The sequence below is a fragment of the Ambystoma mexicanum genome, chromosome 5p (assembly GCF_040938575.1).
Source record: "Ambystoma mexicanum isolate Mex_15411 chromosome 5p, UKY_AmexF1_1, whole genome shotgun sequence".
Classification (NCBI taxonomy): domain Eukaryota; kingdom Metazoa; phylum Chordata; class Amphibia; order Caudata; family Ambystomatidae; genus Ambystoma; species Ambystoma mexicanum.
In genome coordinates this window covers 15,839,432-15,983,610 of record NC_090930.1, presented here as the reverse complement: position 1 = coordinate 15,983,610, position 144,179 = coordinate 15,839,432, and the positions used below count along the sequence as shown (strand labels likewise).

Sequence of the window (144,179 nt, the reverse complement as noted above, 5' to 3'; positions counted from 1 at the left end):
CATCATGGTCATCTCTGGAGGAGCCAATCCGCAGGTGCCCCATGTGACTGTACACGTCCATCTCAGAGGAGAGCCGGAGAAGTCCCCTCAGAAGATGGCGGTGCACGCGCTGGTCACCCAAGGACGTTCCCCTGTGATTGGAGCCGGGGAGACCACCATGATTAAACCGCAGTCTGGCCAGCACTTCACCCTGGAGTTTATGGATGATGGGGCAGGTAAGCACTCCCCCCTGGTGGGTACAGATCTTGTGTGCAGGAGGTCAGAAGGTCGCGTATAGCCCAAGCAGGGCACTGGGTCTCAATCAGGTGGAAATAACGCCAACCTCAATTACCACGACAGACACTCTTGCTGGCCGATTTACCGTCCGATCACGAGTGTGCTAATGGCAATACTGACCTCCATGTCCTTATGACTCTATGGGCCTCATTACAAGTATGGAGGTAGCCATGGCGCTATTAGCGACATGGCTACCCCATACTGGGTACCTTGTCCGGGTTCCCGGAATGGGGAAGTACCGGGCCATTCCGACCTTGGAGGGCCCGGTAATTCCCTTCCCGGGAACCCGGACCCGGTACATCCCCATTCCCATTCAAGCCCCCATAGTGCTCAATGGGAATGGGGAGGATGCAAACAACGGGCCCGTTGTCTGCATAAAACCAGGCGTCATAGCGGGTCCCGCGAGGAGACCTCGTAATGGGGCCGTGGAGGGATAACGGGGCTGGCATCTCTACCGGCCCCGTTATCCCTCTACCGCATACCTCGTAATGATGCCCTGTGGAGGATTTTAATGGGTTACTGCTGGAGGTAATTCCACTTGCGCACATTACACCCTTTCGGCCTCATTACGAGTCCGGCTGCCGCCAGACGTAAAATAACTCCGCCCCCGTGATTGCTGGAATCACCGGGGCATTACAACCCCGGTGACCCGGTAATTCTGGAAGCGGAATCCCATAAATCTATGACGGAGCCGGTGTTTCAATTTCCGCCTGCAGTCAAGTGGTGTTACTCCCGCCAGGAAAGACCTGGCAGGAGTGACACCTCCCGCCTGCAGAACTCGGAATCAGCCGGTCTGGAAACAACGGTCGCAGCGGATTTACCACCACTGTTGTTTCCGGACCGGCAGGGTCATTTGAGTGGTAAAGTGGAGAAAGACCTCCAGCAGCATCCGTGGTGTTTTGCCTGCTCTTCACTGCCCAATCTGGGATGTAGAGGTGCTGAAACCTGGCAGTAAAGTGGCAATTTGCTGAGACTTTTCCACAGACCACCAAACTAAGGCCTATTCTATAGTCTTTTGAGAAGAGTTAAAGCATTGCTTGCAAAGGACCAAGTAGAAAACTGCACCTAAAGTAATCACTTTGTTACACAGCACCTGGTATCCGCGTGCATTATACCCACTAACAAAAGGAGTGGATGGCGGACCACTTTATGTTATTTACCTTGAGGTGTTTCTATGCTGCACCTCATATATGCAACCAGTAAAAGAAGCATTGGCAAAGCCATTTGGTGTTTACTGCTGCTCTATGCATTGTGCATTTATAGGCACCAGGGTGCAAGGTGGAGAGTGCAACATGTGAAAGGTGGATGTGATAAGGGGTGCAGTTGTGCAAGAGAATGAGAGGGGACTAGAGCAAGGGAGGAAGCCATTGTGAGAGGGTGCCATCGCTGACGAGCAGGAGAATGAGAGGGAACGAGAGCAAGGGGGGAAACCATTGAGAGAGGGAGCCTTAGATGACGAACAAAAAAATGAGAAGGGGAATAGAGCAGGGGAGGGAAGCCATTGATAGAGGGGTGACATCGATAATGAGCAAGAGAATGAGAAGGGGAATAGAGCAAGGGAGGAAGCCATTGAGATAGGGGGCCATCGATGATGAGCAAGAGAATGAGAAGGGGAATAGAGCAAGGGAGGAAGCCATTGAGAGAGGACTTCATCGATGATGAGCAAGAGAATGAGAAGGGTAATAGAGCAAGGCAGAAAGCCATTGAGAGAGGGAACCATCAATGCTCAGCAAGAGAATGAGACAGGGAAAAGAGCAGGGGAGGAAGTCATTGAGAGAGGGCACCATCGATGATGGCCAAGAGAATGAGAGGGGGAATAGAGAAGGGGAGGAAGCCATTGATATAGGGGCCATCGATGATGAGCACGAGAATGAGAAGGGGAATAGAGCAAGGGAGGGAGCCATTGAGGGAGGGCGCCATCGATGATGAGCAAGAGAATGAGAAGGGGAAAAGATGAAGGGCGGAAGCCATTGATGGAGGGAGCCATCGATGATGAGCAAGAGAATGAGAAGGGGAAAAGAGGAAGGGAGGAAGCCATTGATAGAAGGAGCCAGTGATGATGAGCAAGAGAATGAGAAGCGAATAGAGCAAGGGAGGAAGCCATTGAGAGAGGGAACCATTGATGATCAGCAAGAGAATGAGAAGGGGAATAGAGCAAGGGAGGAAGCCATTGATAGAGGGGGCCATAGATGATGAGCAAGAGAATGAGAAGGGGAATAGAGCAAGGGAGGAAGCCATTGAGAGAGGGCGCCATCGATGATGAGCAAGAGAATGAGAAGGGGAATAGATCAAGGGTGGAAGCCATTGACAGAGGGAGCCATTGATGATGAGCAAGAGAATGAGAAGCGAATAGAGCAAGGGAGGAATCCATTGAGAGAGGGAACCATCGATGATCAGCAAGAGAATGAGACAGGGAAAAGAGCAAGGGAGGAAGCCATTGATAGAGGGTGTGATGCTGGAAATGCATCGGAGGGACAGGGCCTCCGTATCCTTGTTCTTTACTGCTTTTTATCATGTGTTCTGTCTTGTTTTCCGCACAGGAGTTCATGTGGGACTCCTGGCGGTGCAGCTCTCTCCTTTGGTTTTGGTGAACAGACCCATGGGATACCCTAATGGCACCCATGGGTAGGGGTACAGCCCTGTGCCCCTAGTGTATGTTTTTGGACACCTGTGTGTGACCCACAGATCAGGGAACGGGCTGGTGGCAGCTCTGTGCTGAATTGACTGGGGCCCTGAGCGTCCTCCATTTTGGAGATGCCCAGGCCCTGTCATTGGAATCGGTAGATTCCTGATGGAGACAAGATGGCCTCCATGCCTCTTGCTTTCTATTGCCTGTTACCTTGTTTTCCCAAAGTCCTGGGAAGCCCTGACTCTGTCCCTTCCCCCTGACCGGCTGTTGGGTGGAATTCCATATATGGTGTTGTTGTGAAGTCCAGGCCAGACTGGCTGGATCCTTCCCAGTGACTGTATGTTGTGGGTACACCTTGCGGGTGGGGCCTGGGTGAATGGAGTGTGTGACGAATATGCATTCTGTGTTGTGGGTGTCTACTATCTGATGTTTGGCACAATGACTGAGACAGCCCTGCCCGAAACTGGTATGAATGCAGTGTGGAGTGTTGAATGGCTGGGTACTTGTCCCAATACACAAAACTTGTTTTGAGTGTCTGGAGAGGAGTGAATGTCCTGAATGCACTATGCACCTGATTGGCTGGCTGCCTGCATGAATGCCCTTCTGACCGATTGGTTGCCTGAGTGTGACCCAGCAGAATGAACGGGAGACCATCTAGTATATCTGGGGGCCTCTCACTGCTAGAATTCGTGTTCAGAAGGTGAAGAGTAACTGGAGTGAAACTGAAGCTTGACCTTGAAGCCCTGCTGGAAGAGAAGAATTGCTGTTGCTATCCTTCACAATCTGAAAGCTGCTGTGTCTCCAAGAACTGACCCAGAGAGGACCTGGTAAGGCGCCCTCTTCCTGAGCTACGAGGGACCATCGTGCACCAGCTGATCGTTGCCAAAGCTCCCTGGTAGACAGACCTACGACAGGCTGCCGACCGGGGACGGGGACTGCCGCAGAATCCCAAAGAGAAGCAGCCGGATTGTTGTCCGCCACTGTCGACGATGTTACGCTCACCTGGTTCCCACAGGGGCGTCGATCGGACCCAGACAGCTGCAGTCTCCACCAATGTGATGCGTAGTGCCGAGATGACTGTCTGGACTGGCCCACCTAATCTCGTCTGCTTGATCCATAGAAGTATTCTCCTGCAAGTGGAGAAAGGGATTTAGCCACCCGTGGATATGAGTGATAGCCCCCTCCCACTGTTCTTGTTCTCCCTTCTTATCTCCTCCGATATCCCCTTTTAGGAACCTCACCTTATGTTTTTAAATGATGAGCTCTCCATCCTGCGTGGATTGCAGGGGCGCGTTGATGCCAGTTACTTCACTGGTTTGAAGGCGTGGGAGAGTTACGGAGAGTATTGACTCTGAGGTTCCTGGCGAGGACAGTAAGTATCAAGTTCATAGAGTTCAATATGTCCGATGTTCACTCTTGTTCCCCCCTTCCTTCCTTGTCTTGCAACTAAGATCGTGAGAAGATACCCCTCGTGGTAGTTGGTGGCGCTCAGGTAAGAGTCTGTATTACCCGACGCCGTCCGGTAAATGTTGCCGGTGTTTAACGTGTTGTTTTCTCTCCCTTTGCAGGTGCGGCACATGAAGATGTGGAGAGTTATAGAATAATGCCTCCGGTGGTAATCAGGTAAGTCTATGATGATAAGTGTTTTATTTGTTGGTTTTCGTGGCTCACCTTGTTGTTTTCTTTTGTCCCTCAGGTGGCGGAGTTCGGCGAAGAAATTATGAAGGCAGCGCCGAATCGAAAGAGGCTGCGAGGACTGGTGAGTATGGCGCGGCGCTGCAGCTGGCGATGCGACGCGTACAGAAATGATGTTCTTTCCAGGTCCGGAGGCGAGATGGATCCGAAATCAGGTGAGGAATTCGAAATAGTTCGTTTTCTAATCTTGTCCTTTTCTTTCCTCTTGGTTTTAGGAGCTCCAGATATGAGGCGGGCGTGGCAGAAGACTGGATGCAGCCTGCAGGCAGGGTGAGCCTTACGCTGCTGAATGCAGAATAACGCGAAGCGTGTGCTGTTGTTCGGGCGTGGTTTAAATAGCCTCCAAAGTAGTTCCAGGTAAGAAGTTCCCTAGAACCACACCCAAGTAAAAAATAGCCCTGTAGAAAAATAGTCCCATCCAGGCCTCACGTTGGCTTGGACTCACTAGCAGCATGGTCTGCATCAGGTAAATAATGTCTATGAGCCTGGCGCCTATGGCGCCAGGACTGATTTCCATGATGAGCCTGGCGCCTAAGGCACCAGGACTGAACCCAAACAGCCCCCAGCCGGGGCTGTTGGGGTTTTAATAAGTATCTGGATGCCTGCTCCCGGAGCTGATGGGCTTGGTCCTGATGCCCGGAGGTAGGCGTCATGACAGCACTCCCCCCCCAAGGCCCCTCCTAAAGTTGTTCTTCCCCTTGGCCCTGGTTTGTCTGGGAAGTCCCGATGGAATTTCTTCACTAACCGAGGTGCATGAACGTGGCCGCTAGGCTCCCATGACCTTTCTTGCGGTCCGTAGCCCTTCCAATCGATTAAATAAAAAAGTTTTGATTTAACCATCTTGGAGTCCAGGATATTTTATACCTCGAATTCAGGTTCTTCATCTATCAAGATGGGGTCGAGTGGTTTGGTTAATCTTGTTCCTGGTTGAACCGGTTTTAAAAGTGATACATGAAAGACAGGATGAATTTGCATATTAGAGGGTAATTCCAATTTGACGGCCACTGGGTTGATAATGGCCTTAATGGTGTAAGGTCCCAAATATCTAGGGTTAAAAGTCTGAGTTCCCTTCAGAGGTTGTTTTTTGTAGCCAGCCAAACTTGATCCCCAATCTGGTATTGTGGAGTTTCACTTCTATGTTGATCAGCATTTTTCTTATATTTCTCTTTTGCTTGTTTCAAATGTTCTGTTGCCTCTTTAAAGGCTTGTGTAATAGTTGAGTGCAAATGACTAACTGCGGGCATTTCTAAATGCTGAGGCGAATCTAGTTCTGAGGTTCGAAGGTGATGTCCATATATGGTATAAAAGGGGCTTTGTCCGGTTCCTGAATGTACAGAGTTATTGTAGGCATACTCGGAAATCCATAAAATATCTTTCAAATTACTTTCGGTCTGGTGTAGCATGCAACGTAGATACTGTTCAAGGGTCTGGTTGGTCCTCTCCGTTTGACCATCGGTCTTGGGATGGTGACTGGTTGATAACCTCACATCGATTTGGGCCAATTGAAAACATTTCTTCCAAAAATGTGAAATGAATTGACTACCTCAGTCAGAGACCAATACGGAAGGAAATCCGTGTATTCGAACAATGTTTTCGAGGAACTCCTTGGCCAGAATTGAAGCAGAACGTAATCCCTTTAAAGGACTAAAGTGGGCCATCTTGGAAAAAAGATCCACAATAACTAGAATGGTGTTAAATCCATTACATGGAGGTAGATCTGTAATAAAGTCTAACAATAAGGTGTGCCATGGTGTAGGTGGAATATCCAAAGGTTGTAAGAGGCAAGCTGGTTTTTTCTTCTGACTTTTGTTTTGGGCGCAAATGCCACAATACATCACAAATGACTTTACGTCTTTTCGCCAGGTAGGCCACCAGAATTGTCTCTTAATTTTAGCTTCAGTTTTTGCGATACCTGGGTGCCCCTCCATCAGGGTGTCGTGATAATTGGAGATGATTAGTTCTTGTAGTTCCTTGTGTGGTAGAAATAGTCGACCTTGATAATAAGGTAGGTCATTGATGACTGAGTAGTCCGGGCCTTTCTTTACCCAGTCCTGCAGGGCTGTTGGATCGAAGAGTTGTTGGATCTTTACCCGAATTTCCTCTAGTGTCTGTAGAGTAGTTATGCCAAGAATTCTTTGTTCTAAAATTATAGGCACCGGTTCCGGGTTCGCATATGCTTCTCCCATCCCTATTCGGGATAAGGCATCTGCCTTGTCATTTTTACAGCCTGGTCGATAAGTGATCACGAAATCGAACTCAGCAAAGAACAATGCCCATCGAAGTTGGCGCGACGATTGGGCCGTGGCTGTTTTTAAATACTGCAGATTTCGGTGATCGAGGATTACAGTACTGGTATGCCTGGCACCGAGAAGATAATGCCGCCAAGCTTTGAAGGCGGATTTGATGGCTAATAACTCTTTATCGGTAACCGCATAGTTTCATTCGGGTGCCGAGAACTTTCTGGACCAAAATGCTACTGGGTGAAGTTGACCAGTTTCAGGATCCTTCTGGGACAGGACAGCTCCCATGGCTAAACTGGATGCATCAGTTTCAACTATGTATGGAAGTTCAGGGCGTGGATGTTTTAAGACAGGTGCAGACGTGATTTTCGCTTTCAGCTCTTGGAATGCCTTTTCAGCTTCTTCGGTCCACAAGAAGCATTTGTTTCTTCGCAAAAGTGCTGTGATAGGGTGTACAACATGTGAGAAATCCGGGATAAATCTGCGGTAGAAATTAGCAAATCCGATCATGCTTTGTACCCCTTTAACTGAACTGGGTGATGGCCACTTGAGAATTGCGTCCACCTTTCGAGAGTCCATTCGCACTCCTTTTGGAGTCAGGATAAATCCGAGGAATTCAACTTCTGTAGCAAGAAAAACACATTTTTCCAGTTTTGCATATAACTTGTGCTGGCGTAGTTTCTCAAGGACTGCACGAACGTGCTTCACATGGTCTGATTCTGCAGAGGAGTACACTAGAATATCGTCTATGTATACGACAACACAGACGTCAATGAGTTCACGAAGGACATCATTCATAAAATACTGGAAGGCTGCTGGTGCATTGCACAACCCGAAGGGCATCACCTGGTATTCGAATGACCCGTACTTAGTGCGAAAGCAGTCTTCCATTTGTCGTCTTTCTTTACACGTACCAGATGATATGCCCCTCACAGATATAATTTAGTGTAGATGCAAGCGTCCTTTACTTGGTCTAATAATTCGGGGATCAGAGACAATGGGTATCGGTTCTTAACCGTGATCTGATTTAATGCGCGGTAGTCTATACACGTTCTGAGGTCACCTTCCTTTTTAGGCACGAAGAACAAAGTTGAAGATGCAGGGGACTTGGATGAACAAATGAAGCCATTAGCAAGGTATTGGTCCAAGTATTGTCGCAGGTGAAGGTTTTCGGGTTCCGTAAGGGCGTATATCCTACTACATGGAGGTTGTGCACCGGGTATGAGATCGATTTGACAATCGTATGATCTGTGAGGTGGTAAGGTGTTGGCCTGTTCTTTTTGGAAAACATCCTGGAATTCTTGATATTCCTGATGTAACTGCACGACTGGAGTAGCAACTGTGGCCAGGCCTTGGTTCAAGGGTTTTTTCGGGTAACAAGTATGTGCACAATCTGGGAAGGTTATTCTCTTCTCTCGCCAATCAATACAAGGATTATGTGTTTCCAACCAAGGTATCCCAAATATTATTTGGAACTGCGGGGCTTTGATTAAATCAAACACAATAGTCTCTCGGTGCCCATCTTAACCCAATAATGTCATCTCTGCGGTGGAATGAGTTACAGGCCCAGAGGCAATTTCAGTTCCATCGACTGTGGTGATGACATCCAAAGTGGTCTTTTTGCAGAGAGGTAGATTCATCCTAGTAGCCAATTCGTGGTCCACATAATTTCCTATGGCCCCGCTATCAATGTATGCCCTTACTGCGTGCATGCGTGATGGCTGCCTTGGATCCACAAGGACCATTGGTATAATGAAGTGCGAGGTCTGAGTATCCTTCTTCAAGCTCGGCAAGCGGACCTCTACGCTTGTCGGGCATGGTCGTTTCCCGAATCAGGCTCTGTTTGATTTTTATCAGCAACTCCGACTACTTTTTTGGATGGTTTTATAGGGCAATCCCGTAGAAAATGTCCTGAGGCCCCACAGTACACACATAATTGCATCTGCCGTCTCCTTTCTCTTTCCTTTTTAGTTAAGGTTCCCTTGAACCCCTCGATCTGCATCGGTTCTGGTGCATCTGTTCCTTTGAGGGTAACATTGGGTTTAACCAATACCCGATTCTCGAACTTAGCTCGATCAGCCTTTCTATTCTGAAGTCGGTGGTCTAACTGGACCACTAAGTCTATATATTCTGCGCAATCCTGAGGTGGATTCACAACTTGGGCCAAAACATCTTTGAGTTCACCCCGAAGTCCCCGATGAAATAATGTAATTCGTTATACCTCTGGCCATCTGGTTTCCACCACCAACCTATTGAAGGTTGCGATATAGGTTAGTAGATCCTGGTTACCTTGTCGTAAGGATAAGAGTTCGTTATCCAGGGCCTGTCCCTGTGAATGTCTGGCAAATAGTCTCTCCATGCTCAATTGAAACCCTTGGAAATCCCGAAGAAGAGGGTCATCCTGGTTGACTAGTGGAATTGACCAATCCGCTGCGCTGCCACTAAGGTATGATAGTACAAAGGCTACTTTGGTTTGGTCATTCGGAAAAGCTCCAGGTCTGCATAAAAAGTGCAATTGGCATTGGTTCATTAACACGGAGAACATTTTCGGGTCCCCAGCAAAACGTTCGGGTGGAGCTAAAGGAATGCTCCCTGGTAGAACCACTTGTACAGGATTGCTCGATGAAACAGGAGTTGGATTCCCTCAGAGTCCAGGTAATGGTGTTTGCCCAGCTTGGTTTTGCAGCAATTGTCTAGCAAGATCATCAGTGCGCTCCTTTGACACAATCAGTTCTCTCCTGAGGGCATTAGCTTCTTGGCACACAGAGTGCACTTCTGCCCTATGTTCCCCTAACAATAGGGCTAGTTGGTCGGTTTCTGAGGTTTCCATGACGCCCGGGTGGGGATTTGTAGATAGGCTTTGCGTTCTGTTTCGCTCACCTGGTTCCCACAGGGGTGTCGATCGGACCCGGACAGCTGCGGTCTCCACCAACGTGATGCGTAGTGCTGAGATGACTGTCTGGACTGGCCCGCCTAATCTCGTCTGCTTGATCCGTAGAAGTATTCTCCTGCAAGTGGAGAAAGGGATTTAGCCACCCGTGGATATGAGTGATAGCCCCCTCCCACTGTTCTCGTTCTCCCTTATTGTCTCCTCCGATATCCCCTTTTAGGAACCTCACCTTATGTTTTTAAATGATGAGCTCTACATCCTGCGTGGATTGCAGGGGCACGTTGATGCCAGTTACTTCACTGGTTTGAAGGCGTGGGAGAGTTCCGGAGAGTATTTACTCTGAGGTTCCTGGCAAGGTTCGGTAAGTATCAAGTTCATAGAGTTCAATATGTCTGATGATTCACCCTTGTTCCCCCCTTCCTTCCTTGTCTGCAACTAAGATCGTGAGAAGATACCCCTCGTGGCAGTTGGTGGCGCTCAGGTAAGATTCTGCATTACCCGACGCGTCCGGTAAATGTTGCCGGTGTTTAACGTGTTGTTTTTTCTCCCTTTGCAGGTGCGGCACATGAAGATGTGGAGAGTTATAGAATAATGCCTCCGGTGGTAATCAGGTAAGTCTATGATGATAAGTGTTTTATTTGTTGGTTTTCTCAGCTCACCTTGTCGTTTTCTTTTGTCCCTCAGGTGCCGGAGTTCGGCGAAGAAATGATGGAGGCAGCGCCGAATCGAAAGAGGCTACGAGGACTGGTGAGTATGGCGCGGCGCTGAGCTGGAGATGCGACGCATACAGAAATGATGTTGTTTCCAGGTCCGAAGGCGAGATGGATCCGAAATCAGGTGAGGAATTCGAAATAGTTCATTTTCTAATCTTGTCCTTATCTTTCCTCTTGATTTTAGGAGCTCCAGATTCAAGGCGGGCTTGGCAGAAGACTGGATGCAGACTGCAGGCATGGTGAGCGTTACGCTGCTGGATGCAGAATAACGCGAAGCGTGTGCTGTTGTTCGGGCGTGGTTTAAATAGCCTCCAAAGTAGTTCCAGGTAAGAAGTTCCCTAGAACCTCGCCCGAGTAAAAAATAGTCCCTGTAGAAAAATAGTCCCATCCAGGCCTCACGTTGGCTTGGACTCACTAGCAGCATGGTCTGCATCAGGTAAGTAATGTCTATGAGCCTGGCACCTATGGCGCCAGGACTGATTTCCATGATGAGCCTGATGCCTGCTCCCGGAGATGATGGCCTTGGTCCTGATGCCCGGGGGTAGGCATCATGACAGACGACCGCCGTTGCCGACTGGAGCCGCCGTGCTCCTGGTTGCCTAAGAACTTAATTTGAGCCAAGAACGCTCTCGTCTGCATCGCCGCCCACTTTATCCCACTGGAGAAGGCCCGACCGTCGACGCGCCAAGGAGCATCCGCCGGTGGGTTTCCCGCCACCTAAAGACCACAGAGACGCCGACGACTTGACACCCTTGCTGGGCCACAGTTCTTCAACATCTCTTGGAACAAAGCTGCCACTTCACCGCCGTAGTTCACCCTGTTCTCCGTCGGACGTTCGACGACCCGTGACTCCTGCCTTAAAGGGAGGGCACTCAAAAAGGGATGTCAATTTCCCGTCGACGAACGCTATAGTTCCAGGTACGTTGGGGATGTAGAGCTATTGTAGAGGGAAATAAGACTCATAGAACAATACATGGACTGGGCTTGTGATACATCTTTGCTTTACAGGTTGCCGAGGTGGGGGGATCTCCACTCAGAATTGTGCCTAGGTGGTAGAGGCCAGTATTCTGCCAATTGTTCAACCATCTTTCTTTCCTTCCTCTCTCTACTGCTGGTTTCCTCTTTATTGATCTGTGTGACATTTTGACAGTATAGTTGATGCACTTCAATGAGATCTGATAATATTTGTGGTACCACTGTAGAACTGTATATATTTACCATTATTGATTTTCTGAGCACAAAGTGAGTTATTGTGATAGTGTACATAACCTTGAATATTAATTATGTAAAGACTGTGTTTTAACCGATACAGTGTGTGGACATTCCTTTGTGGGTGCTTGGGGACTACACTGTACTTAAGAACCAGCCCGCATCACCTCCTGAGAAGCTAGGCCTTGATTGCTCGACTATGTTACCAATAATAGAGAATCTTGGCTGGGGTCCTCTGTGCCTCTCCTATACCATATAGAGAGCAGAAGTACAGACACCCCCCTCCAGTCTTTACACTGGTGGCAGCGGTGGGATGCTTATGGTTTCAAGAATCAGTGTATAACCGTGCCACTTACGAAGGATATCTGCACTTTGTTAAATTAAGGTTTAGTTGTGTACAAGATAACTGCATTACAAGCACTGGAATCTATTGCGAATGGTAAATTGACTCAGATGAGCTTAGAGGTTCTCCAGAGTGCTTGTAAAGCCAGGGAGTTAGACTTTGTGGATAAGTCTAGGGCTCAGCTGATAGCTACCAGACTACCAGATTGATTGTGAAACTATTGAAGGGGGGGATGCAACCAATGAGGACTCTACCCCGAGGGTTGTCGCTGAATCTGATTCTGGGAATGCCACCATTCCTGCTGCCTCTGTTCCAAACCCCAGCAGTTCCTTGGAGCTTGAGTTATTAAGGATGAAATTGGACTTGAATATCGCAAGTTGGAAATAGATGCTGAGCTTAGGAAAGAGGAGTCGGCACAGCAAGTGGAACTCAAGAATAGGGATCTTGAACTCAAAGACAAGGACACTGAATGTCAGCGAATCCAGTTAGAGAAAGCTCGAGTGGAGACTTCAGCTAAAGCAGTTGAGAGTGTCAGGACCCCAACAACCAAGTTTATGAAAGATTTGGTTGGTGTGTATGCAGAGGGTTCTGATATCCTCCAATGGATTGAAGCGTTTGAGATGGCTTGTGCAATTCACGATGTTGATAAGAGAGATTGGGCTAAGTGTTTGTTAGGCAGAGTGCCTTAAACTGAATATGACTGTATTCTGAAACTGAGTGTGGAAGAAAGGGGTCAGTATGAGTGCATGAAGTCTGCTGTAATTGCCAAGTTTGGCAAGACGCCTACCCAATATCTTAAACGGTTCAGGGAATTTAAGAAACGAGAAAATGTGTCTTGGATTGACTGGGTGAGTGCTGCGCACATGACCATGATGGGGTGGATTGATGGTTACAAAGTGAAAACGTTTGTTGAATTGTCCCACCTCTTGTTTTTTCAGCATTTTTGCGGAAGCCTGTTCACCAGAGCTGCGTCAGTATGTTGCTGACAAGAACATTTTTGACCCCTTTAAGATGGCTAGGTTGGCTGACAAGTGGGTCTCCCACCGGGTGTCCCCTCAGGACTCCAGTGGGAAGGACAAGGACAAAAAAAAGGGGGCCTCTCAGAAAGCTGAGGAGTCCCAAAAGCAATCACAGTCAGGTAAACCAAAACCTTCCTCTCCTAAGACCCAAAAATCTAGTGGGGATATGTATGTTGTGGGTGGGAGTAAGAGTAGTGGTCCGCCTGCTGCAAAGCAGGGTCCCAGTGGTTCCAGTACCGTACCCCGCACTCCTGGCACTTGTTGGGATTGTGGGGCTCTGGATCACCGAAGGGGTGACCCCAGGTGTAAGGGTAAGGCACTTGGAGTCTAGGCTGTCAGCCTGACCTACTCCTACTCCATACCTGAGGTGGAGGCCACTGTCCTCCCCTCCTCTACTGGGATCACCTTTGGTGCTCCGTAGAGATTTCATTAGTGTCCCTTGGGGCCTGGGACCAGTACGCAGAAGTACTGGCGACTATCCCACAGAACACTTGTAGTTTTTTGAGAAGTGTCCCCTTGAATGGCCAGCCTTCTATTGGTTTGAGAGACACTGGGGCAAGCATGACAGTGGTGGACAGGACCCTGCTCAAGCCAGAGGACTATGTAGGTGCTCCTCTGAGAACCACCAGGTTAGCTGGTGGGCCTCCCAAAGTATCGCCTGTAGCCTTAGTCAACATTACGATTGGAGACAAGACAGCAAAGCTTCCGGTCGTGGTTCAGGACAACATGCCTGCAAACATTTTGTTAGGAAACGATTTGGTCGAGTTGGGGATGATCACGGATGGTCTACCCAGGGCTGCTGTGGCGGTCACCCTATCGCAGGTCACACAGGGTCCGGCTGCAAGCCCGGTACCCTCACCGACGGGGAAACCCAAGGCCCGAAGGAAACGGAAGAGTAAGAAGGCCAACTCTGTGGAGGGAGCCCCTGCTCTTCCTGCTGTTCCGACAGCACCCATTGGGATCCATTCTCCGGACGGGCTGGATACAGTGGTAAACTCCATCTCAACTCCTGTTGGAGAAGAGCCAGAAGACTCTCCTGTGGGAGAGGTTCTCAACCCAAAGGATCATCCCGACCTTCAATGCTTGTTAGCTGAAGGGGTCCCTCCCGGGTGGACTTCTGTAAGGGACAGAGAGAGTGCCAATCTCTCGAGGGTCTGAGGTAACAGGCCCTGTCCCAGGCACAAGGAGAGGTTCCTAGGAAATTCCAGATTTATTGGGAGGGTGAGCTCCTTGTTAGTGAGCCCACTAAGCCTGAACCTGGTGCCCTCAAGAGGTTGGTGGTACCCCAGGTTTACAGGCCCTTCCCACTGCAGTTGGCACATGAGGTGCCCTTAGCTGGTCATCTTGGTACCAAGAAGACTAAGTAGAGGCTCTCTGCCCATTTCTACTGGCCTCGGATGGGAGTAGAAGTGGAGCCCCACTGCAGGACCTGCCCACCTTGTCATTTGTCTGGCAAGACTGGAGGCAGTGTCATTGCCCCACTGCAGCCGTTGCCAGTGGTTCGCACACCTTTTGAGAGGGAGGGCATCAACATTGTAGGTCACCTTGATCCTCCACTTCAGGTGGACATCGGTTCATCCTGGTCTTGGTTGATCATGCCACAAGGTACCCTGAGGCTATACCCCTTCGGACTGTTACTGCCAAAGTGGTTGCCAGGGCTCTCCTGGGCATTTTTACCCATGTTGGATTCCCTAAGGAGGTTGTCTCTGACAGAATATCCAACTTCATGTCTAGTTACATGAAAACCATGTGGAAAGAGTGCGGGGTAACCTATAAGTTTTCCACCTCTTACCATCCCCAGACCAATGGTCTGGTTGAGAGATTTAATAAAACTCTCAAGGGCATGATAGGTGCTTTGGAAGAGCCCCTAAGGAGGAAATGGGATCTCCTCCTGCCATGCCTGCTGTTTGCTTACAGAGAGGTACCTCAAGAGGGTGTTGGTTTCAGCCCCTTTGAGTTACTCTTTGGACATCCCGTGAGGGGGCCCCTTGCCTTGATCAGAGAAGGTTTGGAGGCCACCCCACCAGGTCCCGCCAAGCAAGTGGAGGACTATGTGTTAGGCCTCAGATGGAGGATCACACAGATGATGGGTCAGGCGACAGCGAATCTCAAGGCCAGCCAGGAATTGAACAAGTACAGGCATGACCTTAAAGCATCGCAAGTGGATTAGACTCCGGGACAGGAGGTCCTTGTGATGGAGCCTACCAAGCCTCGAGCTTTGGCAAATAAATGGACTGGACCCTTCAGGATAATCTCCAAGATGGGGGAAGTCAATTATCTGGTTGACATGGGAGCCTCTGGGGTAGCCCCTCAGGTATTCCATGTTAATAGGCTCAAGCCTTTCCACAGGCGAGCCGAAGTCTCATGTCTCTTGCTAGCTTCAGAGCAAGAAGAGGATGAGAGTGAGCCCCTTCCTGATTTGCTGCATAGCAACCCTCAGGATGGCTCAGTGGAGGGAGTACATCTCTCTCCCGATCTGATGACAGAGCAGCAGAAGGCCTGCAGGGCTTTGCTCCGACAGTATGCCTCTCTGTTCTCACTGACACCAGGCCTTACACCGTGGTGTAGGCACGAAATTGACACTGGTGACAGTGTGCCTGTCAAAAGCAGGTGCTACCGTATGTCAGATACAGTTAAGAACCACATCCAGGCTGAGGTCGCCAAGATGTTGGATCTGGGTGTTATTGAACCCTCAACCAGTCCCTGGTCTAGTCCAGTGGTCCTTGTCCCCAAGGCAAGTTCCCCGGCGGGTACCAAGGATTGGAGGTTCTGTGTGGACTACCGAGGAGTCAATGCCGTCACCAAAACTGACGCGCACCCATTGCCCAGGGCTGATGAGCTTGTGGACACCATAGGTGCTGCCAAATTTGTGAGCACCTTTGATCTTTCCTCAGGCTATTGGCAAATAGCTCTGACGGACCATGCCAAGTAAAAGATGGCATTCTCAACACCTGAGGGACTCTACCAGTTTAGGGTCATGCCTTTTGGGTTGAAGAATGCCCCTGCCACCTTCCAGAGATTGGTCAACCATGCGCTCAGTGGGCTGGAAGCTTTTTGTGTGGCTTATTTAGACGACATTGCCGTCTACAGTTCCACTTGGGAAGAGCATTTGACACATCTGGGTAAGGTGTTGCAGGCATTGAAAAGGGCTAACCTCACTATCAAGGCCACCAAGTGCCCGATAGCTCAGGGGGTAGTCACATACCTTGGTCATAAGGTAGGAGGGGGTCAAATCCAACCTCTCCCCAGTAAGGTACATGACTCGGAGACTCCCACTAATCAAACCCAGGTGAGAGCCTTTTTGGGCCTCACAGGGTACTATCGCAATTTCATGGCAGACTATGGAACCATAGCTGCACCCTGACAGCTCTGACTTCACCCAAACAACCTAGGAAGGTTAATTGGACTGAAGACTGTCAGAGGGCCTTTGATGGCTTGAAAGAAAGTCTGTGTAGGGCACCTGTGTTGTGTGCGCCTGACTACAGCCAACCCTTTATCGTCCAGACGGATGCCTGCGACACCGGAATTGGAGCTGTCTTGTCCCCGTTAGATGACAAAGGAAGAGAACCCGAAAGTACCCAGAAGTACTGTTTACTGGTGTGGACTGCTGCCGATCCTCAGAAGCTCTGTTGGAATGCTGTGTATTCTGTTAGCAGCTGCGAGCTCTCATTGCTGTAAACACGAGCGTACTGTGAGCGGACGTCTTGGATTGTGACACCATATTGCCTGGTCTCAAGAAAGGAAAAAAGGCGTTTACATCGAGGGTCCGCTCCGCCCCCTGCGTGCTGGCGTGCTCGGGGTAACTTAGATAGTGTGCTCTTATGCTGAAAAAAGCTCTAGTTTACCTTGGTCCTTTGTAAATGTTACAACTATACCAGGTAATCTTATGTTTACAATTCTTAAAGGGTGACTGCAGGCATTGAGCCTTTGAACCCTTGAGGGTTGGCATACTCATGAAATGATGGAGTGCACGTATTGTTGAACACTAAATGCACACTTTAACGCTAAAGGTGATTGGGTGATCTCCAAGCTTCTGTTCTTGGCAGCGATTATTGATCTTCAAAACCAGTGGCGTTTGTAAACGTCTTCTAGTACGGAGACGTTTATGCTTAACCCTCGCAGCCACAAACAGTGTCAAAAGGAGTGAGGAGGTTTAAAAGTTAGCTATAACTTACTTTCATCATTGCAAAGATTGCTGTATGGTGGGCTGTTATATTGCATTTTAATAGATGTTACAAAACTGAGTCCGGGTGTCTTGAGGCGGCATTCTATGCCCAATAGCTTGACTGCAATAACACGTGCGGTCAGGTGGCTCCCACAGACCACACAATCTTAAGCCACCGTTTCAAATTTGTTAACTAGTGTAGGTGGCTCATCGCTGGATATGGTTTAATTGCAACAAATAAGTGAGGAGGTTTTTAGTAATAAGTGGTTTATTCATTACTCAGTGGTTGTTTGCCCAGTAATCCGGTGGCAAAGAGTGCACTTCTTAAAAAAGCAATTAAAGGCACTACTACTTCTTTGTCCCCTATTGTGGAAATGGCCAACATGGTGTGTTCACAAGGGGAGCGGAGCACTGCGCCCCCTTCAAACACAGCCTCTGTGAATGACTTAACCTTTCATGAAGCGGCACCTGTTTATGCCCCCCTCTCTAGAGCAGGATTAACTCGTACGTCCTCGGCACGGAAACGTTTTCTGAGCATGAGAATGGACGAGCCCTGCCCAATAGGGGAAAATAACACTGATGCATTAAATACTTTTCCCTCTGACAAATCTATTGTAGCTCCGGCAGTTCTTGCTGCCCTAGAAAAACGTGTGCGGCTTTCCGAAGGTCCCTCTACTCCGGTTACTGGTTCAAGCTGCAGAAGGGCAGATGCGTTCCTTCACCACAAAGAAAGTGTGGTCTGCGACTTACCCAACATGCCCACAACTTATACGGTTGATAAAAAACCACCACTAATTACTGCTCCGTCCAAACATAGCCCGTTAATATCTCCTCTTTCCAACATAGACTCCACTGCCCCAATCCCAGAGCTGTTTCTTCACCTGCTCAAACCACTCCTACTCCTCCCCTCTACTTTGATCTACTGGATCCGTCGGATGACATGCAGACCCTAGAGGCTTCTTATCCAGTATTGTCACGGATATTAAATTTATTAGACAGAGGACACGATTACACCCACTATGAACTGAGAGATTGTAAGTCCTCACTGAATCAAATCCTATTTAAAATCAATAAACTTGAGGGGTTTATCTTTGCCGAATCTATTCGATCTGAAGGTTCTAGCACACCTCCCCGGGAAGGCTGTACCTGTCGACTCGGGGAAGAGTACATTGGTGGGGTTGGTGCACACATCAACACAAACGAGCAAACAGAACTGGAGGTGCCTATAGACCTCCATGTCCTACATTAACAACTGCTTATTCTTTTGCCCAATCCTTTGCACAAACGGTTGCTGCCCCTCTGGCTGCTACCCCTCACCAGATACTCACACATGCTCAATTGTGCCAAAGGGTCATTAATAATACTGAAAAGATTGAATAACTATTATTCTTCATGCAGAAGAACCCTGGGCAGGCTCCGGCCGATTATGTAGACCCAGATGAAGCTACGGAGGTGGGCGAAATATTCCATCCCGATAGCCCATCGCGTTCATGAGCCTCTTCTCAGAAGTCCAGAGTGTGAGCGTCTCTCCGAAAGGCAAGGGCAATGCCAAAAAGGGCTACTCCACCAATGCTGGTCAATTCTTTGCCTCCCGGAAAGAGAAACGCCTCTTTCTTAGAGCATTAAAGAGAAAGGCAGAATGAAAACCTCCTCAGGCACCCTCAAAAATAGTGGAAACAAAATCCAATAAAAAAACAAAAATGAAAAACATAATAAAAACCTTACAACTGAAATATCTGCGAATCAAGATCACGCAGATCACCTAGATGCAGAGTCTGAGCAAGGCCTACCTCGTGAGGAACTACCGATGGAGAGCAAAGAAACTCTCCTGCTAGCTCCCAGAGTTGAGGATCAGCGCACGGCTCAATCGAATAAGAAAGGGTGGAAGACAGTGGCGAAGGCAAAGGGCATTGTAACAATCCCTTCTGGCATACTGACTTCTCCATTCGAAAAAACCTCGACCACCGCTCAAACTCAATTATTAGCATTTTACAAGCCAATGCCTTCTAAAGTAGTCCATGTGGGGAAAGCTTTCTGTGAAACCTCTAATCCCGGTGAGCCCCTACAGGCCTTAGACTTACCTATGAATGACCAACCAAAAGGTAGGTCGCACCTCAAATCACACAATGGGCAGAATTGCATCCGAAACCATGAAGAGAATGAAAACTCTTCTGAAGCCGCACATCTGGCAGATCCCTTCGCTGTTGCATCTCCAAAAATGCATTTGCCTCCTATAAACTAACGACAAACTTACAACACCATCTTCTACTATTTTGGGGTGGGAGACTGATCCTGCAATCTATGGCAATAAACACCTGAATCGTTCTGCCTTGCTGAAGGCATTTAGGGAAGTTTCTGCATTACGCACCTTGCATTCGGACAATATAGAATGGATTACCCTGCCTCATGCTCACAACCATCGGATGGTGTGTAAAGTTCAAACCAACCTCATTACTGACTTAGTGTGGCAGTACAAGCGTGAATTGCATTTGATCGGGCTTTCTCCCGTTTCCTTTGAATCACTAGATGATGCAATTTCTTTCAATGAGACGCCATTGGCTTTGCCCACACAACTTGCACCATCAGTTGTTGTTCCAAATGTACAGGGAGGGCTTAAAGCGTAAGTAATAGCAGAGTTGGTTTCCCCCTCCGACATCAGCCAGGATTGGTCATGGCTGACATCATTTGCCGCCACTCCGAATCCCGATATGGATAAAGTCCCCAACTAACAAACCTCACCACCGGAGCATTCTCTCGTGGAATTCCTGCGGTTTTAAAAACTTGTACGGATGTTTCAATAATTTGAGTTACGCTGCTAATTGTGACATACTGTTCTACCAAGAAACCGTGGCTACACAAGAGATTACATTGCCAGGTTTTACTGTCTACCAAGTATTTGCTGCACGCGGACTGTAAGGTCGGCCGTATGGCGGTATTGCCATTTCCATAAACACAAAGCTGTGCATCAGCACTCATGTAGTCATGAATCAAGTTCTTTTCTTCTCCGAGGCCTCCCTGGAATATCACTTATCTGTGTATCATAATCCCACTGCATTCAACATACTCAATAAACTGTTCGACGAAATATTAACACAGCATCCGGCATGTCGTATACTAATGTGTGGCGATTTTAACGCTGAATGTTTGGAGCCTGATGCCTACAACACAGCTTATGATTCCAACTCGCCATCTGTAGATAGAGGCTGTTTGTGGAATAACAACCTAGCTCTATGGGATATAGCCTTTCTTCCGTTTGATGAGCAGGGGGCAGGGTTTACTTGGAAGAGGGGAGTTTTGGCATCGTGCATTGACCACTTTGCCACATCAGAAAATGTAAAGGATCGGTGTACTAATATCATGACAATAGATCCTGACCTTGGGGATCATCTCATAATTCAGCTGACTGTTGCTATCACCATTTCTAACTTGAATCTTGATCCAAACCAAGCATTCCTGGAAGGAGACCGTCCTGGTCTCTCCATCAGATGGAGCAACAGACTATGTGTCACCATTAACGCTCGCATTGATGGGTGGCTTAGTGGCCTCCAGGGAATGCTTGGATTAGAATCACAGGTTAAATTGGAACCAAGGAACTACTCAGAAGTGATAGCAAACATAATGGAGACTGCTCATAATGAAAATAACAGATTACAACATTCACTTCTAAATCTTGGTTGCCCTGAAATCCATCATGTTAAATGTTTAAAAAATGCTGAATTATGTAAAACTGCTCACTAGAGGATTATGCTAAGAAAAAAAGAAAGATCTGTAATGCTTATCGCAATAAGTGTAGGAATCTAAAACACCACTATCACAACTTGGCCAATCAAAGGATACTAGTCTTCTCTATGTCGTAATGACATGCGCACCACCTGGGCAATGCTTAGATCAGATTCAGGTACCTTAACCACCAATCAGACCTCTACGATAGCCGCTGACTCATGGGTTAATTTCTATGAGAAGAAATTTGCGCTTCCTCGGTCCTTTTATAATATCAATGCAAAAGAACCTTTTATTCCCAACTTACCAATACCCTTATGGTCTCTACAAGACTTTGAATGTGTAATCCATGCCTTGAAATATTCTAAGGCAGCTGGCCCGGACGGTGTTCCTCCTTGCATTGTAAAATGCAAATCTGGTTTGTGGGCCAAAATACTGAAAACTCAATTTGATAACATTCTAACAACCATGGAGACACCCTCTTCCTGGTTAGGCTCAATAATTGTACCAATTCATAAAAAGGGCTCAAGGCACAACCCAGCAAATTATCAGCCTATTGCCTTGATAGATGCTGTGGCCAAAGTGTTTGCAATTCTGTCACTCCGGGAACTTCATGTTCATCTGAAAAAACATAACATCCTTTCCGGTTTCCAAATTGGTTTTCTGGCACAGATGGGAACAGCCCTGAATGCAACGCTTACGGCACACTTGCTTGCTAACACAAAGATTCCTGATGCGGGGCCCTTGTATATGGCCTCCATAGATCTGAGAGCTGCCTTTGACTGTGTGGTGCAAGGACTGCTCTGGCAAAAAATTCACATGATGGGTATTCCATCGCACATCATTTTCTTAATAGCAAAAATGCATACAGAAACCGTATACTATATCAGAGTAGACCAGGCTGATGCAACCACTAATCCCATCCCCATTGGGGTGGGGGTCGCGCAAGGTTGCAACCTGGCGGCCACACTGTTTAATTTGTATTTATGTGGCATCAATGATTCTTGGGCACAACAAACCAGCTACCCTGCAAAACTTGGCCATCTAAAAATACAGTGGCTTGCGTTTGCTGACGATATTGTAATTTTTGACCACACACCAAAAGGATTGCAAACAAAGCTGTCACAATTTGCTGAATATTGCTCCTCCCATAATGTATCATTCAATGCAGGAAAATCTTATATATTCATATTTAAGAATCTTAAGAAACATATTTGCTCGTGGAAGTGGACCATCGGCAGCACCCTTATTCCTAGGGAAACCTCAATAAGATATCTAGGCTATACAATATCCGACTCCAATGCAAATATAATGTGGAAGAATGTGCTTAATGAAAAAGCTAAAATTCTCAGTACCCAATTGCGTACGGTATTCAATAAATATTGTAAGTATTCTCTACTTCCTCTCTTTGAGTTTTACATCCTCAAAGTCTAGTCGATTATACTTTATGCACTCGACATGTGCTCAGCGGATATAGATCAATTCCTTGACCAACTACAAGGTCGCCTATGGAAGAAGGTGCTGCGTTTGGCTAATTCTTTGCCTAATGTGGTCTTAAGGCAAGAATTGGGCTTCACGTCTCTGTCTGCCGGTTATAACTGGCAGCAATTATCCAATCTAGGAAAAATGTTATTTCCACCACAGAATTCTTTGTATGAAGATTTGGGGTTAATGCTGAATGCTGCCAATCCTCCATCGATTGCAAAATGTTATACCAAAATGGTTGCGTTATTGGCTGATCTAGCTTTGACCCCCGCCGACTTCGAATTTCGGCAAGCACATGTTAAACTTCGTCTATTTGCGCATGACTGGTGCAAAACAATAAATACCATAGACAAATTTAAAATCTACAAAGAAGCGGCAACATTTTCAACCAACCACCTACCGCATAAGCCGTATCTGTCGCAATTTCCTTGCCCTAAAGCAAGGGATTTATATCTGAGGTTTAAATTGAACCAATTATTAACATTAGACAGAATAAAAAACTGGTCAACGTATTCTGTAGCTTGCCATGGTGATGGTTGTAGATTCTGTAAAGAGCTCAGCACACTGGAGTCCTAAAACATTTGGTAACTGATTGTACATACTTTCAAACAGAACGTAAAGAAATATTTGGAATTGAATCAGTGGGAACCTTGGGTGCCACAGAGAAAGGCTCTGGCTCGCATGTATGTGGGGAACCACCACTAAAGCCATCACTCCCACCGCTGGTCTCTTGCACACCGGCTCCATTTCACTAGCTATGACTTGGGAAATGGGCAGTGCTTGCTAGTCGGAGGCGCCAAGCTGATTCTAAATTTAGAAAGAAAATGCACCTGCGCCTATTTTTGTGAGCCTTTGAATAAGACGGACACTTTTTAACCTTACTTATTGTTTTACACTTCCACCTCTGGATACATATGAACATAACATTTACTTCCAAATTCACTGCAATGCCAAGTAGCCCAAAATAGCCTTAGAATACCCCACCCCACACACTCCTGTAATTTCCAGCACAAATGGTTTTTGAGTAGCTCAAATGCCTCCTAGACCATGCCTCGCAGGTCATGCCTCGCAGGACATGCCTCCCAGGTTATGCCTAGCAGGTCATTCCTTGCAGACCATGCCTCACAGACCATGCCTTGTAGACCATGCTTGCAGACCATGCCTTGCAGACCATGCCTTGCAGACCCTGCTTCACAGACCATGCCTCGCAGACCATGCCTTGTAGACCATGCTTGCAGACCATGCCTTGCAGACCATGCCTCGAAGACCCTGCTTCACAGACCATGCCTCGCAGACCAGGCCTTGTAGACCATGCTTGCAGACCATGCCTTGCAGACCATGCCTCGAAGACCCTGCCTCACAGACCATGCCTCATGGACCAAGCCTGGTAGACCCTGCCTCACAGGTCATGCGTCACAGGACATGCCTTGCAGGTTATGTCTTGCAGGTCATTCTTTGGAGACCATGCAGGTTATTCTTTGCAGACCATGCCTCGCAGATGATGCTTGCAGACCATGGCTTGCAGACCATGGCTCGTAGACCATGGCTCGTAGACCATGCTTGAAGACCCTGCCTCACAGACCCTGCCTCACAGACCATGTCTCTCAGACCATTCCTCGCAGACCATGTCTCCCAGACCATGCTTGCAGATCATGCTTGCAGACCATGTCTCTCAGACCATGCCTTGCAGACCATGCCTCGCAGACCATGTCTCCCAGACCATGCTTGCAGATCATGTTTGCAGACCATTAGCCTCATTACACGGAAGGCGGTAATCCAGGGTGCTATTAGCACCCTGGACCATGCCGGTAAATTACCGGCACCGCCTTGGCGGAAAGGGGATTTACCGCCCCATTCCAAGGTTGGAGGGGCGGTAAATCCCCTTTCCGCCATTGCCCTTCCCCATTCCCATTTCTGCCCCATAGGGCTCTATGGGAATGGGGAAGGCGCTAATTACGGCACCGCAATTTTGCGGTGCCGTAATTAGCTCCGAGGTCCCTTAGCGGGTTGGTACTTAACGCCTGCAAGAAGCAGGCGTTAATTCCTCCAACCCGCAAAGGGACCTCGTAGTACGGCGGTAAGGGTTAACGGTCACCGTTGCCATTAACGGTGACCGTTAACCCTTACCGCCGTCCGTGTAATGAGGCCCCATGTCTCTCAGACCATGCCTTGCAGACCATACCTCGCAGACCATGCTTCACAGACCTCGCATCGCAGACCATGCCTTGCAGACCATGGCTCACAGACCATACGTCTCAGACCCTGCCTCGCAGACCATGCATTTTACACTGAAGATTCTAAGATCTGCTTTTCTTTCTCTGCATTCTGTGACTCTCTCCCTGCTTTGTGTCATCCTCTCTCTCCGCTCTCTAGGACTGGATGCGGTCCCACTTACTTTGCCTTAACCTGTCAAAAACTGAGATTTGTATTTTCTGCCCCCTCCTACAACCTCTTCTCCCCCTTCTGGCCTCCACTTTCCTCCTACACTGTCTTCTCCCCCTTCTGGCCTCCACTTTCCTCCTACACCCTCTTCTCCCTCTTCTGGCCTCCACTTTCCTCCTACACCCTCTTCTCCCACTTCTGGCCTCCACTTTCCTCCTAGACCCTCTTCTCCCTCTTCTGGCCTCCACTTTCCTCCTACACCGTCTTCTCCCGCTTCTGGCCCCCACTTTCCTCCTACACCCTGTTCTCCCCCTTCTGGCCTCCACTTTCCTCTTACACCCTCTTCTCCCACTTCTGGCCTCCACTTTCCTCCTAGACCCTCTTCTCCCTCTTCTGGCCTCCGCTTTCCTCCTACACCCTCTTCTCCCTCTTCTGGCCTCCACTTTCCTCCTACACCGTCTTCTCCTGCTTCTGGCCTCCACTTTCCTCCTACACCCTGTTCTCCCCCTTCTGGCCTCCACTTTCCTCTTACACCCTCTTCTCCCACTTCTGGCCTCCACTTTCCTCCTAGACCCTCTTCTCCCCCTTCTGGCCTCCACTTTCCTCTTACACCCTCTTCTCCCACTTCTGGCCTCCACTTTCCTCCTACACCGTCTTCTCCCCCTTCTGGCCTCCACTTTACTCTTACACCCTCTTCTCCCACTTCTGGCCTCCACTTTCCTCCTAGACCCTCTTCTCCCTCTTCTGGCCTCCACTTTCCTCCTACACCGTCTTCTCCCTCTTCTGGCCTCCACTTTCCTCCTACACCATCTTCTCCCGCTTCTGGCCTCCACTTTCCTCCTACACCCTGTTCTCCCACTTCTGGCCTCCACTTTCCTCCTACACCGTCTTCTCCCCCTCCTGGCCTCCACTTTCCTCTTACACCCTCTTCTCCCACTTCTGGCCTCCACTTTCCTCCTAGACCCTCTTCTCCCCCTTCTGGCCTCCACTTTCCTCTTACACTCTCTTCTCCCACTTCTGGCCTCCACTTTCCTCCTAGACCCTCTTCTCCCTCTTCTGGCCTCCACTTTCCTCTTACACCCTCTTCTCCCACTTCTGGCCTCCACTTTCCTCCTACACCGTCTTCTCCCCCTTCTGGCCTCCACTTTACTCTTACACCCTCTTCTCCCACTTCTGGCCTCCACTTTCCTCCTAGACCCTCTTCTCCCTCTTCTGGCCTCCACTTTCCTCCTACACGTCTCCTCCCGCTTCTGGCCTCCACTTTCCTCCTACACCGTCTTCTCCCGCTTCTGGCCTCCACTTTCCTCTTACACCCTCTTCTCCCACTTCTGGCCTCCACTTTCCTCCTAGACCCTCTTCTCCCTCTTCTGGCCTCCACTTTCCTCTTACACCCTCTTCTCCCACTTCTGGCCTCCACTTTCCTCCTACACCGTCTTCTCCCCCTTCTGGCCTCCACTTTACTCTTACACCCTCTTCTCCCACTTCTGGCCTCCACTTTCCTCCTAGACCCTCTTCTCCCTCTTCTGGCCTCCACTTTCATCTTACACCCTCTTCTCCCACTTCTGGCCTCCACTTTCCTCCTACACCGTCTTCTCCCCCTTCTGGCCTCCACTTTACTCTTACACCCTCTTCTCCCACTTCTGGCCTCCACTTTCCTCCTAGACCCTCTTCTCCCTCTTCTGGCCTCCACTTTCCTCCTACACCCTCTTCTCCCACTTCTGGCCTCCACTTTCCTCCTAGACCCTCTTCTCCCTCTTCTGGCCTCCACTTTCCTCTTACACCCTCTTCTCCCACTTCTGGCCTCCACTTTCCTCCTACACTGTCTTCTCCCCCTTCTGGCCTCCACTTTCCTCCTACACCGTCTTCTCCCGCTTCTGGCCTCCACTTTCCTCTTACACCCTCTTCTCCCACTTCTGGCCTCCACTTTCCTCCTAGACCCTCTTCTCCCTCTTCTGGCCTCCACTTTCCTCCTACACCCTCTTCTCCCGCTTCTGGCCTCCACTTTTCTCCTAGACCCTCTTCTCCCTCTTCTGGCCTCCACTTTCCTCCTACACCGTCTTCTCCCGCTTCTGGCCTCCACTTTCCTCCTAGACCCTCTTCTCCCTCTTCTGGCCTCCACTTTCCTCTTACACCCTCTTCTCCCTCTTCTGGCCTCCACTTTCCTCCTAGACCCTCTTCTCCCTCTTCTGGCCTCCACTTTCCTCCTACACCGTCTTCTCCCGCTTCTGGCCTCCACTTTCCTCCTACACCCTCCCCTTTTCTTCTTCTGCTTGCAATCCTGGCATCATTTGAATCTTCACTATCCTTTCCTTCCACACCTCTATGACTGCACGCACCTGCTGATTTCTTTTGTTCAATATTTGTAAAATGTCCTCTCACTTATCCTTTCATATTGGCAAACCTCTCATCACCTCCGCTATCCTTTCTCATCTTGACTACTGCTCTTTGCTTCTTATCGGACTCCCCCTTCTCATTTGACCTCTTTACGTTCTGTATTCAATTCGGCTATATGTCTTTCTTCTCTCTCCCTCTTCACTCCTCCATCTCCCCCTCGCTTCCTTCCATTTCTCTTCTCCCCTACCACTTTGCTCTTCTCCCCTACCACTTTGCTCTTCTCCCCTACCACTTTGCTCTTCTTTTCCACTTCCTTTGTATAGTCTTCAAGTGCTACCATGGTCGTGCTCCTTCTTATCTTGCTTCCCTTGTCTCTCCCTTCTCTCCCTCATGTCCTCTCCACTCCCAGTATTTCCATCTACTTTCTACACCTAAACCGCCCTGTACCCCTTCTCATTTTTGCTCTCTCTGTTTTCCCCTAAATTGTGGAATGCCCTTCGACCCAGTAGCCGTGTCTCCCACTCACTCAGTGTTTCCGTTCCCGCCTTAAAGCACACATGTTGGCCTCTCTTGCAACATCTTTACTCCCTCTGCCCATCTAGCACATTGGTTTTCTATTCCCATCATTTCAGATGTTGTCCCGTTAAACTTGTCATGGATGTCGAGCGCTTTGGCGAAAGCGCCTATAAGTTACAATAAGATAGAAATAAAATACACACACAAATGATAGGGGCGAAACCCCTTTCTAGATCACTTTCCTTCACCTGTCACCAAGCAGAGGGCCACTTCTGGTGGTGCCCGGGGGATTACGTCCTGGGTGATTGGCTGCCCATTATCTATTTATTTATTTATTTATTGCATTTGTATCGCGCACCTAACCCCCGGGCATCTGGAACTGCCTGTCCTAGGCACAGGTCCCAACAGGTCCTTTCATCCTTAGCAGTCTTTGGTGCATTCAAGATCAGTCAAGTGCTATGAGACTAGGCTGCCAAAGAGTAACATTCAAACACCAAAAGTCCTGCATCCATTGCACAGGTGATGCAGGAGACAAGAAAGAGCAGATCCTGACAACACCGGGAAGCCATCGTGACATGCCTATGGGTGAAGATATGGGCCACCACTGCCTTAGCAACCACTTGCATGCACCATAATGAACAGCATTATACAATGATTTCAAGATGGTATAGCGGTCCAGACAACCTGAAAAATGGTATACATGTGTAAGGGGGCAGGTGAATACTCGGGTAATACCTACTGCCCCAACTGAAATACGTATGCAAGTACTATTTCTCGTCCCCCCCCCCTCGCCAATATCGTCCAGGTGAGAAACGTTACAAGCCGGACATTTTTACAGCATCGAGAGTCTGGGGGTGAGAGACTAGACAAACTATGACTGTGGAGTTATAGGACAAAATAGAATAGATGGTGTGAAAAGAAGAGTGATAGGTGGTGTGTACTGTACATATAGTGGACACGAGTACATGTAGAACTAAAGAATGCACAGCCATGAAGAACATTCGGCCAAACACATGAAAAACAAACACCTGCACGACAGATATGAAGATATAACTGCAGGTAGACACTAAAAACATGTACACATACAATATATATATATCCCCGAAGAACTTCCACACATAAGAAAGACAAAGCACAAGGTGATTGAGGATGAACCAAGGTGCAGCCATTTTCCTAGCACAGAGGCTGTAGTAGGCCCAGAAAGATTAGAGCCTCAGACAAGTGCTGGTCTTGCAAAAACACATTTGTCTGAGAGGCTGTAAAGGTTGCCTTGAACGGCAAACGCCACGCGCCAAGGATAAATACAGAAGGGAGTGACAGTCATGCAGGACGGATGCAGAGACGAGAAAATTATTCCCTTGGAGAGGGAATAGTAACCTTCTAAATCAATTGAGTTAATAGAAGGAATCAGCCCTTGATGTCCAGGTGTACAAGAATACTATGCCAAGACACTCTATAGGCAAAGAGGGTCCCTAGTGGTCACAATGAACACAACATGAATGTTAGAATTAGCTACAACCTTAAAAGAACCTTAATACATTAATCTCTCTCTCTACCCGTGGTGTTCCCCAGGTGTCTAACCTCTTTCCCTGGCTGTTCAACAATTGCCTGGCACTTCCTGCCCACTGCATTGCTGCTCTCTGCCCCAGCTTTCAGTGCCATGCGGATGACACTCAGCTCATTTTCAGAGTCCCTTCTGTCACCTCTTCTCCATCTCTCCTTTCTGACTGTCTGCTATCCAGAAGTGTGTGCCGCCAACAATCTCTGCCTTAATGCCAGTAATACCGAGATTCTCCTCATCGGCACACCTTCACCCTCCTTTCCTGTCACTCTCTGGCCGACCTCTCTTGGCCCTCTTCCTGCTCCCACCTGTGAGGCTAAAAACCTTGGGGTCATCTTCGACTCCACACTGTCTTTCTCTACTCACATCTCTGACATCTCTAAGAAGTCAAACTACCAATTCCACCTCCTCAGAGGTATTCTTCCTTTTCTCTCCTTTCCCCAGAAGCTCACTGTCTCCAGAGCTCTGGTTCTCTCTAGGCAGGACGACTGCAACAGCCTCTTTCTTAATCTGCCTGCTTCTACTCTCTGCCCTCTGCAACTCATCCAAAACAGGACTGCAAGACTTGTCCTTGGCCTCAAGCCCAGGGATTGTATCTCTCCAGGACTGGAATCTCTCCATTGGCTCCCAGTGGATGCACGGATTAAGTTAAAAACCCTCTGCATTTTCCACAAGGCCATCTTGGGCCTGGGGCCTCAATACATTCAACTCTCTCTTTGTAAATATTTTCCTTCTCGAGCCCTTCGCTCCTCTGCCTCTAACTTCCTCAGGGTCAGTTGCTTCTCCAAGCAGCGAGTTGGTGGTAGATCTTTCTTCTGCTGGGGCCTCCCTCTGGAACAGCCTCCTTTCCACTCTGAAACTTGAGGAGAACAATCTCTGGTTCCGGAAGCACCTCAATACCTTCCTCTTTGCTTCTCTCCTCCTCTCCCCTGCTAATCTCCTGGCTGAATCTGAAACTGCACTGGTTACCTGGCTTCCCTTTGAAATTGGGCCCAGGTCCTCTCCCCGTCAGTTGCACTCCTGCACTGACTGCCCCCCCTGGCAACCCTTGCACTCGGGGTCTGCCTCTGTATCTCTACAGTCCCCTACTAGCACTTGACACTTAATGTCTGCACTTACCCTTGCACTTGCCACCAGCTGCCCTCCCTTTTTATGTATTTGTATGTATTTGTTTTATTTGTTTTACTGTGTGATTCCATGTACTGCACTGTTCTCTCCCTTTTCCCCTCACAATTTCCCCTCCCCCATCCCCTGCGCTTGCGCGATCTCAATGTCACCTGGCCTAGTAAGATTGTTCTCTGTCTTCCCTTTGTTCCCCCTCCCTTGCCTCATCGCCCCCTGAAGCACTTGTGTATAGGCGCGTTCTAAATGCCATATCATATCATGGAAGAAAACCCACTCTCAAACACGGTACCCTAACACATGATCCAGTCACGAAGACATTTGCTATTCATTGCAAGCCAAATATTGATAAGACACCTGCTGGGCTCGCTCAGAGCACACGCAGACACCAGGCAGCACACAAGGATGAGTTCAAAGGAGCGACGATGCCTCGATGCCTTGGGATGATTAGGACGAGGTTCGTTAATTGCAGCCATTGCGGACAATGCAGTTCGATCCTCCCAATTGGGTCTCATACATATCTTGACACCTTGTCCCAATTTCCAAGGTTGGTAAACTAGATGCCAACCAATGAAAAGCCCCCTGAGCTACACTACCCATGATGGCCAACAGCAACCAATGAACTGTTCCCGTAATGATGTACTAAAACTATTATAAACAGTAGGGTGCCCAAGGCGGAGTCAGCAGAAAACCAATGGAGTTACCAACCTATATACATTCTATATTCCAAGCCCATTTCCCCATAGGTTTTGTAAACTGATAATGAAATATGACATCAATGATGATACAACTGTGATACAAACCTTGCTTGCAACCATTGTACAGTGAGAACTATGAGAACACAGATGGTTGTATGCTGTTCCAGCTTGAATTTGTGGTGTGAATAAAGCAGGTTATGACGTGTACCTGAGTCCTGGTTCTTGAGTATTATTATGACTAATTGTGTGATCCTGGGCCTACCTTTACACATGAAAAATCAGGCCTACGCTGGAGGGGGTGCAGAGGAGGAGGACCCTGCCTTCATACATGTCACACATTTTGGGAAAAGGTCCTTGAAGAGCTTGGGAGGATTGGTGGGCCCGGGAATGTCTCTATTGAGCACCCCACAGTCTGACGTATTTCCACTTTTAAAGACACCCAGCAAAGAATCCTCAAAAGGTCTCCTTGTTGCAAGGAATTCACAAACTTGGGGGCACTGAATTTCCAGTGGACAGGGTAATGCCCTAAATTAGCAGTGGTTTAACACGAAAAAGAGACAAAACACAACTGTGTATAATTTCTCTGCAGCAGAAATTATACAGAGTTGTGTTTTGCCCCTTTTTCGTGTAACTCCTTGTGGCAAGAGCAGTCATTCAGAGACTGTGATATGATATGATATGATATTTGATTTATATCGCGCTATTACACAGGTGTTTCAGAGCGCGACTGTGGAGATCTACGAAAGAGCCTGGGCTCACAGAGCAGTGCAACAACATGCCATCTACTCTTATTAATGAACATTTGGCATGTTCTGTGCATCATAATCTATAATATTCTTTTCAGGTGTGGGAAGATAAGAAAAGACAATACAACTACTTTACTTGCCTGACATGTCTGAGCGATTTGGGACTATTAGATTACTGAAGATGGAATGGGGGGGTGGGGAGAGCGAAATATTTTCAGGATTTAAAAACAGCTACCCTGGTGGTCTTTACTAAATCAATACAAACTGAGATGGGGGGTCATTTCCAGTTGGGAAATGACCGTGAGGTGATAGTAACAAGCCCGAGCAAAGCAAGGGCTTTAACTTAGCCCGGGATCACTATCCGACCAGTAATGCCCCCCTTCCAATGGTTCTATTGCTATTAGTACCTCAGCACGTTGTACCGGGTTACTAAACTGTATATTTACTCGAGTTGAGAAACGGTGTGTCAATCATTTCTTGACTCAAACAAATGATACCCCAACAAAATGGCCGCTATGGATTGCGGAGAAGGGACTAACCATAGTCCCTTCTTCCTTTCCGTGATGGCCATTAAAAAGATAGAAAAAAAAGCAAACACAGACAATGACTGTCATGGAAGGGGGCCAAGGGACTACACGTAGTCTCTTCTCCTTTTCCATGGCGGCCGGTGAAGAAATGGAAGGAACTTTGCGTGACGCGACTCTCTGATCAGAGCGCAGCAGGTGAGTCTTTGTCGACCTTGTAACAACCCGGCGAGGGCCAATCAGATCGTTTGTAACAATCTGATTGTCCATCGTCGGGTACTAATTTGAAATTAGTATACAGATGTACATATGTGAAGTTTGGTCACTTAGCAGGAGTGATATCCTCTGTTTATATAGTGTTGGCAATGACTAATAGAGTGACTAATGGAAGGTATAGGGCGTGTGGGGGGGAGAGTAATTACGAGGTAAGCTTGAAAGGAAAACTTAGAGGTGTTTGCAAAAGAGAATGTTGATTTGAAGAAATTTGAGATGTTTGCATGGTATCCAGTGATTTTAACGAAAACCTTTTAATCGAGGCATTTTTTACTGACACAAATTTTCCCCAAAAATACAGATTTTAAAAAAAAATATATTTATGGGGGATAAGGGTTTAAAACAGGTGGGGAGAGGCTTGGGGGGGGTTGAACACATGGGGAAACAGGGGGCTTGCAGGGGATAGCCACCGAAATAAAAATAACAATAATTTGATATTTGTTTGGTAACTTTGTAATCAAATAGAACCGTTTGCATAAAAACAATAAAAAGAACATTATCAAAAAATGTTTGGAAAGGTCCTGAAATCCCGCGCCATCTGATGTGTTTCTTGGGGAACCCGTCCATTCGCTGAAAGAAGGCGACGATGGTCTCATTCCCCATTTGGGTTCCCTTGGTTTCAGGTGCAGGTGTAGTGGAGAACGATGGGGTCCATTCCAGAGACCTCACACCTTTCAGCAGAAAGGGCCAATACCGCCTGAATGCACAGGTCCAAGGAAGAGGCGGGGCGGCTACAGTAGTCCGCAGACTTGGAGCACCGCCTGACTCCTCCATGCCTGGCGATGGGCAAGATAATGGTTAGAATGAGTGTCAGTGGAGGAGACCTGCATAGCAAAGCATAGGCTTCTTGATATTTGTGTTGTATTCTTCTTCTGGCTGCCAGCTATTTCACAAGGTGCTCAATCAATTATCGTAGCACCATTGGTGGGCAAGTCAGCCAATCAGGTTGCTCCAAACCCAGGCTGAATCTAACAATCCCAGCATGGGTCGTAGCAACCCAGTGCTACTGCGCTACACCTGGCCCACTTGTCCCTCCTCCACTCCTGTATCCCACCCCTCTCCTTACCTCAATTCTGCCTCCACCAGGCCCGCACCGCTAAACGTCCTCCTTCAGCAATGGAAATAGTAGAGGGGTCCGAGCTGAGCCCACCTTCCATTTCCATAAGAACCATTTTTTTTCAATTGCTATTAGCACCTCAAGGGTTTGCCTCTGGGTGCTAATAGCAATAATCACACGTTCGGTGGGCTTCACCAGCCCAGTAACGGCACTGGTAGGCGTTTAAAATGAAAAGGTTCCACGTTCTAGTCGTGGCCAGCTCCTACTCCTGCTGCAGCCGGACGGCACCAGCACCACCTGGAGGCGTGGAAAGCGCGCTAGCCAATGGGAATGCCTGGACTGCGGTCTGTAACCTCCAGGTGAAGCCCTGAGCATTCTCATGGTGGACCTGGCAGCACCCACTCATTCATCTCTCCCTTGCCACCTACCTCTGACTGGCACATCCTCTGTGTTCTTTCGCTATTAAGAAAAAAAGATATCCTTTTATCTGACCCTATCTCTGACACAGCACCACCACACCACTGGAAAAGTGATCTCTGACACAGCACCGCCACACCACTGGAAAATTGATCTCTGACACAGCACCGCCACACCACTGGAAAAGTGATCTCTGACACACCACCGCCACACCACTGGAAAAGTGATCTCTGACACAGCACCGCCACACCACGGGAAAAGTGTCTCTTCTTAGTTTCGCTTTCTACTTTTCATGGCAGCCGCCCTGTTTAGATTTGTTATTACTATAACACACTGGCCCAGAGGCGTCTTTTCATTTTGAAAAAGCTCTTTTTTGAGAGTAACCTTCAGCATCATGGACCTTTTTCCGGGGGTGCTAATGTTGGCCAACAGCTCTCAGGCAGATAATGCTGGCTGGTCGCACCTGATAGCATTTGCTAAAGGCCCTCTTGTACCATGACCGGGGGCTGGTGGTGTGCCATGACCTGGAGCTGGTGACGTACCATGAGCTACGGCTGGTGGTGTACCATGACCTGGGGCTGGTGGTGTGCCATGATCTGCGGCTGGTGGCATACCATGACCTGGGGCTGGTGGAGTGCCATGACCGGGTGCTGGTGGCGTGCCATGACCGGGTGCTGGTGGCGTGCCATGACCTGGGGCTGGTGGTGTGCCATGACCTGGGGCTGGTGGAGTTCCATGACCTGGGGCTGGTGGCGTGCCATGGGGCTGGTGGCGTGCCATGACCTGGGGCTGGTGCCATGCCATGACCTGGGGCTGGTGGTTTACCGACCAATGAGCCCCTTGCTGAGTACTGATAACTGGACATTGTTAGTATTTGGTCAAACATGGCTGTCATCTTGGTGTCTTGAGATAAGAGATAACACATTACTTTCTGTGTTCTCATGGGTATCCATTTGGAGTATATTCTTTGGGTTTCAGTGGATGGGGCTGGAACAGTGAGAAGGGGTCTTGATGCTACTCACCATCAAGAGTAGAATGTGGTTTTCTTTTATGGTCATGCCAGATCACCCATTAGATGATCAGCACACTCAGCAAAACCTGGTCTTCCAGAGAGTTTCTCAGGCCTCTTTCCTTGGTAGTCATAATCTTCTAAGAGGCAATCACTAACCTCTGGGCTTTGTCATTAAGGTTCCATTTATCAAAGGTTTCCTCCAACCACTTTACTTTTGAAATAAGGAAACGTCCTTCAGAGAGTCTCTTGCACATTTGGCGTTATCAGTATTGTGTCAGCTTTGCTACTTAGGAAGTATTCTTCAGAGGCTTTCTTTAGTTTCTTGGCTTTTTCAATAAGGTCTCTTATAGAATTGATATAACCTCTTGGCTTTTTTAATAAGGAATGCCCATTAAAGACTGTATCCATCCTCTTGGCTGTGTCAATGAGGCAATGTATCTAACTTTCCTAATAAGGGAGCATTCTTCAGACACTTTCTTCTGTTACTTGGCTTTTCCAGTAAGGACCAAAAAGGGAAATATTTAGGCAATCTCTTGGCTCTTTCAATAAGATTACGTTGGAGATTACGTCCAGCCTCTTGGCTTTGTCAACGCAGCAATGATCTTCAGTGGCTTTCTCAATACAGTGGGCTTTGCCATTAAGGAATCCTTCTTCTGAGGCTTTCTATAACCGCTTGGCTTTTCCAGTAAGCCAGAGTCTGTTATAGATTGTAATAACCGCTTGGGTTTTCCAGTAAGCCAGAGTCTGTTATAGATTGTAATAACCGCTTGGGTTTTCCAGTAAGCCAGAGTCTGTTATAGATTGTAAATAACCTCTTGGCTTTTACAGTAAGCCAGAGTATTTTATAGCTTGTAAATAACCTATTGGATTTTCCAGTAAATCAGAGTCTGTTATAGATTGTCAATAACCTCTTGGCTTTTAAAGTAACCCAGAGTCTGTTATACCTTGTAAACAACCTATTGGATTTTCTAGTAAGTCACAGTCTGTTATAGATTGTCAATAACCTCTTGGCTTTTCCAGTAAGGCAGAGTCTGCTATAGATTGTAAATAACCCCTTGGCTTTTACAGTAAGCCAGAGTCTGTTATAGCTTGTAAATAACCTATTGGATTTTCCAGTAAATTAGAGTCTGTAATAGATTGTAAATAACCTCTTGGCTTTTCCAGTAAGCCAGAGTCTGTTATAGATTGTCAATAACGGCTTGGCTTTTTCAGTAAGCCAGAGTCTGTTAAAGATTGTCAATAACCTCTTGGCTTTTCCAGTAAGCCAGAGTCTGTTATAGATTGTCAATAACCTCTTGGCTTTTCCAGTAAGCCAGAGTCCTTTATAGACTTTATTTAACCGCTTGGTGCAGATCAATGAGGCCATGGGGCTTATTCTAAAGTACCAAGACTAGTTAGCATTGCAGGCAGCCAGCTATTGGAGGTTTGAGATAGGATAGTACTTCTACATTGGGTAGGTTGATAGTTTTATTGTTTTATTTAAGAGGTGATTTATTGATGAAAGATGGTTGTGTGTCGATCATCACCACCGTGGCTCGGAGTCTTGCTGGCAGAGGAATAAGTGGTGAGGCAAAACCTATTCAGAAGATGGTGCTTGTCTCGCAAAGACGCCCCTTCTATTGTGTCCGCTATCGACAGTAAGGTAGAAGATGATGACGTTGTGGCACTATAATCTGGTCTCTATATACATATTGTAATGTTGAATTCCACTACCATGCTTTACTGCAAAACCTTGCTACCCTCACCCCCACTAATCCTGAAAGCAATACATCTGGAAATTCTGGCAGGTTCCTGTAAAATGTTGCAAGACTGGTCACTCAGATTGCAAACACTGCTACACTGGGTGGGTAGTTCCAGTGAGGAACTTATCAACAACCCGGTAAATGTAAAACAGCGCATTCTGGAGAGAGACTGGATTGACACGCTGGATAAGGCCGAGTCTACAAAACTGACCCAAGATCTGCCCTTGATCTGGACCAAAGTGAATCACCAAAACCCTACCTGCTAAAATGTCCGGACAAGATCTGCAGAGAGTCTTTTCTGAGAATCCGGCTGAACATTATACATACTAAGGAGGTTCTGTAGAGAAGGAAGCAGCACGAAGACAAGTCATGTAGAGTTTGCCCACTACCAGAAGAGGTGGAAACTGTCCAACATCTATTGTTGCTCTGCCCAGGGGTGTCGACTCCCCACCTAATTCATCTAGGACACCTGTTAAAAAATCTGCACTTCTACGATGAAGAGGAATGGTGGTGCCGGTTAATGAGTGGGGAAAAACCACATGGGTGATCGCGGTGGTGGGCCTCTTTCGAGATATCGGACTGATTACCTAAAGGGGGAAGGCCCCTAAAACTCCCACTTACTTTCTGTAAAATCTGGAAGGAGCCACTCTGAAAGACGAAAATTTGAAGAGACTAAAAGCGGGGAATCGAAAAAACTGAATTTTACTTTATTTCTCGGGCACCTCCTGTTTTCTGTTTTTTTTGGGACTTCTACTACTTAAGAAACCTATCTTGTAAAAATTGTTTTATGTATTTAAATCAAGTAATAAAACAATTAAAAACATGTTGAATTTAAAGGTGCTGGCCAGGATATCCCAGTGGGCTTCAGGGGGATTGACTGAGTTCCTACCCTGGCTTGAGGTGTGAAATGGTTCTTCTTCAGAAATCCCAGTCTTAACGTTTTTCTGTGAAATGTTTTTTGCCAGCTGTAATAAGTGTGCGCTATCTTCAGCCTTCTGTAAGATTGCCCACTTATCCTCCAGGCAATCGAGAGACCGCCTTCCCTGCTCAGAGGGTTCCTTGCTTTCTCCTCGACCAGTTGAGTTCTCGATTGTGGAGCCATCTAGTTAGCATGTACACTCCTGTGTGTGCAGGTAATTTACATGTGCAGTTTCCTTTGCTGTTCCTTCAGCCTTGTGTCTTGTTTGTGTTTCTCAAGTGTTTAAAGGGGGTGTCGTTGTTTCCGCTCTAGTGGTGTTTGTTGCAGTGCAGCGTGGAAGAAATTTGGGGAGCTTAAGATATAGGAGCTTGTTTTACCAAATCGCCTGGAGGATGTGTTTCTTATTGTGCAAGAATGAAAGAAATGCTGAAGTCACTGAATGCGCACAGGGGCCCTGTGCATGTCTGGGGGCATGTGATGCATGTAATGTAATAGTCAGCCCCTTGCATCCATGTTCTTGGGCACAGCCGGGCAAGCGGAGGCGCTCAGTGAGACGCTCGGGGCGAATGGGCACCTCTTTATTTGGCACTAGTATTGTGCCAGCGCATGGCATCACTTGAATGAGAAAGGTTAGGCCCATAGGTAGTGTTTAATGCCAGCACAGTGCTTATGGTCAGTATGTACAACAGTAGTGTACCAGCTCATGATGTGCGCTAAACACCTTTTGAATCTATTCCCAGGTCCGATCGACCAGAGACCTACAGCCAATGGAAGAGTCTTCAGCAGGACCAGACCCAGAGCATTGCCTGCCGTGCCCAACATCCGCAAGAAAAGGGCAGCACCTGCTTCCTCACCATCCAAAATCTCTGACCTTGCAGTCACTATAACGGGCAATACGATAAGGCTGGAATGGACCGCGCCATCAGGAGATCTACCCCAGGGGCAAGGTGGGTGCAGAGTCAGAAGAGGACATGGAGTAGTCCATCCTCTTGGTGCATGTTTAGTGCCACCTGGCATCGATTGGCTGTCATCGGTGGAGCCCAGTCTCTAAGACCTTTTTACGGGGTCCGTGGTATGCATGAGTTCAGTTGGCGTCCCGTTGTCTTGTGGGTGGCAGTTACCAAAAATACCAGGGGCCTCATTACGAGGTCAGCGGTAAGGGGTTAATGGCAACGGTAAGGGTACCGTTGCCGTTAAACCCTTACCGCTGCATTACGAGGTCCCTTAGCGGGTCCCGCTATGGGCGCGTGGTTTTACCAGGCACTCTTAGCGAGAGCCGCTAAGGGACAAGGGAGCTAATAACGGGCCCGCTACCAGCGGGCCCGTTATTAGTTCCATCCCCATTCCCATTGAACCCCACGGGGGCTCGAATGGGAATGGGGAATGGCTCTCAGAATGGGGACTTACCGGGTCCTCCAAGGTTGGAATGACCCGTCAGTCCCTATTTCAAGAACCCGGACCCGGAATGCGGTAAGGGGGTAGCCATGGTGCTACTCGTAATGAGGCCCCAGGAGTGTTATAGATATCATTGCTAGATGGAGTCATGACCGGGTGGTGTCAACATAGTCATGATCTGCCAGTCTTACTTTACTTACAGACAACTGGAGAGGCAATTCCACATTGAATCATTATAGCACATGTCCAGCACACTCTATTGCACCCAACCAATCACCAGGCTACGCTCATGGTGAATGCCAAACCTACCATGCCAGGGTAACATGGCCTCAGAACATTGTCAGGCCAGCTTCTTCTGCGCTATTTTAAATCAGGATAGTAAAGTATATTGTTGCTTCCATTTGGACACCCTTATCCCACACCACAAATGTATGATGCCTATTTCAAGAGGGTACTGCCCATTTTACACTTTTCCAATCAGGCACAGTGTTATTCCATGGCATTCAGAAAATAACCATGCAAGAGTCATGCAGGCTGTGTGAACCATAACATGTTGTTTGTCCCAGTAAAAGACATTGGCCCTCATTCCAAGTCTGGCGGTAGGGGATACCGGGCACCGGTAAGGAGACCAGTGCCGGTAATCCCCTACCGCCCCATTCCGAGGTCCCCTAACGGGACCCGTAAGGTACATTTGGTCGGACCAAAGGTACCTTACGGGTCCTGTTAGGGGACCAGGGCGCAAATAGCAGGATTGCCATTCGCGAGCCCGTTATTAGCGCCCTCCCCATTCCCATTGAGCCCTATGGGTGCTCAAATGGGAATGGGGAATGGCATGTTCAATGAGGACTTACCGGTCCCACCAGGGTTGGAATGGACCGGTAAGTCCCCTTTGAACAACGCCGGAGGCGGGATCGATATGGGAGGCAGCCATGGAGCTAATTTCCTCATGGCTACCACCATACTTGGTATGAGGGCCCTTGTCATGGAACGTCTTTACACCCAGAACAATATGTCCATCCTCTGAGGAATCGACTTCAGTCCTGCAGGAGTCAAGGATGAGTAGAGATTCAAGCATCCACTCTGCCCTCACACTTCCACAAACCAGGAAGCAGCAGTCCTCAATGTACAACAGGCCCAGTCAAGAGATATGCCTCCTTCGCCTTGTGTGGTAACGTGGGCAGAGGGAAGGCTATGCTCTCAAGAAGGGTGTGAATGTGCCTCAGTGGTGACCCAAACAGCAAAGCATCACAGCTCAAAATAAAGGAAAAATGTCCAAGCAAGGTTCTATAAAAAATATATACTCTTTAATTAAACACACCATCTGCACGAAAACTGAAAAATAAATCTGTACAAAAACACGCGCTTGTGGAAAAGACAGTGGAGCTGCAAGAATAGACAGCAGGCAACACGTTTGGCAAGAATACAGGTGTGAGAAGGCAATTTTAGTGACCATATTGATATGTTTTAGGAAAAAGGTGCACAGGGGACCTCACTAGTCTCGAGTGCCTAAATGGGCCTAGTGGGCAGCTATGGGTCAATAGTACCTTCTTGGTGGTTTGTCGACAGCGAACCAGGTTGTTTGGTGCTGTTTGTGCGGTTCGAGTGCAGCATTCTTGTTGTCCTAGATGGGGTGCAGTGTCGAGCAGGGGTCGAATAGAGCTTGTTCCGGTTCGAAGGCAATGAGGGGAGACAAGTGGATCATGAGGTCCAACAGAGTCGGTTCAGTGGTCAGGTCGAAGAAGCCGATGACTGGATAAGCTGGTCATATTAGAAAACCACAAAAGAGAAGCAGCACACCCTTTCTTTTTCAATCAATTCTTTCCATAGATTTAAATAATTTCGAGATGCTAATGGCTCTTCCGATCTTATCACTTTTTTACGGGTGCCTGGGAGAAAGAAAATGACTCTGGTATCAACAAATCAAACATATAAAAAAGAAGTGGAGTTCCTATTGATAATAGGAACTCCCGTCCCCTGCACACCTTTAGGTATTGGAAAAAAGTAACATTTGATCCAAGGACGCTCTCGCCTGCACCGCCGACCGCTTTGTCCCACCCGAGAAAGTCGAGGCTGCCGATGCGCCAAGGAGCATCTGCCAGTGGGGTTTCCCGCAACCTGAAGACTGCAGAGACGCCTACGACCCAACGCCCTTGCTGGGCCACAGTTCTTCAAACTCTTTGCGGTCCTGAACTAGGTGTCCGCTCATTTGGTCGAAAAAAAAAGATCGAATGACCATTTGGTGGAAACCAAATGGTCGAAAAAAAAATGGTCGAAATTTTTTTTAAATGTATTTATATATTTGTTTTCGTTTTGTTTGGTAAAAAAAAAAAAATAATATATAAAAAGGGGGATTAGGGGGGACCCCCCCAAAAAAAAAAAAAAAAAAAAAGAAAATTCGACCATTTGGATTTCGACCATTTGGTGTCGACCAAATGCTCATTCGACCATTTGGTTGTCGACCAAATGACTGGTAACCCCTGAACTATCATCACGAGGTGGCCCGCATGCCTCTTCTTTGCAGGACGCCAACGCTCCGTCGTTGACGAGCACTGCTACGAGCGAAGCTGCCACCTCACCGTTGTCATTCAACCCTTTTCCTCGTGGGATCTCGACGATCCATGGCTCCTGCCTTAAAAGGGAGCTGCTCAAGAAGGACCCGACGACAAACTCTGCTATTCCAGGTACATAGAGGTTGTAGAACTATTTTAGAAGGAAATAAGACTTATAGAACAATATATGGACTGGGCTTGTGATATATCTTTATTTTACAGGTTGCCCAGGTGGGGGGATCTCCACACAGAGCTGTGTTTAACGGTAGAGGCCAGTATTCTGCCAATTGTTCTAACCAACTGCTTTTCCTCATATGTCTATTGTTGGTTACCTTTATTAAGTGATCTGTGTGACATTTTTTTTGATAAAACATTTTTTATTGTTTTATAGCATAGTCACAACAGCCAACAATTGAGGGCCAGCATGTCCCATTTTGAGTTGATATCAATACCATCATCACCAATCAAAAATAACACTTCTCATAACTGTCTGTGCAAGTGTTCAGACCCACATCATCAACCTCCGTGGGTGCTAGGATCCCCCCTCTTCCCGCCTCCCCCATATTTTAGAGGCTTTAGTAGGGCAGCCTCTTGCATTGTATATTCGACATTCTATCGTAGCGCAGACGTCCATGTCCATTGCCCATTGTTCCAGCGTTGGGGGTTGTGGAACTCCGCATTTTTGGGCAATATTGCGCTTCATAAGGCCCGCCGCCGTGTTCAGTAGCAGCTTTTCCCACTTAGTAAGATCACTCTCTTCTGGTACGCCCAGGATTAACACTCTTGGATCTGGTTGTATAGTACGAGTGAGTATCCTAGCCAGTTCACCACAGCAAGCGTTCCAAAAGTGCGAATTCGGGGGCATTCCCAGAGGATATGAAACAACGTTCCTTCTTCCTCGCCACACCGGAGACAGTTTGAGTTGGTTGCCCTCTTCCAGCCATGTAGCAACATTCTAGGGTAGTACATTCTATGCAGAATTATGAGTTGCACCAGCCGGATCCTGGAGGAGATTGCTACTTCCGTGGGTGCATTAAGAATTGGATCCAGTCCTCTGGGTCTATCTGCCCTACATCCCTCTCCCATTTAACTTTTAGGCTTGTCAGTTCAGGAGTGGCGAAGGATGTAATGGCATTATATAGGATGGAAGTACATTTGGTGGGAATGAACGCCGGTAACATGTTACGTTCTATTGGTGTGAAGTCCGGGATATCAGCGTCCTTTGGTATGTGGGCCTTCAGGGCGTGGGTCAGTTGCATATAGTGGTACCGTTCTGTACCTGGAAGATGAAATTTTGATTGCATGTCTTCAAAAGAGGCTATGTTTCCCTCCTTCAGGATGTGTTCTATTCTCAGGATATCCGCCCTCTCCCAGCGTGGCCATGGCTCAAGCTTCTCGGTTTCCATTAAGTTACTGTTGTGCCATTGGGGTTGCGCCGTGGTTATTTTATTTTTCCAACCCACAAACGCATGTGCCTGTCTCCAAACTGTAGTGATATGGGTCGCGGTTGTTGGACGGGGGGTCTCTGGGGGTTTTGGTATAGTATATGTAGCGGGTCTGTCTCATTCAAGGTGGCCAGCTCGGCCCTTATATGGGGTAACTCCCGAACCCCATGAAGCAGGTCATTGACTACCGCAAGCTGTGAGGCCCAGTAGTAAGTTTGGAGGCGGGCACCCCTATCCCGCCCTCCCAGATCGATCTCTGAAGTGTGGACAGTGTTATGCGTGATTGGCCTCCACCCCATATGAGTTCCCTGAGGAGGGTCTCGACCCGGACAAATTCTGAGTTTGTAATTTTAAGTGGGGCATTCTGCAGAACATAGAGGAATCGTGGAGGTTGTGTGTTGCGTATTTAGTAAGGTCTGCTATGATCCAAATTCCCAGGTACCGGAAGCCCTGCCGCTCTGTTCGGTACGGGCAATCCCATGGGTGAGCCAGCTCTCCACCCTTCACCGGAAAGAGGACCGATTTTCCCCAATTAATTTTAAGCCCACTAAACTCACTATAGCGGACAAGCATCTGTGTCACTATGGGACAGGACCGGGGTGGGTCCCCTAGATACACCAGGAGATCATCCGCATATAGGGAGGTTCGGTCTTCGTGTCCTTCTGGCCATTTGAATCCCGCCCATGTTGCACTCTGGCGAAGCCAGGGCGAAGAGAAGGGGAGAGAAGGGGCATCCCTGCCACGTACCCCTGCCAAGAGGGAAGAGCCAGGAGGTCCACCCGTTCACCCTGACCTGTGCCTGAATATTGGTGTAAAGTAGTTTAACCCATCCCAGGTATCCCTCCCCAAAACCCATACGCGTCATGATTTCCCAAAGGCTTTCCCATCTGATCGAGTCGAAGGCCTTCTCAAAGTCAATTGCCAAGAGAGCAAGTGGTGTGTCGAAAATGGGGGCGCGTTCTAGTGCAAGGTGAAGCTGACGCAAGATCATTCGAGTTGACTTGTGTGGCATAAAGCCGCATTGGTCCAGGTGAATCAGAGTGTCGACCACCGGTTGCAATCGGTTGGCTAATAGCTTGGCTAGGACCTTGGCTTCGCTGTTAATTAACGATATCGGCCTATAGGAGGTGCATCTCTCTGGGGGCTTGTCGGATTTAGGAATAACTACAATGGTAGCTTTGCACAGATCTGATGGGAGAGTGCCCTGTTCCCGGCCGTGTAGCAGCATTTTGTGAAGGGGGGCTGCCATGTTGTTCGTACCCAGTTTTTGCCAGGTTTCAACCAGGAACCCGTTGGGGCTCAGTGTTTTCCCTGTTTGTAGTTGCGCTAGGGCTTCTGCAATTTCAGCTTCTCAGAGGTCAGAGTCTAGCTCCGTTCACTGTTGCGCTGTTAGAGAAGGGAATGTTATACAGTCTAGTCGGGTCGGGTCCAGTGAGGAGGTTGGGGACTGGTATAGTGTGGCATAGAACTGGGCAAAGGCTTCCGCAATTTCGGCATCTGACTGGTGCCCCCCCCCCCCCGGGTAATGATCTCCCGGACACAGCGCTGGCCCTCGTCCCTCCTCTCCAGCCAAGCCAGCATTTTGCCGGCTTCATCCCCAAGCTCATATATTCTCGCCCTGGAATCCCAGTGAGCTTGTTTGGCGTTGTCTAGCGTTAAGTTGCGGAAGCGCTCAGTGGCACGTTTGAGGGATCCCTGAGTCTGGAGGGTTGGGTCTAGGATATGATTATTCTCCCACCGGGTCACCTCCCGTTCTGCCTCTGTTATCCCTCAGAGCCTTTCCCTCTTTTTGTTCGCTATCCAGGAGATTATCTCTCCCAGCAGCACAGTTTTGTAGGCCTCCCATATTGTTACTGGGTTGTTTACCCCCATGTCGTTAATCTCAAAGTATTCGGTGGATGCTTCAGTAAGGCAGTCCACCAGTTCTGGCAACCCAAGATAGTAATTGTTTAGTCTCCATGTTTTAGGGGGGGTTATACCATGCATTCGGAGTTCCACCAGCAGGGGTGAGTGGTCCGAGATTCCATGGGGGAGCAAGTCCGCAGACAATACCCTGTAAAGGTCAGTGTTCAGGAGGAGGAGGTAGTCGAGCCTGGAGAGGGAGCCATGGGCCCCGGAGTGGAATGAGTAACCCTTGGTGCCCGGGTGAAGTTCCCGCCACATGTCGCAAAGGCCTAAGGCAGATACAAAATTGAATAGCTTTGTGGGGGTAGTCGGGTTGCGTTGTCTGAGGTGGGTACGGTCATGACGTTGTTAAAGTCCCCGCCCAAAAACCACTTTTCGGGTTGATGTTTGCCCATGAGGGTAGTTAGTTCGTCCAATAGCTCCTGCTCCAGTCCTGGATGGGAGTATATTGATACAAAAGCTAGTGTTTCGCCCCAAATTGTTCCCAAAATTAGAGTGTAGCGGCCCCGAGGGTCTTGTTCTAGAGTCTGCAGAGAGAATGGGATGCGTTTATGTATGAGAATGAGGGTACCCCTGGATCCCATAGAGTATCCCGCGTGGAAGGCGGCTCTGTAGTTCGTTCTCCAGAAGAGGGTACATTGTGTTCCCGCTAGGTGTGTTTTGGTTAGCAGGTCCACATCGGGGGAGTGTCTGCCCAGTAGTTGCTTAATGAGGCGTCTCTTAATCGCGGATCCCATCCCGTTTACGTTCCAGGTGAACACTTTGAGGGACCTGGGGCGATCAGTCGATGGCGACTGGGTTTGAGTCGGTGCCATTTAGCGCGTTTAATGAGGGGTTGGCCGGAGAACCTGCGGGGTCCAGGGTCCTGCTCCTGGTGCTGTGATGTGGGTTGTGCCGAGGGTGATGGTTGAAATGCTGTCTGGACATGCTGTAACCCCAACTAACAAGAAACTGTAGAAACCCGTGGCAATTGTATGGGTGCCACTGTACCCTAATCGGTGAATAGAAACTTTCTCCCCAAACTCCCCCATCCCTATACTCCAACCCCAACTGAAGCATCTGTCGTCCCATCCTAACTTGTCAAACAATTAAACTTCAAATCGCATGTATCGGTTCTGCACCAGTTGAGCTTCGCCATTGTGTGTTGACACTGAAGCTAAGCAGTCTAGTGCTCTTGTTTGATGTTGTGTGTTCGTTTCTTCATTAGGGGGACCGGCTCTAGCTTGGCCGCCAGACATTGAGTGCTTTGTGGTTCACATTCTCTTTTCAGAGCTGAGGCTCCATTGCATTTTTGCTTACAGCTGTTACAATGGTTTTGGGCTTTGCTGTTCTCTATTATTAATTTCCCTGTTGCGGCCTCTCTTCTTGTTGTTGGGGCCTGATGTCTGGTGGTCGCTCTGGATGTGGTCAATCGCGTCCCCCCCTGGTTTCTTTCTTGCGTTCCAGTCTCCCTCTATGTGTCTTTCTGCCCAGTTCCACGCTTCTTTGGGGTCTGTGAAATGCACCGTCATGCCATTGTGGAAAATTTTGAGTTGAGCTGGGAAGATTAGGCCGTATTTAGCTCCCATTTAATGTAGCTTTTTCTTGAGTGGATCAAATGGTTGGCGTGCTTTTTGCACCTCTCTAGTGAAGTCGGGAAAAAAGGCGATTTTAGTTCCGTCGAAGGTGATGCGCCCTTTCGCTCTTGCCATCTGCAGCACAGCGTCCCTATACCTGTAGTCTTGCGATAACTGTGCACGGTGGTGCACCAGGTATGACTTTACCCGTTGGAATGCGGTGCGCCCGCTCGATGGAAAAGAACTTGGAGAAGGATTCCGCCTTGTATATACCAGTGAGCCATTGTCCATACTTGGCCCTTCTGCTTTTTCCGGGATACCGATTATGCAGATATTATTGCATCTGGATCTGCCCTCACTGTTGTCCACCCTTGCTTCCAGGGTCTTAATACGGTCCAGCATGCTAGCCATGTGTCGGTTGACCCCCCGTAAGTTGTCCTCGGTCTCTGAGATGCGCGCCTCAGCCTCCCCAGTGCGTGAAGTCAGCTTTTGGAGGTTGTGCCTCAGTAATGACACATCAGCGCCAATACTGTCCATTTATTTCTCCATTGATGTTCTGGAGCTGGCAATGGCACTCATCACGTCCCTGAGGGAGATGTCATCCTGCACCTGTTCTGGGTCCGTTGATGTCAACCGCTCTGGTGAGCGGGACATCGGTGTGGTCGCGTATTGTTCTATCCTACTCTGTGTGGAGGTTTTCCTGGGCTTGTCTTTCCCCATATTGTCTGCACGTCTTGGAGTCGTGGGAGATTACTTCAGTTCTGGGGGGGGCGCCATGCTAGCCTGTGAGGGCGCTCGAGGAAGGTTAGGTTTGTTGTCTCCTGAGACATAGAGCCCAGAAGGGGGCGGTACTGCAGGACCACCCGGCGTGAGCCTCCGCTCCACTGTACCCTCCAGCTGACAAGAGTGACTACAAGAAGCAGGTCTCCATATGCCGCAGTACTTGCTGTGTTTGTGCGCATATGTATGTTTCACTCGTTTTGAGCAGGTCTGGAGTGTTCTCTCCCTCTTTGCTGTGGTATAAGTCTATTATTCACCCGCAGAAACCGGCAGTATTGGGACACCGGCTCCGCAGGTGGAGCAATTGTAGTGCGCAGGCCCCCGCCTACTCCTCACCGTGGGTGGGCCTGCTTCTTTTGCTGTCGTTTCTTGCCCCTGCTGCGTGTTATGTCCATTCCTCTGGGGCACTCGCAGGCGCCCGTGCGCTTCGCCCCAGTGTTGTAGGTTCGAGAATTGGGGGGTGCCCCCCCTGCCACCCACTATTAGCGATGTCCCCTCCTCTTCCACGCCGTGTCGCACGGCCTGGGGGGGTGCTTAGGCAGCCGCGCTCTGGAGTATCGCTGTGCCCGCTCTCACCCGTGCTGTTCTGGATGGCACTGCGGGACCCGCAGGGTCTTTACTGCTGTGCTAACGTGTCGGGAGGGCAGGCAAGGGCCCGCGCCCACTGTCGTCACCTCCCGTCCCCCTCCTTCCTTTCTCCTTACCGCAATGCTCTGTCTGCTTGCTCCGGGTGCGTGTGCCGGCGCTGCAGTGGAGAAGGTCCAGCAGGCGCTCTCCGCAGAGCGGCGCACCCGCGACTGTGATGTGAGATCAGGCAGCAGTCCAGGCTGGTCACAGCACAGCGTTGACTTACCCCAGGAGGGGCAGTGGTGATTCTTTCCTCGCTTAAGGCGCCGCAGGAGTGATAGGGTGATTCCTCGTTGACTTTTCACTGCTATCAGGCTGTTGGGTCCCTGGGCTCCGAGCTCTGTATGCCAGCTGGTGGCAGCCCTTCGTCGCTGCTTGGGTGCGGAGGAGGAGTCTCTTCGTTCGGCTGTGCGCCGAGGTGTAATCACCACAGCGTCTCTTGGCCAAAGTGGCCCGGCACAAGGGAGAGCGGGCGTATGTTGGCTCCGGTCGATTTCTCCCTTTCCACAGCTACAGGGCAGGCGGCTGCACTCGATCAATTCTGTCCTCAGGCTGGTTGCCTTACAGGGTTGCCGCGCTCTCCACCTCTTACATGTTTTCGGCTGCCATCTTAGATATCCTCCGCGGCCTGCTGCCTGAGTCTGTCGGGAGCCGTATCTTACGAATCCCGCACCGGTTCCGGTCCACTATGTCCCGATTCGGTGCGGCAGAGTTTCGTACGTCGCTGGAGTATTTTTCAGGCTTCTCACATACTTTTTGAAGGTAGGATGGGTGTAGCATTAGGCTGGTGGCCGGGAGCGACGAAGGATCACATCCTCATCGTACGCGCGCTGGCCACGCCCCGATCTGTGTGACATTTGACCAGAGTATAGTTGATGCACTTTAATGAGATCTGATAATAAGTGTGGTACCACTTAGAACTGTGTATATTTGCCATTATAGATTAACTAAGCACAAAGTGAGTAATTGTGATTGTTTATAACCTTGAACTTAATTATACAAAGACTGTGTTTTAACTAATACAGTGTGTGGACATTCCTTTGTGGGGACTTGGGGACTACACTGTACTTAAGAACCAGCCTGCATCACCTCTTGAGAAGCTAGGCCTTGATTGCTCGACCACGTACCAATATTGAGAATCTCGGCAGGGGTTCTCTGTGCCTCTCCTCTACCAGATAGAGAGTGGACGTACAGACACCCCCTCCAGCGTCTTCACACTGGCGGCAGCGGTGGGATGATTATGGTTTTAAGAATCAGTGTATAACCGTGCCACTTACAAAATATCTACACTTTAATAAATTAAGGTTTGGTTGTGTACAAAATAACTGCATTACAAGCGATGGAGTCTATTGCAAATGGTAAATTGACTAGGATGAGCTTAGAGGCTCTCCAGAGTGCTTGTGAAGCCAGGGAGTTAGACTTTGTGGATAAGTCTAGGGCTGAGCTGATAGCTGCCCTGATGGACTACCAGACTGATGGTGAAACTCTTGAAGGGGGGATGCAACCAATGACGACTCTGCCCCAAGGGTTGTTGCTGAATCTGTTTCTGGAAATGCCATGATTCCTGCTGCCTCTGTTCCAAGCTCCAGCAATGTTTCTTCATGGAATGCCTTGGAACTTGAGTTATTAAGGATGAAATTGGCCTTTGAATACCGCAAGTTGGAAATAGATGCTAAGCTTAAGAAAGAGGAGTTGGCACAACAAGTGGAGCTCAGAATAGGGATCTTGAACTCAAAGATAAGGACCTTGAACTCAAGAACAAGGACACTGAATGTCAGAGAATCCAGCTAGAGAGAGCTAGAGTGGAGACTTCAGCTAAATCGGTTGAGAGTGTCAGGTCCCCAGCCACGAAGTTTATGAAAGATTTGGTTGGTGTGTTTGTGGAGGGTTTTGATATCCTCCAATGGATTGAAGCATTTCAGATGGCTTGTGCAATTCATGATGTAGATAAGAGAGATTGGGCATAGTGTTTAAGCAGAGTGCAACAGACTGGATATGACTGTATTCAGTGTGGAAGAAAGGGGTCAGTATGAGCGCATGAAGTCTGCTTTGATTGTCATGTTTGGCAAAATACCTACCCAATACCTTAAAAGGTTCAGGGATTTTAAGAAAAGAGAGAATGTGTCTTGGGTTGACTGCGTGAGTGCTGCGCACATGAACATAATGGGGTGGATTGATGGATACAAGGTAAAAACTTGTGTTGAATTGTCTCACCTTTTGTTTTTTGAGCATTTTTCTGAAGCCTGTTCACCAGAGCTGTATCAGTATGTTGCTGAGCAGAACATTTTGGACCCCTTTAAGCTGGCTAGGTTGGCTGACAAGTGGGTCTCCCACTGGGTTTCCCCCTAAGGACAACTGTGGGAAGGACAAGGACAAAGAAAAGGGGGCCTCTCAGAAAGCTGAGGAGTCCCAGAAGCTGTCACAGTCGAGTAAACCAAAACATTCCTCTCCTAAAACCCATAAATCTAGTGGGGATAAGTCATCTGTGGGTGGGAATAAGAGTAGTGGTCCACCTGCTGCAAAGCAGGCTCCCGGTGGTTCCAGTACCGTACCCCGCACTCCTGGCGCTTGTTGGGACTGTGGGGCTCTGGATCACAAAAGGGGTGACTCCAAGTGTAAAGGTAAGGCACTTGGAGTACAGGCTGTCAGCCTGACCTACCCTTACCCCGTGTCTGAGGTGGAGGCCACTGTCCTCCCCTCCTCTACAGGAATCACATTTGGTGCTCCTGTAGAGATTTCCTTAGTGTCCCTTGGGACCTGGGACCAGTACGCAGAGGTACTGGTGACAATCCCACAGAACACCCGTAGGTTTTTCAGAAGTGTCCTCTTGAATGGCCAGCCTTCTACTGGCTTGAGAGACACTGGGGCAAGCATGACAGTGGTGGACAGGACCCTGCTCAAGACAGAGGACTATGTAGGTGCTCCGGCGAGAACCACCAGGTTAGCTGGTGGGCCTCCCAAATTATAGCCTGTAGCCTTAGTCACACTCATGTTTGGAGACAAGACAGCAAAGCTTCCTGTCCTGGTTCAGGACAATGTCCCTGCTAACATTCTGTTAGGTAATGATCTAGTGGAGTTGGGGTTGATCTTGGATGGTCTCCCCATGACCTCTGCTGCAGTCACTAGGTCACAGGTGACACAGGGTCTAGCTGTTAGTCAGATACCCGAGCCAAAGGTGAGGCCTAAGGCAAGAAGATGGAAGAACAAGAAGGCCACCTCTGTGAAGAGGGCTCCTTCTCTTCCTGCTGTTCCTACAGCACCCATTGGGATCCATGCTCCGGATGGGCTGGGTCCAGTGGAAAACCCAAACTCAACTCCTGATGGGGAAGAGATAGAATACTCACCTGTGGGAGAGGTTCTCAACCTGGAGGACCACCCCGACCTTCAATGCCTGCAGGCTGAAGGGGGACCATCCCGGGGCAGACTTCTGTAAGGGACAGAGAGAGTGCCACTCTCTCGAAGGTCTGAGGAAACAGGCTCTGTCCCAGGCACAAGGAGAAGTGCCTAGGACATTCCGGATCTATTGGGAGGGTGAGCTCCTTGTTAGTGAGCCCACTAAGCCTGAACCTGGTGCCCTCAAGAGGTTGGTGGTACCCCAGGTTTACAGGCCCTTCCTGCTGCAGTTGGCGCATGAGGTACCCTTAGCTGGTCATCTTGGTACCAAGAACTAAGCAGAGGCTCTCTGCCCATTTCTACTGGCCCCAGATGGGAGTAGAAGTGGAGTCCCACTGCAGGACCTGCACAACATGCCAGTTATCTGGCAAGACTGGAGGCAGTGTCATTGCCCCACTGCAGCCATTGCCAGTGGTTGGCACACCATTTGAGAGGGTGGGCATCGACATTGTCGGTCCCCTTGACCCTCCCACTTCAGGTGGACATCGGTTCATCCTGGTCTTAGTTGATCATGCCACCAGGTATCCTGAGGCTATACCCCTTCGGACTGTTACTGCCAAGGTGGTTGCCAGGACTCTCGTGGGCATTTACACCCGTGTTGGATTCGCCAAGGAGGTTGTCTCTGACAGAGGATACAACTTCATGTCTAGTTACATGAAAAGCATGTGGAAAGAGTGCGGGGTAACCTACAAGTTCTCCACCTCTTACCATCCCCAGACCAATGGTCTGGTTGAGAGATTTAACAAAACTCTCAAGGGCATGATAGGCGCTTTGGAAGAGCTCCTAAGGAAGAAGTGGGATCTTCTCCTGTCATGCCTGCTGTTCGTTTACAGAGAGGTACCTCAAGAGGGTGTTGGTTTCAGCCCCTTTGAGTTACTCTTTGAACATCCCGTGAGGGGGCCCCTTGCCTTGATCAGAGAAGGTTTGGAAGCCAACCCTCCAGGTCCCGCCAAGCAAGTGGGGGACTATGTGTTAGGCCTCAGATGGAGGATAACACAGATGATGGGTCAGGCAACAGCAAATCTCAAAGCCAGCCAGGAATTGAACAAGTACTGGCATGACCTTAAAGCCTCGTAAGTGGATTGGACTCCTGGACAGGAAATCCTTGTGATGGAGCCTACCAAGCCTAGAGCTTTGGCAGACAAGTGGACTGGACCCTTCAGCATCATCTCCAAGATAGGCAAAGTCAATTATCTGGTTGACATGGGAGTCCCTGTGGTAGCCCCTCAGGTATTCCATGTTAATAAGCTCAAGCCTTTCCACAGGCGAGCAGAAGTCTCATGTCTCTTGCTAGCTTCAGAGCAAGAAGAGGAAGAGAGTGAGCACCTTCCTGATTTCTCTCCAGATTTAACAATAGAGCAGCAGAGGGCTTGCAGGGCTTTGCTCCGGCAGTATGCCTCTCTGTTTTCACTGACACCAGGCCGTGGTGTAGGCACGAAATTGAGACTGGTGACAGTGTGCCTGTCAAAAGCAGGTGCTACCGTATGTCAGATACAGTTAAGAACCACATCCAGGCTGAGGTCGCAAAGATGTTGGATCTGGGTGTTATTGAACCCTCAACCAGTCCCTGGTCCAGTCCAGTGGTCCTTGTCCCCAAGGCAAGTTCCCAGGCAGGTACCAAGGATTGGAGGTTCTGCGTGGACTACCGAGGAGTCAATGCCATCACCAAAACTGATGCGCACCCATTGCTCAGGGCTGATGAGCTTGTGGACTTCATAGGTGCTGCCAAATTTGAGAGCACCTTTGACCTTACCTCAGGCTATTGCCAAATAGCTCTGACGGACCATGCCAAGGAAAAGACGGCGTTCTCAACACCAGAGGGACTCTACCCGTTTAGAGTCATGCCTTTCGGGTTGAAGAACGCCCCTGCCACTTTCCAGAGATTAGTCAACCATGCGCTCAGTGGGCTGGAGGCCTTTTGTGTGGCCTACTTAGATGACATTGCCATCTACAGTTCCACCTGGGAAGAGCATTTGACACACCTGGATAAGGTGTTGCAGGACTTGAAAAGGGCTAACCTCACTATCAAGCCCACCAAGTGCCAGATAGCTCAGGGGAAAGTCACATACCTTGGTCATGAGGTAGGAGGGGGTCAAATCCAACCTCTCCACTGTAAGGTACAGGATGTACATGACTGGGTGACTCCCACTACTCAAACCCAGGTGAAAGCCGTTTTGGGCCTCACTGGGAACTATTGCAATTTCATGGCAGACTATGGAACCATAGCTGCACCACTGACAGCTCTGACTTCACCCAAACAGCCTAGGAAGGTTAATTGGGCTGAAGACTGTCAGAGGGCCTTTGATGGCTTTAAAGAAAGTCTGTGTAGGGCACCTGTGTTGTGTGCTCCTGATTACAGCAAGCCCTTTATCGTTCAAACTGACGCCTGCAACACCGGAATTGGAGCTGTCTTGTCTCCATTAGATGACAAAGGAAGGGAACATCCTATCATATTCATCAGTAGACAACTCAAGGGTAGAGAACGTAGGTGGGCTACTGTTGAAAAGGAATGTTGCAGCATAGTTTTGAGCCTTAGGCGTTTTAGGCCCTACCTTACGGGGTCTACCTTCAAGGCCGAAACAGATCATAAGCCCCTGAGTGGCTTATGCAGATGAAAGGTGAGAACCCGAAACTGCTCAGGTGGTCCATTAGCCTGCAAGGGCTAGACTTCACCATAGAGCATAGACCAGGGAAGAGTCACGATAATGCAGATGGCCTTTCAGGAAGGTATGTTGACTCTCTGGATGAGGGTGTTTATCTCGTGGGAGATTAGGCACCCTAATCTCAGTCTGGGGGGGCGACTGCGATGCTGGAAATGCATCAGAGGGACAGGGCCTCCGTATCCTTGTCCTTTACTGCTTTTTATTATCTGTTCTGTCGTGTTTTCCGCGCAAGAGTTCATGTGGGACTCCTGGCAGTGCAGCTCTCTCTTTTGGTTTGGTGTGCAGACCCATGGGATACCCTTATGGCACCCATGGGTGGGGGTACAACCCTGTGCTCCTAGTGTATGTTTCTGGGCACGTGTGTGTGGCCCACAGAGCAGGGTATGGGCTGAAGGCAGCTCCGTGCTGAATTTGACAGGTGCTCTGAGTATCCTCCATTTTGGGATACCCAGGCTCTGCCATTGGAATCAGTTGATTCCTGATAGGAAACAAGATGGCCCCTGTGGCCTCCTTTCTTTCTATTGCTTGTTACCTTGTTTTCCCAAAGTCCTAGGAAGCCCTGACTCTGTCCCTTCCCACTGACTGGCTGTTGGGTGGAAGTTCCATATATGGTGTTGTTGTGAAGTCCAGGCCAGACAGGCATGAGCCTTCCCAGTGACTGTATGTTGTAGGTACACCCTGTGGGTGGGACCAGGGTGAATGGAGTGTGTGACCGATATGCATTTCTTGTTGTGGGTGTCTAGTTTCTGGTGTTTGACACAATGACTGAGACAGCCCTGCCTGAAACTGGTATGAATGCAGTGTGGAGTGTTGAATAGCTGGGTACTTGTCCCAATGCACATAACTGCCATGTCCCTTGTCCCTGGCCCTCACTGGCAAGTCAGCCTTCCAGTTAGGCCCAGGTCAAAGGCCTTAAAACCTCATCCAAGACTCTCTTGGAGTCAGTCCTGGCGCCTTTGGCGCCAGGCTCACAACCATCATGAAGACCAACATTAGAATGGGACTATTTACTTGGGACTATTTAACTTGTGGGGGTTCAGCCAACAATGCACTGCAACTCCTGGTTCACTGAAGAACTATCTGACCTTCGCACCAAGAAACGCAAAGCCCTATCCAGATGGCAAGCAGCGCCCAATCAATCCTCGCTTAAAGATTTTAAAGAGATCTCTTTGACCTACAAAAAAGCCATATTCCACGCCAAATCCGAATCCTACAATCAGAGAATTACAAATGCCAGCTCCAAATCAAGAGAAATATTCTCCATATTCAAAGAACTCACCACACCTGCCCCCGGCCCAGTTGAAATCATCAAGGATGAAGCCTGGTGCACAGGCATCCAGGCTGCCCTCCTCAACAAAGTTAAAACTCTCCAAGACAAAATAGCCTCACAACGCAAAGCTCTCAACACCCCTACTTGCTCGCCCACACCTTCCACCAACAACTCTCTCTCACAAACACCCCTTTTTGCTTTTAGAGAAGTCTCAGAGACGGAAGTCAAGGACCTCCTCAAAAAAATCAAACCTTCCACCTGCAAAGGGGATATCTGCCCACCCTCATTAATCAAAGAGTGCTCAGAATCCCTCACCCCCATCATTACAGCTTTCATCAATGCCTCCTTCGCATCTGGAACTGTACCACAATGCCTAAAAGAAGCCTGGGTCCGCCCGCTCCTAAAAAAACCCTCTCTCGATCCTTCCTCCCCTAACAACTATCGCCCCATCACCACCGTCCCCTTTCTCCTAAAAATCCTAGACAAAGCCGCACACAATCAAATCCAACACTACCTGGAAACCAACACCATCCTAGGCAAAAGACAATCAGGCTTCCGCAAAGGCCATGGGACTGAAACTGCCCTTCTAGATTTAAAAAATCAAATTACCAAAATAATGGACACAGGCAAACCTGCTCTCCTCCTCCTGCTCGACCTCTCTGCAGCATTTGACCTGGTCGACCACAGCATTCTCACATCTCACCTCTTCAATGCTGCACACTTCTCTCACAAGGCTACCACCTGGATCACATCCTTCCTTGAAGGTAGGGCCATGAAAGTGTACTCCGACCAGGACAGCGCCCCCCCCCACCACTATAAATTGTGGAGTCCCACAAGGGTCCTGCACTGCACCAACCCTTTACAACCTATTCACCAAAACCCTCTTTGACTTACTGGACTCCCTCAACATAGCGTACACAAACTACGCAGATGACACGCAAGTTCTCCTCCCCCTCTCCGGAGACTACGACCTAGACTCAGAAGCCCTCTTCAAAATCTACTCGACTATCCAAACTTGGATGGCTATCAATGGTCTCTGCCTAAACGGAGACAAAACCGAAATCATCATCCTAGCCCCCAACGAAACACTAACCAAACTCAGCCCCAACTATTCTCACATGATCATCGACAGTATTAGCATACCTGTCTCCTCTGCCGTCAAGACCTTAGGAGTCTACATTGACGCCACACTCTCAATGACTAGACAAACCAGCGCCATCGCCTCAGCGTCTGCTCTGACCACCAAACTCATTTACGCCATCAAACCTTACCTCACCACGCCTAACTGCCTCTCCATAGCTAGAGCTACTATAGGAGCCAGATTGGACTACTGCAACGCCCTCCTGGCAGGCACATCGTCTAAAAACCTAAGCAGGCTCCAAATAGTGCAAAACAATGCCCTCCGCGCTGCACTACACATCCCCAAAACTGACCATATTTCACAGGCCAGAAGACTTGTCCACTGGCTCCCAGTCAAGGAAAGAATCAACTTTAAAATCCTCACTCTCACACACAAGTGCATCAATCACACAGCACCCCCCTACCTATCTGAAACTATAACTAAGAACTCTTCCATCCGTCCCAGAAGAAGCCATCACGCCAACCAACTCCGAGTACCCACTGTAAAAAGAGCCAAAGCCGGCGGCATAGGCTTCCCACACATAGCTCCTAAGCTCTGGAATGCCCTCCCTAACTCACTCAGAGCAGAACCTTCTCTGTACTCCTTTCGCAAATCTCTCAAAACCACTCTATTCAACTAACTCCATCCTTCCTTCACCCACACCAGCTCGCATACGTCTGTTACGAAATGTGCCTTGTAATGAAAACTGCTTTGTAACCATCTTCCTTCCACGGTAACCAGATTATGTATGTCCTCATGTAACAGCGCCACGATGCCCCCGGGCTGACGTGCGCTTTAAATAAATCTGAATAAATAAATAAATAAATAAATAACATGGAGGCACACACATAGCTCAGTTACAAGGAACTGAGCTATGCGGTCTAGTCTTTTGGGTGTGCCAGGCCTGGGACTACTTTACCTGGACTACTTTGGGTGTGGCAGGCATGGGACTATTTTACCTGCGACTATTTAAACCACACCCAAACAGCAGAACACGCTTCGTGTTATTCTGCTGTGGGCAGCGTGACGCTCACTGTGTCCAGTTCTTTGATGCCAGCTTACCTGAAACCAAGGATTTGCAGAGAGAGAAAGAACACAAAGAAACTTACCTGGAACAATATCCTGTCTTCAATCCATCGCTGACTGCAGTTCCACTCACCTGAAGGTACAAACTCCATCATCCGGCACCGCATACATCCTGGAATACCATAACCTGGAAAGAGGAGAAAAAAAGACAGCATTACTAAGCGTTTATTCACGTTTCTTCCCGAATGAAGAAAGCCACACAATTCTTACCTGGGTAGTCATCTCCGGGTCAGTATCATTGCTGGAACATTACGGCGCTCGGCAAGGAGAGAAAAGACACAGGTTAGCAATATAAAAGGTGAAACAGCGCCGCGCATCGCACATTACTCACTGGACAGCATCGCGCACACCGCGCTTTCGCCTACCGGCCCATGCTCATCTTCAAACTGCTTGACAACACAAAAATACCTTTCCATACCTAAAAGGAAAGAAGCAAGACATTATTATTCGAACTAAGAGGAACATAAGAACTGCATATAAAGCCTGTAAAGCAGCAAGCCTACAGAGTCGCAGCAGGCCTGAATTCCCACAGGAGGGCTTGCACCAGTGAAGTAACTTGGTCGTTGCTCGCCCCCCACATCTAAGTGTCCCTGCCATGAGGAGCAGGACTGAGAATCCACCTTTTACAATATTAAGACCCATCTTTAACCAGTGGCCTCACCAAGGGACCGGGAGAGGTTTCGAGAGTGCAAATCATCCAACCAGGGCTGGGTGGCGTCCCCGTGGATACCAGGTGAGCGTAACAGAACGCAAAGCCTCAATAATATTATCCACCTGGGCGTCATGGAGACTTCAGAGACTGACAAGTTAGTTCAGTTGTTGAGACAATTACGCGCTAAAGTACATTCAGCCAGGCAAGAAACCAACGCTCTTAGGAGGGATTTGATTGTTACTAAGGATCGTACCAACGAAATAAGTAGACAATTGCTCCAATCACAGACAGGACAGGCCCCATTGCCTGCTAACATTCCGCCAGCACCTGTACCAACTTCTTCCACCAATCCAGTATAAATACCCTTACTGAGGCAGTTCCTTTAGCTCCTCCTGAACGATTTACAGGGGACCCCAAGAAGTATGCAACGTTCATGAACCAGTGTCGTCTTCATTTCCTTTGCAGACCTGGGGCTTTTCCTAACGACCAAGTGCGGGTTGCTTTTGTCTTGTCATATCTGAGTGACAGTGCTGCGGATTGGTCGGTACCATTGGTAAGTCAGGATAACCCCGATGGAAATGGAAAAACTCTTTGCTCGTCATACCCACGGCCAAGCAATAGACAGCAAACTTGTGTCACTCCGTCAAGGAAGTCAAGACTTGCTTACATATATAGCAACATTTAACAGACTAGTCGCTGAAGCTGGGTGGCCTGAGAAAAAAAGGACCACACTATTTCATCAGGGTCTACGAGGGGAAGTAAAGGATGTCCTTGCTCAAGTGGTTAACCCACCTAAAGACTGAGGAGAATTCATCAACCTTGTGGTGCAATTAGATCACAGATTACAAGACCGAAAAGCAGACCGGATAAGGTTAGACACTCGAGCTGTGTATGTCCGGTCAAAGGATAATGTTCCACGTACATTGGAAAACACGATAGAACCCATGCAAATCGGAGGTGTATGGCCCCCTTTAACTAAAACTGAAAGAGACAAGAGAAGGCAACAGCAATTATGCATGTATTGCGGAAAAACAGGCCACTTCCTCAAAGAATGCCCAGTGAAACCACAAAGGAGCCGCAGAGAAGGAAGATAATAACAAGGAGTCTGAAAAATACCAAGCCCGGCAAGCGTAGAGGTCCGCTTGTCGAGCGAGAAGATTGAGCCACAGACCTCACACTTTGCATCACCAGTAATTTTGATCAATCACCAACAACCGTCTCGGATGCATGCTGTCGAAGCATACATAGACAGCGGAGCAGTTGGGAATTTGGGTTCACCAAGATCTGGCAGCAGAGATGGGGCTTCCCTTATGCTCTAAATCGACTACTGAAAAAGTTACTACTGTTGATGGGACAGAAATAGCTTTTGGACCAGTAACCCAATGTACAGCAGCACTAACCCTACTGTGCCAGGATGGACACCGAGAATCTATTGCATTCGATCTCATCAAAGCTCATCAGTTTCGACTAATCTTAGGGATGCCATGGTTGGTAGCTCACAACCCTCTAATAGATTGGCGTGCCAAGAAGTTGGCCTTTTCCGATGATTGTTCTCGCACCTGTTATTACCAAGAAAAGGGGAAAACAGACTTATGTACATCTGCTACTCCCAGTATGGCGGCGATTGTATTAGGTGTGACTAGTACTCTACCAAATGAATACCAAGATTTTCAAGACATGTTCCAGAAAGAACAAGCCAATAGTCTACCACCACACAGGCCCTACGATTGTCAGATCGACCTCATATCTGGTGCGCAAATTCCTTGTTGTCAAATTAATGCACTTACTGAACCAGAAAACCTCAATTTGAAATCTTATCTTGATCAGTACCTGGCAAATGGATTTATCCACCCATCTAAATCACCGGCAGCCAGTCCCTTATTCTTCGTACCAAAGAAGGAAGGATATTTGAGGACTTGCATCGACTATCACGCATTAAACCAGATCACAGTAAAAAAACGTTATCCACTGCCCCTTATTCCCGAATTATTGGATCAAGTCAAAGATGCCCAAATCTATACCAAACTGGACCTTAGGGGGGCATACCATCTTGTTCGAGTGAAGAAAGGAGACGAATGGAAAACCGCCTTTTGTACCAAATACAGCTTGTATGAATACCAGGTAATGCAACGCTCCTGCTGCATTCCAGTACTTTATGAATGTTGTTTTGCTGGAGTTAATCGACATTTGCGTCCTGGTTTACATTGATGAAATCTTATTGTATTCTGCTACAAAAGAAGACCATGTCAGGCATGTCCGCTCTGTCCTTACTAAACTCCGCCAACATAAACTGTATGCTAAACTCGAAAAATGCTCTTTCCATGTCACCGAAGTGGAGTTCCTCGGTTTTATCCTCACACCAAAAGGTATCAGAATGGATAGGCACAAGTTAGATGCCATTCTTAACTGGCCATCACCAACTTCATTTAAAGGAATCCAGAGTATGTTGGGCTTTGCAAACTTTTACCGCCGATTCATCCCAGATTTTTCCCAAATAGTGCATCCAAATACATCACTATTGAGAAAAAACAATAAAAAGTTCCATTGGATCGAAGAAGCAGAGAAGGCCTTTCAAGAATTTAAGAAAAAATTCACTTCTGCTCCAGTTCTACGGCATCCTCTACCAGACCTCCCTCATATAGTTGAAACAGATGCCTCTAGCATGGCTATGGGAGCTGTTCTCTCACAAAGGGACCCAGGAACTGGCCAGTTACACCCTGTGGCCTTCTGGTCTCGAAAATTCTCACCTCCGAACTCAACTATGCTATCACAGACAAAGAACTCTTGGCTATAAAATCAGCTTTCAAGGCATGGCAACACTATCTCCTTGGTGCTAGACATACTGTCACGGTCATAACTGATCATCGAAACCTGCAATACCTAAAAACAGCAAAGGCTCAATCATCCCATCAACTGCGGTGGGCTCTTTTCTTCGCTGAATATGACTGTGTGATCACCTACCAGCCAGGAGTCTGAAACGGAAAGGCTGACGCCTTGTCCCCTATGGGTGTTGATGAAAAGGTATACATAACTCCAGATCCAGTAGCCATCATTCCAGAAGACAAACATCATTCCAGAAGACAAACTCCTGGGTCTTACAACAACATTGACAACATTGACACAGGGTGAACTCCAAAACAAGATCCAACTCTTAGCGGATCCCACTTTCTCACAAGAGTGGTGTACTCAAGGAGAACATTACACCATTAAAGACCAGTTACCATATTTTAGGAACCGTCTATACTTGCCAAGTAAAGATTAACAAGAGCAGGTTATTTCGGGTTATCACGGCTCCCTGATTGAAGGTCATCCTGGAATTGCCAAAACTCTAGCTAAAGTAAAATGAAACTATTGGTGGCCCACATGGCGTAAAGACATCATACAATGTATCCAATCTTGTGGTGTGGGTGCACAAAACAAGTCCCAAAAGCAGAAACCAGCTGGTCTTCTCCAACCATTGGAAATTCCTCCCACACCATGGCACATACTGTTCGTTGATTTCATTACAAATCTACCTCCCAGTCAAGGATTCAACACCATCTTAATAGTTGTAGACTTGTTCTCTAACATGGCACACTTTATTCCTTTTAAGGGTCTTCCAAATGCATCCAATTTAGCAAAAGTATTCCTGGAGGAAATCGTACGGCTACCTGGCTTCCATCGGTCTTGATCTCAGATTGAGGTAGTCAGTTTGTATCCAACTTCTGGAGGAAATGCTGTTCAATGGCCCAAATTGATATTCGACTATCCACAAGTCACCATCCTCAAACAGATGGCCAAATAGAAAGAACAAACCAAACCCTCGAGCAATACTTACGTTGCATGTTACATCAAGTGGAAAGAAATTGGAAGGACTTGTTATGGATAGCTGAATATGCCTATAATAATTCATTACACACCAGCACTGGACAAACCCCTTTCTACACTATATACAGTAGACATCCACGTACTTCAGAATTGGATCTCCCAACCCCTTTGGAAATGCCAGCGGTTAAAACCCTACATACGACTATTTCCCAGGCCTTCAAAGAAGCAGCAGAACATTTACTCCAAGCCAAGAACAGACAAATACTACGGTATTGTGATTGTATATAACATTGAACCTAATTATATAAAGACTGTATTTTAACTAATACAGTGTGTGGACATTCCTTTGTGGGGGCTTGGGGACTACACTGTACTTAAGAACCAGTCTGCATAACCTCCTCAGAAGCTAGGCCTTGATTGCTCGACCACGATACCAATAATAGAGAATCTTCGCTGGGGTCCTCTGTGCCTCTCCTCTCCTATATAGAGAGCAGAAGTACAGACCCCCCCTTCCAGTCTTTAGAGCCATGTTAACAAAATGCGTACCCCATAGTGAAAAACCTCTGGTTCTAATGGTACTCCTCGCATGGCTATTTGTCCTGCAAACGCCATAATAAAGTCACTCACATTTAAATAATGAATGCCTGGTGTTGAACACACTATGCCCTCATCAGTGAACGAAATTGTCATGTTCAACTTTGTCGGTTTCAACCTAATATATTAACAGGTGTCTGCCTTGAATACAGTAATGGTACAGACATGCCACACTCTCCTATAGAGACTGGTAATTTCTCAGTAAAAGGAACTCTACTTGTAGCTCCTGTGAAACCTTGAGTATTCATTGCATTTCCAGATAATGTAAATTTCCCCTCTCTTATACATGAGCGCATTGCACCTGTGTCTATTCAAAAAGAAAAACGTTTGCCTCCTATAGAGACATCAACTCTCAGTTACTCTTGAGGATTAGGCATCACAAATAGTATCGAACACATCAAGTCTCCCAGTGAGCTGTCCTATTGTAGATACATTCCCATCCCTGTACCTGTAAAAAGATTCCCTCCATCAACAGTGACACCTCCTATCCTAGGAGTCATTAATTACCCAGTGCTTATACTCTGCTGTATCTGCATGGGTGAATGCTTTGACTGCCCTTGCGGTGGATTCATTACTGTTTGCTGGGTTTGTAAATCTTGCTGCACTCTGGGCGCTTGTGTCTGTTGCACTGTCTGATTTTGAACAAACCCATCTCCATTCTGTTGAGTTGATGCAGGTGGGTAAACGATCCCCCCTCTCGAGAATTGTGCATTCTGCACGAACTCTTGACTTCTACACATGCGTGCAAGATTCCCTGACATACCACATGTACAACATACAGGAGGCCTCCTTATCAGCCCATCCTGCATGCCTTGACCATCATTCTGTTTGTTTGAGAACCCACCTTGGTTATTCTGGAAATTTCCCAGAATATTCTGGAAGCTTCCTTGATTATTCTGGAAGCCTCTTCCTCGAAAACCTCCCCTATCTCATGGTATGAACCCATTATTACCTTGAACATACTGCCTTTGGTTATTAACCTGTGGCATACCTGCTGTTGGCTGCGAACCGGGCCCTTTTCTGCTAGCCAACATCGCCCCTTATATGGCGTACTTTGATAATTTCTTTTGCATCAATTTCACCTCTTCACCTTTTCTAGCATCATCTTTTTTGCGATTCTTCTCTTACAAGTCTGCAATAATGTGCGATGGTCAGCTGTATTTCTGACCAGGGTTTCGCTTCCATACCCACTGACCTCTTGAGCTGCTTCTGCACTGGGTCTGGATTTTCCCCAAGACTCGTGAGTCTCCAAGCTCCACTGTTCCTGAAAATTCTGAATGTAAACAAGCGGATCATCCCCTTCCTGCATCTTTTTTGTCATTATAGCTCCCATATCTGATGTGTCCGGATATAGCACTCCAAGCGCTTTCCAGACTGACGCCCTACAGATGTTGAACGGTGCTCCATCATGAGCATGTTCACCGCAGTGACACTTGAACAGTCTGCCCTTGACCAAACATCGCCAGCTCTTTCTCCAAGAATGGTGACTAGAAGACCTTTAATGTCTCCTATAACTAACATGTTTCCTCCTGTCATTTTTTTCTAGCTCATTTATCCATTTCCCAGTGCCAGAAGTTAAACTCAGGAGTTTACACCTTAAATAATCCTTATCCATTTGCAGCCACACAGTATATACTGTGGTCTGGCTCCTCCTTTTTCTAACAAGGGAAACTGAGAAATCCCAGACTCACATTTATCCTTCATCATCAGCCTGTCTACAGCAGGGACAATGGCCCTGCACCGCTTTCTTCCTGGCAGTGACCTTAACCTACTCACATAAGGTGGCGAGTCCCCCTCTTGCCATGGGATCTCCCTTTAGGTCGATCTAGTCGCGTCAGTGATTCTGACCACCACAATTTGGGTAGATCTAGATCTGTTCATCTCACTTCCTTGTCCATTGAAAAACATACTTCAGGGCCACATGCATTACCCTCCTCCTCTCCACGGAAGGTATCTCTGTCTTCATCTGACATATCCTCTCCCCAACTTGTATGACTTCTTTCTTCTTCATCTCTATTCAGAGTCAGTCTGTCGAAAAGACAGCTCTTTGGACTCAAAATTACACGAGCCTCCCTCTCTTTCATACAGCTGCGTCCCTGTCAGTTCTTCCGTAGTCTTCATCTCGTGATTGACTTCATTGATTGTGTCCCCAATGCTTCTAGAGTCAAACTCATCCTCTAGATTTACTCTAGACAGATCTGGCATTTGTTTGTGCTCTGGGAAGAATTATTCTATGTCCTCCCATTACACTACTGGATTAGGTTCCATCAACTGCTTTTCTATCCGATCAAGATCCCGTGCTCTCTGTCTTCTCTTTCATTCTATTTCATCATCAAGCTCTCTCCGCTTCCTTGCTTCTTCCCTTACCCTTTCTTCTTCGTTTTTCTTCGTATCCCTTCTTTCATTTGCCCTTTGTATTTCTTCATCTCTTCGCTGTTTTATTATTTTATCCGTCAACTTCTGTTCTGCCTCCTCCTCTCTCTTTCTTTCTAGTCTCTCTCGTTCTTCTCTTGCCCTCTGTTTGTTATGGTACTGTCTCTGCTCTTCAGCTCTTTCTTGTTTTTTCAATTGTTCATCCTGATACAGCTGTTCCTATCTTTGCCTATCTTTCCTTTTTGCCCCATCCTCTTTCAATCTTCCCTCTCGTTCTTTGTCCTTTTTGTCTTGTTCATCTTGATCTTCCCTTTGCCTTACCTCCTCGATGCTTTTACTATTGAGTTTGAGCAAAATATGACCACCCATCCACTCGTTCTGTATGAGCGCTACATCATCAGCTTATCTCTCTCTCCTTTCCATCTCTTTATTTCCCGTCCTAGATCTAAGGATGTACTTGGTCGACCACTTCTTTCCTTGTCTTTTCTCTCTTTGTCCTTCGGGACTTTATAGAGCACTTCTCTTTCAGGAATCTTTTCTGGAATCTCGTCACTGCTATACGTAGGTGACTCATATGTCGGATTGCTGTACCCGGTTGCTGCCTTAAGCTCTTTTAATAGGTCCACTGTGTCATTTTCCTTACTATCGCCATTTACTTCAGGCATGGCCGGGGAGCAGAAGGCTCCTTACCCCCCTCTTTGCATCTGTTAAGTATCCCGTCCTCAGGAGGCAGCTCCTCCCGTTCCTCCTGGTACATCTTCCAGAGCTCTAAGCTAGCTAGACTCTTATCTAACTTTTTTCCCCATGTATGTTGCATGCAAATATGACGTCATATGCTGTAAAACTGCCTTCGATAGTGATCCCCTGTGGCCACGCATGAACATCTTGTCTGCAGTGCCTTTAACCCATTCCGCACTATACTGCTTAAGCTTCGGTGCGTGTTTTGGCAGCTGTCTACAGAGATGTGCAAGTGGAATAATATCCTCCATTTTGACTCATCACACTTGACTGTCAATACTCACCTTTACTCTTTGCAAATTTCTTTTTTTTTTTTTGTATTTTTTTTTATTTCTACAGCGCACCAGGCCCAGGGGCAACCGGGCGCATAACTTGGATACAACATGATAAGAGCATAACAAAGCAGTATAACAATGTTTTTACAGTAAAATTACAAGAATTTTGCAATCAGGAGAGTAGCAGTAAGAAGCTAAGCCGAATGCATGAACAAAGGTAGGTCGGAGTGCAAATAGGGCAGTGAGCAGTGTTAGATGTCTTGGGAGGACAGCCAGGCTTTGGTAAGGTGTTTGAATTTCGGGAAGGAAGGTTCTGCTCTCAGCTCATTAGGGAGTGAGTTCCAAAGTTTGGCTGCCAGGATAGGGAAGCTGGATCCGCCTGATCTTTGGAGATTGAAACGTGGGATGACAAGGCAATTGGCTTGGGCCAATCTGCGAGGTCTAGAGGAGCTATGGAGGTCAAATCTGTTCGCCAAGTAGCAGGGTGCTTGGTTGTGAAGGCATTTATGGGTGAGAGCCAGAGACTTCAATGAAATGCGGTCTGGGCTAGAGAGCCAATGGAGGTTACGCCTAGTGTCAGATATGTGCTGGCGCCTGGGAATGTTGAGGGCAGCTCTAATCGCATTGTTTTGGACAATTTGTAACTTATTTAAGTTACAGCGATTGGTGCCTAGGTAAAGGGCATTGCAGTAGTCGACCTTGGACAGTACGAGGGTCCTGGCCAAGGACACACAGTTAGCTGTAGAAAGGAACGGGCGACAAGCAGTAATAAGCTTACAGGTGTAAGCTGCTGCTGATGAGACAGAGTTAGTTTGTCTAGTCAGAGATAAGGTCGAGTCAATGTAAATCCCTAAGGTTTTCGTGTCCTTCGCTATAGGGATGGTATTCCCATCAATGGTGAAGGACTTAAAAGCCGGGTCGAGTTTGGTGAGTTTGTGTGGTGAGCCAAGGATGAGGAGCTCTGTCTTTTCATCATTTAGACACAGTCCGTGTTGAGCCATCCAGGCTTGGATAACCTGGTAGATGGCGTTGATGGCGAGGGAATCAGTAGTGTAGTCACCTGTGATAGGGATTAGTATCTGGGTGTCGTCCACATAATTGGTATACGTGACACCCAGATGGTCCAGAATATCAAAAAGGGATTTGGTAAACACGTTATATAACGTGGGCGAGACACAGGACCCTTGAGGCACGCCACAGGAGACCGGAGCAGGTGGGGCAGCTGCTAGTGGAGAGATCACACGCATTGATCTATTATCGAGGAAGGAACTGATCCAAGTAGAGGCTTTGTCCGAGAAGTGAGCAGCTGATTTGAGGTGGTGACAGAGAATCTTATGATTAACAAGATCAAAAGCAGCCGAGAGGTCCAGGAGAAGTAATAGCGCAAGTTTGCCTTTGTCTTTGAGATCTTCGATCTGCGTTTTTAAATCGATAAGGGCAGTTTCAGTACCGTGACGTGGCCGAAACCCCGATTGCCTGAGTCCCAGAAGTTTGTTTGATTCAAGGTATTCTTGAATTTGTAGGTACGCCGCACGGTCAAGGATTTTTAGTAGAAATGGGACTGTAGTGATTGGCCTATAGTTTGTAGGTATGCTGGGATCCAAGGTAGGTTTTTTCAGGAGCGGGATGACCCACGCATCCTTCAGGTTGTCTGGAACAATCCCAGAGCTAAAGGAGGAATTGATGAGCTTAGTGATGAAGGGTGCTAGGTCATGCGCTGCCTCCTTAATAATAGGCGCAGGACAGAGGTCACCATGGCAGTTGGAAGGTTTAAGGCTAGCGATGATCTTTTCCACTTCAGGAATGGAGAGAGGAGAGAAGCTAAAAGGAGTCAGAGAATCTGGGATGGAGTGGTTTATGGTGGGTATAAGAATCGGTAGAGAGTTGGATTGGAGGCTAGTTTGTTTGTTATTAATTTTAATTTGGAGAGTGGCAATCTTGCCTAAGAGGGCCTCTTGGATTTTGGAGCACCAGGTGCTATCTTTGGTGCAGGTGTCAGGTGTAGTAACAGGAGTTTCAAGTTCTTTTAGGATTTTAAACAGTTCTTTGGTGTTGGATTTGGCTTGTTCGATGCGTTTATTGTATGTATGTTTTTTTACCTGGAGTATGGCTTCCTTGTAGTTAAGGGTGGCTAGGAGTAGGCATGATTTGTTGGCTGGAGAGTGGTTACTTCTCCAGTGAGATTCCACAATACGTTTTTCTTTGCGTAAAGTTCTAAGCTGGGGTGTGAACCAAGAGTTCAGGTGGGCTCGAGGTTTGGATTTTCTCAGTTTAGAGGGTGCGATGGTGTCTAGTGCTATAAGCATAGCCCGATTAAAGGCGTCGACCAGGGCCGTGGGGTCAGAGCATGAAAGAGCCTGGTCATTGAGAGCCGGGAGGAGGAGAGGGAGGAGTCTGTCGCAGGTGATATCACGTTTATTGCGGGTGGCCGTAGCAGGTGCAATGCTTGAGTGGCTGACGGGTTTGGACTCTATATTGAATGTAATTAGGTTGTGGTCAGTCCATGAGCACTGTTGGTTAGAGGTGATGTTGATGGGACAGTTATGGGCGGCTAGCCAATCAAGGGTTCTACCCTTGTCATGGGTGGGTTGGTTTATGAACTGTGTGAATCCAGCATTCGAGAGGATATTATCAATAGTCGTGGCAGCAGTGTCCTTGGGGTCAGAAAGACCTAGGTTGAAATACCCAAATATTGTGACCTGGGAATTGGTTTTAGTGTTGAGAGTGATGATGTTGGAGAGGTCTTCCGCGAAGGTGGATAGCGGGCCGGGTGGTCGGTAGAGTAGATGGAAGGTGATAGAATGATTAGGGGTAACAGCCAGTTTGGCTGTCAGTGCTTCCAGAGTGGAAGAGTGGTACGTGGCAGAGAGGTGAAAGTTTAGAGCATTTTTATGGATGATGGCAATGCCGCCACCTTTGGATTGATTGGAATTACAATCATGTCTAATAATGTTATATCCTGGAGGGATGGCGAGGGAGAGAAGAGGACCTGAGGCTGGATGGAGATGGAAATAAATATGTTTCAGAAAAATGAAACAATATGAGTGTGCACCAATTGTCGCAGGCTCCAAACCCTCTATAACATGTTTTACTCCAATCTATTTTTGTTCAAAGAACACCATAAACTTAAGTTCAACACATAAATAATGAACTCCTTGCTCTCGTTATTTCCTTATTTACATCTCTTAATTCGTCCATTATTTCTTCACCATATATATATCTTTTCAATCACATAAAATAAACAGACAAACTGACATACTCGACCGGTCACATATATCTCAATCTGCGATTCTCGAGACTCTTTATCCTTGCCCCTAAAAATACTCCTACAGAGTGTGAACTGTCCTCTTTAGACAAGTCTTTAAACGATTTTGTCTTCTACGTCACCAGCAAATGGGGCTCTAGGTATGGCTCCTTCTGTTACGTCTTTAAGACGCAGGACACTGGGCTTACTCTATCGTGGCTCCTTTCCTCACTATATCTCAATAGCTTGGCTCCTCTCCTTAAGTCAATTCATTGTCTCAAAACACTTATTCCCACCTCCCTCCATTACTCATGTTCCCCTTATCCCTCTTTTCACTTATTGCCCATTCACAATTTTGGCATCTCACTTAGTTCTACTCACCATTCGTCTTTTCGACTTCCGATTCTCGGGATCGCCGCCTCTTTATCAGCCGTTTTAACCTTCCATCCGTTCAGCTTCCTGTAGACTACAGGAGGGGTATTTTTGCCTGAAAACAAGGGACCCGTCTTACCTGTGTTTTTAAGTCTGATCTTAAAAACTAGTTCCACTATCTACAGGGAGCTTCACGTCCTTTCAGTTAAATGGCAGAGGACGTTCGATATTGCCGGGAACCCAAAGCTTACTATCTCGATGGATTTTTAACCATCCACTCTGCTACCACATGTACTGAGACAGCTGACTCAGTCCTTTAAGCGAGGTAGGAATACTATGAGATGGATGGGGATGCAAAAGATACTCAAAAATCAATAATCGAAACGACTCAGGAAGTTGGCAAAGTTGACTGTTTTAATGTTAATTATCTAAAACAGGGAGCACAACAGACTTCTACGGACGTCTCATCGCATAGTTTTGATGAAGTTCATAAAAGACAACATAATTATAGTGAAAACTCATCATTGATGACATTAACCTACATATCTACTAACGTCATCCTATGTGGCAAACTTCAAAAACGTATTGAAAAGAGTGATTGGATAAAAGGGAACATCTAGTTATACGTTCCATACTAGTCTAAGGTAGGGATAGGCTCCTGAACATGAGGTGGGGCAACTAAGCCCTCCCCTCAAACATGTCAATATGAATGTCACTAAATGTAGGACATCCCATTGGTTACACAAACTATAGGACCCTTAATTACATGGCCCCCTACAATTGGTTGGCTTTCTTACCCCCGTCAGTACTTTTCCACCTATGTTAGCAGCACGCAGGCTGGACTTCCAGGTGCTTGGTGAGCTGGTCATAACGATAGCTTCTCAACAATTAGCACATCATCCATCAACACCTCAGTTGTCTGCTGGCAATCAAGACTTTGAACTCAGCCTTGGAAATGTTCTTTGCTCTGGAGAATCCAGGGGAGTAGAGGCACGCTCTGCCTCCCTGCTGTCATGATCTCTGCTTCCAAAAGGTCAGGGTTTTCCCAACTCCCTTGGAAGCAGATCCATAACCCAGGTTCCGAGTGCCAACCAGTCCCAATTGGGACCTTTTGGACCCAGTCCTGGCGCCAGTGGCACCAGGCTCATAAATATGCCCAGTCCCAGCGCTGGAAGCGCCGGGCTCATAATGCTTGGGTGGACTTACCTGCAGCAGACCATGCTGCTTACTTGCCTGCCAGTTGAGCCTCTGATCCTCTTCTGTTTGGAACTACTTTTCCTGTTGGGTGGGGCAGGAGCCACTCCCTAGGTTCAGAACACTGGAACTCTTCTGGAAAGCAGGAACTCTTTTCTTACCTAGGCTTGGCTGTGGAAGGAGACATCTAAGCACTACAGGAGGCTATTTAAACCACACCCGATGGATGAATCTTGCTTTGCGTTATTCTGCATCCTCTGCAGCAGAACGCTCATCATGTCTTCTGCATCTGATCCTGGGCCTAAGGAAAAAGGCTTACCATCCTGAATCCAGTCATCAGCAACACCTATAAAGACAAGAAAGAACAGGTTAGCATTACGGTCTTCAGTGACAGCGCTTCACTTACCTGGTCCATCGGCTGTCACCAATGCCTCGCGCTGCATTCCGGCATCTGAAAGACAAAGGCTTACCTACTCTTCGTGCACTCCGGAGGTCTTCGCACTGCATTCCGGCATCTGAAAGACAAAAGCTTACCAACTCTTCGCACGCTCCGGAGGCCTTCGGCGCTGCATCCCGCATCTGAAAGACAAAACAAGGTGCGTTTAAAGACATTGGGGAACTTTAATACTCACGTGCCATTACTCCTTTCCACATCTAACCCAGTGGGTATTCCGGCACCCTGCAGCCGCTCCGAACTTGTACCTGCAAAATAAAAAGACAGTTAGAGCGCATCGTGAAGCAGGCAACAAGCGCTTACTTACGTGCTTCCAGGCGCTTCTATTCATCACACGGGCTCCATCTTCAACTCACTTCAGCCCGTCATCCGCCATCGCCGGAACCCTGCAAAACAAGAGACATCATTACTAAAGACTTTTAAAGACATTAGAATTACTCGAAACTTACCGTTCGTGCAGTAAACGACGGACAGCAGTCCTCTGAAGTCAAGAGGCCTGCTCCCCTTATCCAGTGAAGAAACTGGTTACAGCACCCTGCCCCGAGGCAGATGGAGAGCACGGCGTTCACTTACCTAAGACATCTTACCCTTCGAGTCAGACATACAGTGCACAGAGGTCCAGCCCAAAGAGCCAGCCGTGTGTTACACATCACCTTTGAAGATACGGTATACGCCCAGTCAAGACCGGCGCCTCTACGGGAATCAGGTGAGCGTTACACCTGCTTAGGTGTGGTTCATCATGTTTGTCCTACTTCATCCTTACACGTGACTGAAGACCACAAATTTGAGCTTCTGGTGCATTTAAAATACTATTTTCTAATAGACCGCTGACGTCTTCTTTGTTCTTATCCATGTCTTCTGAACAGGAGTTTCGTTCTTTCACATAATTGTAACTACTTTCTGATTATCTTAGATCGATACGACCTTGGCTTCTTGGGGTCGATCCAACCTCCCCTTTCAGAGATTCAGTTCTGTATTTCGATTGCTTTTCAGCTGCGACACACTGGAAAAGGCCTTTTTCTCTTGTCCAGCACTGCTATAATATGTTGTGGAAGCATCCATACTTCACTTGCTCCCATATATGTATACATTGGTGCTTGCCGTAATCTATTCACTACGTAGCTAGCCTCATGATCACTTCATCTGCTTGCATTAATTTGCATCTGTACACGTGTAAAATTACTTGATATCTTCATCGTTTCTGTGGCATGAGCTTCTTCACCTCGAGCCCGAGATGTCACTTATTATTAGCGCTTTCTTGATGCCTTATAGAATATATCCATTCTCTTGCCTCTACATCTCTTCTGTACGTCAGTTTAGCTTCGTGTGACATCATCACCAGTCTGCTCTTTCATTCATTCGTTCTGCTTCTTCTGGAATCTCATTTAAATGTCCACTGTATTGTCTTGTATGCTGGTACAGCTTCCTTAATGGGAACCTTGCTTCCAGGATCCTTCTCGATATCAGTATTCTCACTTGTACCGCACGTGTTTCACACTCTGGCTCCCAACATATAGGCAATATGGGCGATATGGTTGAGGTGGGGGTACTTAGCTCCTCCTCTACAATACTTCTCATCCTCTAGGAGTATCATTAATGTCTATCACAATGGCACTGACATGGCACAGGGTTCTCAACCTAATCTCCTTCTCCTTGATTGGCATCTTCCATCTCTCATAAACTGCCTCCCTTCTCCTACTTCTCCTACTGCGCCCCCCCCAATCTCTTCTTCACCACCGACAGGCATACCACACAACGATGTACCCCTCCTCATAAAAATTCAAAAGTGGCAACCAGCTTCACTTAGCTACCCTGAATGCCCACTCTGCTGTCAAGCACTCCTCTGACATCTGTCACCTTCTTGAAAACTTGGACCTCAACAGCCTCCCTCTTACCGAGACGTGGTTCAATGTCAGCTCTGTCACTACTCTTGACACTCTTCTTCCAGAGGAGATCCTTTCCAAGCCCAGGACCTACCGGTCCGGTGACAGAGTGGACCGCATCTTCCCTGAATGCGCCCCTGTTACTATCATACACACTCAATCCTACTCTTATTTGAATGCCTTGTCTGCAGGCTACATGTCTCTCCTTCCCTCTCTCTTACTCTCACCACCACCGACAGGCCCACTGGCCCGATCTCCACCTTCGTTTCTGAATGAGCAGATCTCTTCACCTCTCTCCTGACTTCTACAACCAAGCTTCTCCTTCTCTGAGACTTTAAAACGCACCTTGACTCCCCTGAAGCGGCCACTATACTCTTCCGTGACCTCTGTGACTCTCTCTCCCTCACCATTCTTCCCTCTGGTCCAACCCACTCTGCCAGACACATCCTGGATGTGCTCATCTCAGCAGACATCATTATCTCTAACCCTCACACTACTCCCCTCTCCTGGTCTGACCACGCTCTCCTCTCTTCCCACCTTGTGCTGCCCAGCGGAGCCTCCAGCCGCACTGCCAGTCTCCTTCGCTGTCATTTAACCGATGAAGCAAGTGTCAGTCGCTGCTTTTGCTGCCACATTCATCGCCCCTCCTTCTCCGGCTTTGGACTCTTCTATTGACACATCCCTCACTAACCTCCACCTCTCCATCTCCAACACCCTTGACACCCTTGCCCCTGTAATGAGGATCCACATGAAGCCTGCCTCCAACTGTAACATCTGCAATGATTCCAACCTAGCCTCACTGAAATGTAAGTGCAGAGCTGCTGAATGGAAGTGGCAGACGTCAGGCACATCCAATGACAAACTGGCCTGTCGCCTGCTCCAAAGGCAATACCGTTTCTCTATGCACTCCAAGAAGAAGGCCCACATCCAAGCCCGCATTTATGGAGCCACCACTAACACGGCCGAACTGTTCAAAATCTGCAAGGAACTTGCCAATCCTACTGCAGTTTCCACTTCTCCTCTTCCATCCCAGGCCCTCTGGACTGCACTGGCCTTCCACTTCAACACTAAAACACAGAATATCCTGTCCTCACTCTCCTTTCCCCCCCTCCTCACTCACCCACCTCCATCCACGCCTTCCTTGTACCCCCTCTCCCACCCAACTCTCTCCTCCTTCTTGCCCATAACTTCTAATGAGCTCTCCAAAGTTGTCCACTCTAAGAAAGTCTCCTCCAAACAGGTGCTCGCTTGCTCCTGGAGAACTATTAAGGACAACATCTCCTGTCTTGCTCCTGCCTTAGCTGACCTCTGTGACCAGTCCTTTGCTACTCGCCCGTTTCCCCCACCCCTCAAGCACTCCCTTGCGCACCCTCTCCTAAAAGGCCTGTCTGCAGACCCTTCCTGCCTGATGATCTATCGCCCTATTTCCACTACCCCCTTCCTGGGCAAACTCTTGGAGAAGTTAGTCATCTCCCAACTGATTCTTCACTCCGGGTCTGTGGACTCTCTCCAAGACCACCAGTCTGCCTTCCAAGCATCCAGAGACATGGGCACTGCTCTCCTGAACACCAGTGAATGCCTGCTCTCTAACCTTGACTCTAACTCTCTCTCCATTTTCATTCTCCTTCATCTTTCCTCTGCCTTTGACACAGTCAATCTTTCCATCCTCATAAATCGACTCTGTGATACCCTCAGCATCTGCTGACTGGGCACTGGACTGGCTGACCTCCTACCTACCTGATCGCCTTTCCTAGGTGCAACTGGACCCTTTCCTCGTCTTCACTTCACTCTCTACCTACGGCGTCTCTCAAGGCTCTATCCTATCACTGTGGCTCGTCAACATCTATCTTGCCCCCATTACCCACCTGATCTCCTCCTTCTCCCCTCATTTCCAGTGCTATGCTGATGACACACAGCTTTCCTTCAAACTTCCTTCCTCTTCCTCCGCTTCTCTCTCTCTCATTCCCTACTGTCTGACTGCTATGCCGGCATGGTGCACCGCTAATGATCTCTGTCTTAATGCCAGTAAGACTGATATCCTTCTTGTTGGGACCCCTGCTCCCTGTATTCCACCTACTCTCTGGCCACCCTCCTTGGGTCCTCTCCCCTCACCATCCTGTGAGGCCAATAACCTTGGTGTCATCTTTGACTCCTCTTTCTCCTTCTCCACTCACATCAGTGGCATGACAAAAAATGTGGGGGCCCCCCTGCGCGCCATGCTGAGGACCCCCCCATCTCGTCAACAAATTACGGGTTGTGCCACACTCTGGGCCGGCCTAGATTATCACGCTTGCACAATACGCACAAACGTGCTGCTGAAAGGGTATACCGCACACTGCACTAGGAGAAAGATATATATATGTTTTTAATGAAATATACAGCACACTTTCTGAGACAAATTGGCTGTAAAGCCAAAGTGCTTACAATTGCTTTGTAGTGGAACACCAATCCAATGCATGTACGTCACCAACAGTGCACAGGAACATTAATGCTTTGCTATTAGAAATGCCATGCCACAATGAAAACATGTCCAACTGGCTGCACAATGTAGACCAGTGTAGACACGTAATAACATTACAGTAAAGCATGCCAGACCACATTTAGACATACCTAGACTGGCTGCACCAAAATGCCAGTCGAAGCAATAACACTCATCAAGAAGAGAGCACACATTAAAGCCTGAGTCTCTGCGGCCTCTAACAACATGGATAAACTCTTTAAAATCTGCAAGGAACTGGTCAATCCTGTTGGGGTCTCCACCTCTCCTGTTCCCTCCCAGGCCCTCTGTATGGCTCCGGCCTCTCACTTCCCTGCTAAATCTCAGGACATCCTGTCCTCTATCTCCTCTTCCTCTCCCTCTTCCTCTCTCGGCCTCCCCTTTGGCCATCTCTATCTCTTCTCCTCATTTCTCCTCTTTCTCTCTGACAACACATTGACCAGGTTGCTAGTCAAGTCTGATCTATGAAAGTGTCGTCCAAACAGGTGCTCCCCTGGCCCTCCAGAACCATCAAGGACCATATTGACACCCTCGCTCTAGCCTTGGCTGATTTCTGTAATCACTCTTTCGCCACTGGAACAAACCCCTCTCCCCTTAAGCACTCCCTTGTGCACCCACTCCCCAAGAAGCCATCTGCCGATCCTACCTGCCCGGCAAACTATCACCCAATCTCCATCACCCCTTTCCTGGGCAAACTCTTGGAAAAGCTGGCCATCTCCCAGCTTACTCTCCCTACTGAATCTGTTGGCTGTCTCCATGACCATCAGTCTGGGTTCAGAGCTGCCAGAGGTACGGAACCTGCTCTCCTGAACACCCGTGAAGATCTGCTCTCTAATCTTGATTCCAGCATTCCTTCTGTCCTAATCCTCCTTGATATTTCCTCTACTTTTGACACAGTCACCCACGTCATCCTGATCAATCGACTACGTGAGAACCTGCGCATTACGGATCAAGCCCTGGAGTGGCTGACCTCCTTCATCTTGGACTGCCCCACCCAGGTCCAACTTGGACCCTTTCTCTCCGCCACCTCTCTCTCTACCTGTGGCGTTCTACAGGGCTCTATCCTCTCAACCTGGTTTTTCAACCTCTACTTGGCCCCTTTGGCCCACGGTATCTCTTTGTAAATACCTTCCTATGCAAGCTCTTCTCTCCTTCTCCTCCAACTCCCTCAGGGTCAGTCGCTCCTCCAAGCAACAAGTTGGTGGTAGATCTCTTTCTTTGGCTGGGGCCTCCCTTTGGAATAGCCTCCCTGCCTCTCTGAAACTTAAGGAGAGCCATCTCTGGTTCCTGAAGCACCTCAAGAACTTCCTCTTTGCTTCTGCCTTCTTTCTTCCTCCCCCTGCTGATTTGCTGTTTGATTCTGCACTGGTCACCTGGCTAGCCTCTGATTTTGTGCCAAGGTCTCTGCCCGCCCAGTTGCACACCTGTACTGCCTCCCGGCAAACCTTGCACTTGTGGTCTGTATCTGTAACCCTACAGTACCCTACCTGGACACCTGCGGTCTGCACTTACCCTTGCACCTGCCACATGCTGGCCGCACTTCTTGTTATTGTTTTGATGACATGTACAGCGATGCCCCACTTCCCTGGCTCTTTTCCCCTCCCCCTTCCCAGCACTTGTGCAATCTCAATGTCATTCGGCCGAGTAAGATCGTTGTCTCCCTCCCTTGCCTCGTCGTGCCTTGAAACACTTGTGTATAGGCGCATTATAAATGCCATATCATATCACCTGATCTCTACCTTGCCCTCTAACCTTCAGTGTTTTGCGGATGGCCCTTCACTTTCCTTTAGGCTCCTCTCCTCTCTTGCTCATTCCTGACTGTCTATCCACGATTCAGGATTGGTGCGCCTCCAACAATCTCTGCCTTAATGCCAGTAAGTAAGAGATCCTACTCATTGGAACTCCTGCCCCTGATTTCCCTCTCTCACTCTGGCCGGCAAGCATGGGCTCTGTTCCTTTGCCTTCCTGCGAGGCAAAAAACATTGGTGTCATCTTCGACTCCACTCTCTCTTTCTCTCCTCACATCTCGGACATCGCCAAGATTACCACTACCAGCTGCTCCTCCTCGAAGGGACTCTTCCCTTTCTCACTTTCCCCAGAAGCTCACTGTCTCCAGAGCCCTGTTCTCTCTAGACTGGACTACTGCAACAACCTCTTTTTCAATCTGCCTTCCCCTACTCTCCACCCCCTGCAACTAATCCAGAACAGGACTGTAAGACTGATCCTTGGCCTCAAGCCCAGGGATTGTATCTCTCCACTGACTCCCGGGTGGCTGCAAAGATCAAGTTCAAGACCCTTTGCATTGTCCACAAGGCTTTTTGGGGTCAGGGCCCACACTACATCCAACGCTCTCTTCCAAAATACCTTCCTTCTCGAGCCCTTCCCCAGCTACCTCCAACTCTCTAAGGGTTAGACGCTTCTTTAGGCAGAGAGTGGGGGTAGATCCTTCTCCCCTACAGGTGCCTCCCTCTGGAATGGCCTCCCTGACCCGCTCAAACTTGAGCAGACCACTTGAGGTTCCAGAAGAAGCTCAAAACATTCCTCTTCTCTGCTCTATCTCCCTCCCTTGCTGATCTACCTGACCTACCTGTCTTCTGTACCGACTGGATGATTGGCTATCCTCAGAGTCTCACTGAGTCCAGGCTCTTTCTTGATCAGTCACCCTTGCACTGCCTCCGGACCTGCCATGCACTTAGGGGGTGTAACTGTAACCCTATAGTCCCTTGTTCTCCTTGCACTACCCAGAGCCCCTCTGCCCTGGCTGCACTTACCTGGAGTATTGCTGCCCTGTTTTCCACTACCCTCGCCATTGCACTTCCCTCAACCCTTTCCCCTTGCACTTCTCATTCTCATACTTGCACGATCTGAATGACACAAGGCCTAGTAAGATTGTTTTTTCTTGTCCTCCCTCTATCTTGCCTCCTGTGTCTTGTCGCGCCTAAAAACACTTGTGCACAGGCATGTTATAAATGACTTATGTCATATTTTATCACAGATGCACAGAAAAATATACAATGTCGCAGTAAGAAACGGCTAGACTGGCAGCACCCAAATTCCAGTCTAGCCAGGTAATTACACTTAGCAGGACTGCTTCATCAGAAATGCGCAGTTAAAAAAAAATCATACCAAACTAAGGAATTACTAGACTGGCTGCACCAAAATGCCTCTCTAGCCTCTAATACCACATATCATGCCTGCTTAGCCTGAACATGGACAACCATTATGATTTATCGCACAATCCCGCCCCCCACACATCCCCACTCATTCTCACAGCAGTCCATAGTGGGTGCTTTCAGACTCAAAGGAGAGAGTTAACTGCTTGTAACATTGACACAGCACTAGAATAGTCTCATTATAATACGTAAAGAAGTTAGATACCCCCACACAAATAGGTTTTCTCCTCTCCACCACACGTGAAGTTAGCGCCTCTCCCAACATTTGAAGGATTAGCCCCCTCAAAATGTAGGATTTGTTGCACCCCTAAACACAAGCACACACACCATTCACCATATACACACACGCACACCCAGGCAGCCATCCATACATTTAAGTGTGCATCCTTTCACCATAGAGAAACACACACCCAGGCACCCACCAAATGCATTTAAGTGCGCACCCTTTCACCTTGCAGGCACACACACACACTCCCAGCCACGCATACATTTATGTGCACCCTTTCAACATACACTCACACAGGCAGCCACCTACACATTTAAGTGTTCACCCTTTCAAAATACACTCACACACGCACACGTCATGGGGTTGAACGAGCTATTACTTCAAAATAAATGGTTTCTTTTGGAAGTCACTCTGACTTCGTAAAGAAATTATTTTCGTTAAGGACCGAACCATAACGGAAATAATTTCTTTATGAAGGCAGAGTGACTTCAAAAATAAACTATTTCTTTTTGAAGTCATAGGGCTCCCTCACCTCATGACATGTAGGCCTCCGGCCAGGGGTCTTCCATGTCATGGGGTGGGGGGAGTCCTCGGATTTCTAAAATAAAGTTTCATTTTGTAGTCACTATGCCTTCATAAAGAAATTATTTCTGTTACAGAACATGTCTTTCTGAATGTATAGTGAATTCAAAAAGAAACATTTAAAAAATAAAAAATTGAAAAACTATTTTGTTTCATTGTTTTTCTTCAAGTGGGGCCCCTTCCCAGGACATGTGCTACCAGGGCTCCCCGCACAGCAGGGGATGCAGGGGCCCAATTACGCCAGTGCCTCACATCATCTACCTTGGCAAGAAGGCCCAGTTTCAGCTCCACCTCCTCAGCGGCATTCTCCCTTTCCTCACCTTCCCCCAGAAACTCAATGGCCCTCATTAGGACCCTGGCGGAAAGGGGTTTACGCCGGCGTAAAGCATGGCGTACCTTTCCGCCAGACTACGAGTTCCCGTAGCGCCATGGTGATTTTTTCGCCTGCTTTTTGCAGGCGGAAAAATCCATGGCGCTACGGGACTTGTTGTTAATTACGCCACCGTAATTTACGGTGGCGTAATTAACGCCTTCCCCACTCCCATTATACCCTATGGGGCAAAAATGGGAATGGGGAAGGGTAAATGGGGATTGGGGACTTACCGCCCCGCCAAGGTCGGAATGGGGCGGTAAGTCCGCCAACCCCCATGGCGGAGTTGGCAGCTTTGCGCCATGGACCATGGTGCTAATAGCACCATGGATCTCCGCCAAGGTCGTAATGAGGCCCAATGTCTCTAGAGCTCTGGTCCTCTCTAGGCTGGACTCTACTGCAACAGTCTCTTCCTCAACCTGCCTCTTTCCTCTCTTTGCCCACTTCCTCTAATGCATAATAGGACTCCAAGACTTATCCTTGGCCTCAGGCCCTGGTATCACATCTCTCCAGCCCTAGAATCTTGATCTTAGGAACAAATTCAAAACGCTCTGCATCACCCACAAGGCTTTCTGGGGCCGGGGACCCTGCTATATCCAACTTTCTCTTCCTAAATACCTCTCTGCTAGAGACTTTCCGTCGTCTAGCTCCAACTCTCTGCAGGTCAGACGTTTTTTCTAGCAGAGAGTAGGGGTTAGCTCTCTGTCTTCGGCAGTGCCTCCCTCTGGAATAGCCTCGCTGCCCCTCTCAGACTTGAGCCAGACCTCGTTAGGTTCCGGAAACTTCTCAAGACCCTGCTATACTCTCTCTCTTTCCCCCCTTTCCCTTCCCGGCTAATTCTACTTCTGCCGCTTCGACTGGCAGCCTGATCACTCTTGAGTCTTACAGGTTTCCAGGCCCTCCCTTACCAGTCCTTACCATCACTCCCCCTCCAGCGCTGCCCTCCCAGCCCCCCCGCCCCTCCCCTCCTGACCAGCTTCCCTTCCAAGTCTGGTCCTCACCTGCCCTCATACTTAGTCAGTGATCTCTCCTCCGACACCACCGGCACTTACCCCCCTGAGCTCCCCTCAGCACTTCCCAGCCCCTGGGAACCCCCTTGACCACCCCACTCTGCGGAGTATGCAGTGCCTCCTCCCTTGCACTTCTGTTTACTGCACTTGCATGATTCGAATGTGAAAAGGCCTAGTAGGACCGTTTATTGTTTTATCATTTCCCCTGTCCCCCCCCCCCACTTTGTTTTGTGGTGCCTGGAAACACTGTTTGTTGTATAGGCACCTTATAAAGATTCAATAAAAAAAGTGGCTCCTCTTAATCCACTCCGAATAATGGATTTAGTGCCTGCAAACCATCTCCCTTTATTCAGCAATCCCTTGGTTGTTACGGTTAACGCAGCTACAGCAAGTGGCTACGGAGGTTCAAATGGCATATTAGGGAACCGTACAGGGACCTACGATTGGGCCCAGATTTTGAGCACACTACACACAAAAGGTGATACACTGCAAAGAAATCTGGGAAATGAAGGATTAACTTTGGTTTCGTGGAATGCACCTGGGTATAAACATTCAGCTTCAGACTATGACCAACTGGGGAAATCTGTCTCCAAGAAACTTTCCTCATTGAGCTGATTTTGGATGGGTTTGTTATCTGTGCTATGCCCGCGTGTAGAGGTATTAAAGGGCGCCCCTGTGGGCGGGTGCTGTGTGCAGTGCGCCTTACTAGAGGTAACTCTATGACAAACTTAGATATAGGCTGCAGTCACATTCTGGGTGTTAAACTTAAGTAGAGTGAGTTTAATGGGACCCTGGTTAGAGAATGAATCCTTTTAAATGTGGATTTTATTCCAGTCATGATTACCCCGGGGCATTTTCTAGAGAGTATTTCAGATATTTTGGAGATCAATGTACCAGAGAAGGGCCTGGGGGTTATCCTGTTGGAGAAGAAGGGCCTCAGTGGCTGCGAGGTAATGAGGGCACATTATCAGAAGGACTCTTGTGGATTGGGGTATGAACATTTTAAATTGGAATCATATGGGTGACATACCGGCACAATGTACATGGAGAAGGGCTTTTGCAAAGTCAACTTTAGATTACAAATTTCTTTCTCGTGACCTTTGTCCTATGTGCAAAAACTTTAAGGTCACATCCCAAGAAGGTCGTGATCATTGCCAGGTTGTTGCGACATTGGCTATGAACACTACAAGAGATAATAGAAAGACTGAAAACCTATATTTGGAGGTTAGGCCAGGAGATTATGCTATAATATGAAGAAGGAAAGTGTGCTGCGATGGAGCCTTCCCATTGTGCGACCTTGCTTCAAAATCTGTTAAAGGGTTTGGCTTCAACAAGGAATCTTATTAAAGGTTCTCTCACGCATTATCACTCCCATAAATTTGATTCCAGGGTCTTACATGAAAAAGGAGAATTTAGGGCAAAGGTACAATCACTCATGAAGCAAAACCAGGCAGCCATTCCTATGGGGAAAAGATTGTACCAAGGTTGACTCATGGTGTAGAGACATCCGAGGAAGGTTGCCATCGGGGAAAGACAGAATCGAGGATTTGGAAGAGGTTCTTGGGCCTCCCTTTGAATATTCCATTAGCAGCGATTCCCTATGAACTGGGTTTAATTTCCATACTGCCATATATTGACTGGCAACGTTTACAGTTAGCAAGATCAATATTGTTACCGCCAGAGAATGCTTTATTTGCCCTGCTTAAAGATGTATGGAGTAATAGCTCGTGTAAAGTATTGAGCGCATGGGTGGGCATGTTGTTAGGAGTGTGTCTGCCACGAGCACCTGCAGACACTGTGTTCACTTCTGTGCACTATGTATAGTTCTTATCATGTTTATGTTGATGCATGCCAGTCATTGTACACAGTTATGGTTCCATGCTCAGCACTCTTAGAACCTGCAACCTCTGGGGGAGGCTTGGAGTGCGCAGAGGTTCCAGGCTGGTCAATTGCTGGATGGTGTGCTGGGCTGGGAGGTCGCTGCTCAGGACCTTAATAAATAAGCCAAGTGTGATCCCTTCAATAGTGATCCCTGGTGTCCTTCCCTCATAACACCTGTGTTTACGTATTCTTATCAAGATTGACTGCAATGAGGCTGAGCTCTTAAGTAATCCTTACGGGCTAGAGAACAGGATCGGATCACTAATAGTACCTTCAAGGGCGATGCAAAATCTTTTAAGGTTTTCCAACCATACTTGCCAAAACACATCTGAGCAGCCTGTAGATATGCTCTGCTGAGACTTACATTGAATCCTTACCCCACTAAGGACGGCATGAGAGCGAGAGCGAAAATTGCCCAAAAGGACAGAAAATGTCGCTTCTGCCACACTGGCATTGATATGATATGATAGGTTATTTATGACGCGCTTGATACCCAGAGTTTGCTAAGCTATCCCCCCGAGACGCTAAAACATCTGATGATCTCATGTGGTGCTTTGATGGAAGTGTGCGAAGGAATATTTGGCAGATATCTGACAACATTTGGAATTGGAACATGGGATTATATGTGGCATGGTTTGCTGATGAACCCAGGGGACATGTAGTCTGCAGCCCCATGAGATATGTTGATTTAATCTTTGAGGCTGATGAATGGGAATCTTATCCTCTGCTTAAACTGATTGTGAACCCATAATGAAACAGCTGCTACAATGCACTTAGCACTTTCTTAGTTATTCTTTGCACTTTCTGATCATGCTGTTGCGCTGATTTATGATACCTGGCAAGCCTGGCTTTACATCTCTCATATAGCATGATCTCTGATCGGGCAGATTACTGTCTGATGAACTCAGGTATAAATCATGGCTTATGCTTTATAGATGAGATGAAACAGCTGCTGAAAGACACTTATCACTTTTGCACTCTTTGAGCAGGTGCTGCAGTGATTTGTGACATGAAATAGCTTTTAATCAGGCCCAGAGCCCATTATGTTTCTCAAGTAACACGTCAAGACAGAGCCCGTCTGGAATTATTTTTTTATACCACGCACTCTGTATTTTAAGTATTTTAAGATACTGCTGGTAGATGTAACTGACATGAACTTTAGGGATCTGGCAGATTAAGAACTATAGTGTGCTTTGTGTCATATTGTATTTTAACAAGTGTTGATGATTATGAAATAGCTTTTTTTTATATATGTATGTTTTTAGAAAATGGAATTATGTGAATATCCTTTTTTCTCTTCTTTTTTACTTATTTGAATAAAATGTGTTGTTTGTCTGTATTAAAAGGTGAAGGGTTTATTGATAGACCATGACACAGATTCTTTTTTTACATAATAATATTCTAAGCTACAATGGGCTTTCTTGTGAATTTTGCATTTTTCCCAGGGAAGTAACCGTTACCACCAGGACACCACCTTACATCTGGTGGTAAATCCTCCAGAGGCCCAGATGGTGCTATGATAGTAATTCCACAGGTGGTAATTCTTCCATTATCAGTAGATGACATTGAAGAAGAGGTATCGCCTCCCTTTCCTCTGCACATTCATAGCGTTGTGGTGCGGTAAAAGGGGCAGTAATTCCATAACCACCACTTTTTCACTGCACTGTCACACTCGTAATGAGGCTCAATGTGTCTGCAGTAAGGCGCACTACTTGCTGCAGGAGTGCATGATGCAGTGTGGAACCGTCAAAGAGTGCTGCAAGCGTGCACTAATGTAGACACATTCAAGCTTGCGATAACAGCTGCCTGAAGCAGCGTGCATCCTCCAGGGGTGAACTAATGTAGACACATTCAAGTGTGCAGTAACAGCTGCCTGAAGCAGCGTGCATCCTCCAAGGCTGAACTAATGCAGACACATTCAAGCGTGCAGTAACCGCTACCTGAAGCAGCGTGCATCCTCCAAGGGTGAACTAATGTAGACACATTCAAGTGTGCAGTAACAGCTACCTGAAGCAGCGTGCATCCTCCAAGGGTGAACTAATGTAGACACATTCAAGTGTGCAGTAACAGCTTGTTTGTTTGTTTTGTTTGTTTATTTTATTTGTATAGCGCTCCAGACCCGGGAGTAAAAGGGCGCTTAGGACAGGTTACAAGGCACAGTACATGGTAATTAGCAGTGGTACATTAGCAAAGGTTATATACAGTATATACAGACAATGGTAGTAAATGCATACAGTAAGGACATAGGTAAGGCATGTACAATATATACAGGTTGTAGCTAGGTCTAGCTTAAGGTTGACTTTTTGTCAGTAGCCACCCAATGGCAAGTTTCCTGAAAGACTGGAAGGATTTGGACGATTTGATGGTCAGGGGCAGGGTGTTCCAGAGTTGGGAGGCGAGGACTGTAAAGCTCGAGCCTCCGGCTCTTTTAGAGATAACTTGGCACTGTGAGGCGTAAAGGATCTAGTGGTTCTGATGGACGGGGTCATGGTGAATTTGTTAGTAAGGTAGGGAGGGGCTAGGTGGTTGAGGGCTTTGTAAGTGAGGCAGAGTCTTTAAATCAATTTTTTGTTGAATGGAGAGCCATTTGCATGTGATTCTGGTGGCGGAAATTTGCTCCCGCCTAGGAATGTTTAGTGCTGCTCGTAGCGCATTGTTTTGAAGGACCTGACGTTTACTGATTATAGATTGGTTGGCACCTAGGTAGAGGCTGTTACAATAGTCTAGCTTAGATTGTATGAGAGCTCTAGCTAGCGTAAGGCAGCTATTGGTGGAAAGAAAGGGTCTGCAGGCTCTAATTAGTTTCCCTGTATAGGCGGTGGCTGAGGCGGTCGAGTTGACTTGCTTAGTGAGGTTAATATTGGCATCAAGATAAAAGCCGAGTGTTTTCACATTTTTGGCGACAGGGATGGTGTTGCCATCGATGATGATATTGAAGTAGGCGGGGCTCAGTTGTTGTAAGTTGTTGGGTGAACCGACAAGGAGCAGTTTAGTTTTCTCGTCATTCAGGCAGAAGCCATGTGTGGCCATCCAGGCCTGAATGACGGAGAAGATTTCATTGATCCTAGTGACATCAGCATTATAATTGCCGGAGATGGTGAGGAGTATCTGGGTGTCATCCACGTAGTTTGTGTAGGTGACACCCAGACAATCCAGTTTATCAAAGAGGGGCTTTGTAAAGATATTGTATAGAGTGGGGGAAACACATGAGCCTTGTGGGACACCACAGGTGATGGGGATGGGGTCTGCTGATGCCACGGAGGAGAAGACCCTCATGGTTCTGTTGGCCAAGAAGGACTGTATCCACGTGACAGCAGAGGAGGAGAAATGGGCAGCAGAGGAGAGGTGGTTACAGAGTATTTTATGGTCGACCAGGTCGAAGGCTGCTGAAAGATCTAGGAGGAGTAGAATGGCAGCCTTACCCTTATCTTTAATGTCATCAATCTGACTTTTGAGATCAACAAGGGCAGTTTCTGTTCCATGTTGAGGTCGAAAGCCAGATTGACGCAATCCAAGTAGTTGGTTGGACTCTAAGTAATTCTGAATTTGCAGGTAAGCAACTCTGTCAAGGATTTTTAACAGGAAGGGAACGGTGGTGATAGGCCTGTAATTAGTAGGAATGGCTGGGTCCAGGGTCTGTTTTTTAGAAGAGGGAGGACCCATGACTGTTTCAAATTGTTAGGTACTGAGCTAGTGGAGAATGATAGGTTTATTAGCTTGGAGATGAATGGGGAGAGGTCTCTTGCTGCATCTTTTATAATCTGTGCGGGGCAGCTGTCCCCTTTGCAGTTTGACGGTTTGAGAGAGGTGATGATTTTTTGCACTTCTGGTATGGTTACCTTTTTGAAGGTGAAGCCGTGGTTAGTGTTAGAGGTGGTGGGTAAGCTAGGGGTAGGGGGGTTACTACTGGAGAGTTGTAGTCTTTTGTTTTCAATTTTCGTTTGCAGGCCAGTGATTTTATTTGCAAGGGCATCTTGGATGCTCGTGCACCATAGTTGGTCTTTCACAGACGTGTCCGTCGGTGGATTGGGGTTTTCTAGCTCATTCAAGATGGTGAAGAGTTCTTTAGCACTGGAGCCTCCATTGTTTATTCTTACATTGTAGGCCTCATTTTATGTACGGATTATTTCTTTTTTATAGAGGGAGGATACGTTTGTGAGATTAGTTTTGTGTTCCTCTGATGGGTTCGTTTTCCATAGGGTTTCCATTTTGGTTTTCTTATTTCTTAATATTTTAAGTTCAGGTGCCTGAAGCAGCGTGCATCCTCCAAGGGTGAACTAATGCAGACACATTCAAGCGTGCATTAACAGCTGTCTGAAGCAGCATACATCCTCCAAGGGTGAGCTGATGTAGACACATTCAAGCGTGCAGTAAAAGCTGCGTGAAGCAGCGTGCATCCTCCAGGGCTGAACTAATGTAGACACATTCAAGCGTGCAGTAACAGCTGCCTGAAGCAGCGTGCATCCGCCAAAGTTTAACTAATGTAGACACATTCAATCGTGCAGTAACAGCTGCCTGAAGCAGCGTTCATCCTCCAAGGGTGAACTAATGTACACACATTCAAGCGTGCAGTACAGCTACCTGAAGCAGCGTGCATCCTCCAAAGTTTAACTAATGTAGACACATTCAAGCGTGCAGTAACAGCTGCCTGAAGCAGCGTTCATCCTCCAAGGGTGAACTAACGTAGACACATTCAAGCGTGCAGTAAGAACCCAAAGGTGAACTAATGTAGACACATTCAAGCGTGCACTAACAGCTGCCTGAAGCAGCGTGCATCCTCCAAGGGTGAACTAATGTAGACACATTCCAGCGTGCACTAACAGCTGCCTGATGCAGTGTGCAACCTCCAAGGATGAACTAATGTAGACACATTCAAGCGTGCAGTAATAGCTCCCTGAAGCAGCATGCACCCTCCAGGGGTGAACTAATATAGACACATTCAAGCATGCACTAAAAGCATGCTCGAAGCAGTGTGGTCTTCCAAAGGTGAACTAATAGCTGCATGAATCAGTGTGGAGGTGTCCAGTGGTGCAATAACTGCAGAATGAAGGAGTATGCAGCTGTGCACAGGCACCCTATCAGCTACTTCCAGCAGTATAAGATGTTTTAGAATTGCAATGACAACTGCCTGAAACATTGTGGAGTTCTCCTATGGTGCAGAGGAAGAGTGGAGGCACTGTCACTAGCATAAAGCAGCAGGGACACATCACAGGGTGTGCAAAAAAATGACCTGAATCTTTCTGGAGGTGATTGAAGGTGCACTGCGAGCTTCATGGAACACTGGTGAGTATTTCAAAGGTGCTATAATAGATGTATGAAGGTGTCAAAAGGTTCATGTGAAGCACAGGGGAGGTATCTGTAGGGTTCACTATTAGCCATTAGAACCAGTGTGGAGATGTCCATGGGTGCAATGACAGCTGTGTGAACCAGTGTAGAACTGTTCAAGGGTACATTAACAGCTATGTGAACCAGTGTAGAGCTGTCCAATGGTGCATTGACAGCAGTGTGAACTAGTGTGGAGCTGCCCTAGGGTGCATTAACAGCTATGTGAACCAGTGTAGAGCTGTCCAAGGGTGCATTAACAGCTGTGTGAACTAGTGTGGAGCTATCCTAGGGTGCATTAACAGCTATGTAAACCAGTGTAGAGCTGTCCAAGGGTGCATTGACAGCTGTGTGAACTAGTGTGGAGTGGTTCAGGGGCACATTACCAACTATGTGAAGCAGTGCAGAGATGTCCAAGGATGCATTGGCAACTATGTGCAGAAGTGTAGGTCTGTTCAACGGTGCACTGAGATCTGTTTAAAACAGTATGGCGGTCACCAAGTGTAAACTAACAGCTCTGTGAAGCAGTGTGCTAGGATCCAAGGGTTCACTAATAGCTATGCAAAGTGGTGTGGAATTGCATGAAGATTTCAGAGGGCACTAACAGCCCTATGAAGCAGTGCGGGGCATATTTAGGGGCCCTATCCTGCAGACCATTGAATCAACGTGGTGGCATTCACGAAGGGCCTTCAGTGCTGAGTGAAGCAGTGCGGTGGCATCAACAGGGTCCTACACTGCTGAGGCAAGCAGTGCAGTGGCATCTACGAGGGTCTTCACAGAAGAGTGAATCAGTGCAGTGGAATCCACAAGGGCCTTCACTGCAGAGTGAAGCAGTGCGGTAGCATCCACGAGGGCCTTTACTGCAGAGTGAAGCAGTGCGGTGGCATCAACAAGGGCCTTCACTGCTGAGTGAAGCAGTGCAGTGGTATCCACGAGGGTCTTCACGGCAGAGTGAATCAGTGAAGTGGAATCCACAGGGGCCTACACTGCTGAAGGAAGCAGTGCAGTGCAATCCACGAGGGCCTTCACTGCAGAGTGAAGGAGTGCAGTAGCTTCCAGGAGGGCCTTCGCTGTAGAGTGAATCAGTGCAGTGGAATCCACAGGGGCCTACACTGCTGAAGGAAGCAGTGCAGTGGCATCCACGAGGGCCTTCACGGCAGAGTGAAGCAGTGCGGTGGCATTAACAAGGGCCTACACCTCTGAGTGAAGCAGTGCGGTGGCATCCATGAGGGCCTTCACTGCTGAGTGAACCAGTGCAGTAGCATCCAGGGGGGCCTTCACTGCTGAGTGAAGCAGTGCAGTGGTATCCACGAGGGTCTTCACGGCAGAGTGAATCAGTGAAGTGGAATCCACAGGGGCCTACACTGCTGAAGGAAGCAGTGCAGTGCAATCCACGAGGGCCTTCACTGCAGAGTGAAGGAGTGCAGTAGCTTCCAGGAGGGCCTTCGCTGTAGAGTGAATCAGTGCAGTGGAATCCACAGGGGCCTACACTGCTGAAGGAAGCAGTGCAGTGGCATCCACGAGGGCCTTCACGGCAGAGTGAAGCAGTGCAGTGGCATTAACAAGGGCCTACACCTCTGAGTGAAGCAGTGCGGTGGCATCCATGAGGGCCTTCACTGCTGAGTGAACCAGTGCAGTAGCATCCAGGGGGGCCTTCACTGCTGAGTGAAGCAGTGCAGTGGCATCCACAGGGGCCTTCACTGCAGAGTGAAGCAGTGCAGTAGCATCCACAGGGGCCTTCAGTGCTGAGTGAAGCAGTGCAGTGGCATCCACGGGGGTCTTCACTGCTGAGTGAAGCAGTGCAGTAGCATCCATGAGGGCCTTCACTGCTGAGTGACGCAGTGCAGTAGCATCCATGAGGGCCTTCACTGCAGAGTGAAGCAGTGCAGTAGCATCCACAGGGGCCTTCAGTGCTGAGTGAAGCAGTGCAGTGGCATCCACAGGGGCCTTCAGTGCTGAGTGAAGCAGTGCAGTGGCATCCACGGGGGTCTTCACTGCTGAGTGAAGCAGTGCAGTAGCATCCATGAGGGCCTTCACTGCTGAGTGATGCAGTGCAGTAGCATCCAGGGGGGGCTTCACTGCTGAGTGACGCAGTGCAGTAGCATCCATGAGGGCCTTCACTGCAGAGTGAAGCAGTGCAGTAGCATCCACAGGGGCCTTCAGTGCTGAGTGAAGCAGTGCAGTGGCATCCACGGGGGCCTTCACTGCTGAGTGAAGCAGTGCAGTAGCATCCATGAGGGCCTTCACTGCTGAGTGACGCAGTGCAGTAGCATCCAGGGGGGGCTTCACTGCTGAGTGACGCAGTGCAGTAGCATCCATGAGGGCCTTCACTGCAGAGTGAAGCAGTGCAGTAGCATCCACAGGGGCCTTCAGTGCTGAGTGAAGCAGTGCAGTGGCATCCACAGGGGCCTTCAGTGCTGAGTGAAGCAGTGCAGTGGCATCCACAGGGGTTTTCACTGCAGAGTGAAGCAGTGCAGTGGCATCCACGGGGGCCTTCACTGCTGAGTGAAGCAGTGCAGTAGCATCCAGGGGGACCTTCACTGCTGAGTGAAGCAGTGCAGTAGCATCCAGGGGGACCTTCACTGCTGAGTGAAGCAGTGCAGTGGCATCCACAAGGGCCTTCACTGCAGAGTGAAGCAGTGCGGTGGCATCAACAAGTGCCTACACTGCTGAGTAAAGCAGTGTGGTGGCATCCACGAGGGCCTTCACTGCTGAGTGAAATAGTGCAGTGGCATCCACGAGGATCTTCACGGCAGAGTGAATCAGTGCAGTGGAATCCACAGGGGCCTACACTGCTGAAGGAAGCAGTGCAGTTCAATCCACGAGGGCCTTCACTGCAGAGTGAAGCAGTGCAGTAATTCCAGGAGGGCCTTCACTGCAGAGTGAATCAGTGCAGTGGAATCCACAGGGGCCTACACTGCTGAAGGAAGCAGTGCAGTTCAATCCACGAGAGCCTTCACTGCTGAGTGAAGCAGTGCAGTGGCATCCACAAGGGTCTTCACGGCAGAGTGAATCAGTGCAGTGAAATCCACAGGGGCCTACACTGCTGAAGGAAGCAGTGCAGTTCTATCCATGAGGGCCTTCACTGCAGAGTGAAGCAGTGCAGTAGCTTCCAGGAGGGCCTTCACTGCAGAGTGAATCAGTGCAATGGAATCCACAGGGGCCTACACTGCTGAAGGAAGCAGTGCAGTGGCATCCACGAGGGCCTTCACGGCAGAGTGAAGCAGTGCGGTGGCATCAACAAGGGCCTACACTGCTAAGTGAAGCAGTGCAGTGGCATCCATGAGGGCCTTCACTGCTGAGTGAAGCAGTGCAGTATCATCCAGGAGGGCCTTCACTACTGAGTGAAGCAGTGCAGTTGCATCCACAGGGGCCTTCACTGCAGAGTGAAGCAGTGCGGTAGCATCCACAGGGGCCTTCAGTGCTGAGTGAAGCAGTGCAGTGGCATCCAAGGGGGCCTTCACTGCTGAGTGAAGCAGTGCAGTAGCATCCATGAGGGCCTTCACTGCTGAGAGAAGCAGTGCAGTAGCACCCAGGAGGGCCTTCACTGCTGAGTGAAGCTGTGCAGTGGCATCCACAGGGGTTTTCACTGCAGAGTGAAGCAGAGCAGTAGCATCCACAAGGGTCTTCACGGCACAGTGAATCAGTGCAGTGGCATCCACAGGGGCCTTCACTGCAGAGTGAAGCAGTGCAGTAGCTTCCAGGAGGGCCTTATCGGCTGAGTGAAGCAGTGCGGTGGCATCCCCAGGGGCCTTCACTGCAGAGTGAAGCAGTGTGGTGGCATCAACAAGGGCCTACACTGCTGAGTAAAGCAGTGTGGTAGCATCAAGGAGGGCCTTCACTACTGAGTGAAGCAGTGCAGTGGCATCCACGAGGGTCTTTACGGTACAGTGAATCAGTGCAGTGGCTTCCACAGGGGCCTACACTGCTGAAAGAAGCAGTGCAGTGGCTTCCACAGGGGCCTTCACTGCTGAGTGAAGCAGTGCAGTGGCATCCACGGGGGTCTTCACTGCTGAGTGAAGCAGTGCAGTGGCATCCACGGGGGCCTTCACTGCTGAGTGAAGCAGTGCAGTAGCATCCAGGGGGACCTTCACTGCTGAGTGAAGCAGTGCAGTGGCATCCACAAGGGCCTTCACTGCAGAGTGAAGCAGTGCGGTGGCATCAACAAGTGCCTACACTGCTGAGTAAAGCAGTGTGGTGGCATCCACGAGGGCCTTCACTGCTGAGTGAAATAGTGCAGTGGCATCCACGAGGATCTTCACGGCAGAGTGAATCAGTGCAGTGGAATCCACAGGGGCCTACACTGCTGAAGGAAGCAGTGCAGTTCAATCCACGAGGGCCTTCACTGCAGAGTGAAGCAGTGCAGTAATTCCAGGAGGGCCTTCACTGCAGAGTGAATCAGTGCAGTGGAATCCACAGGGGCCTACACTGCTGAAGGAAGCAGTGCAGTTCAATCCACGAGAGCCTTCACTGCTGAGTGAAGCAGTGCAGTGGCATCCACAAGGGTCTTCACGGCAGAGTGAATCAGTGCAGTGAAATCCACAGGGGCCTACACTGCTGAAGGAAGCAGTGCAGTTCAATCCATGAGGGCCTTCACTGCAGAGTGAAGCAGTGCAGTAGCTTCCAGGAGGGCCTTCACTGCAGAGTGAATCAGTGCAATGGAATCCACAGGGGCCTACACTGCTGAAGGAAGCAGTGCAGTGGCATCCACGAGGGCCTTCACGGCAGAGTGAAGCAGTGCGGTGGCATCAACAAGGGCCTACACTGCTAAGTGAAGCAGTGCAGTGGCATCCATGAGGGCCTTCACTGCTGAGTGAAGCAGTGCAGTATCATCCAGGAGGGCCTTCACTACTGAGTGAAGCAGTGCAGTTGCATCCACAGGGGCCTTCACTGCAGAGTGAAGCAGTGCGGTAGCATCCACAGGGGCCTTCAGTGCTGAGTGAAGCAGTGCAGTGGCATCCAAGGGGGCCTTCACTGCTGAGTGAAGCAGTGCAGTAGCATCCATGAGGGCCTTCACTGCTGAGAGAAGCAGTGCAGTAGCACCCAGGAGGGCCTTCACTGCTGAGTGAAGCTGTGCAGTGGCATCCACAGGGGTTTTCACTGCAGAGTGAAGCAGAGCAGTAGCATCCACAAGGGTCTTCACGGCACAGTGAATCAGTGCAGTGGCATCCACAGGGGCCTACACTGCTGAAGGAAGCAGTGCAGTGGAATCCACAAGGGCCTTCACTGCTGAGTGAAGCAGTGCGGTGGCATCAAAAGGGGCCTAAATTGCTGAGGCAAGCAGTGCGGTAGCATCCAGGAGGGCCTTCATTGCTGAGTGAAGCAGTGCAGTGGCATCCACGAGGGTCTTCACGGCACAGTGAATCAGTGCAGTGGCATCCACAGGGGCCTACACTGCTGAAGGAAGCAGTGCAGTGGAATCCACGAGGGCCTTCACTGCTGAGTGAAGCGGTGCAATGGCATCCACGGGGGCCTTCACTGCTGAGTGAAGCAGTGCAGTAGCAACCAAGGGGACCTTCACTGCTGAGTGAAGCAGTACAGTGGCATCCACAGGGGCCTTCACTACTGAGTGAAGCAGTGCAGTAGCATCCACAGGGGCCTTCACTGCAGAGTGAAGAAGTGTAGTGGCATCCTGGGGGGCCTTCACTGCTGAGTGAAGCAGTGCAGTGGCATCCACGAGGGCCTTCACGGCAGAGTTAAGCATTGGGGTGGCATCCAGGGGGACCTTCACTGCTGAGTGAAGCAGTGCAGTGGCATCCACAGGGGTTTTCACTGCAGAGTGAAGCAGTGCAGTGGCATCCACAGGGGCCTTCACTGCTGAGTGAAGCAGTGCAGTGGCATCCACAGGGGTTTTCACTGCAGAGTGAAGCAGTGCAGTGACATCCACGAGGGACTTCACGGGAGAGTGAAGCAGTGCTGAGGCATCAACAAGGGCCTACACTGCTGATTGAAGCAGTGCAGTAGCATCCACGCGGGCCTTCACTGCTGAGTGAAGCAGTGCGGTGGCATCCACGGGGGCCTTCACTGCTGAGTGAAACAGTGCAGTGGCATCCACGGGGGCCTTCACTGCTGAGTGAAGCAGTGCAGAGGCATTCACGGGGGCCTTCACTACTGAGTGAAGCAGTACGGTAACATCCCTGAAGGCCTTCACTGCTGAGTGAAGCAGTGCAGTAGCATCCAGGGGGGCCTTCACTACTGAGTGAAGCAGTGCAGTGGCATCCACGGGGGCCTTCACTGCTGAGTGAAGCAGTGCAATAGCATCCAGGGGGCCTTCACTGCTGAGTGAAGCAGTGCGGTGGCATCCACAGGGGCCTTCACTGCTGAGTGAAACAGTGCGCTGGCATCCACAGGGGCCTACACTGCTGAGTGAAGCATTGCGGTGGCATCCACAGGGGCCTTCACTGCTGAGTGAAGCAGTGCACTGGCATTCACGGGGGCCTTCACTACTGAGTGAAGCAGTACCGTAGCATCCATGAGGGCCTTCAATGCGAAGTGAGGCAGTGCAGTAGCATCCAGGGGGGCCTTCACTGCTGAGTGAAACAGTGCAGTAGCATCCAGGGGGGCTGTCACTGCTGAAAGAAGCTGTGCAGTAGCATCCATGAGGGCCTTCACTGCTGAGAGAAGCAGTGCAGTAGCACCCAGGGGGGCCTTCACTGCTGCGTGAAGCAGTGCAGTGGCATCCACAGGGGTTTTCACTGCAGAGTGAAGCATTGCAGTGGCATCCACAAGGGTGTTCACGGCACAGTGAAGCAGTGCGGTGGCAACAACAAGGGCCTACACTGCTAAGTGAAGCAGTGCAGTGGCATCCATGAGGGCCTTCACTGCTGAGTGAAGCAGTGCAGTATCATCCAGGAGGGCCTTCACTGCTGAGTGAAGCAGTGCAGTTGCATCCACAGGGGCCTTCACTGCAGATTGAAGCAGTGCGGTAGCATCCACAGGGGCCTTCAGTGCTGAGTGAAGCAGTGCAGTGGCATCCATGGGGGCCTTCACTGCTGAGTGAAGCAGTGCAGTAGCATCCATGAGGGCCTTCACTGCTGAGAGAAGCAGTGCAGTAGCACCCAGGAGGGCCTTCACTGCTGAGTGAAGCTGTGCAGTGGCATCCACAGGGGTTTTCACTGCAGAGTGAAGCACTGCAGTGGCATCCACAAGGGTCTTCACGGCACAGTGAATCAGTGCAGTGGCATCCACAGGGGCCTACACTGCTGAAGGAAGCAGTGCAGTGGAATCCACAAGGGCCTTCACTGCTGAGTGAAGCAGTGCGGTGGCATCAAAAGGGGCCTACATTGCTGAGGCAAGCAGTGCGGTAGCATCCAGGAGGGCCTTCATTGCTGAGTGAAGCAGTGCAGTGGCATCCATGAGGGTCTTCACGGCACAGTGAATCAGTGCAGTGGCATCCACAGGGGCCTACACTGCTGAAGGAAGCAGTGCAGTGGCATTCACGGGGGCCTTCACTACTGAGTGAAGCAGTACGGTAACATCCCTGAAGGCCTTCACTGCTGAGTGAAGCAGTGCAGTAGCATCCAGGGGGGCCTTCACTACTGAGTGAAGCAGTGCAGTGGCATCCACGGGGGCCTTCACTGCTGAGTGAAGCAGTGCAGTGGCATCCACGGGGGCCTTCACTGCTGAGTGAAGCAGTGCAGTGGCATTCACGGGGGCCTTCACTACTGAGTGAAGCAGTACGGTAACATCCCTGAAGGCCTTCACTGCTGAGTGAAGCAGTGCAGTAGCATCCAGGGGGGCCTTCACTACTGAGTGAAGCAGTGCAGTGGCATCCACGGGGGCCTTCACTGCTGAGTGAAGCAGTGCAATAGCATCCAGGGGGCCTTCACTGCTGAGTGAAGCAGTGCGGTGGCATCCACAGGGGCCTTCACTGCTGAGTGAAACAGTGCGCTGGCATCCACAGGGGCCTACACTGCTGAGTGAAGCATTGCGGTGGCATCTACAGTGGCCTTCACTGCTGAGTGAAGCAGTGCACTGGCATTCACGGGGGCCTTCACTACTGAGTGAAGCAGTACCGTAGCATCCATGATGGCCTTTAATGCGAAGTGAGGCAGTGCAGTAGCATCCAGGGGGGTCTTCACGGCACAGTGAATCAGTGCAGTGGCATCCACAGGGGCCTACATTGCTGAGGCAAGCAGTGCGGTAGCATCCAGGAGGGCCTTCATTGCTGAGTGAAGCAGTGCAGTGGCATCCACGAGAGTCTTCACGGCACAGTGAATCAGTGCAGTGGCATCCACAGGGGCCTACACTGCTGAAGGAAGCAGTGCAGTGGAATCCACGAGGGCCTTCACTGCTGAGTGAAGCAGTGCAGTGGCATCCACGGGGGCCTTCACTGCTGAGTGAAGCAGTGCAGTGGCATCCACGGGGGCCTTCACTGCTGAGTGAAGCAGTGCAGTGGCATCCACGGGGGCCTTAACTGCTGAGTGAAGCAGTGCAGTAGCAACCAGGGGGACCTTCACTGCTGAGTGAATCAGTGCAGTGGCATCCACAGGGGCCTTCACTGCTGAGTGAAGCAGTACAGTGGCATCCACGGGGGCCTTCACTGCTGAGTGAAGCAGTGCAGTAGCATCCACAGGGGCCTTCACTGCAGAGTGAAGAAGTGTAGTGGCATCCACGGGGGCCTTCACTGCTGAGTGAAGCAGTGCAGTGGCATCCACGAGGGCCTTCACGGCAGAGTGAAGCATTGTGGTGGCATCCAGGGGGACCTTCACTGCTGAGTGAAGCAGTGCAGTGGCATCCATAGGGGTTTTCACTGCTGAGTGAAGCAGTACAGTGGCATCCACAGGGGCCTTCACTGCTGAGTGAAGCAGTGCTGTGGCATCCACAGGGGTTTTCACTGTAGAGTGAAGCAGTGCAGTGGCATTCTCAGGGGCCTTCACTGCTGAGTGAAGCAGTGCGGTGGCATCCACAAGGGCCTTCACTGCTGAGTGAAGCAGTGCACTGGCATTCACGGGGGCCTTCACTACTGAGTGAAGCAGTACCGTAGCATCCATGAGGGCCTTCAATGCGAAGTGAGGCAGTGCAGTAGCATCCAGGGGGGCCTTCACTGCTGAGTGAAACAGTGCAGTAGCATCCAGGGGGGCCTTCACTGCTGAGTGAAGCTGTGCAGTGGCATCCACCGGGGCCTTCACTGGTGCGTGAAGCAGTGCACTGGCATTCACGGCGGCCTTCACTACTGAGTGAAGCAGTACCGTTGCATCCATGAGAGCCTTCAATGCGAAGTGAGGCGTGCAGTAGCATCCAGGGGGGCCTTTACTGCTGAGTGAAGCAGTGCGGTGACATTCACAGGGGCCTTCTGTCATGATCTCTGCTTCCAAAAGGTCAGGGTTTTCCCAACTCCCTTGGAAGCAGATCCATAACCCAGGTTCCGAGTGCCAACCAGTCCCAGTTGGGACCTTTTGGACCCAGTCCTGGCGCCAGTGGCACCAGGCTCATAAATATGCCCAGTCCCAGCGCTGGAAGCGCCGGGCTCATAATGCTTGGGTGGAATTACCTGCAGCAGACCATGCTGCTTACTTGCCTGCCAGTTGAGCCTCTGATCCTCTTCTGTTTGGAACTACTTTTCCTGTTGGGTGGGGCAGGAGCCACTCCCTAGATTCAGAACACTGGAACTCTTCTGGAAAGCAGGAACTCTTTTCTTACCTAGGCGTGGCTGTGGAAGGAGACACCTAAGCACTACAGGAGGCTATTTAAACCACACCCGATGGATGAATCTTGCTTTGCGTTATTCTGCATCCTCTGCAGCAGAACGCTCATCGTGTCTTCTGCATCTGATCCTGGGCCTAAGGAAAAAGGCTTACCATCCTGAATCCAGTCTTCAGCAACACCTATAAAGACAAGAAAGAACAGGTTAGCATTACGGTCTTCAGTGACAGCTCTTCACTTACCTGGTCCATCGGCTGTCACCAACGCCTCGCGCTGCATTCCGGCATCTGAAAGACAAAGGCTTACCTACTCTTCGTGCGCTCCGGAGGTCTTCACACTGCATTCCGGCATCTGAAAGACAAAAGCTTACCAACTCTTCGCACGCTCCGGAGGCCTTCGGTGCTGCATCCCGCATCTGAAAGACAAAACAAGGTGCGTTTAAAGACATTGGGGAACTTTAATACTCACGTGCCATTACTCCTTTCCACATCTAACCCAGTGGGTATTCCGGCACCCTGCAGCCGCTCCGAACTTGTACCTGCAAAATAAAAAGACAGTTAGAGCGCATCGTGAAGCAGGCAACAAGCGCTTACTTACGTGCTTCCAGGCGCTTCTATTCATCACACGGGCTCCATCTTCAACTCACTCAGCCCGTCATCCGCCATCGCCGGAACCCTGCAAAACAAGAAACATCATTACTAAAGTCTTTAAAGACATTAGAATTACTCGAAACTTACCGTTTGTGCAGTAAACGACGGACAGCAGTCCTCTGAAGTCAAGAGGCCTGCTCCCCTTATCCAGTGAAGAAACTGGTTACAGCACCCTGCCCCGAGGCAGATGGAGAGCACGGCGTTCACTTACCTAAGGTGAGAGCGTTAACCTTTGGGGTTCTACAGGAGAAGAGAAAGGGAAGAAGAGAGAGACATTCAATAACCCAGTTCCTTAATCCCATATTTTCTATCTGCAGACATCTTACCCTTCGAGTCAGACATACAGTGCACAGAGGTCCAGCCCAAAGAGCCAGCCGTGTGTTACACATCACCATTGAAGATACGGTATACGCCCAGTCAAGACCGGCGCCTCTACGGGAATCAGGTGAGCGTTACAGAACGCAAAGCCTACCACAAAACTCCCGTCCAGGCGCTATGGAAACCTCGGATACCGACCAGCTAGCCCAGTTACTTGGGGAACAAAGGGCAGAAGTGCATGCAGCCCGTCAGGAAACGAACGCTCTAAGAAGGGAACTGATTATTTCCAAGGAGCGAACAGATGATCTCGCTAGACAATTGCTACAGTCACAAGCCGGACAGACCCCGTTACCCGCATCTGGGGGAAATCTTCCTTCTACATCCTCTATGAATCCAATGCAGATCAACCTACCTGGGAATGTACCTCTGGCTCCGCCCGAACGATTTTCTGGTGACCCAAAGAGGTTTGCAGTATTTATCAATCAGTGCCGGTTGCATTTCTTATGCCGGCCAGCAGCCTTTCCAACTGATCAAGCTAAAGTAGCTTTCGTGCTTTCGTACCTTAGTGGCAATGCGGCAGACTGGTCGATCCCTCTAGTAAATCAAGATGATCCGGTCCTCCATGATTTTCAAGCTTTTCAGCTCAGTATGGAAAAACTGTTCGCAAGACATTCACAGGGGCAGGCCTTGGACAATGAGCTTCTTTCGTTGTGAAAAGGTAATCAAGACCTTTTGGCTTATATTGCGTCTTTCAACAGACTGATAGTGGAAACTCAATGGCCTGAGGACAAAAGGATTACGCTGTTTTATAGAGGTCTACGTGGAGAGCTCAAAGATGTGTTAGCCCAAGTAGTGAATCCCCCACAAGATTGTTCGGACTATATAGACTTAGTCGTTCAAATAGATCACAGACTGCAGAACAGGAAGGCCGATCGTTCCAAGTTTGATGCTCGAGTATTTTCCAAACCGCCAACTCCTTCCAAAGGAGTAGACTCCGGGAACCCATGCAAATAGGGGGTCTGAAAGGTCCTCTAACACAAAAGGAGCGGGAAAGGAGAAAACAGTTGCAATTATGACTCTATTGCGGAAACTCAGGGCACTTTCTTCGAGACTGTCCGGTGAAACCTGCCAAGAAGGCAGTAGGAGCGGCAGTTACCAAAGTTACAAACTCTGAGCAGGGAAACAACCTCGCCCGACAAGAATAGAGGTCCTCTTGCCGAGCGTGAAAACCAGTTCCGTGACCTCGCATTTTGTGATACCTATGGTCCTCATTAGCCCTGATAATCCGGATCGATTACATGCAATTGAAGCTTACGTCGACAGCAGTGCCATCGGCAATTATGTGGATCATGAAATGGTTTTGAGGATGAATCTAAATCTTTGTCCTAAGGCTGTAAAGGACGTCATTACTACGGTGGATGGTACGGAGATAGCCTCCGGGCCAGTAACGCATACCACTCAAGAGGTGACGCTAGTAAGTCAAGATGGACACCATGGGAAGATCGTGTTCGATGTGATCAAGGCCCCTCAGTTTCAGATTATTCTAGGAATACCTTGGTTAGAGAAACACAATCCTCTGATCGATTGGCGAGCAAGAACGGTCCAGTTTCCAGAATGTGTCTCTACTTGTCACCCTCCACCTGGTGTTGCACTGGCAGCAATTTCTTCAGAGACTCCCCAGTTACCTACCGAATACCTAGAATACCAAGATGTTTTCCGGAAGGATCAGGCTAACTCTCTACCTCCTCATAGGTCTTATGACTGCCAGATAGACCTGATACCTGGATCTACTCCTCCTTGTAGTAGAATTTATGCCCTCACCGAGCCTGAGAACCTTCACCTTCGACAATACCTGGATCAATACCTGGCAAATGGGTTTATTCGTCCTTCCAAGTCCCCTGCTTCTTCAGCTTTGTTCTTCGTTCCAAAAAAGGAAGGAGACCTTAGAACTTGTATAGATTATCGCTCCCTGAACCAGATCACCGTTAAGAATAGATATCCGTTACCTTTGATCCCTGAACTCCTGGACCAAGTCAGAAAAGCATGCATATATACAAAGCTGGATCTTAGAGGAGCCTACCACTTGGTACAAGTAAAAGAGGGCGATGAATGGAAGACGGCCTTCCGCACCAAGTATGGGCTATTTGAATATCAGGTCATGCCCTTCGGACTTTGCAATGCCCCAGCCGCCTTTCAATATTTTATGAACGATGTCCTCAGAGAGCTCATAGATGTGTGTGTTGTTGTTTACATTGACGACATCCTCGTTTATTCTTCATCGGAATCTGAACATCGGAAACACGTGAAAATGGTCCTCGAAAGATTGCGTCAACACAAACTTTTCGCTAAGTTGGAAAAATGTGTTTTCAACGTGACTGAAGTTGAATTCTTGGGATTCATATTATCACCTGGCGGAGTGCGTATGGATTCAAAGAAGGTCGATGCAGTTCTCAAATGGCCATCACCATCCTCCGTAAAAGGTGTGCAAAGCATGTTAGGCTTCGCTAACTTTTACCGCAGGTTTATCCCCGAATTCTCTCGAATAGTCCAGCCCATCACTGCCTTGTTAAAGAAAAACAAACGTTTTGAATGGTCTACCGAGGCGGAACAAGCTTTCCAGGATTTGAAGACTAAATTTATATCTGCACCAATCTTAAAACACCCTCGCCCGAACTCCCCTACATCGTGGAAACTGATGCTTCAAGCCTTGCCATGGAGGCAGTTCTATCACAAAAGGACCCGGTAACCAATCAGTTGCATCCCGTGGCATTTTGGTCCCGCAAATTCTCGCCTCCTGAAATCAATTACACGATTAGTGACAAGGAACTTCTGGCTATCAAGTCTGCCTTTGAGGCTTGGCGGCATTATCTGCTGGGGGCCCGACACACCGTTACTGTGATTACGGATCACCGAAACCTGCAATATTTGAAAACCGCAAAAGCCCAATCCTCTAGACAACTCCATTGGGCATTATTCTTTGCCGAGTTTGACTTCATAATTACCTATCGACCTGGTACAAAGAACGGTAAAGCTGATGCCCTTTCTCGGATGGGAGTGGAAGAACACTTGATCAACCCTAAACCTGTACCAATCATTCCCGAAAAAAGAGTTCTGGTTGTAATCGCCACAGAATCCATAGAGGAAGTTAAGGATAAAGCCAGGCAACTTGTAACTCCAGCAGACATACAGAATTGGCATCTGCAGGGAAAGGACTTTGCAGTAAAGGACAACTTATTGTATTTCCAAGAACGATTATACCTACCCAGCACAGATTTACAGAAAAAAGTAATCTCTTGTTATCACGATTCTTTAATGGAAGGACATCCCGGTATGGCCAAGACCTCAGAAAAGATCAAGCGCTACTTCTGGTGGCCGTCTTGGAAAAAAGATATCAGAGACTTTATAATGTCCTGTGGAGTATGCGCCCAAAACAAGAGTCAAAAGGAAAGACCAGCAGGCCTCCTACGCCCTATTGACATCCCACCTCGCCCTTGGCATACGCTTTCTATGGACTTCATCACCGATCTACCTCCATGCTCCGGATACAATACGATTCTAGTAATCGTGGACTTATTCTCCAAGATGGCGCATTTCATTCCGCTCAAAGGCTTGCCAACAGCAGCAACTCTGGCCCGAGAATTTCTCGAAAACATCGTCCGACTGCACGGTTTTCCTTCGGTTCTAATTTTGGATCGAGGTAGTCAATTTATTTCTCATTTTTGGCGAAGTTGCTGTCGATCGGCTCAAATTGATGTGAGACTATCGACCAGTCACCACCCTCAGACCGACGGACAAACCGAGAGGACCAATCAAACTCTGGAACAGTATTTACGCTGCATGCTGCAAAAAACTGAAAAAACTTAGAAAGACATCCTTTGGATAGCCGAATATGCCTACAATAACTCTGTCCATTCGGGAACTGGGAAAACCCTGTTTTTTCTTTTGTATGGCAGTCACCCTCGAACCTCAGAGTTGGATCCCCTCCAAGATCTTGAAACACCAGCAGTAGACTACCTGCATTCTACAATCACCCAAGCCTTTAAGGAAGCTGTTTCTCACCTTCAAAGGGCTAAAGAACAATACAAGAAAGGAGCAGATCAACATCGGAAGGAAGCCCCTCAATATCAAGTAGGGGATCAAGTCTGGTTATCCACCAAATATCTACCTCTAAAAGGGCCACGCACATTCAACCCAAGATACCTTGGTCCCTATTCCATCACTACCATAGTAAACCCAGTAGCGGTCAAGTTGGACTTGCCCCCGCACATGAAGATACATCCGGTCTTCCACGTCTCTCTATTAAAACCCGTGCAACCTCAAACCCGACTAACTAAATCTCCAAAACCTATCCTAGTTGATGGAGAACTCGAGTTTGAAGTCAAAAGCATTCTGGACTCCAAGATCTCCAAATCTAAACTATTTTACCTAATTGACTGGAAAGGCTAGGGCCCCCAAGAGAGATCCTGGGAACCTGCTGAATATGTCCTCGCTCCTCGCCTAATCAAAAGATTTCACCAAACATTTCCTGACAAGCCAAAACCCCCGGAGAAGCCCGGTTTGGGAGGGGCCTTGAGGGGGGGTACTGTCATGATCTCTGCTTCCAAAAGGTCAGGGTTTTCCCAACTCCCTTGGAAGCAGATCCATAACCCAGGTTCCGAGTGCCAACCAGTCCCAATTGGGACCTTTTGGACCCAGTCCTGGCGCCAGTGGCACCAGGCTCATAAATATGCCCAGTCCCAGCGCTGGAAGCGCCGGGCTCATAATGCTTGGGTGGACTTACCTGCAGCAGACCATGCTGCTTACTTGCCTGCCAGTTGAGCCTCCGGTCCTCTTCTGTTTGGAACTACTTTTCCTGTTGGGTGGGGTAGGAGCCACTCCCTAGATTCAGAACACTGGAACTCTTCTGGAAAGCAGGAACTCTTTTCTTACCTAGGCGTGGGTGTGGAAGGAGACACCTAAGCACTACAGGAGGCTATTTAAACCACACCCGATGGATGAATCTTGCTTTGCGTTATTCTGCATCCTCTGCAGCAGAACGCTCATCGTGTCTTCTGCATCTGATCCTGGGCCTAAGGAAAAAGGCTTACCATCCTGAATCCAGTCTTCAGCAACACCTATAAAGACAAGAAAGAACAGCTTAGCATTACGGTCTTCAGTGACAGCTCTTCACTTACCTGGTCCATCGGCTGTCACCAACGCCTCGCGCTGCATTCCGGCATCTGAAAGACAAAGGCTTACCTACTCTTCGTGCGCTCCGGAGGTCTTCACACTGCATTCCGGCATCTGAAAGACAAAAGCTTACCAACTCTTCGCACGCTCCGGAGGCCTTCGGCGCTGCATCCCGCATCTGAAAGACAAAACAAGGTGCGTTTAAAGACATTGGGGAACTTTAATACTCACGTGCCATTACTCCTTTCCACATCTAACCCAGTGGGTATTCCGGCACCCTGCAGCCGCTCCGAACTTGTACCTGCAAAATAAAAAGACAGTTAGAGCGCATCGTGAAGCAGGCAACAAGCGCTTACTTACGTGCTTCCAGGCGCTTCTATTCATCACACGGGCTCCATCTTCAACTCACTTCAGCCCGTCATCCGCCATCGCCGGAACCCTGCAAAACAAGAAACATCATTACTAAAGACTTTAAAGACATTAGAATTACTCGAAACTTACCGTTCGTGCAGTAAACGACGGACAGCAGTCCTCTGAAGTCAAGAGGCCTGCTCCCCTTATCCAGTGAAGAAACTGGTTACAGCACCCTGCCCCGAGGCAGATGGAGAGCACGGCGTTCACTTACCTAAGGTGAGAGCGTTAACCTTTGGGGTTCTACAGGAGAAGAGAAAGGGAAGAAGAGAGAGACATTCAATAACCCAGTTCCTTAATCCCATATTTTCTATCTGCAGACATCTTACCCTTCGAGTCAGACATACAGTGCACAGAGGTCCAGCCCAAAGAGCCAGCTGTGTGTTACACATCACCTTTGAAGATACGGTATACGCCCAGTCAAGACCGGCGCCTCTACGGGAATCAGGTGAGCGTTACACCTTCACTGCTGAGTGAAGCAGTGCAGTGGCATCCATGGGGGCCTTCACTGCTGAGTGAAGCAGTGCGGTGGCATCCACAGGGGCCTTCACTGCTGAGTGAAGCAGTGCAGTGGCATCCACAGAGGTTTTTCACTGCAGAGTAAAGCCGTGCGGTGGCATCCACGAGAGCCTTCACTGCTGAGTAAAGCCGTGCAGTAGCATCGACGGGGGGCCTTCACAGTTGAGTGAAGCAGTGCAGTGGAATCCACGGGGGCCTTCACTGCTGAGTGAAACAGTGCAGTGGAATCCACAGGGGGCCTTCACTGCTGAGTGAACATCCACGGGGGTCTTCACTGCAGAGAGAAGCAGTGTGGTGACATCCACGAGGGCCTTCACTGCTGATGGAAGCAATGTGATAGCATCCACAGGGGCCTTCACTGCTGATATTAGGCTAGAAACAGCATTCAGTGCAGGAGGGTCCCAAAAACATATGCTAGGTTGAACAGCCTGCTGAAATGAGTAGGTTGCGGGTTCCTTCTCAGCCTCCAGAAGGTGCTTACCACTATCCACCTCACATATGGTTCATGAGCGACTTATTACAATGCTGCTACGGGCTGGAGCCTCTCCTCCCGTGACCAGGGTGTGGGCGTATCTAGGACCTCCTTAAGAGCCCGCCTCCCGTGACCAGGGTGCGGGCATGTCTAGGACATCCTTTAAGAGCTCTGCATGTCTAGGACATCCTTTAAGAGCGCTCCTCCCATGACCAGGGTGCGGGCATGTCTAGGACATCTTTAAGAGCTCTCCTTCCGTGACCAGGGTGCGGGTGTGTCTAGGACATCCTTTATTAGCTCTCCTAACGTGACATGGGTGCGGGCGTGTCTCGGACATCGTCTAAGTACTCTCCTCATGTGACCAGGGTGCAGGTGTGTCTAGGACATCCTTTAAGAGCTCTCCCCGCGTGACCAGGGTGACGGCATGTCTAGGACATCCTTTAAGAGCTCTCCTCGTGTGACAAGGGTGCGGGTGTGCCTAAGACATCCATTAAAAGCTCTCCTCCTGTGATCAGGGTGCGGGCGTGTCTAGGACATCCTTTAAGAGCTCTCCCCGCGTGACCAGGGTGCGGGCACGTCTAGGACACCCTCTAAGAGCTCTCCTCGCATGGCCAGGGTGCAGGTGTGTCTAGGACATCCTTTAAGAGCTCTCCTCGCGTGACCAGGGTGGAGGCTTGTCTAGGACATCCTTTAAGAGCTGTCCTCCCATGACCAGGTGCGAGTGTGTCTAGGACATCCTTTAAGAGCTCTCCTTTCGTGACCAGGGTGCGGGCGTGCCTAGGACATCATTTAAGAGCTCACCTCACATGACCATGGTGCGGGCATGTCTAGGACTTCCTTTAAGGGCTCTCCTCGCGTGACCAGTGTGCAGGCATGTCAAGGACATCAATTAAGAGCTCTCCTCTCGTTACCAGGGTGCGGGCCTGCCTAGGACATCCTTTAAGAGCTCACCTCACGTGACCAGGGTGCGGGAGTGTCTAGGACATCCTTTAACTGCTCTCCTCGTGTGACCAGTGTGCAGGCATGTCAAGGACATCTTTTAAGAGCTCTCCTTCTGTGACCAGGGTGCAGGCATGTCTAGGACATCCTTTAAGACCTCTGCGTGTCTAGGACATCCTTTAAGATCTCTCCTCGCGTGATTAGGGTACGGGCGTGTCTAGGATATCCTTTAAGAGCTCTCCTCCCATGACTAGGGTGCAGGCGTGTCTAGGACATCCTTTAAGAGCACTCCTCCTGTGACCAGGGTGCAGGCATGTCTAGGACATCCTTCATGAGCTCTCTTCGCGTGACAAGGGTGCGGGTGTGTCTAGGACATCCTTTAAAAGCTCTCCTCCTGTGACCAGGGTGCGGGCGTGTCTAGGACATCCTTTAAGAGCTCTCCTCATGTGACCAGGGTGCGGGCACATCTAGGACACCCACAAAGAGCTCTCCTCGCATGGCCAGGGTGCAGGTGTGTCTAGGACATCCTTTAAGAGCTCTCCTCCCATGACCAGAGTGCAGGTGTGTCTAGGACATCCTTTAAGAGTTCTCCTCCCATGACCGGTTGCAGGTGTGTCTAGGACATCCTTTAAGAGCTCTGTGTGTCTAGGACATCCTTTAAGAGCTCTCCTCCCATGACCAGGGTGCGGGTGTGTCTAGGACATCCTCTAAGAGCTCTCCTTGTGTGACCAGGTGTTTCTAGGACATTCTTTAAGAGCTCTCCTCGTGTGACCAAGGTGCGGGCGTGTCTAGGACATCCTTTAAGAGCTCTCCTCCTGTAACCACGGTGCGGGCATGTCTAGGACATCCTTTAAGAGCTCTCCTCCCATGACTAGGGTGCAGGTGTTTTTAGGACCTCCTTTAAGAGCTAAAATATCTTCCTTCTCGAGCTCTTCGCTCATCCACCTCCAACTACCTCAGGGTCAGCCGCTTCTCCAAGCAACGAGCTGGGGGTAGATCTCTCTCTGCAGCAGGGGCCTCCATCTGGAACAGCCTTCCTGCCTCCCTGAAACTTGAGGAGAACCATCTCTGGTTCCGGAAGCACCTCAAAACCTTCCTCTTTGCCTCCGCTTTCTCTCCCTCTCTACCCTGCTAAAATCACTGAACCTGCACTGAATCTGCAACTGGGCCACTCACCGATCTCGGTCCTTGGCCCAGCCACTCTTCTCTGCACTGCCTACCTGCACTACGGGTCTGTCTCTGTATCCAACAGCCCCTTCTCCCGGCACTTACCTTGCACTTGCCACCAGCTGGCCCTATTATTTATCTTGTATTCAACTAACCATGTACAGCACTTTTCCCCCTCTCCCCTTCCTCTTGCACTTTTCCCGTCCCCTTAACCTTGCACTTGCGCGATCTGAATGACACCTGGCCTAGTAGGATCGTTGTCAGTCTCCCCTTGTTCCCCCCCGCCTCGTCGCGCCTTGAAACACTTGTGTATAGGTGCGTTACAAATGCCATATCATATCATATCATCATAGCTCTGCGTGTCTAGGACATCCTTTAAGAGATCTCCTCTTCAGACCAGGGTGTGGGCGTGCCTAGGACATCTTTTAAGAGCTCTCCTCGCATAACCAGGGTGCGGGCGTGTCTAGTACATCCCTTAAGAGCTCTCCTCGTGTGACCAGGGTGCAGGCGTGTCTAGGACATCCTTTAAGAGCTCTCCTCCCGTGACCAGGGTGCGGCGTGTCTAGAACATCCTTTAAGACCGCTTTGTGTCTAGGACATCCTTTCAGAGCTCTCCTCGCATACTCAGGGTGTGAGCATGTCTAGGACATCCTTTAAGAGCTCTCCTCCTGTGACCAGGGTACAGGCGTGTCTAGGACATCCTCTAAGAGCTCTCCGTGTCTAGGACATCCTTTAAGAGCTCTCTTCACGTTACCAGGGTGCAGGCGTTTCTAGGACATTGTTTAAGATCCCTCCTCCCGTGAACAGGGTGCGGGCCTATCTAGGACATCCTTTAAGACCTCTTCATGTCTAGGATATTGTTATATCCTAGACATGAAGAGGTCTTAAAGGATGTCCTCCTCGCATCAGCAGGGTGCGGGCGTGTCTAGGACATCCTTTAAGAGCTCTCCTCTCGTGACCAGGGAGCGGGCCTGTCAAGGACATCCTTTAAGAGTTCTCCTGTGACAAGGGTGTGGGCGTTTCTAGGACATCCTTTAAGAGCTCTCGGGTGTGGGCGTGTCTAGGACATCCTTGATTCCAAGTTTTAATAACTCAGGACGGAAATACCCCTCCATCAGAGACACCTTTGCTTCTATGTCTGTAGGCCACTGAGTGGTTTTCCAGTAAGACAGATTTGGGATGCCTCAAGGAGATGCCAATCTGCAAATTGTGTACTAATGAGTTGCACTTTGTAAGGCATGGGTCCTGACCTTGTTAGATAGTGTCTAGGACGTGCCACTGCTTTATTCCTGTCAGGATGAGAGGTGGGTGAATGGTACAGACATTGCCCTGGGTCCTGGCCTTGGTAGATAGTGTCTAGGACATGCTACTGCTTCACTCCTGGCAGGATGAGAGGTGAGTGAAGGGCACACACATTGGCCTGAGTCCTGGCCTTGGTGGATAGTGTCTAGGACATGCCACTGCTTCACTCCTGGCTGGATGAGAGGTGGGTGAAGGGCACAGACATTGGCCTGGGTTCTGGCCTTGTTAGATAGTATCTAGGATGTGCTACTGCTTCACTCCTTGCAGGGTGAGAGGTGGGTGAAGGGCACAGACAATGGCCGATTTCATGACATACCCTTGTTTTTCCTAAAGATGTTACACCTGATGGCTCTAATGTGTATTTCTAAATTTCAGCTTCAAGATATGACGTGCGGATGAGCAGCAACTCTCAGCAATTGAAACTCTCCTTTGGGAGTGCCATCTCCATCGATGCAACATCCCTCAAGCCTAAACTACCCGGCTCCACAGAAGCGCTTTCATTCGTCCCAGAACGTTCCACAATAGCCAATGGCAGCCTTGTTTATTTTGCTGTGTGCTCCTTCAGTGCCAATAACATTACATCAAAAGTATCCAACATTGCACAAGCTACTTTCCTTCTTCTGCCTACAGTTGCTCCCACCACAACTAAACCTTTAACCACATCTCCAACCACAAAGCAGCCCTCCAACACAACACATCAATCTCCCACCATTTCTCAAACCACACCACCACAACCCCTCACCACAAATCAAACTCTCTTCACAGTGCAAGGTGCCACCACACATCAGCCATCGACCTTGGCATCCATGATATATACATCTCCAACAACACCACTCGCAACACCTCAACCTCCCACCACGCACCAAATTCCCACCACGCCTCAACCTTTCACCGCTCCTTCCATTACAACTCAGTCTCCCACCACACCTCAAGCTCTCAACACTTATCAACCTTTGATCACCCCTCCCACCACACATCAATCCCCCACTAGAAGTCCCACCACACCCCCATCTGCTACCACAGAACAGTCCTCCACCACAGTGTCCACAATTCAACGAGCCCTAACAATTCTTCCCACCAGAGATCAGCCTCTTACCACACCTCAACCAACCACATCATCGCAACCACCCACTATGCAACCCAGCACACCACAACCTTCCACTATGCAAAAATATTCCACTGCACTTTCCACGTATGAACTTCCATCTGCTTCCACAAGCATGCAGCAGTCTCATCCCACCCATCCCACCACACCTCAACCTCCCACCATGCAAGATTCCCCCACCACATCTCAAACTTTCATCTCATCTCAACACTCCACAATGCGCCCTAACACACCCCATCCTCCCACCACCCATCAACATTCCTCCATTTATGAATCTCATGATGCATCTCCCATTATTCAGCATTCTCACACAGCTCAACCTCCAACAATGGAACAACTTCTAACAACGCTGCAACCTCCCACTTCTTCCAGAACAACTCAGTCTCCCATCTTGCATCAACCTCTCACCACACCTCAACCTCCTAAAATGCACCAACCTCCAAACAGTACCCTCACCACGCCACAATCTCCCTCCAGCACACCCACCACACCTCTACCTGCCACTATGAATCAATCTCCCAAAAATTCCTCAACCACAACTCAAACTGCCATGATGCAGAATCCACAGGGCACATCTCAAACTCTCTCAACTCATGCCTCAACTCAACCACCCACCATGTCTCCAAGCACACCTCAACCTCCCAATCTGTCTCAACATTTCAACATCCTTCCAAGCACATATGAAACTCCTGATACATATCCCGCCACGCAGAAATCTTCCAACCTCCATCCCACCACACCTCAGCCTCCAGCCATGCATGAATCTCTCACTACTCCTCCCACAATGCCTCAACCTCCCACCTCACATCGACACCCTGCATCACCTTCCACCATGTTTCAATCTCCCACCACACCTCAACCTTCGAACATGAATCAAACGATAGTCATGCCTCAGCCTCCTACCACACATCCCACCACACTTCAACCTCCCATTCAGTATGAAGCAATAATCACACCTCACGTTATGCCACAAGCTTACAGCTTGCCCTACAATCCCATCAAATATCAGCCTGCCATATCTGCTCCTTCAGACTCTGCCATCTCTATCACAAATCTATATCCGAGAAAAACACTAATTTCTCTTACTTTGCTTCCTTTAATTTTAAATCTCTGCTAATGGGTTCATAGTAATCCCTATTTCTGATGGCGTTGTACATTGTTGTGATATTTGTGAAATGGCCACATACATATTAATGCAATGCTAATGACTGTATGCAAGGAAGCGTGATGATTGCTTTCACTTCCATATCGTACAATCCTTCAGCCTCTCTACGTCACCTATTCTGCACCCATTGGCTATCTCTAATGTATTGTTTCCATGTGATATTATATCATCCTTCACCTATTATCTATCAATACCCTGATGTTGTGACTTTCAGCTATTATCTTCCCATTTAATACTGTATCATCCTTCACCTATTATCTGCTAATCCCCTGATGTGTCATTCAGCTATTATCTACCCATGTAATACTGTATAATCTCTTACATATTATCTATCAATGCCCTGATGTTGTGACTTTCAGCTATTATCTACCCATTTAACACTGTATCATCCTTCAACTATTATCTGCTAATCCCCTGATGTGTCATTCAGCTATTATCTACCCGTGTAATACTGTATCATCCTTCACCGATCATCTGCTAATCCCCTGATGTGTCATTCAGCTATTATCTACCCATGTAATACTGTATAATCTCTCACATATTATCTATCAATGCCCTGATGTTGTGACTTTCAGCTATTATCTACCCATTTAATACTGTATCATCCTTCACCTATTATCTGCTAATCCCCTGATGTGTCATTCAGCTATTATCTACCCGTGTAATACTGTATCATCCTTCACCCATTATCTGCTAATCCCCTGATGTGTCATTCAGCTATTATCTACCCGTGTAATACTGTATCATCCTTCACCTATTATCTGATAATCCCCTGATGTGTTATTCAGCTATTATCTACCCATGTAATACTGTATAATCTCTCACATATTATCTATCAATGCCCTGATGTTGTGACTTTCAGCTATTATCTACCCATTTAATACTGTATCATCCTTCACCTATTATCTGCTAATCCCCTGATGTGTCATTCAGCTATTATCTACCCATGTAATACTGTATAATCTCTCACATATTATCTATCAATGTCCTGATGTTGTGACTTTCAGCTATTATCTACCCGTGTAATACTGTATCATCCTTCACCCATTATCTGCTAATCCCCTCATGGGTCATTCAGCTATTATCTACCCATTTAATACTGTATAATCTCTGACATATTATCTATCAATGCCCTGATGTTGTGACTTTCAGCTATTATCTACCCATTTAATACTGTATCATCCTTCACCTATTATCTGCTAATCCCCTGATGTGTTATTCAGCTATTATCTACCCATTTAATACTGTATCATCCTTCACCTATTATCTGCTAATCCCCTGATGTGTCATTCAGCTATTATCTACCCATTTATTACTGTATAATCTCTCACATATTATCTATCAATGCCCTGATGTTGTGACTTTCAGCTATTATCTACCCATTTAATACTGTATCATCCTTCACATATTATCTGCTAATCCCCTGATGTGTTATTCAGCTGTTATCTACCCATTTAATACTGTAACATCCTTCACCTATTATCTGCTAATCCCCTGATGTGTTATTCAGCTATTATCTACCCATTTAATACTGTATCATCGTTCACCTATTATCTGCTAATCACCTGATGTGTCATTCAGCTATTATCTTCCCATTTAATACTGTATAATCTCTGACATATTATCTATCAATGCCCTGATGTTGTGACTTTCAGCTATTATCTACCCATTTAATACTGTATCATCCTTCACCTATTATCTGCTAATCCCCTGATGTGTTATTCAGCTATTATCTACCCATGTAATACTGTATAATCTCTCACATATTATCTATCAATGCCCTGATGTTGTGACTTTCAGCTATTATCTACCCATTTAATACTGTATCATCCTTCACCTATTATCTGCTAATCCCCTGATGTGTCATTCAGCTATTATCTACCCATGTAATACTTTATAATCTCTCACATTTTATCTATCAATGCCCTGATGTTGTGACTTTCAGCTATTATCTACCCGTGTAATACTGTATCATCCTTCACCTATTATCTGATAATCCCCTGATGTGTTATTCAGCTATTATCTACCCATGTAATACTGTATAATCTCTCACATATTATCTATCAATGCCCTGATGTTGTGACTTTCAGCTATTATCTACCCATTTAATACTGTATCATCCTTCACCTATTATCTGCTAATCCCCTGATGTGTCATTCAGCTATTATCTACCCATGTAATACTGTATAATCTCTCACATATTATCTATCAATGCCCTGATGTTGTGACTTTCAGCTATTATCTACCCATTTAATACTGTATCATCCTTCACCTATTATCTGCTAATCCCCTGATGTGTCATTCAGCTATTATCTACCCGTGTAATACTGTATCATCCTTCACCCATTATCTGCTAATCCCCTGATGTGTCATTCAGCTATTATCTACCCGTGTAATACTGTATCATCCTTCACCTATTATCTGCTTATCCCCTGATGCGTCATTCAGCTATTATCTACCCATTTAATACTGTATAATCTCTGACATATTATCTATCAATGCCCTGATGTTGTGACTTTCAGCTATTATCTACCCATTTAATACTGTATCATCCTTCACCTATTATCTGCTAATCCCCTGATGTGTCATTCAGCTATTATCTACCCATGTAATACTGTATAATCTCTCACATTTTATCTATCAATGCCCTGATGTTGTGACTTTCAGCTATTATCTACCCATGTAATACTGTGTCATTCTTCAGCTATGTTCTAACATTGTAACTACCTGGTATCTTTCTGCTGCTGTCTACTCATGTTATAATATACTATTTTTCCGATAAGGCCAAGACATGTATGTATGTATCATCCTTCAGATATTGTCAGCCAATGTCAGGCTGTTTTATCCTTCAACATGTATCATACCCCCTTGATATGGTCAATCCTATAACGATGTTGCATCCTTCCCCTATTGTCTACCCATGTAATAATTTCTGATCCCCAGATATGGCCTTGCCATAATAATGTATATAATGTAACAAAGATCAGCAGTTATCTATACATGGACTGGCTTACCATTGTTCAGACGTGTAGCTCAGTACATCACAATAGGATTGCACCTTTAATTCTGTAAAATGAATCATTAAATAAGACATAATATTTGTACTGTCCTTGTGAATGAATGAATGAATGAAGGAGTCCTGGGACCTCAACTTCTCCTAATGGTAGGTTTGGACTCGGCCAGCCCGAGCAAAGCCGACTGAACAATACAGCATGAAAAAGGAGTCCACACAACCACAACATAAGGTAACGGTGCTCCAGAGGACACAGGTGGAAGCAAGAGGAATCTGAAGGGACCTTGCAAAAGGCCATAGTTCCCTTTGGGAATTCAGGGAGACCTTGGCGATCTCAAGGGATCTAGTATAGGGGTGCTCATGGAAGTGAGATGGCTCATCATGGGTTGAATGCCCCAGAGAGTTTGGGGGCACTTCCTAGCACAGCTCAGGCTTTCATGGCTGGACACAGGTAGGGCGGTTGCCTGTGCTCCAGTGCCTTCGATGTGGTTGACCACTACATGAGATGATCATTGCGCGCCAAGCCAAGCGCAGGATCTCCTCTGGTTGATGTGTCTTTGCAGTTATCTGTAAAGTTGGGGCTCAGAGGTGGATGAAGTTGCATTCTTCCTCCCTTCAGAATCAGTGGCTCCAGCATTTTATGGTTCAGGTCATAATCCAGTGCCTAGTGTTCCAAGCAACCCTTGCAGGTTTCCTGTGGAAGCTAAGCCCACCTTTTATGCCCGGTTTCTGTGATGTGATCCTGGGAGAAAGACTCTGCAATTTAAAAGCCAGACCCCCCCTTATCTGGTTCTTGTGGTGTTAATGTCCTGATCATTCCTTCTAGGGGAGCAGGCTTCGGGCTGCACTGCAGCTATCTTTACCTGTTTAGTTTAGCGTGCAGCAGTGAATATTCCCCTTGTCCTGTACTGTACATTCCTTCTAGGGGAGCAGGCTTTGGCCTGCACTGCAGCTATCTTTACCTGTTTAGTTTTGCGTGCAGCAGGGAATGTTCCCCTTGCCCTGTACTGTACATTCCTTATAGGGGAGCAGGCTTCGGCCTGCACTGCAGCTATCTTTACCTGTTTAGTTTTACGTGCAGCGGGGAATGTTCCCCTTGCCCTGTACTGTACATTCCTTCTAGGGGAGCAGGCTTTGGCCTGCACTGCAGCTACCTTTACCTGTTTAGTTTTGCGTGCAGCAGGGAATATTCCCCTTGCCCTGTACTGTACATTCCTTCTAGGGGAGCAGGCTTCGGCCTGCACTGCAGCTACCTTTACCTGTTTAGTTTTGCATGCAGCAGGGAATATTCCCCTTGCCCTGTACTGTAAATTCCTTCTAGGGGAGCAGGCTTCGGCCTGCACTGCAGCTATCTTTACCTGTTTAGTTTTGCATGCAGCACGGAATATTCCCCTTGCCCTGTACTGTACATTCCTTCTAGGGGAGCAGGCTTCGGCCTGCACTGCAGCTATCTTTACCTGTTTAGTTTTGCGTGCAGCAGGGAATATTCCCCTTGCCCTGTACTGTACATTCCTTCTAGGGGAGCAGGCTGCGGCCTGCACTGCAGCTATCTTTACCTGTTTAGTTTTACGTGCAGCAGGGAATGTTCCCCTTGCCCTGTACTGTACATTTCTTCTAGGGGAGCAGGCCTTTGGCCTGTAGTGCAGCTATCTTTACCTGTTTAGTTTTGCGTGCAGCAGGGAATGTTCCACTTGCCCTGTACTGTACATTCCTTCTAGGGGAGCAGGCTTCGGCCTGCGCTGCAGCTATCTTTACCTGTTTAGATTTGCGTGCAGCAGGGAATATTCTCCTTGCTCTGTACTGTACATTCCTTCTAGGGGAGCAGGCTTCGGCCTGCACTGCAGCTATCTTTGCCTGTTTAGTTTTGCGTGCAGCAGGGAATATTCCCCTTGCCCTGTACTGTACATTCCTTCTAGGGGAGCAGGCCTTTGGCCTGTACTGCAGCTATCTTTACTTGTTTAGTTTTGCGTGCAGCAGGGAATGTTCCCCTTGCCCTGTACTGTACATTCCTTCTAGGGGAGCAGGCTTCGGCCTGCACTGCTGCTATCTTTACCTGTTTAGTTTTACGTGCAGCAGGGAATGTTCCCCTTGCCCTGTACTGTACATTCCTTCTAGGGGAGCAGGCCTTTGGCCTGCACTGCAGCTATCTTTACATGTTTAGTTTTGCGTGCAGCAGGGAATGTTCCCCTTGCCCTGTACTGTACATTCCTTCTAGGGGAGCAGGCCTTTGGCCTGCACTGCAGCTATCTTTACATGTTTAGTTTTGCGTGCAGCAGGAATATGCCCCTTGCCCTGTACTGTACATTCCTTCTAGAGGAGCAGGCCTTTGGCCTGCACTGCAGCTCTCTTTACCTGTTTAGTTTTACGTGCAGCAGTGAATATTCCCATTTCCCTGTACTGTACATTCCTTCTAGAGGAGCGGGCTTCGGCCTGCACTGCAGCTATCTTTACCTGTTTAGTTTTGCGTGCAGCAGGGAATATTCCCCTTGCCCTGTACTGTACATTCCTTCTAGGGGAGCAGGCTTCGGCCTGCACTGCAGCTCTCTTTACCTGTTTAGTTTTACGTGCAGCAGGGAATATTCCCCTTGCCCTGTACTGTACATTCCTTCTAGAGGAGCAGGCTTCGGCCTGCACTGCAGCTCTCTTTACCTGTTTAGTTTTACGTGCAGCAGGGAATATTCCCCTTGCCCTGTACTGTACATTCCTTCTAGAGGAGCAGGCTTCGGCCTGCACTGCAGCTCTCTTTACCTGTTTAGTTTTGCGTGCAGCAGGGAATATTCCCCTTGCCCTGTTCTGTACATTCCTTCTAGAGGAGCAGGCTTCGGCCTGCATTGCAGCTATCTTTACCTGTTTAGTTTTGCGTGCAGCAGGGAATATTCACCTTGCCCTGTACTGTACATTCCTTCTAGGGGAGCAGGCTTCGGCCTGCACTGCAGCTATCTTTACCTGTTTAGTTTTGCGTGCAGCAGGGAATATTCCCCTTGCCCTGTACTGGACATTCCTTCTAGGGGAGCAGGCTTCGGCCTGCACTGCAGCTATCTTTACCTGTTTAGTTTTGCGTGCAGCAGGGAATATTCCCCTTGCCCTGTACTGTACATTCCTTCTAGGGGAGCAGGCTTCGGCCTGCACTGCAGCTATATTTCCATGTTTAGTTTTGCGTGCAGCATGGAATGTTCCCCTTGCCCTGTACTGTACATTCCTTCTAGGGTAGCAGGCTTCGGGCTGCACTGCAGCTATCTTTACCTGTTTAGTTTTGCGTGCAGCTGGGAATGTTCCCCTTGCCCTGTACTGTACATTCCTTCTCGGGAGCAGCCTTCGGCCTGCACTGCAGCTCTCTTTACCTGTTTAGTTTAGCGTGCAGCAGGGAATATTCCCCTTGCCCTGTACTGTACATTCCTTCTAGGGGAGCAGCCTTCGGCCTGCACTGCAGCTATCTTTGCCTGTTTAGTTTTGCGTGCAGCAGGGAATATTCCCCTTGACCTGTACTGTACTTTCCTTCTAGGGGAGAAGGCTTTGGCCTGCATTGTAGCTATCTGTACCTGTTTAGTTTTGCGTGCAGCAGGGAATATTCCCCTTGCCCTGTACTGTACATTCCTTCTAGGGGAGCAGGCCTTTGGCCTGTACTGCAGCTATCTTTACCTGTTTAGTTTTGCGTGCAGCAGGGAATGTTCCCCTTGCCCTGTACTGTACATTCGTTCTAGGGGAGCAGGATCTGGCCTGCACTGCAGCTACCTTTACCTGTTTAGTTTTGCGTGCAGCAGGGAATATCCCCCTTGCCCTGTACTGTACATTCCTTCTAGGGGAGCAGGCCTTTGGCCTGTAATGCAGCTACCTTTACCTGTTTAGTTTTGCGTGCAGCAGGGAATATTCCCCTTGCCCTGTACTGTACATTCCTTCTAGGGGAGCAGGCCTTTGCCCTGTACTGCAGCTACCTTAACCTGTTTAGTTTTGCGTGCAGCAGGGAATATTCCCCTTGCCCTGTACTGTACATTCCTTCTAGAGGAGCAGGCATTTGGCCTGTACTGCAGCTATCTTTACGTGTTTAGTTTTGCGTGGAACAGGGAATGTTCCCCTTGCCCTGTACTGTACATTCCTTCTAGGGGGGCAGGCCTTTGGCCTGCACTGCAGCTATCTTTACCTGTTTAGTTTTGCGTGCAGCAGGGAATATTCCCCTTGACCTGTACTGTACATTCCCTCTAGGGGAGCAGGCTTCGGCCTGCACTGCAGCTATCTTTACCTGTTTAGTTTTGCGTGCAGCAGGGAATATTCCCCTTGCCCTGTACTGTACATTCCTTCTAGGGGAGCAGGCCTCGGCCTGCACTGCAGCTCTCTTTACCTGTTTAGTTTTGCGTGCAGCATGGAATATTCCCCTTGCCCTGTACTGTACATTCCTTCTAGGGGAGCAGGCCTTTGGCCTGCACTGCAGCTCTCTTTACATGTTTAGTTTTACGTGCAGCAGGAATATTCCCATTTCCCTGTACTGTACATTCCTTCTAGAGGAGCAGGCTTTGGCCTGCACTGCAGCTATCTTTATCTGTTTAGTTTTGCGTGCAGCAGGGAATATTGCCCTTGCCCTGTACTGTACATTCCTTCTAGGGGAGCAGGCTTCGGCCTGCACTGCAGCTATCTTTACCTGTTTAGTTTTGCGTGCAGCAGGGAATATTACCCTTGCCCTGTACTGTACATTCCTTCTAGGGGAGCAGGCTTCGGCCTGCACTGCAGCTATCTTTACCTGTTTAGTTTTGCGTGCAGCAGGGAATATTCCCCTTGCCCTGTACTGTACATTCCTTCTAGGGGAGCAGGCTTCGGCCTGCACTGCAGCTCTCTTTACCTGTTTAGTTTTACGTGCAGCAGGGAATGTTACCCTTGCCCTGTACTGTACATTCCTTCTAGGGGAGCAGGCTTCGGGCTGCACTGCAGCTATCTTTACCTGTTTAGTTTTGCGTGCAGCTGGGAATGTTCCCCTTGCCCTGTACTGTACATTCCCTCTCGGGGAGCAGGCTTTGACCTGCACTGCAGCTATCTTTACCTGTTTAGTTTAGCGTGCAGCAGGGAATATTCCCCTTGCCCTGTACTGTACATTCCTTCTAGGGGAGCAGCCTTCGGCCTGCACTGCAGCTATCTTTGTCTGTTTAGTTTTGCGTGCAGCAGGGAATATTCCCCTTGCCCTGTACTGTACATTCCTTCTAGGGGAGCAGGCTTCGGCCTGCACTGTAGCTATCTTTACCTGTTTAGTTTTGCGTGCAGCAGGGAATATTCCCCTTGCCCTGTACTGTACATTCCTTCTAGGGGAGCAGGCTTCGGCCTGCACTGCAGCTATCTTTACCTGTTTAGTTTTGCGTGCAGCAGAGAATATTCCCCTTGCCCTGTACTGTACATTCCTTCTAGGGGAGCAGGCTTCGGCCTGCACTGCAGCTATCTTTGCCTGTTTAGTTTTGCATGCAGCAGGGAATATTCCCCTTGCCCTGTACTGTACATTCCTTCTAGGGGAGCAGGCTTCGGCCTGCACTGCAGCTATCTTTACCTGTTTAGTTTTGCATGCAGCAGGGAATATTCCCCTTGCCCTGTACTGCACATTCCTTCTAGGGGAGGAGGCTTCGGCCTGCACTGCAGCTATCTTTCCCTGTTTAGTTTTGCGTGCAGCAGGGAATATTCCCCCTGCCCTGTACTGTACATTCCTTCTAGGGGAGCAGGCTGCGGCCTGCACTGCAGCTATCTTTACCTGTTTAGTTTTACGTGCAGCAGGGAATGTTCCCCTTGCCCTGTACTGTACATTCCTTCTAGGGGAGCAGGCCTTTGGCCTGTACTGCAGCTATCTTTACCTGTTTAGTTTTGCGTGCAGCAGGGAATATTCTCCTTGCTCTGTACTGTACATTCCTTCTAGGGGAGCAGGCTTCTGCCTGCACTGCAGCTATCTTTGCCTGTTTAGTTTTTCGGCCTGCACTGCAGCTATCTTTACCTGTTTAGTTTTGCATGCAGCAGGGAATATTCCCCTTGCCCTGTACTGCACATTCCTTCTAGGGGAGCAGGATTTGGTCTGCACTGCAGCTATCTTTCCCTGTTTAGTTTTGCGTGCAGCAGGGAATATTCCCCTTGCCCTGTACTGTACATTCCTTCTAGGGGAGCAGGCTGCGGCCTGCACTGCAGCTATCTTTACCTGTTTAGTTTTACGTGCAGCAGGGAATGTTCCCCTTGCCCTGTACTGTACATTCCTTCTAGGGGAGCAGGCCTTTGGCCTGTACTGCAGCTATCGTTACCTGTTTAGTTTTGCGTGCAGCAGGGAATGTTCCCCTTGCCCTGTACTGTACATTCCTTCTAGGGGAGCAGGCTTCGGCCTGCGTTGCAGCTATCTTTACCTGTTTAGTTTTGCGTGCAGCAGGGAATATTCTCCTTGCTCTGTACTGTACATTCCTTCTAGGGGAGCAGGCCTTTGGCCTGTACTGCAGCTATCTTTACCTGTTTAGTTTTGCGTGCAGCAGGGAATGTTCCCCTTGCCCTGTACTGTACATTCCTTCTAGGGGAGCAGGCCTTTGGCCTGCACTGCAGCTATCTTTACATGTTTAGTTTTGCGTGCAGCAGGAATATGCCCCTTGCCCTGTACTGTACATTCCTTCTAGAGGAGCAGGCCTTTGTCCTGCACTGCAGCTCTCTTTACCTGTTTAGTTTTACGTGCAGCAGTGAATATTCCCATTTCCCTGTACTGTACATTCCTTCTAGAGGAGCGGGCTTCGGCCTGCACTGCAGCTATCTTTACCTGTTTAGTTTTGTGTGCAGCAGGGAATATTCCCCTTGCCCTGTACTGTACATTCCTTCTAGGGGAGCAGGCTTCGGCCTGCACTGCAGCTCTCTTTGCCTGTTTAGTTTTACGTGCAGCAGGGAATGTTCCCCCTGCCCTGTACTGTACATTCCTTCTAGGGGAGCAGGCCTTTGGCCTGCACTGCAGCTCTCTTCGCCTGTTTAGTTTTGCATGCAGCAGGGAATGTTCCCCTTGCCCTGTACTGTACATTCCTTCTAGGGGAGCAGGCTTCGGCCTGCACTGCAGCTATCTTTCCATGTTTAGTTTTGCGTGCAGCATGGAATGTTCCCCTTGCCCTGTACTGTACATTCCTTCTAGGGTAGCAGGCTTCGGGCTGCACTGCAGCTATCTTTACCTGTTTAGTTTTGCGTGCAGCTGGGAATGTTCCCCTTGCCCTGTACTGTACATTCCTTCTCGGGGAGCAGGCTTCGGCCTGCACTGCAGCTATCTTTACCTGTTTAGTTTAGCGTGCAGCAGGGAATATTCCCCTTGCCCTGTACTGTACATTCCTTCTAGGAGAGCAGCCTTCGGCCTGCACTGCAGCTATCTTTGCCTGTTTAGTTTTGCGTGCAGCAGGGAAATTCCCCTTGACCTGTACTGTACATTCCTTCTAGGGGAGCAAGCTTCGGCCTGCACTGTAGCTATCTGTACCTGTTTAGTTTTGCGTGCAGCAGGGAATATTCCCCTTGCCCTGTACTGTACATTCCTTCTAGGGGAGCAGGCTTCGGCCTGCACTGCAGCTATCTTTACCTGTTTAGTATTGCGTGCAGCAGGGAATATTCCCCTTGCCCTGTACTGTACGTTCCTTCTAGGGGAGCAGGATTCGGCCTGCACTGCAGCTACCTTTACCTGTTTGGTTTTGCGTGCAGCAGGGAATATTCCCCTGCCCTGTACTGTACGATCCTTCTAGGGGAGCAGGCCTTTGGCCTGTACTGCAGCTACCTTTACCTGTTTAGTTTTGCGTGCAGCAGGGAATGTTCCCCTTGCCCTGTACTGTACATTCCTTCTAGGGTAGCAGGATCTGGCCTGCACTGCAGCTACCTTTACCTGTTTAGTTTTGCGTGCAGCAGGGAATATTTCCCTTGCCCTGTACTGTACATTCCTTCTAGGGGAGCAGGCCTTTGGCCTGTACTGCAGCTACCTTTACCTGTTTAGTTTTGCGTGCAGCAGGGAATATTTCCCTTGCCCTGTACTGTACATTCCTTCTAGAGGAGCAGGCCTTTGGAATGTACTGCAGCTATCTTTACGTGTTTAGTTTTGCGTGCAGCAGGGAATGTTCCCCTTGTCCTGTACTGTACATTCCTTCTAGGGGAGCAGGCCTTTGGCCTGCACTGCAGCTATCTTTACCTGTTTAGTTTTGCGTGCAGCAGGGAATATTCCCCTTGCCCTGTACTGTACATTCCTTCTAGGGGAGCAGGCTTCGGCCTGCACTGCAGCTATCTTTACCTGTTTAGTTTTGCGTGCAGCAGGGAATATTCCCCTTGCCCTGTACTGTACATTCCTTCTAGGGGAGCAGGCTTCGGCCTGCACTGCAGCTATCTTTACCTGTTTAGTTTTGCGTGCAGCAGGGAATATTCCCCTTGCCCTGTACTGTACATTCCTTCTAGGGGAGCAGGCTCCGGCCTGCACTGCAGCTCTCTTTACATGTTTAGTTTTACGTGCAGCAGGAATATTCCCATTTCCCTGTACTGTACATTCCTTCTAGAGGAGCAGGCCTTTGGCCTGCACTGCAGCTCTCTTTACCTGTTTAGTTTTGCGTGCAGCAGGGAATATTGCCCTTGCCCTGTACTGTAAATTCCTTCTAGGGGAGCAGGCTTTGGCCTGCACTGCAGCTATCTTTACCTGTTTAGTTTTGCGTGCAGCAGGGAATATTACCCTTGCCCTGTACTGTAAATTCCTTCTAGGGGAGCAGGCTTCGGCCTGCACTGCAGCTATCTTTACCTGTTTAGTTTTGCGTGCAGCAGGGAATATTACCCTTGCCCTGTACTGTACATTCCTTCTAGGGGAGCAGGTGTCGGCCTGCACTGCAGCTATCTTTACCTGTTTAGTTTTGCGTGCAGCAGGGAATATTCCCCTTGCCCTGTACTGTACATTCCTTCTAGGGGAGCAGGCTTCGGGCTGCAGTGCAGCTATCTTTACCTGTTTAGTTTTGCGTGCAGCTGGGAATGTTCCCCTTGCCCTGTACTGTACATTCCTTCTCGGGGAGCAGGCTTCGGCCTGCACTGCAGCTATCTTTACCGGTTTAGTTTAGCGTGCAGCAGGGAATATTCCCCTTGCCCTGTACTGTACATTCCTTCTAGGGGAGCAGCCTTCGGCCTGCACTGCAGCTATCTTTGCCTGTTTAGTTTTGCGTGCAGCAGGGAATATTCCCCTTGCCCTGTACTGTACATTCCTTCTAGGGGAGCAGGCTTTGGCCTGCACTGTAGCTATCTTTACCTGTTTAGTTTTGCGTGCAGCAGGGAATATTCCCCTTGCCCTGTAATGTACATTCCTTCTAGGGGAGCAGGCTTCGGCCTGCACTGCAGCTATCTTTACCTGTTTAGTTTTGCGTGCAGCAGGGAATATTCCCCTTGCCCTGTACTGTACATTCCTTCTAGGGGAGCAGGCCTTTGGCCTGCACTGCAGCTCTCTTTACATGTTTAGTTTTACGTGCAGCAGGAATATTCCCATTTCCCTGTACTGTACATTCCTTCTAGAGGAGCAGGCTTTGTCCTGCACTGCAGCTATCTTTACCTGTTTAGTTTTGCGTGCAGCAGGGAATATTGCCCTTGCCCTGTACTGTAAATTCCTTCTAGGGGAGCAGGCTTCGGGCTGCACTGCAGCTATCTTTACATGTTTAGTTTTACGTGCAGCAGGAATATTCCCATTTCCCTGTACTGTACATTCCTTCTAGGGGAGCAGGCCTTTGGCCTGCACTGCAGCTATCTTTACCTGTTTAGTTTTGCGTGCAGCAGGGAATATTCCCCTTGCCCTGTACTGTACATTCCTTCTAGGGGAGCAGGCTTCGGCCTGCACTGCAGCTATCTTTACCTGTTTAGTTTTGCGTGCAGCAGGGAATATTCCCCTTGCCCTGTACTGTACATTCCTTCTAGGGGAGCAGGCTTCGGCCTGCACTGCAGTTATCTTTACCTGTTTAGTTTTGCGTGCAGCAGGGAATATTACCCTTGCCCTGTACTGTACATTCCTTCTAGGGGAGCAGGCTTCGGCCTGCACTGCAGCTATCTTTACCTGTTTAGTTTTGCGTGCAGCAGGGAATATTCCCCTTGCCCTGTACTGTACATTCCTTCTAGGGGAGCAGGCTTCGGCCTGCACTGCAGCTCTCTTTACCTGTTTAGTTTTACGTGCAGCAGGGAATGTTCCCCTTGCCCTGTACTGTACATTCCTTCTAGGGGAGCAGGCTTCGGCCTGCACTGCAGCTATCTTTCCATGTTTAGTTTTGCGTGCAGCATGGAATGTTCCCCTTGCCCTGTACTGTACATTCCTTCTAGGGTAGCAGGCTTCGGGCTGCACTGCAGCTATCTTTACCTGTTTAGTTTTGCGTGCAGCAGGGAATGTTCCCCTTGTCCTGTACTGTACATTCCTTCTAGGGGAGCAGGCCTTTGGCCTGCACTGCAGCTATCTTTACCTGTTTAGTTTTGCGTGCAGCAGGGAATATTCCCCTTGCCCTGTACTGTACATTCCTTCTAGGGGAGCAGGCTTCGGCCTGCACTGCAGTTATCTTTACCTGTTTAGTTTTGCGTGCAGCAGGGAATATTACCCTTGCCCTGTACTGTACATTCCTTCTAGGGGAGCAGGCTTCGGCCTGCACTGCAGCTATCTTTACCTGTTTAGTTTTGCGTGCAGCAGGGAATGTTCCCCTTGCCCTGTACTGTACATTCCTTCTAGGGGAGCAGGCTTCGGCCTGCACTGCAGCTATCTTTCCATGTTTAGTTTTGCGTGCAGCATGGAATGTTCCCCTTGCCCTGTACTGTACATTCCTTCTAGGGTAGCAGGCTTCGGGCTGCACTGCAGCTATCTTTACCTGTTTAGTTTTGCGTGCAGCAGGGAATGTTCCCCTTGTCCTGTACTGTACATTCCTTCTAGGGGAGCAGGCCTTTGGCCTGCACTGCAGCTATCTTTACCTGTTTAGTTTTGCGTGCAGCAGGGAATATTCCCCTTGCCCTGTACTGTACATTCCTTCTAGGGGAGCAGGCTTCGGCCTGCACTGCAGCTATCTTTACCTGTTTAGTTTTGCGTGCAGCAGGGAATATTCCCCTTGCCCTGTACTGTACATTCCTTCTAGGGGAGCAGGCTCCGGCCTGCACTGCAGCTCTCTTTACATGTTTAGTTTTACGTGCAGCAGGAATATTCCCATTTCCCTGTACTGTACATTCCTTCTAGAGGAGCAGGCCTTTGGCCTGCACTGCAGCTCTCTTTACCTGTTTAGTTTTGCGTGCAGCAGGGAATATTGCCCTTGCCCTGTACTGTAAATTCCTTCTAGGGGAGCAGGCTTTGGCCTGCACTGCAGCTATCTTTACCTGTTTAGTTTTGCGTGCAGCAGGGAATATTACCCTTGCCCTGTACTGTAAATTCCTTCTAGGGGAGCAGGCTTCGGCCTGCACTGCAGCTATCTTTACCTGTTTAGTTTTGCGTGCAGCAGGGAATATTACCCTTGCCCTGTACTGTACATTCCTTCTAGGGGAGCAGGTGTCGGCCTGCACTGCAGCTATCTTTACCTGTTTAGTTTTGCGTGCAGCAGGGAATATTCCCCTTGCCCTGTACTGTACATTCCTTCTAGGGGAGCAGGCTTCGGGCTGCAGTGCAGCTATCTTTACCTGTTTAGTTTTGCGTGCAGCTGGGAATGTTCCCCTTGCCCTGTACTGTACATTCCTTCTCGGGGAGCAGGCTTCGGCCTGCACTGCAGCTATCTTTACCGGTTTAGTTTAGCGTGCAGCAGGGAATATTCCCCTTGCCCTGTACTGTACATTCCTTCTAGGGGAGCAGCCTTCGGCCTGCACTGCAGCTATCTTTGCCTGTTTAGTTTTGCGTGCAGCAGGGAATATTCCCCTTGCCCTGTACTGTACATTCCTTCTAGGGGAGCAGGCTTTGGCCTGCACTGTAGCTATCTTTACCTGTTTAGTTTTGCGTGCAGCAGGGAATATTCCCCTTGCCCTGTAATGTACATTCCTTCTAGGGGAGCAGGCTTCGGCCTGCACTGCAGCTATCTTTACCTGTTTAGTTTTGCGTGCAGCAGGGAATATTCCCATTTCCCTGTACTGTACATTCCTTCTAGAGGAGCAGGCTTTGTCCTGCACTGCAGCTATCTTTACCTGTTTAGTTTTGCGTGCAGCAGGGAATATTGCCCTTGCCCTGTACTGTAAATTCCTTCTAGGGGAGCAGGCTTCGGCCTGCACTGCAGTTATCTTTACCTGTTTAGTTTTGCGTGCAGCAGGGAATATTACCCTTGCCCTGTACTGTACATTCCTTCTAGGGGAGCAGGCTTCGGCCTGCACTGCAGCTATCTTTACCTGTTTAGTTTTGCGTGCAGCAGGGAATATTCCCCTTGCCCTGTACTGTACATTCCTTCTAGGGGAGCAGGCTTCGGCCTGCACTGCAGCTCTCTTTACCTGTTTAGTTTTACCTGCAGCAGGGAATGTTCCCCTTGCCCTGTACTGTACATTCCTTCTCGGGGAGCAGGCTTCGGCCTGCACTGCAGCTATCTTTACCGGTTTAGTTTAGCGTGCAGCAGGGAATATTCCCCTTGCCCTGTACTGTACATTCCTTCTAGGGGAGCAGCCTTCGGCCTGCACTGCAGCTATCTTTGCCTGTTTAGTTTTGCGTGCAGCAGGGAATATTCCCCTTGCCCTGTACTGTACATTCCTTCTAGGGGAGCAGGCTTCGGCCTGCACTGCAGCTATCTTTACCTGTTTAGTTGTGCGTGCAGCAGGGAATATTCCCCTTGCCCTGTACTGTACATTCCTTCTAGGGGAGCAGGCTTCGGCCTGCACTGCAGCTATCTTTGCCTGTTTAGTTTTGCGTGCAGCAGGGAACATTACCCTTGCCCTGTACTGTACATTCCTTCTAGGGGAGCAGGATTCGGCCTGCACTGCAGCTACCTTAACCTGCTTAGTTTTGCGTGCAGCAGGGAATGTTCACCTTGCCCTGTACTGTACATTCCTTCTAGGGGAGCAGGCCTTTGGCCTGTACTGCAGCTATCTTTACCTGTTTAGTTTTGCGTGCAGCAGGGAATGTTCCCCTTGCCCTGTACTGTACATTCCTTCCAGGGGCGCAGGCTTCGGCCTGCACTGCAGCTATCTTTACCTGTTTAGTTTTGCGTGCAGCAGGGAATGTTCCCCTTGCCCTGTACTGTACATTCCTTCTAGGGGAGCAGGCTTCGGCCTGCACTGCTGCTATCTTTACCTGTTTAGTTTTGCGTGCAGCAGGGAATATTCCCCTTGCCCTGTACTGTACATTCCTTCTAGGGGAGCAGGCTTCGACCTGCACTGCTGTTATCTTTACCTGTTTAGTTTTGCGTGCAGCAGGGAATATTCCCCTTGCCCTGTGCTGTACATTCCTTCTAGGGGAGCAGGCTTCGGCCTGCACTGCAGCTCTCTTTACCTGTTTAGTTTTACGTGCAGCAGGGAATATTCCCCTTGCCCTGAACTGTACATTCCTTCTAGAGGAGCAGGCTTCGGCCTGCACTGCAGCTATCTTTACCTGTTTAGTTTTGTGTGCAGCAGGGAATATTCCCCTTGCCCTGTACTGTACATTCCTTCTAGGGGAGCAGGCTTCGGCCTGCACTGCAGCTATCTTTACCTGTTTAGTTTTGTGTGCAGCAGGGAATATTCCCCTTGCCCTGTACTGTACATTCCTTCTAGGGGAGCAGGCTTCGGCCTGCACTGCAGCTCTCTTTACCTGTTTAGTTTTACGTGCAGCAGGGAATATTCCCCTTGCCCTGTAATGTACATTCCTTCTAGAGGAGCAGGCTTCGGCCTGCACTGCAGCTATCTTTACCTGTTTTGTTTTGCGTGCAGCAGGGAATATTCCCCTTGCCCTGTTCTGTACATTCCTTCTAGGGGAGCAGGCTTCGGCCTGCACTGCAGCTATCTTTACCTGTTTAGTTTTGCGTGCAGCAGGGAATATTCCCCTTGCCCTGTACTGTAAATTCCTTCTAGGGGAGCAGGCTTCGGCCTGCACTGCAGCTATCTTTACCTGTTTAGTTTTGCGTGCAGCAGGGAATGTTCCCCTTGCCCTGTACTGTACATTCCTTCTAGGGTAGCAGGCTTCGGGCTGCACTGCAGCTATCTTTACCTGTTTAGTTTTGCGTGCAGCTGGGAATGTTCCCCTTGCCCTGTACTGTACATTCCTTCTAGGGGAGAAGGCTTCCGCCTGCACTGTAGCTATCTTTGCCTGTTTAGTTTTGCGTGCAGCAGGGAACGTTACCCTTGCCCTGTACTGTACATTCCTTCTAGGGGAGCAGGATTCGGCCTGCACTGCAGCTATCTTTGCCTGTTTAGTTTTGCGTGCAGTAGGGAATGTTCCCCTTGCCCTGTACTGTACATTCCTTCTAGGGGAGCAGGCTTCGGCCTACACTGCAGCTATCTTAACTGTTTAGTTTTGCGTGCAGCAGGGAATGTTCCCCTTGCCCTGTACTGTACATTCCTTCAAGGGGAGCAGGCTTCGGCCTGCACTGCAGCGATCTTTACCTGTTTAGTTTTGCATGCAGCAGGGAATATTCCCCTTGCCCTGTACTGTACATTCCTTCTAGGGGAGCAGGCCTTTGGCCTGCACTGCAGCTATCTTTACCTGTTTAGTTTTGCATGCAGCAGGGAATATTCCCCTTGCCCTGTACTGTACATTCCTTCTAGGGGAGCAGGCCTTTGGCCTGCACTGCAACTATCTTTACCTGTTTAGTTTTGCGTGCAGCAGGGAATATTCCCCTTGCCCTGTTCTGTACATTCCTTCTAGGGGCTTCGGCCTGCACTGCAGCTATCTTTACCTGTTTAGTTTTGCGTGCAGCAGGGAATATTCCCCTTGCCCTGTACTGTAAATTCCTTCTAGGGGAGCAGGCTTCGGCCTGCACTGCAGCTATCTTTACCTGTTTAGTTTTGCGTGCAGCAGGGAATGTTCCCCTTGCCCTGTACTGTACATTCCTTCTAGGGGAGCAGGCTTCGGCCTGCACTGCAGCTCTCTTTACCTTTTTAGTTTTACGTGCAGCAGGGAATGTTCCCCTTGCCCTGTACTGTACATTCCTTCTAGGGGAGCAGGCCTTTGGCCTGCACTGCAGCTATCTTTGCCTGTTTAGTTTTGCGTGCAGCAGCGAATGTTCCCCTTGCCCTGTACTGTACATTCCTTCTAGGGTAGCAGGCTTCGGGCTGCACTGCAGCTATCTTTACCTGTTTAGTTTTGCGTGCAGCTGGGAATGTTCCCCTTGCCCTGTACTGTACATTCCTTCTAGGGGAGAAGGCTTCCGCCTGCACTGTAGCTATCTTTGCCTGTTTAGTTTTGCGTGCAGCAGGGAACGTTACCCTTGCCCTGTACTGTACATTCCTTCTAGGGGAGCAGGATTCGGCCTGCACTGCAGCTATCTTTGCCTGTTTAGTTTTGCGTGCAGTAGGGAATGTTCCCCTTGCCCTGTACTGTACATTCCTTCTAGGGGAGCAGGCTTCGGCCTACACTGCAGCTATCTTAACTGTTTAGTTTTGCATGCAGCAGGGAATATTCCCCTTGCCCTGTACTGTACATTCCTTCTAGGGGAGCAGGCCTTTGGCCTGCACTGCAGCTATCTTTACCTGTTTAGTTTTGCATGCAGCAGGGAATATTCCCCTTGCCCTGTACTGTACATTCCTTCTAGGGGAGCAGGCCTTTGGCCTGCACTGCAGCTATCTTTACCTGTTTAGTTTTGCGTGCAGCAGGGAATATTCCCCTTGCCCTGTTCTGTACATTCCTTCTAGGGGAGCAGGCTTCGGCCTGCACTGCAGCTATCTTTACCTGTTTAGTTTTGCGTGCAGCAGGGAATATTCCCCTTGCCCTGTACTGTAAATTCCTTCTAGGGGAGCAGGCTTCGGCCTGCACTGCAGCTATCTTTACCTGTTTAGTTTTGCGTGCAGCAGGGAATGTTCCCCTTGCCCTGTACTGTACATTCCTTCTAGGGGAGCAGGCTTCGGCCTGCACTGCAGCTCTCTTTACCTGTTTAGTTTTACGTGCAGCAGGGAATGTTCCCCTTGCCCTGTACTGTACATTCCTTCTAGGGGAGCAGGCCTTTGGCCTGCACTGCAGCTATCTTTGCCTGTTTAGTTTTGCGTGCAGCATGGAATGATCCCCCTGCCCTGTACTGTACATTCCTTCTAGGGTAGCAGGCTTCGGGCTGCACTGCAGCTATCTTTACCTGTTTAGTTTTGCGTGCAGCTGGGAATGTTCCCCTTGCCCTGTACTGTACATTCCTTCTAGGGGAGCAGGATTCGGCCTGCACTGCAGCTATCTTTGCCTGTTTAGTTTTGCGTGCAGTAGGGAATGTTCCCCTTGCCCTGTACTGTACATTCCTTCTAGGGGAGCAGGCTTCGGCCTACACTGCAGCTATCTTAACTGTTTAGTTTTGCGTGCAGCAGGGAATGTTCCCCTTGCCCTGTATTGTACATTCCTTCAAGGGGAGCAGGCTTCGGCCTGCACTGCAGCAATCTTTACCTGTTTAGTTTTGCATGCAGCAGGGAATATTCCCCTTGCCCTGTACTGTACATTCCTTCTAGGGGAGCAGGCCTTTGGCCTGCACTGCAGCTATCTTTACCTGTTTAGTTTTGCGTGCAGCAGGGAATATTCCCCTTGCCCTGTACTGTACGTTCCTTCTAGGGGAGCAGGCCTTTGGCCTGCACTGCAGCTATCTTTACCTGTTTAGTTTTACGTGCAGCAGGATATATTCCCCTTGCCCTGTATTGTACATTCCTTCTAGGGGAGCAGGCCTTTGGCCTGTACTGCAGCTATCTTTACCTGTTTAGCTTTGCATGCAGCAGGGAATATTCCCCTTGCCCTGTACTGTACATTCCTTCTAGGGGAGCAGGCTTCGGGCTGCACTGCAGCTATCTTTACCTGTTTAGTTTAGCGTGCAGCAGGGAATATTCCCCTTGCCCTGTACTGTACATTCCTTCTCGGGAAGCAGGCTTTGGCCTGCACTGCAGCTATCTTTGCCTGTTTAGTTTTGCGTGCAGCAGGGAATATTCTCCTTGCCATGTACTGTACATTCCTTCTAGGGGAGCAGGATTCGGCCTGCACTGCAGCTACCTTTACCTGTTTAGTTTTGCGTGCAGCAGGGAATATTCCCCTTGCCCTGTACTGTACATTCCTTCTAGGGGAGCAGGCCTTTGGCCTCCACTGCAGCTATCTTTGCCTGTTTAGTTTTGCGTGCAGCAGGGAATATTCCCCTTGCCCTGTACTGTACGTTCCTTCTAGGGGAGCAGGCTTTGGCCTGCACTGCAACTATCTTTGCCTGTTTAGTTTTGCATGCAGCAGAGAATATGCTCCTTGCCTTGTGCTGTACATTCCTTCTAGGGGAGCAGGCCTTTGGCCTGTACTGCAGCTATCTTTGCCTGTTTAGTTTTGCATGCAGCAGGGAATATGCCCCTTGCCCTGTACTGTACATTCCTTCTAGGGGAGCAGGCTTCGACCTGCACTGCAGCTATCTTTACCTTTTTAGTTTTGCATGCAGCAGAGAATGTGCCCCTTGCCTTGTACTGTACGTGTTGGGCAAGGCTTTACACCATGAAGGGGGTGGCCTGGGCACAGGTCTGAATGTGCGGAGGATGGGCCCCCACATTGCATGGCTTAACATTTACACACAGTAATTCAATAACGGCGGGCGCTGCTATCTACAAATGGTTTCCCAGCACTCCGGACAACAGACTAAAAATAGAAGACGCAGACAGAGAGACCCGGTGCCAGACGAGACCACCAGCAAGTATCAAACAGATTGAGAGGCCCGGTGCCAGACCACACTACCAGCAACTAACATCAGGTGTCAAACAGATGGAGAGGCCCGGTGCCAGACCATACTACCAGCAGCTAACATCAGGTGTCAAACATATGGAAAGGCCTGGTGCCAGACCATACTGCCAGCAAGTTTCAAACAGATGGAGAGGCCAGGTGCCAGGCTATACTACCAACAGGTGTCAAAAAGATAGAGAGGCCAGGTTCCAGGCTATACTACCAGCAGGTGTCAAAAAGATAGAGAGGCCAGGTGCCAGGCTATACTACCAGCAGGTGTCAAACCGACACAGAGGCCCGGTGTCAGACCATACTACAAGCAGCTACGATCGGGTGTCAAAAAGATGGAGAGGCCTGGTGCCAGACCATACTACCAGCAACTAACATCAGGTGTCAAACAGATAGAGAGGCCCGGTGCCAGACCAGACTACCAGCAACTAACATCAGGTCTCAAACAGATGGAGAGGCCTAGTGCCAGATGATACTACCAGCAAGTATCAAACAGATAGAGAGGCACAGTGCCAGACCATACAACCAGTAGCTTCTATCAGGTGTCAAACAGACAGAGAGGCCTGGTGCCAAACCACACTACCCGCAAGTTTCAAACAGAGAGGCACAGTGTCAGACCATACTACCAGCAGCTAACATCAGGTGTCAAACAGATGGAGAGGCTTGGTGCCAGACCATACTACAAGCAAGTTTCAAACAGATGGAGAGGCCAGGTGCCAGGCTATACTACCAGCAAGTGTCAAACAGACAGAGAGGCCCAGTGTCAGACCATACTACAAGCAGCTACCATCAGGTCTCAAACCGATAGAGAGGCCTGGTGCCAGACTATACTACCAGCAGGTGTCTAACAGATAGAGAGGCCCGGTGCCAGACTATACTACCAGCAGGTATCAAACAGATAGAGGGGTCTGGTGCCAGACCGTTCTACCAGCAGCTACCATCAGATGTTAAACAGATAGAGAGGCCCAGTGCCAGACGATACTACCATTAGGTATCAAGAAGATGGAGAGGCCCGGTGCCAGACCCTACTACCAGCAGAGCTACCTTCAGATCTCAAACAGAGGGAGAGGCCTGGTGCCAGACCATAATACCAGAAGGTGTCAAACAGATAGAGAGGCCCACTGCTAGACCAAACTACCAGCAGGTGTAAAACAGATGGAGAGGCCCAGTGCCAGACCATACTACCGGCAGGTGTCAAACAGATAAAGAGGCCCAGTCCCAGACCATAATACCAGAAGGTGTCAAACAGATAGAGGCCCTCATTCCGAGTTTGGAGGGAAGTAACGGTCCTTACAGGCATGGCGTAAATAGTGTGTCCGGCCAGTCATCAGTCCGCTAATAAAGGACTATTACGACTTGGCGGGCACGAGCTTTACGCCATGCCGGTAAGGTCATTACCGCCATGCCGTTAAAGGCACCTAAAATGCCCTTAGCGGCATCAAGCATAGTGCAGATAGCACTACCGACAAGGTCCAATGAGGCATTAGTCGTGACCGTTATTAGCAATGACCGCTAACTGGAAGTAGCGTCATCGCACAGGAACGGGAAGGAGCACGGCGGCCATCTTTAAAAACACAATCCATTGCCATACTCACCATACAGGACCCTTTGGAGTCTGCTGTTGTCGTGAAAACATCCTCCTACTACACCAGTATGCCCAAGGCCCTGAAGAAGGGAGCTGCCCGCAAGCGGAAAGAAAGATTTAATGAGGATGAGCTGCAGATGCAGGTTGACACACTGCAGGAGCATGCTGGGATAGTATTATCCAATAACATGAAGAGGGAGGCAATACTGAGAAAAAGGAGATCTGGGCACTTGTTGCTCAGAAGGTCAGTCCTGTTGGGAACACCCCACGCACAATCAAAGACTGTCGTAAGCGCTGGGACGACCTGCGACTTAGAGTCCGAAATATCCCCTCAGTGAACCAGAGCCAGTCAATGGGAATAGAAGGAGGTCCCAGCTCACCAATCAAGGTCACCGCATGGGAGGACATCTGCGCCAGCATGATAGGAATGGAGGGGATAGAAGGTGTTGGCGAGATGGAGTGTGGCGCCACAACATTGGGCGATGGAGGTGAGTGTCCTAAGAAAACACTGTAATGCCGAGTCTGATGAAAGTCAACCAATAGGTCAGTCCAAAGAGTCAAGCCATGGTCCAAAACACACACTCCCAGCAAAGTAGGCGGACACATCACAGACACATGCAGATGCCTGCTGCAAGGCAATGCCGTACCTGACACATACCACACAAAGACGTAAATTCCATGAGTCACACAGTGTGCAATCCCAAAATACTATGCATGTCAGATAGCATAGCTCTTGGCCAACATGAGTGACGTCGAAATATGCCTGCATAACCCGGCCATGTATCAAACAACGTGCTCATCCAAACACAAATGCCTATTACCCCAATTGTGTGGATGATCAATTGTCCTAATATATGTAGGATGCCTATCAAAACATCACTCATGCCGTCCCTCTCTTCGAACCCCACAGGCTCTGACCATGACAGCGATGGGCAGGATGCAACCCCTGCACAGACCACACCCCGGAAGAGGTCCCTTGATGACCCCAACCACCCTTCGACCTCGAGGGGACAACCCAGGGGCCGCCGTGCACCAACATGCAAGACACCCCAGGTAGCCATTACACTGGTGCCACCAAGGCCCGTAGAGGGCGAAGCACCACCACCACCCATTGGCCCCCTTGAGGAATCAGGCGAGGCACCACATTCAGAGGAGTCCAGTTTGTCTGGGGAGGTGGCAGCCATACAACCCCTGGCTGTGGAGGACCCACTGGATGACATATGGGTGCCCGATGTATCGGAAGAGGTCCGTACGCCAAGTCCACCAGCATCCACCCAAATATCGTTCCTCGATACAGAGCATGCCACCACCCCGGAGCAGTCTGGTCAAGAGCAGACGGAAGGGCACTTCAGTCCCATTCTGATGACTAGGGAGGCTGAGCAGGCTGGGCAGGACAGCCAGGGACCAACAACATCCACAGGTGCCCCACAGGGCTGCAGCGGTCTGAACAGCTTACTGCCCTTGTGCGCCAGTTTGTTGAGGACAACAGACTGGCCAGACAGGAGTGGCGTGAGTGGCAGGAGGTCCATCACGGACAACACTGCCTCCATGGCCAAATCCTTTGCAGACAACACCAGCCGCCTCTGTGGGGAGGTCTCGGCCCTCCGCCAGGTCTTAGGCTGCATAGTGGATGCCATGAAGGCAGGACATCCCGCTACATAATCCCAGCAGGCGGCCACACCGTCTTCATCCAGTTCAACCCAGATGACCCCACTCCTGCCGGTTGGCACGTACCCTGCGCCGGCAAGACATGCCGCCACCTGGACCAGGGAGTGCCATTTGATCGTCAGGGCAGCCTCAAGTAGGCATTGGAGACTCAAAGGGACATGTGTGGTGGAGTTGTGGGGGGGAGGGGTAGGACGGTGAGGGTGTGTGGGGAAGTTGTGGGGGGAGGGGGGTGAGGGTGTGTGGGGGAGGGGGCGGGAGGTGAGGGTGGTGGAGGGTTTCGTTTCGTTTACATTGTTATATTTAATACACCCGTTGTGCGAAAAGCAAGACCTGAGTGGACATTCATCATTGTGCATGTGTCATTTATTCATTTACAGTGCATAGTGTACATGTACCCCCACACCCAGTGCCCTCGGCCAACCATCATGTCACCCTCTGCTGCCATGTGTGTCAGAAATATTGTGAAATCACTGACTGGCGCACAGCACGCCCCTCCTGTGCATCGGCACCGCGATGATGTCCAGCCACATCTTCTTCTTCCCCTTCATTCTCACCCGGTGGTAGCAGTTCAATGTCAGGGGGCAGGGGCACGTTCCGGTGGATACACATTTTGTGCAGCGTGACACATGCCATGATGATCTTGGCCAACTTCTCATGCCTGTAGAGGAGTGCCCCACCCGACCGACTGAGGCAGCGAAATCGTGCCTTCAACAGGCCAAAGGTCTGCTCGATGACCACACGGGTATGGGTATGGGAATGATTGTAGTCCTCCTCATGCCTGTTCTGTGTGTTTTGGACAGGGGTGAGGAGCCACGGCTTCAAGGGATAGCCACTATCACCTGCATGAGAGGCAATAAAAGGTAAATGTTAGTCGATTCATGATGGACAGCTGTCCTAGTCACACATGCCTGCAGTTCATCGTTGCCCACATGCACATGTTCATGGATGTATTTACGCCATCTTCAGTCCCTCAATGTGTCCTGTGCCATGGACTAATGGTGTGGGTTGCATCTTTAAGATGATACATGGTGTGCACTACCGTCTTGTTGCACATGCATCGTGTACACATACAGCTGTGTTCGTGTCAAATTTGTGATGTGTTGTGTTCTGTGGGATTTACTTAGAGGGAGCGTTGGCAGTAGTCTGTGCAATATTGTGCAATCAGCGCTGATCATTCCCATGGTGACATGCAGCACTCCTGTGGGTGTGGCGGCCCAGTGACAGACTGTGGATTACCTAGTTGGTTCAGTTTAATGCACTCCAAGGGATGCTTGTCCTGTGTGGTGATATGCTGGAGACAGCAACATAGTGCATATGCACTGCATGGTGCAGGATGGCGTTACGGAGGGTTAGGGCCGCTGATGAGTAGTGCACATGTTGTGGGATGTGGGGTGGTTTGCTGTTAGTCATGTAGTGATAGGTGTCAACCTTACTTCCTTCCTATGGGATTTGGGTGTCATGTACCGTTCGTGATGCTTTCGGGCACATTGTTTGGTGAAGTGCACGTCGTGCAGTCACATCAACATTGGCAGCATGGTGGTGTGTGCATCTCTCCCCCCATTTCAATGCCATGTGCCAGTCATGAGTTGATCCGGGAGATCGGGCACAACAATGTGTGATGATCTTGCTGGCGTCGCATACCATCTGGACATTGATGGAGTGGTATTGCTTGCGGTTGCGGTACACCACCTCCATGGCATGCGGGACCACCAACTCCACGTGCGTGCAGTCGAGGGCACCTACACAATTTGGCATGCCTGCCAGTGCATGGAAGCCAACTTTTGTCTCAAATATCTCCTGGGGAGTCCGTGTTAGGGATATGTAGTCCCTTGTTTGCTTGAGGAGGGCATCCAGCACTTGGTTCAGAATCCGAGAAAATAAGAATTGTGATATGCCATGCGTGTGCCCCACTGTGTGCTGGTAGGTGCCTGTGGCAAGGAAGTGGAGCACAGACACTACCTTCTGTAGAGGGGTGATGGTGGTGCATATTTCAATGAGGCAGACAATGTCGTTGTGTATCATGTCCACAATGGTGGTGATGGTGTCCCGGTCCGGACGTTACAGGGTGTGGATCTGCTCAGGGGTTAGGTTGAAAGGACTGACTCTGATGCGAAGGATTGGGGGCTGCCTGCATGGTACGGTGGCTGCACTGGTAGGGCATGCTGGGCCTGTCTCACCCTCCTTCTCCTCCTGCGTCTCCTCTGTGGTGCCGGCTGTTGTTGTTGCTGCTGTTGTGGCAATGCAAGCATGTCCTCCAGCTCCAATAATGCTACTACTATTGGAATCATCTTGGTGTGGGAGGGGGTGTGGTGTGGTATGTGGGTGTGCTCATTTAGTAGTGGGCCAGACTCCATTGCCTCTACCTGTCCTGATTTTGTGCACCTGTGGCTATTGGGATCACTGCACATGGCATTTTAGGGTTGGTCTGCGATGCCGGTGTTTACGGCATGCCGGTAACCACTTTTAACGCCTTCATGAAGCCATTATTTGCATGTCCGCTTAACTTGTGATCTCCTCCAGTTTACGGCATGCCGCTAATGCCGGCATGGTGGCCCACGTGCCCGCGCACATGCCGCAATTAGAGATGCCGTAAATTACGATGCTGCTAATAGTGGTCAGGCATCGTTTGTCCCTTAGCACCAACCTCGGAATGACCCCCAGAGAGGCTCAGTGCCAGACCATACTACCAGCAGGTGTCAAACAGATGGAGAGGCCCGGTGCCAGACCATAATACCAGAGGGTGTCAAACAGATATAGAGGCCCAGTGCCAGACCATACTACCAGCAGGTGTCAAACAGATGGAGAGGCCCAGTGCCAGACCATACTACCAGCAGGTGTCAAACAGATAGAGAGGCTTTGTGTTAAATCATACTACCAGCAGCTACCGTCAGGTGTCAAACAGATAGAGAGGCCCGGTGCCATGCGATACTACCAGCAGGTATCAAACAGATGGAGAGGCCCTGTGCCAAACCCTACTACAGGCAGGTGTCAAACAGATAGAGAGGCCTGGTGTCAGACCACGCTACCAGCAGCTACCACCCAGTGTCAATCAGATAAAGAGGCCCGGTGCCAGACAATACTACCAGCCGGTATCAAACATATAGAGAAGCCCGGTGCCAGACCGTAGTAACAGCAGGTGTCAAACAGATGGAGAGGCCCACTACCAGACCCTACTACCAGCAGGTGTCAAACAGCTAGAAAGGCCTGGTGTCAGACCATAATACCCGCAACTACCATCAGGCTCAAACAGATGGAGAGCACCAGCGCCAGACCATATTGCCAGCAGGTGTCAAACAGATAGGGAGGCCCGGTTTCACACCATACTACCAGCAGGTGTCAAAGAGATGGAGAGGCCCAGTGATAGACTATACTACTGGCAAGTGTCAAACAGATGGAGTGGTCCGGTGTCAGACCACACTACCTGCAGGTGTCAAAGAGATGGAGAGGCCCGGTGTCAGACCATACTACCCCATACTACCAGCAAGGGTGAAACAGGTGGAGTGGTCCAGTGTCACACAATACCATCACTAGGTGTCAAACAGATGGAGAGGTCCGGTGTCAGACCAAACTACCAGCAGGCGTCAAGCAGATAGAGAGGACCAGTGCCAGACCATACTACCAGCAGGTGTCAAACAGATAGGGAGGCCCGGTTTCACACCATACTACCAGCAGGTGTCAAACAGATGGAGAGGCCCAGTGTCAGACTATACTACTGGAAAGTGTCAAACAGATGGAGTGGTCCGGTGTCAGACCACACTACCTGCAGGTGTTAAAGAGATGGAGAGGCCCGGTGTCAGGCCATACTACCCCATACTACCAGCAAGGGTAAAACAGAGTGGTCCAGCGTCACACAATACCATCACTAGGTGTCAAACAGATGGAGAGGCCCGGTGTCAGACCAAACTACCAGCAGGCGTCAAGCAGATAGAGAGGACCAGTGCCAGACCATACTACCAGCAGGCGTCAAGCAGATAGAGAGGCCCTGTGCCAGACCATACTACCAACAGTTACATCAGCTGTCAAACTGATGGAGAGGCCCGGTGTCAAACCCACTTCCACCAAGTGTCAAACAGACGGAGAGGCTCGGTGTCAGACCATACTACCAGCAGGTGTAAAACAAACAGGGAGGCCGGGTGCCAGACCATACTACCAGCAGCTACCATCAGGTGTCAAACAGATAGAGAGGCCTGGTGCCAGACGATATTACCTGCAGGTATTAAACAGATGGAGAGACCCTATGCCAGGCCATACTATCAGCAGCTACCATCAGGTGTCAAACAGATGCAGAGACCCTGTGCCAGACCATACTATCAGCAGCTATCATCAGGTGTCAAACAGATGGAGAGGCCCTGTACCAGACCATAATACCAGCAGGTGTCAAACAGATAGAAAAGCCTGGTTTAAACCCTACTACCAGCAGGTGTCAAACAGATAGAGAGGGCTGGTGTCAGACCACGCTACCAGCAGCTACCACCCAGTGTCAATCAGATAAAGAGGCCCGGTGCCAGACCATACTACCAGCAGGCGTCCAACAGAACGGGAGACCCGGTGTTAGATCATTCTACAAGCCGGTATCAAACATATAGAGAAGCCCGGTGCCAGACTGTACTACCAGCAGCTACCATCAGCTGTCAAACTGATGGAGAAGCCCGGTGTTAGACCACACTACCACCAACTGTGAAACAGACGGAGAGGCTCGGTGTCAGACGTACTACCAGCAGGCGTAAAACAAATAGGGAGGCCCGGTGTCAGACCATACTACCAGCAGGTGTAAAACAGAAACGGCAGTTGGACTCTTTCCTAATATCCATTGGGAGCTTACTCCGTTGGTTGATACCAATGAGAATATTAGATTTTCCACAGGCTTAGGAGGTACAGCTCCTCCTAATCATCAGCTCTGGATGCACTAATGCCAAAGGTGGCTTGGTAGTGTGCCTGCCAAGCATAGACAGGACACTGTAACTTTCATGACTCACCTATGGTAGCAGTGGCAGAGGAATCAAGGCACAAGGTTTATAGGCGAGGTGGGTGGGTTCACTCCAGGAGCACTCTAACCTAAGGTTCTAAGCCTTGATTGCGTTCTTCTATGCACTGCCATTTATAGCTCCTTAGCTCCTCTGCTATTGGCCGCTTGGTGAGGGAGAGCAGACAGAATGAAGCCTATGTTGCTAAAAGCTTCCCCCATTTACCCCTCAACTTGTCTCCTTGGCCTCTGTTACTCTCCCAGATTCTCATGGACAAGGGTGATGAAGCTGGTGGGTCCTGAAGGGGTATCTCGTGCTTTCACGTTCTGCGTAAGCCAAAGCTGCCTTACTGGTGAAAGGTCAGATAATCTAAATTGAGATGGCTTTAGTATGCGGACTGGGCATAATGTAATCTGCTCTTATTGTTGTAAGAAGGCCTTTCTGTGGTAAGTGGGTCCATGCAGTGACAAGGGGACATACTGGAAGATTGCCTTTTTGTGCTAACCTTTCATAATGGTATCTGTCCTTACTCTGCTGACTGAAGCAACGTTATGCAGGTAAATGGATAAAAAATGTGGTATTGCTGTGCGGAGTGAGAATAATGTAAATATTGATGTGATTTATATTGTTTTATGGATTTCTTTTGCTATGTGCTTAAAGTTTGTATTAACTAAATGGGACAATTAAAAAAATTAAAATTAAAAAAAATAATGTTCTGTGTTATTACTGTGATTCTTGCGCATAATGAAATCTGGCCTTAGTGTGTTAATGATGTGATATGATATATGACACCATATGATATTTTATTTGTATCACCCTCGTACACAAGTGTTTCGGAGTGTGACAAGGCAAAGGAGGGGAACAAGGGAGAACAAAACAACGGTCTTACTAGGCCCAGTGACATTGAGAGGGGGGAGGGGAAAAGTGCATGGAAGGGGGAGAGTGGAACGTGCAGAGTAGAGGAGAGCAGATAAATAATAATAACATAAAAATAAATAAATAGAGCCAGTAAACAGTGGTAGTGCAGCCAGGTGTGTTTACGGCAGCAGACTGGGTAAGTCTGATAAGAGCAGAAAAAGAAGAAAATGGTGGGGGTGGGGCACTGTATGGGTACAGATACAATCACCAGTGCAAGGGGTGGCCAGGAGACAGTGCAGGAGGGTGGCAGGGGACAGAGGGTGGCCAGGTGCACAGTGCTAAGAGAGTGCAGATCAGCAGGGGAGAGGAGGAAAGGGGGAGCAAAGCCAGAAGTAAAGAGGAAGGTCTTGCAGTGCTTCCGGAACCGGAGATGGTTCTCCTCAAGTTTTAGAGTAGCATGGAGGCTGTTCCATAGGGAGGCTGCAGCTGAAGACATGGATCTACCCCCAGCAAGTTTCTTTGAAAAACGACTGACCATGAGGGAGTTAGAGGAGAGGTAGAGGAGCGAAGAGCTTGTGAGTGGAGGTATGTGCGGAGGGATAGCTGAAGGTATTTTGGCCCCAGAAATCCTTGTGGATAATGCAGAAGGTTTTTAATTTAATCCTTGCATCCACTGGGAGCCAATGGAGAGATTTCAGAGCCGGAGAGATCCGATCCAGGGCTTCAGGCCAAGGACAAGTCCCTCAGTCCCATTCTGTATTAGTTGCAGAGGACGGAGAGTGGAGGCAGGTAGATTTAGAAAGAGGCTGTTACAATAGTCAAGCCTAGACAGAACCAGAGCTTGGGAGACAGTGAGCTTCTGGGGGAAGGAGAGGAGAGGCAATGTGCCTCTGAGAAGGTGCAGTAGGAAGTTTGACTTTTTAGAGACCTCAGAGATGTGGGCAGAGAAGGAAAGTGTGGAGTCAAAGATGACCCAGAGGTTCTTAGCCTTGCAGGTAGGGGTAGGAGTAGGTCCAAGGGAGGCCGGCCAGAGAGTGAGGGCAAAGGATGGTGAAGGTGTGCCAATGAGGAGGATCTCCGTCTTGATGGCATTTGGGCAAAGATCATTGGCGGCACACCAATCTTGACTGGCAGTTAGGCAACCAGAGATGAGCGAGGGAGAGGAGGTGGTCGAGGGCAGCCTGAAAATGAGTTGGGTGTCATCAGCGTAGCACTGGAAATTTTAGCAGAAAATGGCAATGCACTGGGTGAGAGTTGCCAGGTATTGGTTGAAAAGCCAGGGCAAGAGTTTAGACCCCTGGGGAACACCACAGGTAGAGAGGAAGATAGATAATAGGAAGGACCCAAGTTGGACCTGGGAGGGTCGATCAGAGAGGAAAGAGGTCAGCCAGGACAGAGCCTGATCAGTGATACTTAGGTTATCACGGAGGCAGTTGAGCAGGATGGTTTGGTTAATCGTGCCGAAGGCAGAAGAGAGATTGAGTAAGATGAGGACAGAGGGAATGTTAGAGTCAAGATTGGAGAGCAGATCTTCACGGATGTTCAGGAGAGCAGTTTCCGTGCTTCTGACAGCTCTGAAGCCAGACTGGTGTTCATGGAGACAACCAACAGAATCGGAATTAAGGTTAAGCTGAGAGATGGCCAACTTTTCCAGGAATTTGCACAGAAATAGAGTAATAGAAATTGGGCAGGGACGCCATTTAGGGGTCACCAGGTCACAACTGCGACCTCTGAGGTCTCCCGTGCGACCGCTGTGATCTCCCTTGCGACCTCTATAAAAAAAAATATAATATATATTTTTTGTAATGCAAGCTCCCAGGCTGTGGCCAGCACCATGTGGCTCTTTACTTCTGCAGTGGCAGGCTTTCTTCTTCAGGCCCCTTAAAAAAAGAAGAAAAATAAGAACAGGAGTGCCACAAGTCTAACACTTTGAGCACTGACCCTAAATAAGAAAGAATAGGAATACCAAATAATGTGTCTTTCTGGAATTCTATCCAATAATTTCCATACTCATTAAAGGTTTATTTCAGGCACACTTCAGGGGGTGAGTCACTGATTTAATCTGTTCTTAAAGCCTCAACTCAGCCTTTCATTTTTCTGAGGTTGATAAATGAGTACCAACACAGGTTGGGTGATATTGGGTGTATATTTTTTCTATATAAAGCGCTTAAACATAAGTGCTATATAATAACACATCATTATCATTTGTTCATGGACGTCTGCTTGCATTCACAGTAATTTGGTAATATGGGCCTATACACACTGATCTGAATGATACATATGGCGATCCATTCTTGTATGAAATGTACATCACATTATAGTGATATCGTAATCATATTTTTCGTAGTGTACATTGCCATGTGATGCCACTTCCTCTTTTGTGAATGGGCAAAAGGTTGTGTTCCATCGCTTCCTGCGATATCACTTCAGTGTGGGGTTAAATGACATCACTTCCTGTGATGTCATCAGGGGGTCAAGGGTCATGTGATGTCACTTCCGCTACCCCTGGAATTTTGGTGAAATGACGTCCCTGAAATTGGGCGATAGTTAGCCGGACAAGAATGATCCACTGAGGGTTTCTTGAGAAGAGGATGCACAAGTGAGTGCTAAAGAGGGGAGGGGAAGGATCATGAGGCAAAGGAGTGGTTGCAAAAATCAGCAAGGGCCGGAGCAAGAGTGTCAATGTGGTCCTTGATGGTTTTAGAGGAACAGGGATGAACCTGTTTTGACGAGGCTTTCATAGATCGGACTTGTCTAGCGACCTCATCAGGGGAGAAAAGAGGAAAGGACGAGAAGGAGGGTGGGGGGGCCGTTAAAGTAGGGTCAGCAAGCACAGACTGAGAGGGAATAGGAGGGGGGGAGAGGGTGGACAGGATGTCCTGGGTTTTTGAGATAAAGTGAGAGGCAAGGGCATTGCAGAGAGCCTGGGGGGCAAGAGGAGGGGTAGAGACTGCAGCAGGGTTGGCAAGCTCCTTACCAATTTTAAAGAGGTCAGCCGAGTTATTAGATGCAGCAGAGACACAGGCTTAAACGTGGACTCTTTTCTTGGTGCGTACAGAGAGTCGGTATTGCCTTTGGAGCAGGCGACAGGCCAGTTTATCAGAGGGTGAACAAGAAGCCCTCCATTTCCTCTCAGCCGCCCTACACTTACGTTTAAGTGTAGGTAGGTCGGAGTCATACCAGGAATTGCCCTTGTCTTTGGACTTCAAGCGGATCCTCACGACAGGGGCAAGAGCATCAAGAGTGTCAGAAATATAAGAGTAGAGAAGGGACAAGGGTGTGTCTGGGTGTGTGTCAGCCAGAGGAGGAAGGGGGGAGAAAAGGTAGAAGCGAAAGCCTCAACTGACA

At 48.9% G+C, this 144,179-nt stretch overlaps 1 protein-coding gene across 1 annotated transcript; it reads left to right on the top strand.

Annotated features, from left to right (window-relative positions):
• The first annotated feature begins 38,435 nt into the window (after positions 1 to 38,435).
• Positions 38,436 to 114,083, top strand: LOC138480668 (mucin-2-like). The gene is made up of 2 exons (XM_069612341.1): positions 38,436 to 38,634; positions 109,091 to 114,083. Exon 2 carries the CDS (start codon positions 109,111 to 109,113, stop codon positions 110,935 to 110,937), a length of 1,827 nt encoding a protein of 608 aa, XP_069468442.1. The 5' UTR covers positions 38,436 to 38,634; positions 109,091 to 109,110; the 3' UTR covers positions 110,938 to 114,083.
• The last annotated feature ends 30,096 nt before the right edge of the window (positions 114,084 to 144,179 follow it).

What these genes read in the sequence shown, in the direction of transcription:
- LOC138480668 (XM_069612341.1), top strand. Translation starts at nt 109,111, where the DNA reads ATGAGCAGCAACTCTCAGCAATTGAAACTCTCCTTTGGGAGTGCCATC.